Raw genomic sequence first — 104,888 nt, 5'->3', positions numbered from 1 at the left:
ATTCATTGGACTTCAAGGCCCAGCAGTTGCTTTTTTATACCCTCTATTATGCAGTTAATCATATGATCCCATTGGACATCCCTTCCCAGCAAAGTCTTTTGCTTTGTCAGCTCATGTGTCTCATTGGACATCTCATTTCCAAGTGTTAGACAAGAGCCCACTCTTGGGTCCTGGAAGGGGTCCCCCTTCCTGCAACAGTTGCAGAGCCCTTAACAAATGCCAGACACTTTTCTAGGAGTTCTATATGAATTAACTCATATAGGTCATTTTATTACCCATTGATAAGCAAACTTGGTGTAGTGACTAACAGACCTTAATTAGATGAAAGAATTTCAAACCTAAGGACCAAAGAGAAGATCATCTGAATATTGGAGCTGGAAGGAAACTTAGAAACCAAGAGGTCCAGGGGTTTTATCCTTCTGTACAAAAATGACCAAGTTTAGCCTTGTAGGTAAGAAAGCACTGTTGATATTTTTGAAGTAGGCAAAGAAAGAAGGGAAGAATAGAAGAGATTTTTGAGTCAGAGAGCTCTTCCCATGGCTTATACATTATTGTTTTACTTCTTTGAGGGGGGCCATATGGTGGCTTTGAGCCTATAAATAAACCATCCATTAAGGTCTCCTTCCTGGTTTAATTCAAGCCCCTTCTATTCAAATGGAAACTGAAAGCCATAGACGTGAAATACCAGTGGCAGGGGTCACACAGTGCAGCAATGGCAGAGCTGCCAGTAGAACACTGGATCCTGATTTCTTCTAGCACATTGTGGTACCTGTTCCACACACCCTGTTACAGCACATAACTGAGGTGGGTCTTCCCCAGATTTGCAGGAACTGGCCCAAAGTAATGATCCTAACATGGAGGGAAAGTTCTGGGTCAGGGTGCACTTTTGTGTAGATTTGTCAGGTAGCGACCACAAATGCCCACTTTTGACTTTTCTCTGTGCATTAAAATCTTGCCTTTACACTGCTTCTTCTAAAGCCATATCAAGTATTAACAGCTATTATGCTAACATGTATGATCTTGAACAAGTTAGAGGATCTCTTTGGACCTTAGTTTTCTCATTAAAAAAAAAAAAAAGATAACTAATACAAACAGCAAAGCTTTTGAAGCTTCTCTCTGCCAAGATCTGTTCACTTTTCTCCTCCAGTCAAATCTCTCACATGAATGACCCATATGGGGTTCAGGGAACATAATTCAAGTACTCTTTATTCCCACAGATTCTAAAAGACTAAGACCAAGAGAGTGGAACCCTCTCAATAGCTCCATTTAATCTGAATACCTGATTCAAACCATACAAAAATCTCAGTAAACTAGAAATGAAAGAAAAGTTCCTTAAGCCAATAAACAATAACTTTGAAGAAGTAAAGAAGGCTGTTCTAACAGTCTACCCTCACCACTTATATTCTACATTGTACCATTGTCCTAGCCTTTGTGCAATATGACAAAAATGATAAAAGGCATGCACATTTTAAAGAATAAATCAGTAAAACTCTTGTTACTTTTTAACAATATGATTGTGTCCATAATAAACCTATATAACCTATTAGAACTAACAATTTAGCAATACTGGGGATTCAAGGTCAAAATACAAAGTCAGCTGCTCTTCAATATACTGGGAACCAAAAAACAGAAAATAAAATTTCACAGAGTGGTTAGGTCCAGTGGTTAGAACTCAGCACTTTCACCACTGTGGGTCCAGGTTCAATGCCTGGTCATGGAACTAAGATCCCACAAGTGGCTCAGCACAACAAAAAGGAAAACAAATTTTTTTAACAACACCATTTACAATAACATCAAAATACATTAAGTACCTAGTAAATGATCTAATGAAATACATACATCATACATACAATACCTGTATACCGAAAGCTACAGAGTATTGCTAAGAGAAATTAAAGACTAAGAAATAGAATTAGAAAGTAGAAGTGTAGGCTTAACACTGTTAAGATGTCTATTCTCCATAAAGAAATAAAAATGAGATATGCCACACTTCTAAACAGAAAATACAGTCTGTCCAACTTCTGAAAGAAAACTCAGGAAAATATCTTCATGATCTAAGATCTGCTAAGAGACTTCTTAGGACACAAAATGCTCTGCTTATTTAAAAATCTTATAAATAAGACCTTGTCAGAGTTAATTTTTTGCTTGCAAAAAGACACAATTAAGAAAAACTAGAGAGGGCAGAATAGGGGGAAAATGTACCTAGACTTATGAAGAATTTTTACAAAAAAATTAAAATGAGCAATCCAATAAAAACTGAGCAAAATCTTTAAGCATGCTTTGACAAAAGAAAATATACAAATGATCAATATAGACATGAAAATATGCTTAAGACTGTTCGTTAATCATCTAGTAAACTCAGACCACAGTAAAGTGCATAATGAAATGCTTATCAGAATGCTCATAGTTTTTAAAAACTGATAACATTAAATGGTGGTAAGAATGTGAAGCAACTGAGACTTGCACACATTGCTAGTGATAGTATAAACTGGTGTAATTACTTCAAAGGACTGTTCAGCAGTTTCTAAATTTAAAAACACATCTACCTGGTGATCCAGAATTTACATTCCTAGATATTTCTCCTATATTCCATAAAAATACATGTCCTCAAAAAGACTTGTACAAGAATGTTTTTAATGACCTATTCATAATAGCCAAAAACTAGAAACAACCCAAATGTTTGTCAATAGGATGAAGAAATAAATTATGATATGTTCATATAGTGGTAAAATACTAAGCAATTAAAACACACAATGTAGTAATATAGGCAAAATTTATTCATTTATTCTCAAAAATATTGTGTCAATTAAAAAAAAAAAAGAACAAAAGAGGAGATAATGTATGATTCTGTTTGTATGATATCCAGTATCAGGCAAAAGTAATTAGAAGTGGTAAATCAGAAAGAGATTGGTTTAAGGTAGGCATTGCACACTGATCAGAAAGTGATTTATGGGGACTTCTTGGGGTGATGGATATGTTCTATGTTGGAGGGGAGATAATAATTAAGTAAATACAGTTGTCAAAATACATCAAACTAAACATTCAAAATCTGTTCATCTTATTCTTTTCTAATAAGACTTCAATCTAAAGAAGTTTTTGTAGGTGCTCATCACTAAAACTGAACTCTGTTGATTTATAAACGTCACTAATTACAAGATAAATAATCAAATACATGAGAATTTAGTACATGGTAACCAGGTAATATTAATGGGGGAAAGAAGGATTGCTCAATTAATCAGATTGGAAAATTTTGTGGAGACCTGGAAAGAATAAAATCGGGTCTAAACAGGGTAGGGGGAGCAACAAATATTGAGAGACAATTTAAAAAATAAAAACATCTATGGCACTCAGCTTTACTCATATTAGGGAAAATGTGAATTAAAATACACTGAAATACTATCAGATTTGCAAAGATAATAATCTTTTGCTAAGGCTGTGGGAGGAAAGCGTATTTCCATACATTGAAACAGCTCCATTGATGATATTCTAGTATTCCTTTTATTTTGCCCTCTGAGGCATTTTATTTGCATGTATTACATCCCTAGAAAAAGAATCCAAGGATTTTCCCTCCTGTGTGTTTTTGTCTTGCTTCTTCATGGTCCATGATGCCAGCTAAGGTTGTCAGTACAATGAAACCAAACTGACAGGATGCAAGCAGGTTATTCTGCCATTTTTCTAGATCTTTGAGTTGCACATCATATCTGGAACTGATCACTCCACACTTATTTAGCCTGCTTGTGAGGTTCACAACAGTTTTCCCAGCCCTGTGATCATCAATGATTTCAAATTTGCCAATGTAACCATGCTTCATCATCACAGTTAGAAAGCTGATTGATGACTTTGGAGCATGACCTAATAAAGGACCTGGTGTTTGCCTCTCTTTTTGGCATTGCTGATACTCTTGAGAGCATTAGCCAGGACATTCATGCACACCATTCTGGTGTCATGGAAAGATGGCAGAAAGAGCTAATATTCATTTTAAGATATATATTTACCCCAACAATTTCTCTTAGGAAAATTCATTTTACAGATAGACTTATAATTTATATCTGAAATAATAAATTAATTCCACAAATGCTTATTTATTATCTACTAAATGCCCACAAGTACTGCTGTGGACACTGAAGATATATCAGTGATCAATATGCATGTTAAAACTAATATACCAATTCAGCACAGTTGTAGTATACAAAGTCAACATACAAAAATCAGTTGCATTTCTGTACTCTAAGAATAAACTATCTGAAAATGCAATTAGGAAAACAATCCAACTTAAAATAGCAACAAAAGAAATAAAAAACATGGAATTAAACTTTTAAAAGATGAAAAACTTGTCTACAGAAAGCCAAAAAGTATTGGTGAAACAAGATGTAAACAAATGGAAAGATATCTCATCATGTTCATGAACTGAAAGACGATAGAGTTAAAATGTCCTTACTACTCAAGGTGATCTACAGATTCAATGCAATTACTAGCAAAATTCCAATGGCATTTTTCAGAAATAGAATTAGAAAAAAAACAATTCTGAATTTCATGTGGGAACACAAAAAAAAACACAAATAGCCAAAGCAATTTTGAGAAAGAAGAATAAAACTGGAGGCATCACACATCCTAATTGAAAAATATATTACAAAGCTATAGTAAGTATAACAGCATAGTATTTCCATGAAGACAGACATGTAGATCAATGGAACAGCATAGAGAGTCCAGAAGCAAGTTCTCACATATACAGTCAACTGATTTCAATGAGGATGCCAAGAATACACAATAGGGAAAGGAGAGTCCTTTCAATAAATGATTTTGGGAAAATTGAATATCTACATTAAAAAAAAAAGAAAGCAAGAAAAAGAGAGAGATGAATTGGATGCTTATAAATTCAAAATGAGTTAAAAGATTTAAACACCCAAAACTGTAAAACCTCTAAAGGAAAACACAGGGGAAAATCTTCATGACATTTGTCTTGGTAATGATTTCATGGGTATGACACCAAAAGCACAAGCAACAAAATCAAAAAATAAACAAATGGAACTACCTCGAACGGGAAAACTTCAGTACAGCAAAGAAAACAATCAACCAAATTCAAAAGCAACCTCTGGAATGACAGAGAAAATTTGCAAACCATATATTTGATAAGGGGTTATCTCCAAAATATATAAGAATGTCCTACAATTTAGTAGTAAAAAACAAAGCCTAATAACCCAATCAAAATACAGGCTAAAGACTTGAATAGACATTTCTTCAAAGACATGCAAAAAACCAACAAGTATATTAAAGGACAATCAATATCACTAATCATGAGGGAAATATAAATCAAAAACACAATGAAATATCACCTCACACCTATCAGAACGACTATCATCAAAAAGAACACAAATAACAAATGTTAGCAAGGATATGAAGAAAAGAGAACCCTCAAACACTGTTGGTGAGAATGCAAACTGGTGCAACCACGGTGGAAAACAGTATGGAGTTTCCTCAAAAAACTAAAAATAGAATTATCATATGATTCAGCAATTCCACTCCTGGGTATATACCAAAAACAAAAAAAATCAAAAACACTAATTCGAAAAAATACACACACCCCAATATTCATAGCAGCATTATTTACAATTACCAAGACATGGAAACAACTGTGGCCATCAACAAATGAATGGCTGAAAAAGATGTGGTATATCTGTACAATGGAACATCACTCAGTCATGAAAAGGAACAACATGTGGCCATTTGCAGCAACATGAATAGATTTGGAGGGCACTGTGCTAAGTGAAACTAGTCAGACAGAGAAAGACAAACACTGTATAATATCACTTATATGTGGAATCCAAAAGTACAACAAACTAGTGAACATAACAAAAAAAGAAGCAGACTCAATTACAAAGAACAAATTATTGATTACCAGTGGGGACAGGGGAGGGCAGAGGAACGATATAGGAGCTGGGGATTAAGAGGTACAAACCCTTAGGTATAAAATAAGCTACAAGAATATATTGTACAACATGGGGAATATAGTAAATGTTGTCTAATAACTATAAATGGAGTATAACCTTTAAAAATTGTGAAGCACTGTATTGTACACCTGTAACTTATATGGTACAGCAACTATACTTGAGTGAAAGAAGGAAAAACAACTATTTCCAAAAGGCAAAAATATCTTAATCAAGATCATATGGCTTTTAAGTAAGTGATTGAGTTGGAATTGTAACAAAGTCCACTGGCCTCCAGAGCACACCTTCTTGGCCTCTGCACTGTGATTCCCTTTTGTAAGTACAATTCCAGGAAAGCCCAGAAAAGCAGGTTTAAGTACCCTGGGCAGACAGCACACCAAGGCCATAAGGACAGCCAGGGCCAGTCTTTACCAGCAGGACATGGACAGCCAGGAAGGATGCACACAGGAGAGTCAAGTTTACTGGGTTTCCTCCCTGTGCACTCTACTCTTTTGGCTGCCATCACCCATTCTCCTCTCTCTTGGATTTCTCACTTCAGGTACCTGGGGAGTGAGAGGCCATTAAGACTTTGTCATGTCCTGAGGGAGGCCACAGCCCAGGTGTCCTGCCTGTCCCTTAGCATGCACAAGGGCCCTCAGCCTGACAGAGACAACGCTGATATTTTAAGAAAGCCTTAGGATCTTTTTCCTGACCATTTTTAGAATGTTTTTGCAATTTTGAGACTTGGTGACAAGAAAATAATTAATAATAATCATCTAACCATAAGTAATGGAATTGATTAAGATACCACATGAAAAAACACCTGCAGTTATAAGTCCTCTGAAACAACTTACTTTGTCTTCAGATTTTTCTCATGAGTTAAAAATAAATGCTTTCAGGAAGTGTCCATATATAAGTCTTGTTATCCCCTCAGGAGTACCACAAAATAGTTTTTTAAATACCTGAAGACTGTGCTAAAGTTCCCTGAATCCCAAGTCCTGAATCTATTTCTTATTCTGAGCTCCTCTTCATCCTGGTCACTATGGCGAAGGGAGGCAGGTAAACAAACGAGAGCAACAGAAGGAATCAATCATGTTATTATATTTACAGGTGTTTACAGATGTACATGGGCTTCCCTGATAGCTCAGCTGGCAAAGAGTCTGCCTACAATGCAGGAGACTCCAGTTCAATTCCTGGATCAGGAAGAAGGGAGAAGGGATAGGCTACCCACTCCAGTATTCTTGGGTTTCCTTGGTGGCTCAAATGGTAAAGAATCTGCCTGCAATGCAGGAGACGTGGGTTCGACCCTACAGGTTGGGAAGATACCCTGCAGGAAGGCATGGCAACCCACTCCAGTATTCTTGCCTGGAGAATCCCATGGACAGAGGAGCCTGGGGTCACAAAGGATAGGACACAACTGAGCGACTAAGCATAGCACAGCAGCACAGACGTACACAGCCAATCCCACCAGGATCCTAATTTGTAGATCAATTACTATAGAAAGGCAGCCTGACAGAGCCCCAGTCATTCTGACAATCATCTCAGAATGTCAGTCTTCACCTTCTCTCGTCCAGGAAGCACACCCCAGTGACTTATCTTGTGGCTTCATTACCTCCCAGCTCTAAAGCCAATCCTGTATAACACAGGTGCACACTGAAAATCCTTGTCTCAGCAAAAAGTGACTGGAAGGAGTCTTCCTGGCCGAATGATCTACAGGCATACCTCGGAGATACTGTTGGTTTGGCTCTAGACACTGCTGTAAACGAACATTGCAATAAAGCAAAGTCACAGGAATTTTTAGCTTTCTAGTGTATATAAGTTATATTTACACTACAATTTATTCTATTAAGTGCACAACAGCATTATGTCTTTCAAATGTACAGACTTTAATTTAAAATACCTAATTTGTGACTTCAGCAAGTCATAATCTTTTTGCTGGTGGAGGATCTTCCTTCGATGATGGTGCTGACTGATCAGGATGGTGATTGCTGAAGGTTGCAGTGGTTGTGGAAATTTCTTAAAATAAGACAACAGTGAAGTTCTCCCAATTGACTGACTTCACAAAGGGCTTCTCTGTAGCACACAATGCTGTTCGATAGCATTTTACTCACAATAGCACTGCTTTCAAAATTGGAGATACTATTACTGCTTTATCAGTTAAGTTTGTGTAATATTCTAAATCCTGTGTTGTCATTCCAATAATCTTCACAGAATCAGGAGTAGATATCATCTGAAGACAACACTTTCTTTGTTCACCAATAAGCAGCCACCTCAACTTTTATCATGAGATTATGGCAGTTCAGTCATATCTTCAGGCTCCACTTCCAATTCTAGTTCCCTTGCTCTTTCATATCTACCGTTACTTCCTCTGCAGAAGTCTTGTATTCCTCTAAGTCATCCATGAAAGTTGGAATCAGCTTCCTCCAGACTCCTACTAGTGTTGATACTGTGACCTCCTCCTTTGAATCATGAATGTTTAATAGTATCTAGAATGAATTCTTTCCAGAATGTTTTCAATTTACTTTGCCAAGATCCATAAAAGAAATAACTATCTACGGCAGTTATAGCCTTCCAAAATGTATTTCTTAAAGAATAAGACTTGAAAGTAAAAACTACTCCTAAATCCATGGGATGCAGAATGGATGTTGTATTAGCAGGCATGAAAACAATGTTAATCTTAATGTACATTTCCATGAGAGCTCTTGATTGACCAGGTGTATTGCCAATATGCAATAATGTTTGGAAATAACTCTTTTTTTTCTGAACAGTAAGTCTCAACAGTGGACTTAAAACAGTCAGTAAACCATGTTGTAAACAGATATGCTGTCATTCAGGTTTTGTTGTTTTATTTACTGAACATAGGAAGAATAGATTCATCACAATTCTCTTAAAGGCCCTAGGATTTTGGAATGGTAAATGAGCATTGGTTTCAACTTAAAATCTCCTGTTACATTAGCCTCTAACAAGAGAGTCAGCCTGTTCTTTGACATTCTGAAGCCAGGCACTGACTTCTCCTCTCTAGTTATGAAATTCCTTGATGGCATCTTCTTTTAATATAAGGCTGTTTCATCTACATCAAAAATCGGTTGTTTGACTAAAAATAAAGTTACCATATGATCCACTAACTGTGCTTAAAAAGGAGGGAGAAGGAGCTTCCCTGGTGGCTCAGTGGTAAAGAATCTTCTGCCTACCAAGCAGGAGATTTGGGTTCGATCCCTGAGGCAGGAATATCCCCTGGAGAAGGAAATGGCAACTCACCCCACTATTCTTACCTGGGAAATCCCATAAACAGAGAAGCCTACCGGGTAAGTCCAGGGAGTCACAAAGAGTTGGACGCAACTAACCTCAAGACTATATGATCCAGCAATCCCACTCTGGGCATGTATCTGGATAAAACTAATTCAAAAAGAAACCTGCACCCCAAAGTTCATAGCAGCACTATTTACAAAGGCTAAAACATGGAAGCAACCTAAATGTCCACCAGCAGATGAAAAGATAAACAAGGTATGGTATATATGTCTTTTCTCTCTCTATCTCTGTCTTTCTGTGTGTGTGTGTGTGTGTGTGTGTATAATGGAATATTTCTCAACCAAAAAAAAGAATGAAATAATGCTATTTGCAGCAACATGGATGGATCTAGAGATTATCATACTAAGTGAAGTAAGTCGGACAGAAAAAGACAAATATATGATTGATATCATATATTATGATGTTTGGAACCTAAAAAAATGATACAAATAAACTTATTTACAAAACAGACATAGGCTCACAGAAAACAAACTATGGTTACCAAAGGGAATAGTGGGGCAGGGGAAGGGATAAATTAAGATTTGGGGATTAACAGATACACACTACTATACATGAAACAGGTAAACAACAAAAACTTTTTTCCCTGCAACACTGTAAATCAATTAAACTTCAATTTTTAAAATATGGTCATTCTTTTAACATTAAAAAATAATCTGTTATTTGATGTAGCTACCTTCATTAATTATTTTAGCTAGATCTTCTGGATAACTTGCTGCAGTTGCTATAATAGCATTTGCTACTTCACCTTATACATTATGTTATTGAGATGGCTTCTTTCCTTAAACCTAATGAACCAACTTCTGCCAGCTTTCAGACTGTGTCTGCGGCTTTCTCACCTCTCTTAGCCTTAGAGAATTGAATACAGTTAGGGCCTTGCTCTGGATTAGGCTTTGGCTTAAGGGAATATTGTAGCTGGTTCAACGTTCTGCCAGACCACTGAAACTCTCTCCGTATCAGCAGTAATGTGGAGAATATGTTTCACTTTCTTATCATTTGTGTGTTCACTGGAGTAACACTGTTTTCCTTAAGAAGCTTTCTTCTGCATTCACAACCCTGCTAACTTCTGCAAAAAGGCCTAGTTTTCAGCCTTTCTTCATTTTAGACATGCTTTCCTTGGCTTTAGACATACCTTCCTCATTTCTGAGAGCTATAAGACTAAAGATTAAGATTAAACTGAGAGATATAAGACTCTTCCTTTCACTTGACAGCATTGTAAGATTATTAATTGACCTAATTTCAATGTTGTGTGTCTTAAGGAATAAGGAGGCCCAAAAAGAGGAAAAGAGATAGGGGGCAACATTATTCGATGGAGCAGTCAGAACACACACAACATTCATTGAATGTTCACAGTCTTATATGGGAACCCTAAAACAACTTTAACAGTAACATCAAAAATCACTGATCACAGATCATAACAAATATACTAACAGTTGAAAATCTTGAAATATTATGAGAATTACCAAAATGTGACACAGAGACATGAAGTGAGCAAATGCTGTTGGAAAAACGGCATGGATAGTCTTGCTCCACTCAGGGTTTCCACAGACCTGCAATTTGTAATAAGTGTGGTATCTACAAAGTGCAGTAAAGGGAAGCACTATGAAATGAGGTATCCCTGTATTCCATAACTATGCCTATGATTCTCCTGAATGGTCTGCTATCCTATTAGCTCTTTAGATCTCCCTTTGACTATGTATGCAAAGCCCAGATTGACAGAGCATGTATTTCCTGCTAGTTACCCTTCTTGGAAATCCTACAGCCACTATCCCTCAGCCCACACAAGACAATGTGAACAAGGAGTAGAGTCAAAAGATGGAATTTTGGTGAGTCTAAAGGCTCAGTGATGGGTTTTGGCAGCCAATACAATCGTTTGTATACTTTATGTTTAAATATTCATTTAACTACTGATACAATAACCAGTTGCACACCAAACGCTGAGAATGTAATGGTGAGCAATCCAGATGGTTCTCTACTTTTATGAAGCCCACAGCATAGTAACAGTCCATAGAAATTCTGGTGAAAGGAAGGGTTCTGTGGAGACTGTAAGACTCCCATCCCCTTTAGGTTACTGGCAGAAGAGCAATAAAATAACGTAAGTAAAAATAGTTAATAGGGAAAAATAATATCATCTCATCCCAAGTGTGGGCCAGGGAGAGCCCTTGTAGACTGGAACTTTGGGGTCTACTCAAAGAGGCTGAGGCAAGTGCAGGAAGCTTCACTTTGATGCCAAACAAACACTGAAGCTCATCCCTCATTGGAGTTCCTCCAAAGAGTACCTTACAGCCTCTGATATGTGTCAGATATCAATATTCTCCAGACAACTGTCTATCTCTGCCCAGCTTTGGCTTCCCCACCCCCTGAATCTCATCCTCTCCCCATCTGGACAAGCGTCTTACTGATAACCTCATCTCAGTTCCCTAAACTCATCTTCTGAAATTCCCCCTTTTCTCTCTTCCAGTCTTATGCCTTGAACCTTGTCATTCCTCAGAACTACTTCTTCTCTAAAATATTAAATGCCACCACCCAAACCTCTGACACAGTTTCCAGTTCCTGAAACTCTTTCCTCTCCTCCAACTCTTTCTTATTGAGGTCCTTTATCCCATGTCTTGTTTCTTTTTCCATTTTTTATCAGTCCATTTCCTGATCTTCTAAGCCTGAACCCATAGTAGGCAACTTGAGTTGCTCTCTTGACTTGATTCCAACTTATTGGGTATTTAATTATGTGACATCCTGCCTTTTAACATCCTCAAGAAGACAACAAAGTAAACATCTGCATCTGCACTTTTTTACTTTTTTCCATATACACACTGCTATATTTATTTTGTATTTATTTTATTTTCTTATTTTTGGCTGTGCTGGGTCTTTGTTGCTGCATGCAGTCTTTCTCTAGTTGCAGCAAGCAGGGGCTACTCTCTAGTTACAGTGCATGGGCTTCTCACTGTGGTGGCTTCTCTTATTGCAGAGCACAGGCTCTAGGTCTGTGGACTTCAGTAGTTCTGGCATAGCGGCTCATTAGTTGTGGCTTACAGGCCCTAGAGTGTGCAGGCCTGAGTAGTTTGGCACATGGATTTAGCTGCTCCAAGGAATGTGGAATCTTCCTGGGCCAGGAACTGAACTCTTATCACCTGCATTGGCAGGCGAATTCTTATCCACTGTGCTACCAGGAAAGTCTTAGACTCTTTTTCTCTTGATTCAAACCCTGATGGAGCTCAAACCTGGCACTCACTCATCATTCCTACCCTTAAATTGGAGGCAAGTGTTTCATATATATTCAGTTCAGTTCAGTCGCTCAGTTGTGTACGACTCTTTGCAACCCCATGGACTGCAGCACACCAGGCTTCCCTGTCCATCACCAACTCCTGGAGCTTACGCAAACTCACGTTCATCGAGTCAGTGATGCTATCCAACCATCTCATATATACTCAGATCTCAAGATATCAGTCCTAAAGCAAGGATATAATTGACACTTCCTACACTACACTTGGTTATAACTCTCGGAGAAGGCAATGGCACCCCACTCCAGTACTCTTGCCTGGAAAATCCCATGGATGGAGGAGCCTGGTAGACTGCAGACCATGGGGTCGCTAGAGTCGGACATGACTGAGCGACTTCACTTTCACTTTTCACTTTCATGCATTGGAGAAGGAAATGGCAACCCACTCCAGTGTTCTTGCCTGAAGAATCCCAGGGACAGGGAAGCCTGGTGGGCTGCCATCTGTGGGGTCGCACAGAGTTGGACACGACTGAAGCGACTTAGCAGCAGCACACTACACTTGGTTATAACTCTATCTCTAAAACTCCCCCAAATGTAATCCTCACTGTATTACTAGAGCTTACGCAAATCTCACTGAATAACTGAAACTCCATTCTTACTTCAGTAATCCTTAAATTGTCAGCAACATAAAAGTGAATTTATTTTAATACTAGACTTACTTAATTCAAAATCATGTGGAAAACTTTCTAATGATCCTGGTCATTAATATCTTTTAGAATATATTTTGATGACAATCCAAATGCTAATCTTAATTACCTTAAAACATACTAACACCAAAGTGATTTCTAATCTGTTCAGTTAGATTGTAACTGGATGTATGGAATAAAATTAGAATAAGCCCCAAACTAAAATGTACAACAATGGTAGTTTTCTCATATTTTTTAATAATTTCATTTCTATCCCTAATCTCCATTCTGCCTATTACCAGCCAAATAAATAGTCTTCATTTTGCCAACTCAGATTAATTTCAGATGTATCAGAATTTTCTCACTCAATCCAATATTTCCCCTTTCCACTTATCTCTGAGAGTAATTTCAGGATCAGCTGTGTGGGGGACACACTGCAGAAAGGCGTATGTTGGATATCTGGTCCTCAGAAGTTCCTTTCTATCCGAGCAGACATCTGGTCATGCATCTGGCCTACAGGCAAGATCATCCCTCTCCTTGTTGGCATCTCTTAAGGCATCCATACTTCTCTAAGTCTGAGAGAAACGTCCCATGTCCTTACTTCCTTGTCTTAAGTACAGCCCTGGCAGGAGACTTGGTGTTCTGCCTCAGGCTCTTTAGGAGAAGAAACTCTCTCTATCTTGTTCATTCTTGTTCTGTGTATAGAATAACATCTCAAATAAAATACATGTTCAATAAATGTTTGTTGACAGGGACTTTTTGTTTCTTGATGTCCACCCAGTCATCCTTAACCTACTTCCATGTTTTGGTAAAATAGAGAATTTCTATCATATTACTAATGCCTATATCTCTGGCCATGAATCAGCCATGAGTATTAGATTTCCCACAACTTATCTGGAGATTTATGGAATCTACCCCACAATTGTGTCCTCACTAAACTCCTAGAACAGATGTTGGGTACTACAAGTCAGGACACTAGTGAACCCCAATAAACTGGGTCCCTAATATCTCTCAAAATCCATTTTGGCAATTAGGCACTTTCAAAAAATACAGAAATTTAACTCTCCAAAATATTAAACAATAATACAGACCTTTATAGACAGTCTCTTAAGGAGGTGGCAAGAATGGGGAGTGATAAGGCATGATGGATATTGCGACATAACAGCACACAGTAAAACTTTCCAAAGTTCCCCTTTAGAGATGTCTCTCCACCAAGTGCATTAATCACATCATCTGACTACCCCAAAATTTTTTTATTTTTCCTAGATCTCCAGTTTCCTGATCTCTTTCCCAACCGCCTTTTCCAATCTCCTTACTTCTCTTGCCCCTCATCCTACCTTCTTGAGCTTTTTTCTATATCTTACCTTTGTGTGTTTTCAAGTCTCCTCTTTTCCTTAGAAAGACCCTAGTAACTATGGCTTTAGGTTCAGAAGCTGACATGTAAAATATGCTGATTATAATCCTGTGCTATGAAAATATCAATTAAAATTATATTCCTGCCAGTTAAAACTATGAAGAGAACTTGGAATGAAATTAGATGAATCAAATCTAATGGCAAAGAGATCTGATGGGGAACCAGAGGCTGAGGGGTGAGCATAAGCTCAAATTAGACTTGAAATTTTGTCGGGATAAATTCAAGGACAGTGAGCTACAAGACTATCCCATTTATAGGCATAGATTTGAAATATTTATTGGCATGGAATGTGCAAAACAAGGTTTGACTTATTTTTCATGGTTTTGAGAAAACTTAACCTAGAGGTCTGCAGCTCAAGACCCCACACCTCAAACAAAATCTTTGTTCCATATGCAATATCAGTTCACCTGCACCATAAAGCCAAGGTGATTGACAGGGTGTGGCAGAGACTGCAGGATGCTCACCAGTCACTCTCTCCTTATTGAGTAACAACAGGAGGCAATAATGTGACCATGCGATCATCCAGATTCTGCATCCACTCCCTTTGCAGATAAAGGTAGTCATATGACTGCATTTTGGGCAATGGTATGCAGGCAGAAGTTGTTGGGTGGTGCTTCTGGGAAAACTCAGAGAGGATGAGGCTGACTCAACAGGGAAGGCTTTCTGTTCTTCTTTCTGCCCACTTCAAATGGGAACATTGTTGCTACAACCTTGAGACAACTGTTAGGGTGGAATCTATGTGCTAAGCATAACAGAAAAGAAAGCCAGAAGGAACCCAAAACATTGGAAAAAATTTAATGTCAAATTCAACAGGAGGAAGATAATATCATGAGTGAAGCGTAGAACTTGAAGTGGTAGGGACTCTGCATGATTCAATTAAATTTTGTGAACCTCTTTGAAAAGACTCAATTTTTGCTTTTAGATGAAAGAAAAACAAATTTCTAACATTTTTAAACCATCATCACTTAGGTTTCTGTGATAGCAATTAATCAAATCCCTAATATTTAGTCACTGTAAATTATATCAAAATGTTAAATTGTTTCTTTAAAGGGCTTTATTCCAGTAAAAAAAGAACTAAGAATTGACGTGGTAAAGTTCAAAAACATATTATTAATATTTCTCTACTATGTTGAAAAATGATCTTTAAATATTTTGTGTTTTAAATATTTATAATATGTGAAAAGATAATATGGATATTGAATGCCTAATAACTTAGCTATGAGGTTTCAATTTTTTTAATGTGTAATAAGTAAATGATTTTGAATTGGGGGTAATGAGAAAAAAAATCAGTATTTATTTGAGTTTTAATATGTGTTTAGCACCTAATTCTCTAAACATTTTCTACTTAAGAAAATATTTTCATTATAATCTTAGGAAACAGCTTCAAATACTACAAATAACTGGCATATTTTCTTGAAGACAGCACCTTTTTTCTAATATTCTATGGGTTTAATCTGATAATCTGAAAGTGATGACTCGTGTGTTTTTTCATTGTGGTCCTAATTTTTCTCTTCATTTAATAATCTATATAAGCTGTCATTTTTCTGTTTTATATCATAAAGAACAGAATCCATAGAACAGCCAAATTCAGCAAGAACATAAACCTTAGGTCTGAATTTATAAGAATACCTAGTGGAATACATCCAGCAACCAACCTGCCAGATGGACTCGATGCAGGGGAACCAGGGAACTGTTAGAGAAACAAGTATCATAACTAAGTGTGTCAGAGCACCAAACCTCTAATAGAAAGTTTCTTCAGGTAAACATAGGGCAAGCATGGTAAGTGGCAGCATGGGATCCGACCAGCCCAGCTTGATAATGCTCTGGATTAAGAGAAACCATAGCACAACCATCTAATTCCTTGGTCAGACCTTCTGGAAGACCAATTAAATAAGCCAAGCCACTAGATGATTAAGGGAAAATTTGTCTCATAGAATTGATGCTTTAAGTTGAAAGTTATAAGAGAATTTTACTGTTTGTAAACATCATTGAGGAGAACATTATAATCACCGTACTTTTAAGAGCCATTTATTTGATTTGTGATTACTTACATATATGAGAAGCTTTGTTAGACTGACAACTTACTAGGAAAGAATAGAAAATAGTACATTAAATTTATAAATGTGGTTGAAAATTTCTAGGAAATTTAATTAACTAAGCTATAAAAAATCCCCTTAAAAATACTTGCTAAATTTTCATTAATATAAAGTTACATTATAAAGTAACTTTTTTCTTTCTGTTATTTTTCTTCTGTTGTACTGGCTTTTATTGTTGCTGTTACTCAATGCATTAAAAATATCTAATTGTAAATATATACAAAGTATTTTATGAGTCCTCAAACCACTTTCAATAAATTCCAAAATTCACATTAACACTGTCCTTGGATTATTCTCTTAAATTATTTATTTATTTTTTTGGCTGCGCTGAGTCTTTGTTGCTATGCAGGGGCTACTTTTCATCGTGGTGCATGGGCTTCTCAGCCAGCAGCTTCTCTTGCTGCAGAAGGGCTCTGGGCACATGGGCTTCAGTGGTTGCAGCACACGGGCTCCGTAGTTGCGGCGCTCAGGCCCCAGCAGTTGTGGCACACGGATTAGTTGCTCTGTGGCATGCGGAATCTTCCTGGACCAGGAATCAAACCCATGTTCCCTGCATTGGCAGGCAGATTCCTGTCCACTATACTAGCAGGTAAGTCCTCCTTGGATTATATTGACCAGCTCAACAGAGCAGTGCAAACAAGGAATTTTTCACAAAAGGCAAGGATGAGGGAAATGCTGAAAACTCAACATTTTAGTTTTTGCCCCCACAAATTTTCTACTCTGGAAAATTAATGTGATCTTTTTAAAGAGGTTTTAAAAATCTCACTGAGTCTCTTAACAGTCCCTTCAATTTCACAGTTCATCCTCATCTTTAATATTATGCTGCTCTTACTGTGCTCTCATGGCTTCTCCTTCTTCTTTTCTAACCGTCTTTAGGGGTGGTTCTGTCTGGCTCAGCCCAGATTTGTCTGTCAAAATCCATCTTAGAAAATTTTATATTTTGGAGATTTGTAACAGTCTTGAAGAAAATACGTAACCGGGAATGTCCGACAGCATTGTGCCTCTTGGTGAGGAAATGTTGTGCTTGTTTTTCTTCATGAGTGCCACCAGGTGTCACTGTTCTCCAAAACTTAGATCAGTGCTCCGGTAAGCACCTTTCCTCTTCATGGATCACAGCCTACAGTGGCGAAGGGGCTTAGAGTAACTCGATGAAGCTATAAGTCATGTAGTGCAGGGCCACCCGAGACAGACAGGTCACAGTGGAGAGTTCTGACAAAACGTGGTCCACGGGAGGAGGGAATGGCAAACCGCTCCAGTATGCTTGCCTTGAGGACCCCACGAACAGTAAGTAGGAAATGGAAAAGCATCAGTGTCTTTTGGAAAGATCCTGATGCTGAGAAAGATTGAGGGCAAGAGAAGGGAGTAACAGAGAATAAGATGTTTGGATAGCATCACTGACTCAACAGACATGAGTCTGAGCAAACTCCAGGAGATAGTGAAGGGCAGGGAAGCCTGGTGCTTCAGTCCATGGGGTCGCAAAGAGTTGGACACAACTTAGCAACTAAATAACAACAAGGTACCTTTAGCTTCCCAAATCCTGGGCCGCCCTGGATTTGTTGCCAAGTTTGTGCCACTCATGGGAGGCATTGCAAGCATCTATTGGGCCTTGCAGAAATCTCACTCAGTGTGCAGTATTGCAGATTGCAGACTGGTCAGCCTGTAAACTTCAGGGTCTTGCTTTTACCACTACATAATGTATTCCTCCACCATGAGTTTCTCTTGTTTATGGTAGCACACATCCTTTAATCGTGTTTCTACTCTGATGCTGGGAGGGATTGGGGGCAGGAGGAGAAGGGGACGACAGAAGATGAGATGGCTGGATGGCATCACTGACTCGATGGACGTGAGTCTGAGCAAGCTCTGGGAGTTGGTGATGGACAGGGAGGCCTGGCGTGCTGTGATTCATGGGGTCACAATTAGTCAGACATGACTGAGCAACTGAACTGAACTGAATATTTGCTTAATGGTGCCCACAACAGCCATTCAGTCCCCAGAAGGCTTTGTCTTACATGGCGGAGAAGGGCAAAGGGCTACCAAAACCCTTCTCCTTCTAGGAAAGACCCTAATTTATTAGAAAATTGTGTTTAGAAGAAAGTTGGGTTAAAAAAAAGTCTGACCTGTAATGTAAGTTGCTTAGACTTCATATGAGGGCTTCCCTGGTAGCTCAGATGGTAAAGAATCTGCCATCTATACAGAAGGAGAGCCCAGTTTGATCCCTGGGTCAGGAAGATCCCCTGGAGAAGGGAATAGTTACCACTCCAGTGTTCTTGCCTGGAGAACTTCATGGACAAAGGAGCCTAGCAGGCAATAGTCCATGGGTCATAAAGACTTCATATGAAAGAACTCACTGAACACTGAGATTCTGGTGAGCCTTCTAATATACCCAGATCTAGACTGCTTTACTTCCTCAATAAGTATTATCAAGGTAGTACAATTTTCTCTACAGTATCCTTTTAGATTTGAGGGTGTATTCTGGAGACCATTATAACTTGATGGGGATATATTTCTACTTATTTGTGCCATAAGCCAAAGAGTGTGGGTGTCATGGTGAAGGTTATCTCTTTTCCAACTGCATTTAAAAAGAAATTTCACTGCACAACACAAAGCGAACTTTTCTTCCATATCTTTTTTCTGTATCTTTCTTCCTCAAAATTGCACTCAGCGTAACAGCTATTCCTTCCAAAACTTTTCAAAAATCTCTTTCAACACTCTGTTTTCCCTAGCTCTCCTCTTTCATCTCCTCTTCTCCTATCTTTAGCCTTCTGCTCTCTTTTGCTCAGAATTTTTTTTTTCCTACTGTTTTCTTTCTCTGGAAATCAATCACTCCCTTCTCAGCTTCTCCCAGTTCCTGTTACCTTGATCAGGCCTGGACACTGAGCAAAGTAAGCAATGAATTCTCCATAGAAATAGGAACCAGAGGAAGGGCATGATATGTATATTTCAATATCTTTCCAGGCACAATACAGTTAAATGAACAGAAATCAACATAAAGATACTTTGCAGTGATAGTAGATTGTTTGGAAATGAGTATATTATGAGTGGCATTGGAAAATTGTAGTTTTTCAGGAAAGTCATTTTACAATATGTGAAAAGATCCATTCAAATTCTTTCTGATTCAGTAATTCCATTTCAGAAATATGCCCCCAAGAGGAAAGCAAACATCAAAATGTATAAAGATGTTTGAAGCCATGCACTGTGAAGGGAGGTAACAGAGGGTGTCATAAACACTCTACCTGATTCACAATCGAAATAATAATAGGAGCTGCCTATACAGGATCCAGGCCCAGAATTTGAATAAAAATAAAGTGCTCCCATGCTGTGAGATGTAAGCAAACAAGATTCAACATATAATAGAAGGAATATGCCATGGCCTTGTTCTCAACAGGAGTCCAGAAGAATCATTTATAGATTTGTTTTGATAAGACTTGACAGTTTCCAGTTCCCAAAAAGCAGCCTAAAGAATAACAAGGTGGCGGTCAGTGAGCTATAATATTGGAAACCACAATATCGAATATTAAGTAAAATATCAGGATCAACTAGCAATACTTCTCAACCATTTTTTTAAAATTTGAGGATAATTGCTTTACAATGTTGTGTTGGTTTCTGCCATACAACAATGTGAATCAGTCATAATTACATACATATATCCCCTCTCTCTTAAACCTCAGAACTACCATATGGCCCAGCAATTCCACTACTGGGTATATATACCCTGAGAAAACTACAATTCAAAAAGACACATGTACCCCCAGTGTTCACTGTAGCGCTATTTACAATAGCCAAGACACGGAAGCAGCCTAAATGTCCATTGACAGATGAATGGATAAAGAAGATGTAGTACATACATACAATGGAATACCAACTCAGCCATAAAAAGGAATGAATCTGAGTCAGTTGTAGAGAGGTGGATGAACCTCCTTAATACATTTAGGGGATATCATTTGCTCCAATCAGACACAGAATCTCACTAGAACTAGACCACTGCCAGGTCTCAGATCTCCACTGCTCTCATGCCCTTCTTCCAAGCCCTTGTCCACTTCGGTTCTCACTGCCCAGATAGTGTCAACAATTTAATCCTTTCCTCCAGTTCCATTTTCTAGAAAACTCAAGCTAAAACAGCCATTACACCCTTTCTTACGTTTTCTCTCTTTTTATCTTAGCCAACTTGAGTTGGATTTTTGTCACTTGCAATCAAGAACCCTGAAAACTGTAAGCCCAGCACAAATGTTTACACTATCGGATTTGTTCCTAACACCCTATAATGTTTCTTTAATCACTTTATCACAATTTTCAATATCTGTCTTCCTGCCTTACACTCTAAGCATCATAGGAATAAGGTCATAAATTTTTGTATACTCAGATGACCATTACACCTACTACTGTGGACAGGAATCCCTTAGAAGAAATGGAGTGGCCATCATAGTCAACAAAAGAGTCCTATATGCAGTACTTGGATGCAATCTCAAAAACTACAGAATGATCTCTGTTCGTTTCCAAGGCAAACCATTCAATATCACAGTAATCCAAGCCTATGCCCCAATCAGTAACACTGAAGAAGTTGAAGTTGAACTGTTCTATGAAGACCTACAAGACCTTTTAGAACTAACACCCAAAAAAGATGCCCTTTTAATTATAGGGAACTGGAATGCAAGGGTAGGAAGTCAAGAAACACCTGGGGTAACAGGCAAATTTGGCCTTGGAATACGGAATGAAGTAGGGCAAAGGCTAAAAGAGCTTTGCCAAGAGAACACTGGTCATAGCAAATGCCCTCTTCCAACAACATAAGAGAAGACTCTACACATAGACATCACCAGATGGTCAACACTGAAATCAGATTGTTATATTCTTTGCAGCCAAAGATGGAGAAGCTCTGTACAGTCAGCAACAACAAGACCGGAAGCTGACTACGGCTCAGATCATGAACTCCTTATTGCCAAATTCAGACTTAAATTGAAGAAAGTAGGGAAAACCACTAGACCATTCAGTTCAGTTCAGTTCAGTCACTCAGTCATGTCCGACTCTTTGTGACCCCATGAATCGCAGCACGCCAGGCCTCCCTGTCCATCACCAAATCCCAGAGTTCACTGAGACTCATATCCATCGAGTCAGTGATGCCATCCAGCCATCTCATCCTCTGTCATCCCCTTCTACTCCTTCCCCCAATCCCTCCCAGCATCAGAGTCTTTTCCAATGAGTCAACTCTTTGCATGCGGTGGCCAAAGTACTGGAGTTTCAGCTTTAGCATCATTCCTTCCAAAGAAATCCCAGGGCTGATCTCCTTCAGAATGGACTGGTTGGATCTCCTTGCAGTCCAAGGGACTCTCAAGAGTCTTCTCCAACACCACAGTTCAAAGGCATCAATTCTTCAGCACTCAGCCTTCTTCACAGTCCAACTCTCACATCCATACATGACCACTGGAAAAAACATAGCCTTGACTAGACGAATCTTTGTTGGCAAAGTAATGTCTCTGCTTTTGAATATGCTATCTAGGTTGGTCATAACTTTCCTTCCAAGGAGTAAGCATCTTTTAATTTCATGGCTGCAGTCACCATCTGCAGTGATTTTGGAGCCCCCCAAAAATAAAGTCTGACACTGTTTCCACTGTTTCCCCATCTATTTCCCATGAAGTGATGGGACCATATGCCATGATCTTCGTTTTCTGAACGTTGAGCTTTAAGCCATCTTTTTCACTCTCCACTTTCACTTTCATCAAGAGGCTTTTTAATTCCTATTCACTTTCTGCCTAAATCAAATCCCTTATGATTATACAGTGGAAGTGAGAAATAGATTTAAGGGACTAGATCTGATAGATAGAGTACCTGATGAACTATGGACGGAAGTTCATGACATTGTACAGGAGACAGGAATCAAGACCACCCCCATGGAAAACAAATGCAAAAAAGCAAAATGGCTGTCTGGGGGGGGTGGGGGGACCTTACAAATAGCTGTGAAAAGAAGAGAGCGAAAAGCAAAGGAGAAAAGAAAAGATATAAGCATCTGAATGCAGAGTTCCAAAGAATAGCAAGGAGAGATAAGAATGCCTTCCTCAGCGATCAATGCAAAGAAATAGAGGAAAACAACAGAATGGGAAAGACAAGAGATCTCTTCAAGAAAATTAGAGATACCAGGGGAACATTTCATGCAAAGATGGGTTCAATAAAGGACAGAGATGGTATGGACCTACAGAAGCAGAAGATATTAAGAAGAGGTGGCAAGAATACACAGAAGAACTATACAAAAAAGATCTTCATGATCAAGATAATCATGATGGTGTGATCATTCACCTAGAGCCAGACATCCTGGAATGTGAAGTCAAGTGGGCCTTAGAAAGCATCACTATGAGCAAAGCTAGTGGAGGTGATGGAATTTCACTTGAGCTAGTTCAAATCCTGAAAGATGATGCTGTGAAAGTGCTGCACTCAATATGCCAGCAAATTTGGAAAACTCAGCAGTGGCCACAGGACTGGAAAAGGTCAGTTTTCATTCCAATCCCAAAGAAAGGAAATGCCAAAGAATGCTCAAACTACTGCACAGTTGCACTCATCTCGTACACTAGTAAAGTAATGCTCAAAATTCTCCAAGCCAGGCTTCAGCAATACATGAACTGTGAAATTCCAGATGTTCAAGCTGGTTTTAGAAAAGGCAGAGGAACCAGAGATCAAATTGCCAACATCCGCTGGATCATGGAAAAAGCAAGAGAGTTCCAGAAAAACATCTATTTCTGCTTTATTGACTATGCCAAAGCCTTTGACTGTGTGGATCACAAGAAACTGTGGAAAATTCTGAAAGAGATGGGAATTCCAGACCACCTGACCTGCCTCTTGAGAAATCTGTGTGCAGGTCAGGAAGCAACAGTTAGAACTGGACATGGAACAACAGACTGGTTCCAAATAGGAAAAGGAGTACGTCAAGGCTGTATATTGTCACCCTGCTTATTTAACTTATATGCAGAGTACATCATGAGAAATGCTGGGCTGGCAGAAGCACAAGCTGGAATCAAGATTGCCAGGAGAAATATCAATAACCTCAGATATGCAGATGACACCACCTTTATGGCAGAAAGTGAAGAGGAATTAAAAAGCTTCTTGATGAAAGTGAAAGAGGAGAGTGAAAAAGTTGGCTCAAAGCTCAACATTCAGAAAACGAAGATCATGGCATCTGGTCCCATCACTTCATGGGAAATAGATGGGGAAACAGTGTCAGACTTTATTTGGGGGGGCTCCAATGCTTACTCTTGGAAGGAAAGTCATGACCAACCTAGATAGCATATTGAAAAGCATAGACATTACTTTGCCAACAAAAGTCCATCTAGTCAAGGCTATGGTTTTTCCTGTGGTCATGTATGGATGTGAGGGTTGGACTGTGAAGAAAGCTGAGCACCAAAGAATTGATGCTTTTGAACTGTGGTATTGGAGAAGACTCTTGAGAGTCCCTTGGACTGCAAGGTGATCCAACCAGTCCATTCTGAAGGAGATCAGTCCTGGGTTTTCATTTGAAAGACTGATGCTAAAGCTGAAACCCCAATACTTTGGCCACCTCATGCAGAGTTGACTCATTGGAAAAGACTCTGATGCTGGGAGGGATTGGGGGCAGGAGGAGAAGGGGACGGCAGAGGATGAGATGGCTGGATGGCATCACCAACTCGATGGACATGAGTTTGGGTGAACTCTGGGAGTTGGTGATGGACAGGGAGGCCTGGCGTGCTGCGATTCGTGGGGTTGCAAAGAGTCAGACATGACTGAGCAACCAAACTGAACTGACTGATTTTTGTATATTAACATTCAAATGGTCTTGAGTTTGTGGCTCTTCTTCCCATCTGAACCACAGAGTCAGCATCCATCACAAAATTCAGCATAAAGTAGGCAGTCATTAAATATTCAGATTTTTGAATGAATAAATTAATAAATGAATGAATTCTATCTTTCTGTTATCTTGGGACTAAGCTATAATAATTCAACCAAGTGTTATAAATCCAAAATGATATATTCAATACTCAAAACTTTTAAAAATTGATTTGGGGATTTGTAAATGTGTCTTCTGTGAGATTAGCCAATGAGAAATAATTAAGCTATATGTGCTCAGCTCTGATACTTATAAATTTGAGTTACTAACTCTAAAACATGCACAAACATTCTGTAATAGTTACCAGCTCTGAGGTTTGGGGTATGTCATTGAAACTCTTGAATCTGATCTTTTCATTTACCAAATGGTAATAGTGTTTTCTTCTCCCCATCTTATAGGCAGTTTTGAGGACCCAAAATTTCAAATGATGTGAATGCCTGTGAAATATTGGGTATATACTGTGTTTGTCATATGACTACAGAGGACGGCCACTATATAAGGAAGTTCCAGTCTGAAAGAATAATCTCTGACTCTCTAACCCAACAATGAAATAAACAGCTGGATATTTTTGAAAATTGAAAATTATTTTCCATACTGCTTAACTCTGTATTATAACGTTCAGAAGAATTTCAACTATTCATTGTCTTTCCTACTACCATCTGGATGAGGTGCTAAGGGTGGGAGTGGGGGAGGTGATACATTTCTTTTTTGTTGTTTTTGTTGTTTGGGGCTTCTTTTAATCTATTTTTAATTAGAGGCTAATTGCTTTATAATATTGTGTTGGTTTCTGCCATACACCAACATGAATTAGTCGTGGGTATACATATGTCCCCTCCCTCTTGAACCTCCCTCCTATCTCCCACCCCTTCCACCTCTCTAGGTTGTCACAGAGCACCAGATTTGAGCTCCCTGCATCACACAGCAAATTCCCACTGGTTATCTATTTTACATATGGTAATGTATATGTTTTAATGCAATGCATTTCTTAACATAATCAAGGAACACACTAAAGGATTTTTCTCTAATAAAAGAGCTGTTTTCTTCCTAAGAAAAATTTTGTTTGTAATCTCTAAACTAACTAACATAGTTGAAATTAAACAGTAATTTCTTCAAAGACATGTAATAGGATCCGACTATAATGCTGCTTTATAACCTACTTTTGTTTTGTTTGTTTAGTTACAAAAAAAACAGGTATCTTTACATCAAAAAAATACTTTTACTTCACACACAGCAACACATTTCATTTTTCTGAATGTAAAATAATTAAACTAACCAATTCTCTAAAATTAGCTTCATTATTTTTATTTTAATTAATACCTCAATGATGAACATTGTTTTGCAACCATCTAAGCTTGATATATTTTGGATATTTTAATTTGGATTGAGTGCAGTAGTTTAGATGTTTTAAGTTAAAAATTTGCAAACATAAAGACACTGTATTCAACATCAAATTTTTAATCCATATTTTTCCATGAAGGGAAAGCAGTGATAATTGCCTGATGAAAAGTATATCCTAAGGTACAACCACAGTTTCTGTCTCTAGATGACAGCTTTGGTAATTTATCAGTCCTGACCCAACAACAACCCTGGCTCCAACATCACCATGACTACTTTCTGTTCCAGTTCACAGAGGGAACAAGTGGAGGGGTTGCAGGGTCCCTGAGCTTACCCCTTCACACGTGGCCTCTCTCAAATGAGAAATGCCCTTCTTCCTTCTGGGAAGCTATAGCAGCTTTATTCAGAAACACAGAAGTCGTGCACTCGTTCTGTATCAAGATATTTGCTTCCTGGGGGGTAGAGAAAAGGAAGTTATTTCAGCAGTGCCTCCTGACATCTGTGGCTCCAGTCCAATTTACTCCGCCCTTGCTACTCTGTTCTCTGCCAGCAGTTCATATGCACTGTACTTTCTTCTCCTTTCTAGGCACAGAACACCATCCTGGTAAAAAGAAAAAAGCAGACACCCTGTATAGGCCATCTGAAGTAACATATGGAGTTTGAGATAAGCTGAAGTGTAATTCCTTTCCAAATCAGTAAACTGAGAGTGCAATAAAACTAAACTTTCACTCAGTTCAGTCGCTCAGTCGTGTCCGACTCTTTGCGACCCCATGAACTGCAGCACGCCAGGCCTCCCTGTCCATCACCAACTTCCAGAGTCTACCCAAACTCATGTCCATTGAGTCAGTGATGCCATCCAACCATCTCATCCTCTGTCGTCCCCTTCTCCTCCTGCCTTCAATCTTTCCCAGCATCAGTTCCGTTCAGTCACTCAGTGGTGTCTGACTCTTTGCAACCCCATGAACCATAGCCCACCAGGCCTCCCTGTCCATCACCAACTCCTGGAGTCCACCCAAACCCATGTCCATTGAGTCAGCGATGCCATCCAATCATCTCATCCTCTGTCGTCCCCTTCTCCTCCTGCCTTCAGTCTTTCCCAGCATCAAGGTCTTTTCAAATGAGTCAGTTCTTCACACATCAGGTGGCCAAAGTATTGGAGTTTCAGCTTCAACATCAGGCCTTCCAATGAATATTCAGCACTGATTTCCTTTAGGATTGACTGGTTGGATCTGCTTGCTTGCAGTCCAAGGGACTCTCAGGAGTCTTCTCCAACACCACAGTTCAAAAGCTTCAATTCTTCGGCGCTCAGCTTCCTTCACAGTCCAACTGTCACATCCATACATGACTACTGGGAAAACCATAGCATTGACTAGACAGACCTTTGTTGGCAAAGTAATGTCTCTGCTTTTTAATATGCTGTCTAGGTTGATCATAACTTGCCGTCCAAGGAGTAAGCGTCTTTTAATTTCATGGCTGTAGTCACCATCTGCAGTGATTTTGGAGCCCCCAAAAAATAAAGTCTGCCCCTTTCATACATTGATATTATTCATTCTCTCCACAGATGCTGAATATTTATACTTAAGAAGTACTATCAAGCATGTATGATACAAGGCAGGAGGAGAAGGGGATGACAGAGAATAAGATGGTTGGATGGCATCACCAACTCAGTGGACATGAGTTTGAGCAAGCTCCGGAAGTTGGTGATGGACAGGGAAACCTGGTGTACTGCAGTCCATGGGGTCGCAACGAGTTGGACATGACTGAGGGACTGAACTGACTGATACAACAGGAAACAAAAGACAGTCTTTGCCCTTGTTGAGCTTACATTCTAGTCAGAAAAGAAAATGTAAACAAATATAACATATAGTATTTCATATATTGATACATTTTATTTTTAAAAGACCAAGATGGAGGAGAGAGTTGCAATTCCTTGTGAGTTCATCAGTCAAGGCCTCACTGATAAGGTGCCCTATAAGCAGAGAAGTGAGAAAATTAAGGGATGGGTTATCTACGGGTAATGTTCTAAGAAGAGGGAATAGCCAGTGCAAAGACCGTGAGACAACAGTGTGTTGAGTAGTTTCACAGAATAACAAGAAGTCTCCTGTGGCTAAAGTTGAGAGCATGAGGGAAAAGCATTAGGAGATGAGGTCAGAAAAGTATATCTGGATCACTAGATCATGTTGGTAGGGGCTAAGAACACTGCGAAAGCCTTTGTACTCTTTGATTTGAGATGAAAAATCACTGAGAGTATTTTAAAAGAAAACTAATGTAATCATTCTCAATCCAAGTTCAGTTGTTTGATAATGAACATGTAATTAAACAAATATTTGTTCTATTAAGTAATTTGACACTATGATTCAAGAGCCTTAAAATGGTTCAGGCCTACCATTAATGAGAAAATAGAATTATTTCCCTGGTGTTCCGTTGGTTATTCACCTTTCACTGCAAGGGATGTGGGTTCAATCCCTATTTGGGGAACTAAGATGCCACAGGGCAACTAAGCCCATGTGCCACAACTAGAGAGCCTATGCTCTAGAGCCCATGTTCTGCAACAAGAGAAGTCCCTGTGCCACGAGTAGAGAAAGACTGCACACAACAATGAAGAGCCGTGTGCCACAACGAAGACTCAGGGAAGCCAGATTTTTTTTTTTAATGGAATGAAAGATCCCATTCACAAATAGAAAAAGTACATCTAGGTTTCTTCCATGTCCTGGCTATTATAAACAGTGCTACGATGAACACTTTATAATAGCCAGGACATGGAAGAAACCTAGATGTCCATCAGCAGACAAATGGATAAGAAAGCTGTGGTACATATACACAATGGAGTATTACTCAGCCATTAAAAAGAATACATTTGACTCAGTTCTCATAAGGTGGTTGAAACTGGAGCCGATTATACAGAGTGAAGTAAGCCAGAAAGAAAAATACCAATACAGTATACTAATGCATATATATGGAATTTAGAAAGATAGTAATGATAACCCTGTATGTGAGACAGCAAAAGAGACACAGATGTATAGAACAGTCTTTTGGACTCTGTGGGAGAGGGAGGGGGGAGATGACTTGGGAGAATGACATTGAAACATGTATAATACCATATAAGAAACGAATCGCCAGTCCAGGTTTGATGCAGGATACAGGATGCTTGGGGCTGGTGCACTGGGATGACCCAGAGGGATAGTATGGGGAGGGAGGTGGGAGGGGAATTCAGGATTAGGAACACATGTACACCCGTGGTGGATTCATGTTGATGAATGGCAAAACCAATACAATATTGTAAAGTAATTAGCCTCTAATTAAAATAAATAAATTAAAAAAAAAAAATCTTACATAGAGAAATGGTATCCCTCCAAAGTCGTTGTGAGGAGGTTGAGGACATCTTTTCATGCTCTGTAAGTTGACTCCAGATGTGAGCAGGTTCTCAGTACACATTTGATGACTGAGTTGATGCTGTTATTGAATCACTAAAGAATTGATGATTAATCAGAAAGAGGAAGTGTACGTCAAAATTCATGTTCAAATGTGTTTCAATTGACATTAAATTTTAAAGGCATGATGGACCAAAATGGAAACAGGAGTATAAAATTGATAGAGTTTATTGCATAATGTTGAAAAAAAAGAGCTCAAAACTTAGATATCAAAAATTAAACAGACATAAAATACAAAATTCAAAACAAATGAAATATAAGAAATTAAAATATACAAAAATGTAATAATCTTTTGCTAATCAAAATATATATTTCATAATTTTAATTCAATTAACTAAGCAAATATAATAAAGCCTCAATTTAATCTTTTAAAAAAAATAGAAAAAGTAACAATAATATACCTAGGAATAAGCCAAGCAAAAAAATAGCAGAACACATGTAAAGAAATCTTCAAATCTAATGAGTAAGGTAACATAAGATGTAAATAATAATGCAAACCCTATTCTCAGGGTCTCAATATAGTAATTTTAATTATTTATGTATTTTAATTATTTATACTTTTCATATATTATTTATGCAGTTATTCATTTATAATTTATATGTAAGTTTAATGTAATTCCAATAAAAATGAAAAAATTATTTTGTCTTTTGTACTAGACAATCTCATTCTAAAGTTCATATGAAGACATAAACCTATAAGGATGGTCAGAGAAATTTTAAAAGAGCAGTAAAAGGTATAAGCCTATGACATGTGAAAGAGCATTTTAAAAGCATCGAGATGAATAAATGAATAAATAAGTATCAATAAATATTAAAACCATGGGAGACTTCTTTGGTTGTCTAGTTAAGAATCCATCTGCCAATGCAGGGGACACAGGTTTGATCCGTGGTCTGGGAAGATCCCACATGCTGTGGGGCAGCTAAGCCCAAGCACAGCAATTACTGAGCCTAGAGCCTGTGCTCTGCGATAAGAGAAGCCACCACAATGAGAAACCTTCTTCTCACTGCAACTAGAGAAAGCCTGTGCACAACAACGCAGACCCAGCACAGTGAAAAGTAAATAAATTTGTTTTTTTTTAAATAAGAATTAATCCACAATAACTTGAAGAATTGAACAATCCACTCTCAGCAACTGATGGAACTATTAGACAGAAAACAAAGATAAAGAAGAACTAGTTGACACCACCAATAAACAGGATCTCAGTAGCATTTATAGAATTCTCCATCCAACAACAGAATGCACAGATTTCCCAAACACTCATGTAACATTCACCATATAGCCTATTTCCTGGGTTATTAAACCATAACAAATCAGAAATGACTAAATCACACATGATAGGTTTTCCAACCATAATAGAATAAAACTAGAAATCAATAACAGAAAAGAAAGAACAAAATCTTTATAAACAAATTGAAATTAAACAACATACTTGACTTGGCATCATAAAGAGCATCTACAAATCCCTCCAGTAAAAGACAGTATTTCTCTCCCAAGACTGGGAACAAAAACATCACTCTCATTCAAGAATACTGGAAGCCCTAACCACTGCAGTAAGACAAGGTGGGAAAACATGCAAACTGGAAAGGGAAAAAAAAAAAAAAAACTGTCTCTATTTGTGAATGTTATGATTGTCTACAGAAAATCCCCAAGTGAAAGTTGCTCAGTCGTGTCTGATTCTTTGCCACCCATGGGCTATATAGTCCATGGAATTCTCCAGGCCAGAATACTGGAGTGCACAGCCTTTCCTTTCTCCAGGGGATATTCCAAAACCAGGGATCAAACCCAGGTCTCCTACTTGGCAGGAAGATTCTTTACCACTGAGCTGCCTGGGAAGCCATCTGGGAAGGAAAACCCCAAGAATATACCAAAACAAAAAAAGCAAAAACAAGCAAACAAAAAAACCTCCTACATTTAATAAATGAGTTCTGTACAATGGATACAAGGTCAATGTGAAAAGCCAACTGCATTTCTATATACTGACAGCAAACAGGTAGAAATAAAAATTTAAAACACATGCTATGTACCTATTGCTACTCCGTTAATGTTTTGGGATTGTTTTTGTGGGTTTTTGTTTGTTTGTGGTTTAATGACTGTCTTTAGTGTTATGTTTGGCTTCCTTTCTCTTGTTTATTTGAGTATCATAATAGATCTTTGGTTTGTGGTTACCATGAAGTTTATATATAGCAATATAATTATTTTAAGTTGCTGGTCTCTTAAGTTCAAATGCATTTTAACAACCCTGCATTTTCACTTCCTGCCACACACACATTTACTGTTTTTGACATCATATTCTACATCTTTTTATTTTGTGTATCTCTTAACCACTCCTTATGGATATAGATGATTTTATGACTTTTTTCATCTTCCTACTAGCTTTATATGTGATTAATTTACTATTTTTACTATATATTTTGCCTTAACCAATGAGATTTTTTTCTTTCATAATTTTTGGATTTCTAATTGGGGCCTGAACATCAGTTTAAATTTGATTTTGGTATCTCTACTCTTAGAACTGGGGCTTTGATAGCCCGTAGTTCAACATGGTCTCACCTTCTTGGACAATATGAATATGACACCTGCTTCTGGAACCAGACTCAGAGCATTTGTCTGTGTCCCTGTACCCTCTCCTGATCATCCTCAGCCCTGGAGAAAGACAGCAATTTCTATTAGTGCAAGAACATCAGAATGTTGAGGAAATTGAATATTACTATAAATATGACCCTGTCATAGTCACTGAGTGCACATGTCTCTCTCCATGTTTATTTCAGGCTAATGGTCAAATCTAGACTATAACCTAGAATACATCGTGGCAGTCAACTACCGGTCAAATGTACCACAGATTCCAGGCTGACCCTTTACAGGCTGGACTAGACCTTGAGACACCACTCCAAAGGGAAAAGAAAGACTTTGAAAATATTTCTATATTAGCATCAGGAATATGGGTTAGGTGGAAGACAAGAGACCATTGTAGGGAATGCACCATTAGAGACTGCACATATCAGACATAAAGTTTGTTGCCTACAGTATTCCTAAAGATTCTGGGAAAGATTACTTCCCTCTCAAAGTTCCCTAGAACATGAAAGCAGATTACTTCACATTTAATTGGATATTTTCCTTGAAGATCCACAGTCCCTCTGCTATAGTAGGTATGACAGACCGGCCGAACAAGGTTCAGTGTCAAGAGAATTGACTTACTGCCTTCATGACTCTTCATTTTCCTGGCAATCTCCTCCATACTAGAGACATAGAGGCAAGACAAGTAAACATTTACAAAATTTCTCAGAGTGTTGCAAGATTTAACTTTTGAAAAGTTCTGCCTGTACTAATTGCCCTGGTGGCTCAGGCGGTAACAAATCAGCCTACAATGCAGGAGACCTAGGTTTGATCCCTGGATTGGGACGATCCTCTGGAGAAGGAAAGGGCAACCCACTCCAGTTTTCGTGCCTTGAGAATCCCATAGACAGAGGGGCCTGGTGGGCTACAGTCCATGGGATCTCAGAGTCAGACATGACTGAAATACTAACACTTGCATACCAATTGCACAAGCTTCAACTCCCAGGGTTCATACATTTTCATGAGTTCCCCCTCCTCTTGGTTCTTATAAACCTCTGGGTACTGTGGTACCATAAGACAGAGAGCTATCAGATGCCTCTTTCCGTGGCCATTGACTGTCCAGAACCCTTTGCCAAAGGTTACAGACATGAGCTTTCCTGTTCTCTAATTATGACTGTTGTGAGAACATACTAGTCACTGCCTCTGACATTTGCCTATTCTCTTGGTTTTAAGTGAGGCTTTCTTCATCCAACCTGGGAGGATCAAGACATCTATAGAGAAAAGGATGCATGTAGAGCTGGAGGATATGCAGCTAAGAGATGCTTCAAAATCTCTTTTTCCCATCTGGGCGTCCTCAACAGGAACGATGAAGGATGCTCTGGAGAACAGGAACCATGGCAACTCTGAAACCTTAGAAGTCCTATGTTCTCTTATTTGGATAAAGCAAACCTGGCAAAAGCAAACCAGGTTTCCTTTCATGTCTCAAAATTCTAATTCACAAAGAGAAGAGCAGCTTTTACCACCCACTGAGAAAACTGTATTTTTCAGGAACTAGTCCTTTGTATAACAGTCCATCTTTCTTTTGCCAAGCCTTTGTGCTGCATAGCAGTAGGCTAGTGGCTCTTAATCTGATGTTCCTGGATCTTTTATGAAAGTTTTGAGGCTCCCAAATTGTCTGAAAAGGCTTGTACCTTTGTTTCTTTGTACATTTGAGAGGATAAGTTGTATGTATATTATAGCAAGATCTCAAAGAAGCATATGTAATAATGAACATCCATCAAGTTTGTAGTTCATCTGCTGCTTAACTGTCATGTCTTACTATTAAATCCTTGATTCATGGTTGGAATATTCCGGTGGCATGTTTCTTCTCTGCCTCTGATTCTGTCATTCATTCCTATCTTTGTCACATAATCTTGTTCTTTCTCAAACATTGCTTTGACTTAACCCACCTTCATATACCTACTTCTGAATGAAAGCTTACCCAGAACAATTATTTGCCAGCCTCCTGGAGGCTGAAATGTCAAAGACATCATAAAGTAGAACGTGTATGTATCTATATGGACAGAATTTCTTTGTTACCCTCTCTTCTCCCCTATATTCAACAAAGCAGGCCTGGAGTCTGTGCCCTCAGATGCTGCCTGCTCCAGCCTCCTTATACCTACAGGCTGCAAACATAAACAAATTTAGCAAAGAAAGGCCTGTACCCGGTAGCTTAGAGAAGCTCTGGCTTGCTTCAACTCTTATGCACACATCTGTGTTCCAAAGATTGACTGACTTGTGGAAAAGGAGCTGTAAATTCGCAAAGACTTCAAGCTAAAAAGAGCTACATTTGGGAATCTGGATCCGAAATTGTATTGAAGGAAGTAATCAAAAGAACGTGACCAGCAGTTGAGCCGAGACCTGGCCCTGGGCAATCAGAAGCTCTTCACGCCCTCCTCTGTGTTTGAAGTTCCTTCCTTCCCACTGTCGTTAGAATGAGAGCTGTTTTTTCAAGGACGTAGCCTTGACAGAACAATGTGCTGTTGATAGCATCTGGACAGTATACAGACTGAACCCATTTATGGTGTGTTTATTTAAAAAAAAAAAAAAAGATTTGGGGGAAGGTGCAGAAGTTTACTCATCTTGTAGCCACCCAAGATAAGCCCTATGAGTAAGTTCTCTTGCTTGTTAAACCTGCTGCCTAGCAATCTGGAGTGATCTGCCTCTTTCTTCTGTCTCTCCTTGCCCTCTGTGCATGGGGGCCAGTTTGTGTACCAGCAATTGATGAGCCAGCCAGGACTTCAAAGTGGCCTTGGGAAACAGACATCCATGGGGGAAATCCTGAGTTGGCCAACGACCTCTATGTGTGGAAGGGTGGCTCCTGTGTTAGGTGTTGTGTGGACTGCCAACTGAGTAGAGGGGTCCCCAGAAAATGCCAGCTGCTTTAACACATTTGAGAAACTACATGTAGTGAGTACACTGTGGCAAAGAAGAGAAATGAATGGCTGATGCAGTAGAATGGCCGCTACTTGGGCAGTTCTGTGCCCACCAATGCCCAACTAGAGTTAGAAAGCCTGAGTTAGGAAGCTGGGATGCGAGCTGAAGTTAGGAAAAGTTGTGCTACTGTCCAATGCCCTGCTAACCTGGGGCTGGCAGACAGGGCAGAAGAAGAGAATAATCAGCTAGAGACCTTAGCATGCTGCTTTACAAAGCTAGGAGGGCACACGTTGCCACAGATTAAGGTCCGAGTGCTCATGACAAAGCCTGATTAGGATGCTAAGAGGTAAAAATCTCTGTGAAAGTGATCAGAACAAAGGGGAGGATATTATGATGATTGACAATAAAATGGATGGAGCTCCTCTTGCCATCTGAGCCCTCATACAAAGGAAAATTTTAAATAACAAGTATCCTAGACTTCTGATAATAAACAAATATAGTCCAAAATATATAGGAGGAAAACTTTCATTCTTTCTCTATCCACTTGAAGTTGTAAATATTATCTTGTCTTTTGAACATTAATGTAAATACCTCAGGAGATAACTAAAACACTGCCCAACACAATCCAAAGACAAAAAAAAGAGGTGGACAGAATTTTTGAAATACAGACTGCTATAGAAGCTCCCTTGCCCAAAATATAATTCACAGCCTCCATAAGATTATTCATCAATCTTAAAAGTCTTTCCCCAAAGTACTAATAAAAAGCATTTGTCATATAAGTGGGTACCTGATTCATGGCTAAAGTTTCTGAATAAAAAATGTGGGGTCTATGTTTAAATTTCTGTGTATGGTTACATTTATCTATGACTATATGTTACGTATATGTGATATTTTTCTATCTCTGAAGAATAATGCCAAAATTATTTTATACAGGATTTCCCTGGTGGTCCAGTGGTTAAGATTCTGCACTTCCAGTGACTCCACTCTGGCAGGGGGTGCCGGTTTGATCCCTGGTAGGGGAGCTAAACCCCACATGTCATGTACAATGCAACCAAATTGCCTTCATGTGGAAGGGACAACAACGGACTTTTCAAGTACTTCCCCAAGGTTACCTGCACTTCCCCACATCATGTCATGGACTGATAACCCTAGATCCATCCCTCCTTTTCTTCCTCATGTCAATAAAATGGGCCCATTATATTAATGATGTAATGTTAACACATGTGAAGACATACATATGCTGCAGGACACCCTGAAAATTTTGCTGAAACGTCTTCAAGACAGAGGCTAGCAGTAAAGCTGCAAAAAATTCAATGCCCAGGCACTATCACAATGTTCTGAGGAGTTGTTTGCTCTGTTAACAAGCATACTGTCCAGGAGCTATTATTGATAAGATGCAACCCTATCAAACCTCTAAGAATGTAAAAGAAATGCAAATTTTTGCAGAGATTTGGGGTTTTGGGAAAGTTTTTACTCCCCTCTGGCCGGTGTCTCTGTCACTTATACTGCAGAGTAAAGAGAAAGCACATGGGGAGCTGGAGGTCAGAACAGAAAGCTACCTTTCTAAAAAGAGTTTTCAGTTATTTGTTTGGCTCCACTGGGTCTTAGTTGTGGCATAAGGGATCTTTAGTTGCAGCATGTGGGATCTAGTTCTCTGACCAGGGATCCAACCCAGACCCCCTGCTTTGGGAGCTTGGAGTCCTAGCCACTGGACCACCATGGAAGTCCCAGCAAGCCATCTTTGAGAAGGCAAAAATACTGCTGCTGCTGCTGCTGCTGTTGCTGCTGCTGCTGCTGCTGCTGTTGCTGCTGCTAAGTCGCTTCAGTCATGTCCGACTCTGTGCGACCCCTAGACAGCAGCCCACCAGGCTCCCCCGTCCCTGGGATTCTCCAGGCAAGAACACTGGAGTGGGTTGCCATTTCTTTCTCCAATGCATGAAAGTGAAAAGTGAAAGTCAAGTCGCTCAGTCATATCCTACTCTTCACGACCCCATGGACTGCAGCCTACCAGGCTCTTCCACCCATGGGATTTTCCAGGCAAGAGTACTGGAGTGGGGTGCCATTGCCTTCTCCGGGCAAAAATACTAATTGAAACAAATTAAAGCTCTGGCCATCTCCCAAACAAGGCTACTGAAACAGTTAGATTGTATCTCTGACTCTGGAAGCTGTGGCAGAGACAACAGGAAACAGTGACCCTAGGACTCTGGAAGGGGCAAGAACCAGACTGACTCCCTCAGAGCAACAGCTCCTAGCAGTGTACATAGCAATCTTCAAGGTACAGCAGCTCACAAAGGAACACAGTAAGAACTTCCCTTCCTATCAAGGGGTGGATTAAAAATATGTTTCATCAACCCACCTCTGCCATGACTCAAACCTGCACTTCAGCTAAGCAGCAGCCTATTTTCTGGGTGGTGCAATGGTAAAGAATCCACCTGCCAATGCAGGACACGCAAGAGACATGAGTTCAATCCCTGGTTCAGGAAGATCCTCTGGAGTAGTAAACAACAACACTCTTCAGTACTCTTGCTTGGAAAATTCCATGGACAGAGGAACCTGGTGGGCTACAGAGCTCTGGTGAGGTAGCACAGAGTCGGACACAACTAAGCGCTTGCACACACACATGCGGAGCTTATTTTCAGCCAAGGAGCACCCTACCTGCCAGTCCACTGTCTCTAAAAATGCAGGTGATACCAGGCCTTGTGGTGGATATTCAGTTCAGTTCATTTCAGTCTCTCAGTCGTGTCTGACTCTTTGCGACCCCATGAACTGCAGCACGCCAGCCCTCCCTGTCCATCACCAACTTCCAGAGTCTACCCAAACTCATGTCCATTGAGTCAGTGATGCCATCCAACCATCTCATCCTCTGTCATCCCCTTCTCCTCCTGACCTCAATCTTTCCCAGCATCAGGGTCTTTACAAATGAGTCAGTTCTTCACATTAGGTGGCCAAAGTATTGGAGTTTCATCTTCAATATCAGTCCTTCCAATGAATATTCAGGACTGATTTCCTTTAAGATTGACAGGTTGGATCTCCTTGCAGTCCAAGGGACTCTCAAGAGTCTTCTCCAACACCACAGTTCAAAAGCATCAATTCTTTGACACTCAGCTTTCTTTATGGTCCAACTCTCACATCCATACATGACTACTAGAAAAACCATAGCCTTGATTAGATGGACTTTTGTTGGCAAAGTAATGTCTCTGCTTTTTAATATGCGGTCTAGGTCTGTCATAACTTTCCTTCCAAGGAGCAAGCATCTTTTAATTTTATGACTGCAGTCACCATCTGCAGTGATTTGGGAACCCAAGAAAATAAAGTCTGTCATTATTTCCATTGTTTCGCCATCTATTTACCATAAAATGATGGGACCAGATGCCATGATCTTTGTTCTTTGAATGTTGAGTTTTAAATTAGCTTTTTCACTCTCTTCTTTCACCTTTATCAAGAGAATTTTTAGTTCCTCTTTTCTTTCTGCCATAAGGGTGGTGTCACCTGCATATCTGAGGTTATTGATATTTCTCCCAGTAATCTTGATTCCAGCTTGTGCTTCTTCCAGCCCAGCGTTTCTCATAATGTACTCTGCATAGAAGTTAAATAAGCAGGGTGACAATATACATCCTTGATGTACTCCTTTCCCAATTAGAAACCCATCTGTTGTTCCATGTCCAGTTCCAACTGTTGCTTCCTGACCTGTATACAGATTTCTCAGAAGGCAGGTGAGATGGTCTGGTATTCCCATCTCTTGAAGAATTTTCCAGTTTTGTGATTCACATGGTCAAAGGCTTTGGTGTAGTCAATGAAGCAGAAGCAGATGCTTTTCTGGAATTCTCCTGCTTTTTCTAGGATCCAATGGATGTTGGCAATTTGATCTCTGGTTCCTCTAGCTTTTCTAAACCCAGCTTGAACATCTGGAAGTTCACAGTTCACATACTGTTGAAGTCTGGCTTGGAGAATTTTGAACATTACTTTGCACGTGTGAGATGAGTACAGTTGTGTGGTAGTTTGAATGTTCTTTGGCATTGCCCTTCTTTGGGACTGAAAGGAAAACTAGTCACTATAGATTCTCCAAATACCACACTGTCTATGTCTGTGGTAGCCCCTGCAGCCTATAAAGAGAGAATGAAAAAAATCCCAACATGCCTGTTACTCAACTGCCTGGAAACAGACACAAACCACAGCAGCCAATGGGCTAGGCTTGAGCAGTTTGGCTGGTGATTACTCATGAACCCGGGCCATTAACCCCTATTACTGACATTAGGCTTTTCTATTGGAGAAGGCAATGGCATCCCACTCCAGTACTCTTGCCTGGAAAATCCCATGGATGGAGGAGCCTGGTAGGCTGCAGTCCATAGGGTCGCTAAGAGTCAGACACGACTGAGCGACTTCACTTTCATTTTCACTTTCATGCATTGGAGAAGGAAATGGCAACCCACTCCAGTGTTCTTGCCTGGAGAATCCCAGGGATGGTGGAGCCTGATGGGCTGCCGTCTATGGGGTTGCCCCGAGTCAGACACGACTGAAGCGACTTAGCAGCAGCAGCAGCAGCAGCAGGCTTTTCTATAGGGATTAACCCTTGGTTTGAACAACGGAGAGCCCAGGGATGGATGATCATGAATATGCCCTTGTTGTTCAGGGGATGTGGAAAGGGAAAGACGTTTGGGTTCACAAGAGCCTAGGCCATCCTCACTGTCTTCCACATCCCAACTCATAAGAGGCTGACACCCCCTGATGATTAGGAAGCTGATGCCCTAGCTTAGGTACAAGCCCTAGCAACTGCCCCTTCTGTAGATACAGCAGATTGAGTGCATAAAAAAGGGTGCCCACCACAATGTCTGGGTAGGGTGGCATAATGCCAAAGATGCCAGGTTGCCTTTAAAATACAGCAACTTGGCTAATACAGTAACAGCATGTTTTGTGTGCTCTAAAAAATATCCAAGACAACTGCCAAAGTAGTCTGGAGCCATCCCCCAGAATTCCCAACTGGTGAGGGACTGACAAATTGGTCATATTGCCCCCCTCCCTCTGAGCAAAGATTCTAAATATGCCTTGTTTGTTTGGTAAACTGTGTCTGGCTTAACTCAAGCTCTTTTCTATTGCCAAGCAAACCAGGCTACTACCATTAGAAGACTGAAGAAACAGCACCATATACAGGTACACTTGTCAAACAGACATTTAGGGTACATTTCAAAAGTCATGATATGGAAGATTGAGAAAAAGAACCTGACATTTAATGGAGGTTCCATCTCCCCTATCACCTGCAAGTTGCAGGTTAATTTAAAAAGAGAGAGAGAGAATATTAAAACAGCAGATTAAATTACTAACAGGTAAAACCACCTCGGCCAGGAAGACTAAAGTCATGTCCCAGGCTTTAATACATTTGAATGCTCAACCAGCAGGGCCTGCTGCCCCATACACTAGACTGAGGAGCCCTGTTGAGGCACCAAATACTCTGAAGGTATGGAAATCATGGGAAACAGACACCGGATCAATGAGCTATGCTGCTGAGAACACCAAGCCCCGTGACACCTGGGCAAGGAATTGTCTACTGGAATTTTCCATGGAACATCTGTTACTGGGCCCTTTCCAAAATCTTGGACAGCAATATCATAGAAATAAATATGGTCTCCATAAGATTCCTAGGCATGCAAAGCTTTTTCTTAAAAGAGATAACTTATGCAGAATAGAGAAGGCAGAAGAAAGATAAAAGAACCAGCTCCCCCAGTAAAAAGGGCAAGCTCCTTTTATAACAAAAGGGAGAATCTGTCTCATGAACACTGGCGTTTTCCAGAAATCATCAGATTTCTTTGATCTGAAGCAGGTGATGCCAGGGTGGCTTTCAGGAATAGGGAGCAACACTTCTATGAGAGGAAAGAAATACATGAGACTTTACTGCAAGAAAGTACAGGAACAGATAAGGTTAAAATCTATAGTTGAACTTCCTGTTTTATGGCAGCTAAGTATACTTATTAGTACAACAGAAATAAAGCTAATTTTTTTATTCCTGCGAACCTAGCTTTTTGTCTCTAGGACTTGGGTCCCCAGAGCCTTTGTTCTTTAGTTTCTAGGCCTGTTTGGGTCAAGGCATTCCCTGGTCTTTTTGAAAAATGGCTGTACTCCTGTCTTTCTGTCTCAGTCCCACCAGGATGAATGAGTTACTTCACAGCCTTGGGGAACTACTCAGTCTCCACTGGGAGCCTATTGTCCCACTACAGATAGGACTTGTTGAAACACATTATACCTGGAATGGGATATACCCTATTGAGAAAGGAGAGAAGGCAAGAGTCCTGTTCCCATGTATTTTGCCCTCAGACCATCTCCTCAGGCCTGACTACCACCTCCCCCAGCGCACAACCAAGTCAAGTTCCTAGATACCAATTTCATTCTCCTCAAGGTCAGATGGCCAGGTTCTGTTTTCCATTTTGTAATCATGTGGCCACTGTCTGTTCCCTCCATTGGTCTGGAGGACATTATAGCATATATATAAGTCCTTACAAACTTCACCCAACAAGTCTTAAATGACAGCCAGCAAAGCCTGTCCTTACTGAACCCTGAAATGCTCTCAATAGAAGAGAAAAGCTGCCCTCCAAAATAAAATGGTCTTGGACATTATTATTGCCTCGCAAGGTGAAATTTGTGCCATGATCCACAGTGTTGTATGTTCATAGCTGATATGCTAATGTTATCATCTTTAAACCATATAAAAACACAAGTAAACACTCTGAGTGATCTGACCCTACCCTGGGGGAATTAGTAAATTCACGACTTCGATCATAGGCCTGTTAGTGGAAAAAACTGTTACTTGTGTTAGTAATCATTATCTTGATTTGTGTTTTCTCTATTACTGCCATGGTATCTGACTCTGGTGCAGCCAGATAATGGCCAAACACGCCACCTCCAAGCTGGTGATACCCCTTGCTGACTACTCAGGGCACACTGTGCAAGAAAGGCTGTATGAGACTGTAAGAGTCAATCTCCAAAGGTAAAATGTTAATGGAAGTAATCAGAGCACACGACTGTCAATGACCCAAGAACTGGACTCAGACAATTGTAGGCTCATCACTCTTCTCTGTGTTCCCACAGTGGGAGCCATTTTCAAGGACACAGCCTTGAGATAGCAGTGCATTACTGAGATCATATGGACAGCGTACATGTCTGAACCCAGCTAAAGCCTCTAAATAAACTCTTAAAATGTGGTTCAGTTCAGTTCAGTCGCTCAGTCGTGTTCGACTCTTTGCAACCCATGAATCGCAGCACACCAGGCCTCCCTGTCCATCACCAGTTCCCAGAGTTCACCCAAACTCATGTGCATCAAGTCGGTGATGCCATCCAGCCATCTCATCTTCTGTCGTCCCCTTTTCTTCCTGCCCCCAATCCCTCCCAGCATCAGGGTCTTTACCAATGAGTCAACTCTTCGCATGAGGTGGCCAAAGTACTGGAGTTTCAGCATCAGTCCTTCCAATGAACACCCAGGACTGGTCTCCTTTAGGATCTCCATGCAGTCCAAGGGACTCTCAAGAGTCTTCTCCAACACCACAGTTCCAAAGCATCAGTTCTTCGGCACTCAGCTTTCTTCACAGTCCAACTCTCACATCCATACATGACCACTGGAAAAACCATAGCCTTGACTAGACGGACCTTTGTTGGCAAAGTAATATCTCTGCTTTTTAATATGCTATCTAGGTGGGTAGATAACTTTCTTTCCAAGGAGTAAGTGTCCTTTAATTTCATGGCTGCAATCACCATCTGCAGTGATTTTGGAGCCCCCCAAAATAAAGCCTGACACTGTTTCCACTGTTTCCCCATCTATTTGCCATGAAGTGATGGGACCAGATGGAATGATCTTCATTTTCTGAATGTTGAGCTTTAAGCCAACTTTTTCACTCTCCTCTTTCACTTTCATCAAGAGGCTTTTTAGTTCCTCTTTACTTTATGCCATAAGAGTGGTGTCATCTGCATATCTAAGGTTATTGATATTTCTCCTGGCAATCTGGATTCCAGCTTGTGCTTCTTCCAGTCAGCGTTTCTCATGATGTACTCTGCATATAAGTTAAATAAGCAGGCTGACGGTATACAGCCTTGATGTACTCCTTTTCCTATTTGGAACCAGTCTGTTGTTTCATGTCCAGTTCTAACTGTTGCTTCCTGACCTTCAGGTTTCTCAAGAGGCAGGTCATAGGTGAGTGCAAAAATCACTCACTTGTGGCCACTCAAAACAAACCTCGTAAGTTCCCTTGCTTATTAAACCTGCCACCTACCAATCTGGAGTGGTCTGCCTCTTTCTTCATCTATCCTTGCCTTCTGTGTGTGAGGGCCATTTGGAGGAACCAACAAAGTCCTAGTGAAGAAGTGTTCATTTGCCTTGTTTATTCCATTGTCAATATTCCTTCCTGGTATGGCTTACAAGATAATAATATTTAGGTTTTGCCCCCACCTAAATGTCTTTTCGGTCTCATCTCAACAATACACTCAACAATACACTGATAGCATCAAGTGGGGAACATGGAAAAAGAAAGGTTTTTGCTGGGAAGGAGCTTCTAATGCTGGTATAATCCCCGCCCCCCCACTTCCATTTAGGTCTCTACAAATTATTCTCCACTTGAACCACTTTCATCCCACCCTGGATTCATTGTCAGCCCTTCTTGGCTGCTCTGCACCCTGGCTTGCTGACCCCTGCACACTACATCAGTCAGCCCCACTGACTTACAGTTGGACTCTATCAATAGAAGAGAGAATGCTAAGTGAAGACAGGGCAGCAGGGAGAGGTCAGGGCATCCCCTCTCCCCTCAGCCTCAGTGCCTCATCTCCAGCAGTAGCTGCATCCTCCACAGTCACAGCTCTGCCTGGTGGCCCCTCCTTGGTGATTCCAGTTCGCATTGGGCTTTTGTAACTCTCCTTCCTCCCCTTGCATCTTCAGTACAAGGGCTGTAACAGTGTCCCACTGTGATTGGCCTTGGGGTGACTCATCATCTTTAGTTTGTTATTTCAACCCTGTCCACATCTCTATAAGTCAGTCCTTTCATTAAAGCCTCTTCTTTTAAGACTAGTTTGAGTCTATTTCCAGCCTGATACAAGAGCTGTCTTCCAAAATTGATACTTGACCTTTGGAATGTGAGGAGACAGATGTGACCTGTCCTGTGGGTGTTAAAGCCCAAATTACTGTAAAGTAATTTGGGGCTAATACCTCAAGGTTAATGCCACAGAGTGTATTACTTTTTCCATTCTGCTTGTATCTGTCTGGAACATCTCATGGGCAGAGATGACTTGGGTTGGGCAGAATTTGTATCTTCCTGAGTTCCTGGACTATATAATACCATTTAATACCATTCTAATCCACCATCATTTTTAACAAATGCTTATTATTTCTTCATGTGGTAAAGCAGATCTCCAAAGAGCAGCATCCATGTGGTGTTAGCATGGTGTCACAGTGTTAGGAATTGAATAACAGACCATGCATTCTGAGTGGTAAAAGGGATTTCTCTTTCAAAAAGACCATGCAGGTAATATGAATTTTAGCAGTCCCAGAATTAAATCAACAGTCACTGCAGAGTCAAAACAAGTTAGACAGCTTCTCTAGAGGGACCTTAGCTACATGGTGAAGGTATCTTACATTTTAAGGAGCATTTCTAATCAAAACACATATATCTGAGCAAGTCTGTAAAGAATATTTAGAAACTTCCCTGGTAGTCCAGTGGTTAAGAATCTGCCTTTCAATGCAGGAGACATGGGTTTGATACCTGGTCAGGGAACTAAGATCCCGCATACTGCAGGGTGACTCAGCCCGCACACAGAAACTACTGAGTCCGAGTGTTCTAGAGCCCACACACCACAACCAAGACCCAGCACAGCCTCCACTCCTCTCAAAAAAAAAAAAAAAAAAAACCCAGAAGAACAACATTTACTTTCTCAGCATATGTGGGGTCAGGGGTGAGGACAATGCTGATTGTCAAACAGAGAGATTTCCTACTTCCTTTTTTTTTTATTTCTATAAAATAAAACCTGAACCACAGTGCCCAATCCTGGCTTCACAGTCCATGGGGATAGACTGTGGATTCTGCTCTGGGACCTGAGCTGCACCAGTCACTGGGAGAACTTCTCACCTCCAGCCTCATGTTCCTGTGGCCTTTGCTTCTGGTCCTTGGTGGGTAGGATGTTGCAGCAGGACTTGGGGACAGCCGGGGAAGAACCGGGCTTCCCTCATGGCTCAGAGGGTAAAGAATCTGTCTGCCAATGCAGGAGACCTGGGTTCGATCCCTGGGTCAGGAAGATTCCCTGGAGAAGGGAATGGCTACACACTCCAGTATTCTTGCCTAGAGAATCCCATGGACAGAGGAGTCTATGGGCTACAGTTCATGGGGTAGCAAAGAGTTGGACCCCACTGAGTGACTAACACAAACACACAGCAGAATCACCTGTACCTGGGCACCCAGAATGTCTTCTTCTCCTGCTAGGATTAGTAGCAATGGGCTTCAGTTTCTAACTCAGGACCTATAATAGGTAATATGCAAATGAGTACTGATGAGCAGGGTTCCCAGGAAAAACAAAGGACTGTGAGTTTCTTTTCCAAATACTAATGCCTTCTCCCTTTGTTTAATAACCATTTCTACTTTGATCTCTAACAAAATTGGAAAGCTTCTTAAAAGGACATCAAAGGAATTTTCTGTTAGGATAAATTTTATTTCTAGCCCATTTCAATCTTCCTCTGCCGCCAACCCCACTTCCACTTCAAATTACAACATTTTTGGTTAAACTCCAACTTTCCTAGACTTAGGTTTTGGAGAGGCTTCAATACTTGCTACCCAGATATGAAATTGTGTTTTTTGCTGATTAATATGACTCTTGTGTGTATGCATGCATGCTCAGTCGCTTCATGTCCGACTCTTTGAGAACCCATGGACTGTAGCCCACGGGCTCCTCTGTCCATGGGATTCTCCAGGAAAGAATACTGGGAGTGGACTGCCATGCCCTTCTCCAGGGAATCTTCCCCACCCAGAGACTAAACCACCATTTCCTGTGTCTCTTGCATTGCAGGCACTCTTTACCTCTGAGCCACCGAAGCCATGACTCTTGTATATGGGTGCAAATACAGTACTAGATCTAAATAGGGGAAAAGGGAAACAGTGTCAAGAGGACACCTCCATTTCCTTCCCGACCCTTCCTGGTTTGTGTGTTGCCACCAGGCAGGCAATGTATCTCAAAATAAAACAAAACAAACAAAAATCAGTCTTAAAAAGAGAAGGTGGGAGAGGAGATAGTAAGTCATGAAACTGAGAATTTACTTGCAAAATAACCAACTTCTGGTAAAGGAGATGGTTTGTGTTTACAGAGTGTTTTGTGTTACAAAACAAACATTCGGTTTGTTAGGAATGTAGTTAGTTCTATAGGAATGTTGTGAAGGTAGGAAGGGGAGATAGAAGGGAAAATAGAGGAACTGAGGGAAGGAGGATGGAAGGGAAGGGAGAGTAGGGGTAGAGGGAAGAAGGGATAGAGGAAAGGGGAAAAGAGAATTGTTGGAAATATTTTTAGAGAGTTATAACCTTTTTTTAAAAAGATCGTTATTCTGGTCTTACAGTAACCTCTCTGACTCTATTCCCCCACAGCTCCTATCAGCGTGCAGTCAGGTGAGTTACTCTTTTGGTGGTGTTGTTCTTTTAGATCTCTAGGAATCATAGTTACTCTGCTATGCAAGGAAGATACCACTTCCCCCAGCCTCTTAGGTGAGGGTTTTGGAGATCAGGGCTTGGACTGGGGTGAAGAGAACACAAGGCCAGTGTCTCACCCTGGTCCCAGCCGGGGCAGGAATGCTCCGATGTCACATTCATCTTTGCTACCTGCCTGCTTGATGGGCAAAAGACCCTACCCTGACACTCCAAGGCAATGAATTCCTCTCCCTTTACTATTAAGCCCTGGGACAGGAAAGAATTTAATTTATGAAGAGAAAGCAAATCATGCAATGTAGTATTGGGAAAATGTTCTCCTGGTTTCATCCACAGGAGTTCAGTCGCCTCCACCAGAAGCACTAGAGACAGTGATGGAAAATATTTATAATAGAAAACCAGTGGGCTAGGAAGATGCTGTGCAAAAAAAAAAAACAAGAACTTCCCTCAATCTTATATTTGGATTGCAAACTACCCATGTCTAACTTGTTTTTCTTTCTTTTTTTAAATTAAAATTCTAATGTAATGAAAAAGAAAGTTTGCCTTTATATTAACCTGGAAAGTTACACTTCCTTCTTTAATGATTCCTTTGAGAGAGTATTTATCCTGCTATAGGGATGGAAAGTGATACTTATAAATCTAGTACTTTTATATCTGATGATATACATTATATTTTGTTATTTTAAGCAAAAGTGTTCTTAACACATTAGAGGGTCTCTGAATCAGCTTCATAGGATCCACGGAACTCCGTGAAATTATAGTATAATGTGCACATATGTACAATTGTACCTTCCTCAAAGGAATGGCATGCATGCATGCTAAGTCACTGCAGTTGTGTCTGACTCTGTGTGACCCTATGGACTGTAGCCCACCAAGCTCCTTTGTCCATGGGATTCTCCAGGCAAGAATATTGGAGTGGGTTGCCATGCCCTCCTCCAGGGAATCTTCCTGACCCAGGGATTGAACCCAAGTTGCTTATGTCTCTTGCACTGGCAGGCAGGTTCTTTACCACTAGCGCCATCTGGGAAGGCCTCAAAGGAATGGGTCTGTAAGTAAACAGGGAAAAGGGTCCAATCTTTGTCCCAGACTCTGTGTAACCTGTAGTCACATTTCTTATCTAACTCCAGCTGTTGTCAATATTACCAAGTTGGTCACATAAATCTTATTTTTCAAATATTTCTTTAATTAAGTTTTAATTTCTGTAATCTTCACTGAAAGTGAAGTGAAAGTGAAAGTCACTCAGTCATGTCCGACTCTTTGCAACCCCATTGACTATACAGTCCATGGAATTCTCCAGGCCAGAATACTGGAGTGGGTAACCTTTCCCTTCTCCAGGGGATCTTTCCAACCCAGGGATCGAACCGAAGTCTCCTGCATTGCAGGTGGATTCTTTACCAGCTGAGCCACAAGAAAAGCCCAAGAATACTGGAGTGGGTAGCCTATCCCTTCTCCAGTGGATCTTCCTGACCCAGGAATCAAACCGAAGTCTCCTGTGTTGCAGGTGGATTCTTTAGCAACTGAGCTATCAGAGAAGCAAAACCTTGCCCAATGTTGAGGAAGAAAACTTTTGGTCTCCAGAAGGCATTAAGACTTCTTTCTCTTTATCAATACTTATGACTCCCACCATCCACTCCAACCTCCTAGCCTAATGGTGGGGCTTTTGAAGTAGCTAAAAAAATATGGAGTAATCATCTCTGAACTTATTTGATCATTTTGTTCTATCAAGAAAAAATTTTAAGCATGTACCTTTAATGTATTATATATATGGTGGTGGTGGTGGTTTAGTCCCTAAGTTGTGTCCTACTCTTGCAACCCTGTGGACTAGTCCACCAGGCTCCTCTGTCCAAGGGATTTCCCAGGCAAGAACACTGGGATAGGTCACCTTTTACTTCTCCAATTATATAAATAGAGATCCCTATACTGACTGTGAATGTTGTAAAATACAACAAAAACAGAAAATTTAAAAGATGAGAAAATGTTTATCATAATGTGAAAGCTTTCTCTCCACCTCCTTATGAATCCCACTTCGCATTTTTTTTAATTGAAGTATAGTTGGCTTACAAATTTGTTAGATTCTGGTTTTCAGAAGAGTGATTCAGTTATACATATACATTCTTTTTCATTATAAGTTATTACAAGATATTGAATATGTTTCCCTGTGCTATACAGTAAACACATGTTGTTTATTTTATATATAATGGTTTGTATCTACTAATCCCAAACTCCTAATTTATCCTTTTCCCCCTTTCGCCTTTGATAACCATAAATTTGCTTTCTATGTCTGTGTCTGTTTCTGTTTTATAAATAAGTCCATTTGTATCATATTTTAGATTCCACATATAGGTGCTCTATAGTATTTGCCTTTCTCTGTCTGACTTATTTCACTTAGTATGATAATCTCTGGGTCCATCCACATTGCTGCAAGTGGCATTATTTCACTCTTTTATGACTGAGTAGTATTCCACTTATAGTGGAGGACAGGGAAGTCTGGTGTGCTACATTCCATGGGGTTCCAAAGAGTCAGACGCAACTTAGCGACTGAACAACAACAGCTACAGTATTCATTGTGCGTGTACATCCATATTAATATGCATATACATGTTCTTTATCCATTCATCTGTCAATGAACATTTAGGCTGCTTCCATTGCAAACAGTGCTACTGTGAACATTGGGGTGCAAGCATCTTTTTGAATTGGAGTTTTCATTAATCCCACTTTGACATCACGATCAAGTGTCGATCTTGACATCACGAGACAAGACACTGAGACCTAGCACTCCTTCCCTCCACCATCAACTCATGGCTGAAGGGGTGAGCTGGCAGACAGCCTAAGAAAACCCTCTCAAGGGCAGTCTCTTTTCCCACTCTGTTCCTTCATGTATGGCACTGCCTGTCTTTACACTGAAGGGGAATGATCCAAAGTTCAGACCGGGGATTAGATTTTACATCAGAACAACAAATATTTTCCCTGCAATTTATCCCAATGTACTACAATATCCCAATGTACTATGCCAAAGAATTGATGCTTTTGAACTGTGGTGTTGGAGAAGACTTTTGAGAATCCCTTGGACTGAAAGGAGATCCAACCAGTCCATCCTAAAGGAAATCGGTCCTGAATATTCATTAGAAGGGCTGATGTTGAAGCTGAAACTCCAATACTTTGGCCACCTGATGTGAAGAACTGACTCATTTGAAAAGACCCTGATGCTGGGAAAGATTGAAGGCAGGAGGAGAAAGGGATGACAGAGGATGAGATGGTTGGATGGCATCACCAACTCAATGGACATGAGTTTGAATAAACTCCAGCTGGTGATGGACAGGGAGGCCTGGAGTGCTGCAATCCAAGGGCTCAAAGAGTTGGATACGACTGAGCAACTGAAATGAACTACAATCCCAAATTGATTTTTAAACCTGAATTTCTAGTTCCACTGTCAACCAAAAAATTTTCCCCCAAAGAAGCCTAAGGCTGCAGGGTTGAATCACAGAGCACTGTGGTGGTTGACTCCCCCTTCTTTCTGCACAAACTTTCAGGCAATAGTTTCTTGCTCCTCTCCACTGTATGGTTTGTTTTCCCTCCTGGGGCAGATCCAAAACACCAGGCTGTTCGTGCGCTCTCTAGTGACCACTCTCTTTCGTGGGGAGGCAATGATCTGAACAAGTAGAGGAGCCCACTTCTCTTCTCTTAGGGATCATCCAGATGCCTCTGAAAAAAGCATCCAAGTGGGGAATTATGAATATTGAAGCTGTAGATCCCAGGGCTGATATCTCAGTGGCCCAGATTGTTTCATCCAAGGAGAATGACAAAGGGAAGCTTTTTGAATTGTACTCCTGGGCTGAGCCTCTAAGGAATGACAAAAGCAAAGGTTAATTATGGCTGCCACAGGGATATGAGGTCACCTTGAATGGATATTAGGGGATGTTAAGTGGAACTGTTTTAAATCCATATTTATTCCAGAAAAGTATTGGCACCCAGGGGAAAAAAAAAAGGGATCAAAATATTTTTAATAGACATAAAGCTATTAGGATGTTTGGAAGACAAAATATGTCACTAAGTGAAACAGAGCTCACCTTTGCTGAGCACAGAAGCCAAGAGACCCAGTAGGTCCCAAGGGACCTATGGCTGCCCAGCTTCTTGTACATGAGTTTGCACTATCCCTCCACCTTATGAACAGAAGTTAGAGGGCTGGGATGGGAGTGGGGAGCCTTGGAATCATAGAAATTTTTGCATCTTTTGCAGACTGGCTGAGTATCGATATGCCATACTATGCCTATGAAGGAGACCAGGTGGTGGTGAGGTGCTCTGGCAGAGACAATAATAAAATAAAGAGACTGACGTTCTACAAAGATGGAGCTTGGCTACCCGCTTATTATAACACCTATATCATTTCAAATGCAAGACCCAGTGACAGCGGCTCCTATTACTGTAAGGCAAAAAGGAAAGTGTTCTTATTTATAGATGACACAGAACAAACAAGATCTGCGTGGCTCACTGTCCGAGGTGAGGGTCTCACTGTTTAAGTGGACGAGACTGGGAAGGAGTAGGGCCTGTGTGGAAGGAGCAAGGTGCAGAGCAGAGAAGACCACCCAGGAAGGGAGAAATGGTGGGTGGCTGTGTGTCCTGGAGTCTGGGCCTGTTTCCTGCTCACTGGGGCTGAAAAGGCACTTCTCCACAGGAACTCTATACCTCACTGACTGGTGGCCTCTGTTTAATTCTTCCCTCCAGAGCTGTTTCCAGCACCTCAACTGACAACCAGACCCTTGCAACCCACTGAGGGAGCCTCAGTAACCCTGTCCTGTGGTACCCAGCTCCCTGCTGACAGATCAGAGACCCAACTTCGCTACTCCTTCTACAGGGGTGGCTACACCCTGAGGTCAGACTGGGACTCACCAGAGTTTTGGATCTCAGAAATATGGAAAGAAGACTCAGGATATTACTGGTGTGAAGCAAGGACAGTATCTCACAGTGTCTCAAAGCAGAGTCAGCAGTCCTATATACAAGTGCAAAGTGAGCATTGGTACTGGGCTGCTAGGTTGGGTGGGCAGAGAACTGTAGTTCCCATTCAGATCTGTGTTCTTCATTTCAACTGTGCTGCCTCTATGCCTGTGGTTGGGGGACTACAATGACTCAATCAGGCTCTGCTTTATTAACTGCTACCATGGCATCATCTCCCAACAGTTCTGCTCTCCCTACCAGAAAAAACATATATATATATATATATATATATATATATATATGATTTCTCTGGTGGTCCAGCAGTTAAGACTCCATGATCCCAATGCAAGAGGTCCAGGTTCAATCCCTGGTCAGAGAACTAGATCCCATAGAAAGTGGAAGTGTTAGTCGATTAGTCCTGTCCAACTCTTTGCAAATTGATAAATTGTATCCCACTTGGCTCCTCTGTCCATGGAATTCTCCAGGCAAGAATACTGGAGTGGGTTGCCCGTGCCTTCTCCAGGGGATCTTCCTGACTCAGGGATCAAACTCGGGTCTTCTGCATTGAAGGTAGATGCTTTATTATCTGAGCCATCCCACAACTAAAAGATCTCACAAGCTGCAACAAGATCCAGTTCAGCCAAATAAATAAATTTAAAATACATATGTATAATTTACATATGTATTTTAAAATAGTTTAAAAAATAATTTTTTTTTAAAAAGTAAAGAAGTAGTTTAAAAAAACAATAATAATCTCTCTGGAGCATTTATGTATGCTTAGCACTGAGGAATGCTCAGTGAACCAAGAGATAAATCATGGTCTCTGTCTGCAGAGAATGACCCCCAACTAGGAGGCACATTTAAGCCAGCTAGAGCAATGAAGGAACAAAGTGATGATGATGATAATGATGATGTGAGAAATATCAATAAGAATCCTCAGCATTTATTAAAAGTTTAATAAATATTAACCTGAAACCAAGCTGTTATATTCAATTCAGAACCCCTCTGATGCTCAGAAATATTTGCAGAGGGGAAGACTTGTAGAAAGTTTATCAAGTACTAGGAAGGCACTGATCAGAGCAGTTTTATATTTAGTCCTCAGAGTAACCCTGTGAAGTAGGTGAAAATTATAAAGTGGATATTATGTCATCCTCACTTTACACATGAGGAACTGAAAGCACAGAGCTGTTTGGTGGCCTGCCCCAAGGGAACCCAGCAAATAAGCGGCACAGCTGGAATCTGAACCCAGGCACCCTGGTATCTCAACCACATCAGTGGAGAGTAGTACCAGTAAGAGCCACCATTTGCTAGACATCTTCAGTGTAACAGGTTCTTTGAACATGCATGCTGTTTCATCTTCATGAGAATACTATGAAGTTAGTATGATTATCCACACTTTACTTTTGAGAAAACTGAGGATCAGAGAGATTAATCTATGAAGATCATGCAATGAATAAGTGGTGGAAGTGGGTGGGGACTCCCCTGTCAGTCCCCTTCCCATCACTCCTGCTGTCCTGAGTTTATCTGGAAATGAGGAAGGAGGAAGATCACTAAGGGCTGTGGTCATTAGCAAAGGCTAATGAGTGTAGAGGAAGTGCAAGTTGGAATTTTTACAGCATTCAGGAGCAGGGTGATCCTACCTGAGGGCCTTCAGCATGTACCCTCCCTGATAAAAAAAAAAATACTTCTCTGCCTAAACATCCCACCAGCTCCGCCTGCCATAATGCTCAGCAGGTGGTACCAGCCTCCCCTCCAGGCCCTCACCCTTCTGCACCTGCAGAAGAGTGTATCTTCAAGTCCCATAAAAAGTGCCCCTGTCCAACATCCCAGCCCCATCCTCCTCCCATCATGCCCTCACCTGTCGTCCTGTGTTCACACAGGAATCCCAGTGTCTGGAGTTCTCCTGGAGACACAGCCCCAGAGGGACCAGGTGGTTAAAGGGGAGACGCTCGTCCTTGTCTGCTCTGTGGCCAAAGGCACCGGGAAAACCAGGTTCTCTTGGCACAGAGAAGGCACAAGAGAGAGTCTGGGGGAGAAAAGTCAGCGCTCCCAGAGAGCAGAGCTGGAGATGCCCGTTATCCGGGAGAGCCATGCCGGGCGCTACTACTGCACAGCTGACAACGGCTACGGCCTCATCCAGAGCGAGGCAGTGAACGTCACTGTGAGAAGTAAGTAGCTAGTTCTCCTAATTAGCCGGAGAGTCCCAACTGCAATTGGTTTCCTTCTGTGACAGTGAGGATGTTCCAAGGATAAGAATCAGGGCCGTGAAGAGGTTAGGAAACCATTAACATGCTAGGATTGTTATTGCAACGATGGTGGCAGCGGTAGCAGTGACAACAGGGGCAGAAGAGCCGAAGGACGATGGCAAGGGGAGACAGGAAGAAGGCTATGAGGCTCGGTCAGACGTATGGTCTCCAGAATTCCTCCCCGGAAATTGTCAAAGCGCCATAGGGAACCGTCTCTGCAGCGTTAGATCAGAAGGTGCCACAGTGGGAAGAAACCCCAGGGCTTGAGAGGTACTGTGTGGATACCGTGAGAATAGAGAGAGTGGGTTATAAGTCTGGGCCCGCACAAGAGACCTTCTCTGATGAACCGCCCTTTATCAGTTCCAGTGTCACGTCCTGTCCTCACCTTCAGTGTTCCTGGGGCCCAGGCCTTGACTGGGGACGTGGTGGAGCTTCGCTGTGAGGACAAGAGAGCATCTCCCCCCATTCTGTACAGGTTTTATCATGAAAATGTTCCCCTGGGGCACACCTCGGCGCCTTTTGGAGGCGGAGCTTCCTTCAACCTAGCTGTGACCGCAAGGCATTCTGGGACCTATGCTTGTGAAGCCAACAACGGCCTGGGGGCCCAGCGCAGTAACGTGGCGGTACTCCACGTGGCAGGTAGGACAAGTCCAAAGCCTCCTTCCAGAACACTGATTGCCGTTATGCCAAACGGTGGCTTGTGTGTCCTTTCCATGGGTTTTCCTCTCCCTCGAGGAATCGGAGTTCGACAAAAGAAGCTGTCAGCTTTCCCTGTCTCTCCTTCTCGCTGGTCTGAACAGCAGCATCGCTGGCCTTCCGGTTTCCCTTTCACTTACATCATCAGATAGGCATGAAATAGATGCTGCACTAGGATCAAGTCAGCCCTGGGAGTGGGGTAAGTGAAGCATGGAGAGAGGAGACAAAGATGATTGCATATTCAGAGCTCTCGGCGAGCAAGGAGCTACAACCAAACCTTGTCAAGGAAACAGTGAAATCCCCATGAACAAACCAGATTCTACTGGGCTGCCGTCTATGGGGTCGCACAGAGTCGGACACGACTGAAGCGACTTAGCAGCAGCAGCAGCAGGATTCAAAACTTTACTAGGATTATCTCATTTAATGTCCATTGACAACTCTCATTTTACAAATGAGGAAATGATATTTGGAATAAGTAACTTACCCACCGTCACACAGCGAGTAGGTGCGAAGATGAAACTTTAGGCAAGAATTACAGAATTGAAAAACTGCTCCTTGCCACTATTTAAAAATGATGGCTGTATATATAATATTTTTCCCTTTAATTTATTATTGTGGAGAAGTGCCTTAATAAGTTTCTTAATATGAAATAATCATTGAATTCCTGCTATAAACCCTTCTCAGTCATTATATTTATTTCAAATGTTGCATCTTTATTTATGAGTTTTCTTTTTTGCACTAATTTTGGTTTCAGGGATAGGTTTGCCACATAAGAATGTTTTCAGATGTTTTCCATATTTTCTATGCTCTGCAGCAGTTTGAAACAGTATTGGAATTATCTATTTGCAAAGTCTTTGGAACTAGCCCAAACAACATTCTGAGCTTCTTAAATCCTTTTTATTAGTCTTCAAATTTTCTATTCCTTGTTAAAATAATCTGGACGATTATACCTAAATTTATCACAGAATGTTGTCTATAGTATTCTCATCTAATTTTGAAACAGCCTTTATATATTCATTTATGCTCTCTTCTCATTTCCAGTTTGTGTGATCTCTTTTTCTTAATCATATTTGCCATATGCTTGTCGATTTTATTGCTCTTTTTAAAGAACCAGGCTTAGTTTTTTTATTCAAATATATTTGAGTTTTGGTTTTCTGATTCATTTGTTTCTCCTTTATCTTCAGTATATCTTTCTTTCTTTTCCATTTATTTTATGTGGTTCTTTAATTTCTTAAGCAAATGCTTATTCATTTTTCATCTTTGTTTCCTAATAAGTGAATTTAAAACTATATAGTTTCTTGTAAGTACCACTTTCATCTCATCCTACAGATTTTGATGTATAATATTTTCATTTAATTTCCAAAGTATGGAAAATTTGTGTTTCACTTAATTTTATAGCCTGAAACTTAATAATTTCTTATGAATATATTTTTATCCTCTTTTATTAGTTTCTTTTTTTAATTTTTATTGGAGTATAGTTGATATGCAATGTCATGTTAGTTTCAGGTATAAGGCAAAGTGAACCACTTGTGCATGCATGCGTGCTAAGTCATTTCAGTTGTGTCCTACTCTTTGCCACCCTATGGACTGTAGCTCACCAGGCTCCTCTGTCCATGGGGATTCTCCAGGCAAGAATACCAGAATGGGTTCCTATTACCTCCTCCAGGGCATCTTCCTGACTGAGGGATCAAACCTGCGTCCCTTGCATCTCCTGCATTGGCAGGCAGGTTCTTTACCACTTTGCCACCTGGGAAGCCCCAACCAGTTATACATGTACATGTATCCACTGTTTTTTAGATTATTTTCACATATAGGTTATTACAAAGTATTGAGTCAAATTCCTTGTGCTAAACAGTAGATCTTATTAGTTATCTATTTTATATATAATAGTGTGTATATGTCAATCCCAATCTTCCAATTTATCCCTCCCTCACTTACCCCATGGTAACCATAAACTTATTTTCTACATCTGTAACTCTCTTTCTGTTTTGTAGATAAGTTCATTTATACACTTTTTAAGATTCTTATAAATTTCTTTTCTGAAAACTTTTTTTATCTCTGTATTAAATTTTATCAAAGAATATGGCCTGTATCACTTGGGGATTTACTAATAATGTCTTTTGAAATAACATGCAGTTAACATTTTTTCTAAATGCTATAAATGGAATTTGAAAAGAATGTGAATTTTCTATTTAGGATATGCAAAGTTCAGTTTTTATTTTTCTATTAAATTAAGCAAGTTGTTTGATGTATTCAGTTTCTATAGAGTCTTACATATGTTTGCTCTTTTCAAGCCATTAATTTTTGAGAATCATATTCACATTATTACTTATAATTCTTAGAAACTTAGCTTTTTATAGGGGCTTTGTCATGAACTTGGTAATTGACTGTGTAAAATGGGGCATTTTTGTTTCAAATGACAGGAATCCCATACAAACAGGCTTGGGCCAGAAAAAAATAGTAAAGTTGGTGGAAGGGGTCAGGAATGGACATGGCTTAATGTGTGTCTAGCAAAGGGTTCTGTCTCTGCCTCCCCTCTTTCCTCTGCATTTCTCCACTAACTTCTCAGACAGGCAGAGCTGACCACTGACATCTTCAGTCTTATATCCCTCCTTTCTGCTACATATCCCAAATAAAAGAGTTTCTTTTTAATTATTTTAAAAAATTTTTAATTAAAAAAAGAAATTTGGCTGAGTCACGTGATGTGCAGGATCTTAGTTACCTGACCAGAGATTGAACCCACATCCCCGGCAGTGGAAGCACAGAGTCTTAACCACTGTACTGTAAGGGAAGTCCCTAAATTTTTTTTAATTGAAGTACAGTTGATTTACAAGGTCATTTTAGTTTCAGGCATACAACACAGTGATTCTGTTTATATTCCTTTTAAGATTCTTTTCCCTTACACGTTATTACAAAATATTGAGTAGAGTTCTCTGTGCTTTACTGTAGGCCCTTGTTGGTTATCTATTTCATGTATAGCAGTGTGAATATGTTAATTCCCACCCCCTAATTCATGCCTCCACCACTTTCCCATTTGGTAACCATAAGTTTGTTTACTATGTCTGTGATTCTATTTCTGTTTTGTAGATAAGTTCATTTGTAGCTTTTTTTTTTTTGAAATTCCATGTATAAGTGACACTATATGATATCTGTCTTTCTTAGTATGATAATCTCTAAGTCCATCCATGTTGCTACAAATGACATTATTCCAACCTTTGTTATGGCTGAGTGATATTCAATTGTATGTATGTAACCACATCTTCTTTATCCATTCATCTGTCAATGGACATTTAGGTTGCTTCCATGTCTTGGCTTTTGTAAATAATGCTGCAGTGAACATTGGTGTTCATGTACCTGAGAAAAGAGTCTCTTTAAACATTACTCCAGTTTAGACACAGACTAGACACGGGGCAGGGGCAGGTAAGAAGGAGAAGGTGGGACGAATGGAGAGAGTAGCATGGAAACATATACACTAATGTATGTGAAATAAATAGCTGATGGGAATTTGCTATATGACTCAGGGAACACAAACTGGGGTTCTGTGACAACCTAGAGGGGTGGGACAGGGTGAGAGGTAGGAGGCAGACTTAAGAGGGAGGGGACATTTGTATACCTACAGTTGATCCATATTGATGTATAGCAGAAACCAACACAATATTGTAATTATCCTTCAATTTAAATAAATAAATTAAAAACAATTACTCCAGTTTAAGAAGCAAAAAATAAAACAACAACAACAACAAAAAAAACAAATAAATAGAGATTAACCAGTGCATGTGATGTCTTCATCCTTTTCCTCTACAGAGAATATGGCCTGTGACTGGTGAAGTCAGCAACAGAGTGGAGCAAAAGAAAACTGAGTAACTCAATTGACCTATTCTAGGCCTTTCTTTATTCCAAGTCTCAATGTCCATTTTTAGGAAAGACCTGATTCTGGACTCCACTTTTTCTAAGATCTTTTTGAGCTCATAAAAATCAAGCCATAAGTTTCTATCTGCCTGTATTCCCTTGTTTTCAGAAAGAAAGGCCTTTTCCCAGATGACTTTGAGTGGGGGCCTTAGGTGGGGTGGGATGTTTTAGGAGATGGTAATGGCATGGGATAGAGCAAAGCTTGGTGATTCCTGATTTACCAAGTCCTCTGCCTCATACCACATACCACCACCACTATCAAACAACCTCTCTTAACACTGGAAGCTGCCCTAAGAGGACATTTCTGAGTGTGCTCTGACCCCTTCTGTTCGCAGAATTTCCACCTAAAATATGCTTAATGAATGGTCCCCACCATTGTGAAGGGCGAGTGGAGGTGGAAAAGGAAGGTCGCTGGGGCACTGTGTGTGATGACGGCTGGGACATGAAGGATGTGGCCGTGGTGTGCCGGGAGCTGGGCTGTGGAGCAGCAAAGCACACACCTGCAGGCATGTTGTATCTGCCAGTGGCAGAAGAGGACCAGCCTGTATTTATTCAGGTAGCCCTGTGCAATGGGACAGAAGAAACACTGGCTGAATGTGAGCAGGTTGAGACCTTTGACTGTGGGCACGATGAAGATGCAGGCGCAGTGTGTGAAGGTGGGTGATGGCGGGGCCTGGTGAATGGGAACCGTCTTACTCTACTTCAAGGCTCTTCTCTATGCTGCCTCCAGCTCATCTTGCTAGTCACTGTTGCTCCTGCTGCCTTCAGAACCACTCAGTCATTCTACATTAGCATGTGGTCAGGAGAACACCATTAGTTCATATTAGGCAGTCAAGAATTATAAAGGACTCTCCTATACATTCTGTTAGTAGCCTGTATCTGCCACTTTGAAAGACAAGATATTGGCATTTTCATGGCCATGAGTTTGGCTATAATGCCAGGAGAATAATTATGAAACCATAAAATTACAGTTTGAGTGATTTTAATCGAGGTCACACTGCTTATATTGTTCTAAGCAATATAGATTGATTAGAGCTGATGGGATTAGATTGTTCTGTGTTCTAATCTAATCCCATCAGCTCTACTGTACTCTCTCCCTGAAATGCCTCTACTCATCAAAACAAATCCCCAAATAAGAGGAGTGCTTGGTAGGGAAGATGCAAGTGCTTTTTCCTTCCCTGGATTCTAATGAGACAGGGAGTGGGGAATGCGAGGCATGTCAGAAAGACTCTGGGTCTTCAAGGAAATCAGGCCACAAATTGATGGTAGAAGTAAAATAAAGTCCACTGCATTTCCCAAAGATTCTGTTGAGCCTGTGACTAGAGCAGAATCCAGTGGGACTGTTACCTCAGGCCCAGCCCCAGATCATGTCTCTGCTGGAGCACCCCAACTTCCGGGGCATCCTTCCAGAGGTGGTGAGAAGCTTTTAGAACTATTGAGCCAATGTCCAGTTTTAGGAATATCTAAAGGCCTGTGGCTCATTCAGGGAAATGGAATCAGCTTTGGAAACTGGAAAGGATCCAGGATTTGGTGTCAGCTAATACAGAGCTTGAGTCCTGCCTCCCCCACTTATCAGCCCTATAAGCATCAAACTTCTCTGAAGCTTATGGTCTCTGTCAGGAAAATGGAATAATACCTGGTCCAGTTACAGAGCTGGGAAGAGATCAAACACTCAGCATTCATAAAGATCTGTGGTGAAGAGCAAAATCTGGGAAGAAGTCTCCAGGGCCTTCTACCACTTGCTGATTTTGGATGGTCTCCATGAAAGGAGAGGTCTGGAACTGAGTTGGCCCTCCTCCATATCCTGGACCTCACCTCTCCAGGAAGACCCCATGAGTTTGTCCGGGGCCTTTTTGTCCAGAGCCCTTTTTGGCTCTTCCTCTCCTTACCACCTATTCCCTTTTCTCTACAGCATTCAAGCCTAGTTCTTTTTGAAGATATGGAGACTGGAGGCCCGCAGACCTCAAAATCTCTACTTTTTTGACCTCCCAGCCCTGGGTGACCCAGTGGCTCTGGACAGACCTTAATGCTTTACCTGTGGCTTGCTTGACCCCTCAGCAGGATTCTAAATTGTTCTTCTGAGCCAAAGCATCAACTGTGCCTACATCTGGGGCAAAACCCAGCTCCCAAGAAGTCAAGCTCAGAGAATGTCTCCCTCTATACTGACACCTTGGCCTGGTCCTGGCTTTTCCAGTCTCTTCCAGAACTGCCTGGGGATCCCAATACTGTCTCCTTAAGCAGATATAGCAGCTCCTGGGATGAAACAAGCAAGGAACTGATTGAAGTGGGCCCTACATCTGCTACAAAATATGTGCATGTAAAACAGACAAAAGAAAATGTGGGTATTTGATTTTGTTTCCAAGTGACTTGGGAAGAAAGTAGCTCTAATTTCTTTTTAAAATATTTTTTAATTAAAAAAAAAAAAACATTATAAAAAGAATAGTATACAAAAAAGAAAAATCAGCCAACATTTTAACACTCAGAAGTAACTCCTGTTAATATTCTAATATTCTGATAATTCTAAAATGTTTTATAAATATATATGAATGTAATATGTATATTTTAGTTTATTTTACTGCAAGCTACATATTATTTTATACTATTCATTAAATTTAAAAATGCAATAGTAACATTCCATTAACACTAATTTCCTGTGTGTGTGTTTTCACAACAACTATACATGTGTGTGTGTGTGTGTGTGTGTGTGTGTGTTCACAAAAGCTAATCTCTCAGGAGAATATTGTCCTACCGGGTTACTTAGAGATGTTCTTGACCTCTTGAAAGTCTGAGGTTTTCTGCCAGCATTCAGTATATATTCTGTGAGAATCATTCCACAAGTAGATACATTTTTGATGTAATGTGGGAGAAGGTGAGCTTCATGTTTGACTATTTCCGCCATCTTGATCTGTCCTCAGGAAAATCTTGATTCGTGAGGTCTTTTGTTCTGCTGAGTATCTTGATTAGACTTGGGTGTGAACACTGAGGAAACCAGAAGGGAAAGAGACACGTGTACCCCAATGTTCATCGCAGCACTGTTTATAATAGCCAGGACATGGAAGCAACCTAGATGTCCATCAGCAGATGAATGGATAAGAAAGCTGTGGTATATATACACAATGGAGTATTACTCAGCCATTAAAAAGAATACATTTGAATCAGTTCTAATGAGGTGGATGAAACTGGAGCCTATTATACAGAGTGAAGTAAGCCAGAAGGAAAAACATCAATACAGTATACTAACGCATATATATGGAATTTAGAAAGATGGTAACAATAACCCTGTGTACGAGACAGCAAAAGAGACACTGATGTATAGAACAGTCTTATGGACTCTGTTGGAGAGGGAGAGGGTGGGAAGATTTGGGAGAATGGCATTGAAACATGTATAATATCATGTATGAAACGAGTTGCCAGTCCAGGTTTGATGCACGATACTGGATGCTTGGGGCTAGTGCACTGGGACGACCCAGAGGGATGGTATGGGGAGGGAGGAGGGAGGAGAGTTCAGGATGGGGAACACATGTATACCTGTGGCAGATTCATTTTGATATTTGGCAAAACATACAATTTGTAAAGTTTAAAAATAAAATAAAATTTAAAATTAAAAAAAAAAAAAGATTTGGGTGTGAAAACTGAAGAAAAGGAAAAAGCCACATGCTCCATGATGTAACCCATCCTATGAGTCCCCCAAAATTCAGTAATGCCTGAAAGTGAAAGTGTTAGTCACTCAGTCATGTCTGACTCTCTGCGACTGCATGGACTGTAGCCTGGCAGGCTCCTCTATCCATGGGATTCTCCAGGCAAGAATACTAGAGTTGGTTGCCTAGATCTCAAAAAATATTTGAGTGATTTCTTTTAGAAATTAATAACTAAATTTTGAATCTGAGTGGATATGGGAAGAAGAAAACTGAAAAGATATATTTATTTGTCAACAGTTCTCCTTATAATGAATAATTATCACAGCCTTACCTGGTTGTGATGTATATTAATATCCTGCTGAATTACATTTGATATCTTATCAAATGTAAGATTTTTGTAAGATTATTTTATCTTATGTAAGATTTTTGCATAGGTATTCATAATGAGGATATGTCTGTAGTTTTTTACATTTTGAAAAGCTTGGATGAATGCTGTGTTGGTTTCTTATTTTGAAATATTTCTTTCTCTGTGATTGCTAAAAAAAAATGTAAATACTACTAAGTCTATCTTCTTGAAGACTAAAAGATATTAGTGAGTGAAACCATCTGGCTTGATATGTTTGGAGATGTGGCTCTCCAGTAATGTTCTCAATTTTTTTCACTATTATTTTTCTGTTTATTTAACCTTCTCTTCTTGAAAAAAAAATGGTAATTTATATTTTCCTAGAAAGTCATCCATTTAATATAGGTTTTCAAAAGATGTATGTTTAATTCATTGTCCCTTCTTTCTTGATTAGCCTATTCAGTGGTTTATCTGTTTTTTAATAGAAAAGCTTTTGAGTGTATTCATATATTCTGCTTGGGTTTTCTGTTTGATTTATTCATTAATGTCTGCTTTTATCTTCATTGGTTTGGGTGATATTTTTCTAAGTCCTTAGTTAATTTATGCCTAGTTAATTTATTTTTATTTTTCCTTGTTGGTACTTTTTCCAATTGTTTAAAGACCTGTTTTAATCATGTCTCTTAAGTTTTGATAGGTAGTGTTTTGGTCATAATTGTTATCAAGTCTGTAATATCAGTTTTATTTTCTCCTTGACCTCAAAAATGTTTTAAAATAGGAAATTTTTTACTTGCCTGGTGAAAGGATTTTCCCTTAATTTTGTGATTTTTAAAAATAATTGATTGCATTTATAATTTTTTAAGGTTTTCTTTGTGACCTAAAATACGGTCAATTTTGGTAGATCATCTGTGAGTACTTAAAAGAAAGTGAATTCCCTGTTACTGGAGTCAATGTATATTTATTATGAATTCCTTATTAATCATATTATTTGATTCATATGCACCCTTACTTTTTAACCTGCTTGATCTACTGTGGGTCTACAGTTGTCATTTGTTGTTGTCATTGTCATTAAATTTATTTCTCCTTCCATTTCCTGCAGTCCATGTGTCAAGTATTGATATTTTGATGACATGATATTTACTTCCAAAGATTTATGAGGCTTAGAGCTTTCTCATATATCTTAGCCTTTTCCACTTTCTTTCAATGTTGTCTGCCTTGATATGTCTTTGTCCCATCTTGCACTTCTAACTTTCTGAGTGACTTTCCTTTAGATATATCCCTTATATATAACATATAGGGCTTTTTGTTTGGTTTTTGTTTGTTTGTTTTTGCTTTAACTTAATCTTATTCAAGTATAGTTGATTTATAATGTTGTGTTAATGTAACATATAGTTGAGTTTTGGTTTTGTACTGGATACAAAATTTATTTTATTAACTGTTTACCTTTTCACTCTACATTTTCTCTTATTACTTTCTTCATTTTTTTGTTTCCTTTTGCTTTCCTTCCTCTTTGTTTTGTAACCTCGGATGCTGAGTTGATCACACTCCTCAGCTCATGGCTCACTCCCATAGTGGGACCATACCTATTTTCTCTAGCTTTCTTTACTCATAGGCCTGTATCTTTAGGTGCTCTTCTCATTTCTTGGTCTCCAACCATTCTAATGCATTTGATGTGTTACCTTCACTTACGTGCATTATTTGTGGTGAGCCTAATTTTTTTGTTTGCCTATGCTGTTTCTCCATTTTTCTCTTGGTGCTATTTTTTTTAATTTATGCATGTTACTGTGTGTACATCTAGTTCATTGCTCCTAACTTCTGCACAGTATTCCACAACAGTGTCCGTATCTAATCCCCCAGTGACAGACACCTAGATTATCCCCATCTTGTCCCTAACTGCAGACACTGACTAACTTCCTTTGTCATGTTCCACCAAGGACATGTGTGAGAATTTCTCTGAATATATATCTGAGAGTGAGATTAATGCAACAAGTAATGCCAGGTGGTCCCCCAAATTGCTACTGCCCCCAGAAATGCAAGACCATTCCCTAATCTGACATCCCAAGCAACCTTTGAAAAGTGAAAGTGTTAGTTGCTCAGTCATGTCCAACTCCTTGCAACCCCATGGACTGTATCCTGCCAGGCTTCTCTGTCCTTGGAATTCTCCAGGCAAGAATACTAGAGTGGGTTGCCATTCCCTTTTCCAGGGTATTTTCATGACCCAGGGATTGAAACTGGGTCTCCTGCATTGCAGGCAGTTGCTTTATTAACTGAGCCACCCTGAAACTAAGCAGTCTTTGGTATGAGTTAATTAATTAGCCAATTAATTAACCCTTTAAATTTTGCCAACTAAGTGGGCATAAAGAGAGATCTTACTGGCACTTTTGTTTCCATTTTTCTAATTATCATGCTCTTGTTAGCCTTTTAGACTTCTTCTAAGAAATAACTGCTTGCCCATTTTTTAATTGAAGTATAGTAGATTTATGATGTGTTAGTTTCAGGTGTACAGCAAAGTGGTGCAGTTATATATATATATTCAGATACTAGTTATCTATCGGCTTCCCGGGTGGCTCAGTGGTAAAGAAACTGCCTGCCAATGCAGGAGACACAAGAGACGTGTGTTTGATCCCTGGGTCAGGAAGATCCCTTGGAGAAAGAAATGGCAACTCACTCCAGTATTCTTGCCCGGAAAATTCCATGGACAAAGGAGCCTGACAGACTACAGTCCATGGGGTCCCAAAGAGTTGGATACAACTGAGCGTGCACATGTGCACCACACACATACACACACAGTCTATGGAGTAGTTAAAGCACCAGATTCTTCTAGCTGTAAGAAACCCAACTTCACTCCAGCTTCTGAAAAAATGGCAGAACTCGGGCAAAAGGCTGAAGCAAGACCCAGGAGCTTCACATTCTGGGGATAGAGGGAAAAAAAGACTCTGGTGTAGTGATGTCAGAGAGAGAATGAGAATGTCACAGGCTATAGGAAGAACACCAATAATTCCAGACTCGTGTAATCAGTGTCAGAGGGACCAGTCTGCCAGACTGGAGCTGAGAAGAGGGGGGCTAATATATCTGTTTATTCTTTTTCTGTTTTAATCTTGGAAATAGGATTCTGCTTGAAAGCAGATAGGTCCTGGGCTTCCCTGGCGGCTCAGTGGTAAAGAATTTGCCTGACAGTGCAGGAGACGCCCCTGATCCAGGAAGATCCCACATGCCACAGAGCAACTTGAGCCTATGCTCTAGAGCCTGAGTGCTGCAACTACTGAAGCCCATGCACCCTAGAGCCCATCTGCGGACTCTAGAGCCCGTGCTCCATTGTATTCAAGATCGCTTTCCTTTCCCATAGTAATGTATCCAGTGGCTGATCACCACTGGGGTATAGAAGCAGGGCCCCTTCACTCCACCTCAGGATCACTTTGAGAGAACACCCCAGTCCAAGTTATCTAGGGGAGTTGGCTGAGACCTCTGTGGAGATTGCTTCTAAAGGAGGAGGTGAGATAAACTGGGAGATGAGGACTGACACATATATATATATACATATATATATATATATATATATATATATATATGAAGAGGTGGCAAGAATACACAGACACATATGTGAGGACTGACACATATATATATATATATATATATATACACATATATATATGTATATATATATACACATATATATATGTATATATATATATGAAGAGGTGGCAAGAATACACAGAAGAACTATACAAAAAAAGATCTTCATGACCCAGATAACCACAATAGTGTGATCACTCACCTAGAGCCAGACATCCTGGAGTCCTAAGTCAAGTGAGCCTTAGGAAGCATCACTACGAGCAAAGCTAGTGGGAGTGATGAAATTCCAGTTGAGCTACTTCAAGTCCTAAAAGATGCTGTTAAAGTGCTGCATCCAATATCCCAGCAAATTTGGAAACTCAGCAGTGGCCGCAGGACTGGAAAAGGTCAGTTTTCATTCCAATCCCAAATAAAGGCAATGCCAAAGAATGCTCAAACTACTGCACAATTGCACTCATCTCACACACTAGCAAAGTAATGCTCAAAATTCTCTAAGCAAGGCTTCAGCAGTACATGAACTGAGAACTTTCAGATGTTCAAGCTAGGTTTAGAAAAGCCAGAATAACCAGAGATCAAATTGCCAACATCCCCTGAATCATAGAAAAAACAAGAGAATTCCAGAAAAACATCTACTTCATTGACTACACCAAAGCCTTTGACTGTGTGGATCACAACAAACTGTGGAAAATTCTTTAAGAGATGGGGATACTAGACCACCTGATTTGCCTCCTGAGAAATCTGTATGCAGGTCAAGAAGCAACAGTTAGAACCGGACATGGAGCAATGGACTGGTTCCAAATTGGGAAAGGAATATGTCAAGGCTGTATATTGTCACTCTGCTTATTTAGCTTATATGCAGATTACATCATGAGAAATGCTGGGCTGGATGAAGTACAAGCTATAATCAAGATTGCCAGGAGAAATATCAATAACCAGATATGCAGATGATACCGCCCTTATGGCAGAAAGCAAAGAGGAACTAAAGAGCCTCTTGATGAAAGTGCCAACCTGGCACTCTGTGATGACCCAGAAGGGTGGGAGGGATGGGTGGGAGGGAGGCTCAAAAGGGAGAGGATATGTATATATCCCCTAGAAGCCCATGCATGGCAATGACGAGTAGCCCCTACTCACGACAACTAGAGAAAATCATGTGCAGCAACCAAAGCCAGCACAGCCAAAAATAAATAAATAAAATTTTAAAAACAGAAAGCAGATAGCTCCTGTCAGCCATCTTGGTGTCCTCTGTTTCCCATTGGTGCATAAAGCTGGGAAAGTTATCATGATATTCCAATAATCTCAAAGTTTATAATTCCTCTGTATCCCTGTATCCTTGCTCCTTCCAATCAAAGCACCACGTGTTTACTGTAATTATGAGGTTGGGGTACCCATCAGCTGGCCACAAAGGCTGTGGGGGTAACAAGGAGTGAGCCCTTTCAGCACTAAGCTGGAAAACAACTGAGAGCTATCACTCACAAAACTGGAACATTACAGAAGAGAGAGTGTAGACTGGAGCAGAGGGAAAGTGAGATCATGAGACACTTGGGCTTGAGATAAGTGTGGAAATGTGAGAAGAAAGAGGGTTTTATGATCTTTGGGAAAGTCCTTCAAATGAAGATCAATGTCCTTCAGTACCCTCCCACCTCAGGTCTACCCAATAAGCCCCCAGACACATACCCAGCAATGTCACTGTCACTGCCCACTCTGACCTCCTAGGGAAATCAGAGTTCCTGAAATGAATTCTTGTATCAGGAGATCACGTGTTCCTAAGCAAGGAGGTAATAGACACATGTTTAAAATCGACTCTGATTTTGTGTGACGGATGCTGTGATGCGCTACCTAGATCCTCTGTCAGGAATAGAAGACTCACTCCCTCAGTTGCTGAGAATGCCACTGGAAGATAGCCTGCAGCATCAGCCCTCTTGGGAAAGTGCCTCGGTCGCTGTATTCAAGATCACTTTTCTTTGCCATAGTAATGTATCCAATGGCCAGTCAACACTGGGGTGTAGAAGCAAGGCCCCTTCACTCCAGCTTAAGGCCACTTTGAGAGAACACCCTCAGTTCAGTCACTCAGTCGTGTCCGACTCTGCGACCCCATGAATCCCAGCACGCCAGGCCTCCCTGTCCATCACCAAATCCCGGAGTTCACTCAAACTCATGTCCGTTGAGTTGGTGATGCCATCCAGCCATCTCATCCTCTGTCCTCCCCTTCTCCTCCTGCCCCCAATCCCTCCCAGCATCAGAGTCTTTTCCAATGAGTCAACTCGTCGCATGAGGTGGCCAGAGTACTGGAGTTTCAGCTTCAGCACCGTTCCCTCCAAAGAAATCCCAGGGCTGATCTCCTTCAGAATGGACTGGTTGGATCTCCTTGCAGTCCAAGGGACTCTCAAGAGTCTTCTCCAACACCACAGTTCAAAAGCATCCATTCTTCAGCGCTCAGCCTTCTTCACAGTCCAACTCTCACATCCATACATGACCACTGGAAAAACCATAGCCTTGACTAGACGGACCTTTGTTGGCAAAGTAATGTCTCTGCTTTTGAATATGCCATCTAGGTTGGTCATAACTTTCCTTCCAAGGAGTAAGCGTCTTTTAATTTCATGGCTGCAATCACCATCTGCAGTGATTTTGGAGCCCCCCAAAATAAAGTCTGACACTGTTTCCACTGTTTCCCCATCTATTTCCCATGAAGTGATGGGACCAGATGCTATGATCTTAGTTTCTGAATATTGAACTTTAAGCCAACTTTTTCACTGTCCTCTTTCACTTTCATCAAGAGGCTTTTTAGTTCCTCTTCACTTTCTGCCATAAAGGTGGTGTGTCATCTGCATATCTGAGGTTATTGATATTTCTCCCAGCAATCTTGATTCCAGCTTGTGCTTCTTCCAGCCCAGTGTTTCTCATGATGTACTAGTCCAAGCTATTTAAGGGAGTTGGCAGAGACCTCTATGGAGGTTGCTTTAAAAGGAAGGGGTGAGATGAACTGAGAGATTGGGATTGACATATATACACTACCATGTGGAAAATAGATAGCTAGTGGGAAGCTGCTATATAACACAGGGAGCCCAGCCTGGCACTCTGATGACTCAGAGGGGTGGGATGTGGGGAGGTTCAAAAGGGACTTTTACCAGTTCAAAAGTCATATAGTTATGACTTATTTGTGTTGTTATACGGCAGAAACCAACACAACGTTGTAAAGCAATTATCCTTCAATTAAAAATATATATTTTTAAAAAATAGATAGCTAGTGGAAAGCTGTGGTTTAGCACAGAGAGCTCAGGTGATAACCTAAATCAGTGGAATGGGAGGTGGAGAGGGAGGAGATAAGTGTATATAAATAGCTGATTCACTTCGTTGTACAGCAGAAACTAACACAATATTGTAAAGCAACTATATCCCCGATTTTTTAAAAAGGGGAGCCAGCTTCAGCTTCTCCCTTATCACTTCCTTATAAATTTCCTATATGTTAATTTCCATATCTGGGTCTGCTTCCCCGGAAAATCAATCTGTGATACCTTGTGTTCACCTACTGAGCCCCAAGTCTAGAGTGATCACTGAGTCCCATTCCATCCTCTACCCAGAGCAGGTGTAAGAGCTTGAGAGATGCTTGTTCATATCTTCTCAGTGTAAGAGAACACTGAATTCTCCTGGTGCCCAGCAGGCAGAGAGATGGTCTGAGAAGGAGCACTCTGTATTTCCAGGGAGTGAATTGTTGTGAGAGACAGTGATTCTGTGCAGCTGGGAATGGTCATGACCATGTTTTTAAGGGGTGGGTAAATGTCAGTATGAGAAGTACATTTCCATTCATGTCAACCGATGCTTTCCAAACTAAAGTTATTGTAACTAGAGGGGTCATGAGAACATTTCAAGGAGGAACCAGAGACACATGTAGCTAGTTTACATGGCAGAGCCTATGAGATATCTAGCTAGCTCCTAGGTGCTACTGATGTTACTTGTGGTGATGGTGATAAAGTATTGAAGGGCGCTAGGAAGATCACCATGTGGAATTCAAAGAAATGCGACATTAGAATGGTTGCACAGAAGAATGCTGTCCGATAAGAGCTCTAGGGGTGATTCCTCTGAATGTAAGATCAGGACTCTGGGGTTGTTGAATATTAAGAATGAATTGTTATGACTTCCCTGGTGGTCCAGTGGCTAAGACTCCTCATTCCCAAAGCAGGGGGCCATGGTTCGATCTCTGGTCAGAGAACTAGATCCCACATGCCCACATGCTGCAACTAAGACTGGGTACAGCCAAGACAAATAAATATTGAAGGGAAAAAAAAAAAAAAAAGAATGAACTGTTTACCTACTCTAACCCCCTCAAGTAGACAGAGAGATTGGAGCAGGTATTTGTGGAAACAGCGAGGCCTTTTCTCTTTTCTCTCCTTTGTCTCTGTCGTCTCCAGAGTCTCACTCTGCCATAACCATCAGAGCTCCTGGGATTCAGGATAACACAGGAGACACACTGGAGCTTCACTGCCAGGCCTAAGGGAAGAGGTTCTCCCACAATCTTGTATCAGTTTTATCATGACGATGTCACCCTGGGGAAGATCTCAGCCCATTTTGGAGAAGGACTGTCCTTCAACCTCTCTCTGACCCACAGCATCAGGGAATATAGCTGTGGGGCTGACAAAGGCCCGAAGGACCCAGTGCAGTGAGGCAGAGACACTCTTTGCCACTGGTTGGCTGTTCCTGGGCCATGAGCCACAGGCCACTGATCCGACATATAATTTCTACCCTTGTGGCCCATAGCTACTGTCTGATTTGAGAGCGTGTGGCAGTACCTCTGACAGGTTGCCCAGGCAAGGGGTATCCCAGGACAAGATTTCTAAGTATAGTGATTCTACTTTGAGCTCTCAAAAAGCTTTAGGCAGCATGGTTCCTGCATCATTTGGCCTCAGTAAAGAAACAGAACCACTAGACACTACACAGAATAAAAAATTTTAATTAATTAAATCAAAGTGATGAAAATATAAGTGTTAACTGTATATCCTGTATGTTTTAAAATTTTCACAATGAAAAGTTTAATTTTAAAAAAGAATTTTATTGTAGGGACTTGGGATTACACAAATTTGGGGATCTGGTGAAACTATGGTTTGGTTAAACAGCCTTCTGTGTCTGGTGTGGCAGCCTGAAGTCCACAGAGCAGGCATTTTAGGAGGAGTAAGGACAATCTTGAACCTGCACAGTGAGTGAAACCTATGAGGATGAGCTGGGACGTGCATTAGTCTCTCAGAATCGCAAGCCACTCACTTTGATGATGAGGGGACCCTTCAGGAGAAGTCCGTACCCTTCATTGCTAAGCTAAACATGAACTAGGCCCAGGAGTCAGAGGACAGAAGGAGAAGATCTGGTAGGAGCTGTGCTGCAGGCAGCTACCCCACACCAGCAAAGTGAGCTACTAAAGAGAGAACCACAGTAGAGCCTCATATGCTGCTATGTCCTGCCAAGTGAACAAAGAATACAGCTACCACTAACATGAAATTGCAAAGTAGCTATACTCCAATAAAGTTAATTTTAAAATTTTATTTATTTTAAAAACTTTTTAAAGAAAAAAAAAATAGAGCTACTGTTTTCTTTCCACCTTGCAAACCTTGCAAAATATCTCATATGGTCCCCACGGGGAGGGCAATTCTGGGAAATGTAATTCCTGCTTAAGAACACAATGCAAGTCTATACCACACTTCCCATCCTAGCCCACTCCTCCTAACTGGGGAGGAAGCATAATATGATGGCAATATCATAAAATTTTTCAGTCAGATAGACTTGCAGTCAAAATCCAACTCTACCAGTTATGTGTGTTTTAGGAAAATTATCTGCTGAGCCTTTCAACTTCCTCTTCTGTAACATAGGCATGTCAATTCCTATTTTGTTAAATGAGTTGAACATGAATGTGAAGATGCAAACTGACCTAACTAAGCATTGGTTCTCCTTCTTTCCCACCAATTATTGATTCTCCTAGAGGCTGGAGGAAAGATTAAATAATATATTTATTGCTCAATCCACACCTGTCAGCTTTTCCTCCTGATAACTTCTCAAGGCTTCACTGGGACTTCAGTCGTGGTCCAGTGGCCAAGACTCTGAGCTCCCAAGGTAGGGGGCCTTGGTTCGATCTCTGGTCAGGGAACTAGATCCCACATCAGGCTGCAACTAAAAGTCTTGCATACCACAACAAAAATCAGCAATCCCAAGTCCCGAAAAAAATAGATCTCGGATGCTGCAACTAAGACCTGGTGCAACCAAATAAATAAACATTTCTTTGAAAAAAAAAAAAAAAAACGGTTCACTACATTCTGGGGAACAAAGAAGGAGTGTGTCCTGCATCACCTAAAAGTGTTACTCACACCTTGGGTCTTCCAAATACAGTCCTCAGGCCAACCCAAGAGTCTTCTGTGTCTCACAGAGTTCCCGGGCCCTGTGGACTTCCCAGCATGGCTGGGCCTCCTCTGCCTGAGGGAGTTCAAGACGCTGTCTGTTTCCCTGACCTGTGGTGGATGCATATCTCACAAGATCATTGGTGCCATCTTGACTGCACATTGGAGTCTCTAAGGAGCTTTAAAAGGAATGGATGCCTGGATCCCCCATCCAAATTCTTTAAGAGTCTAACATGATGTCTGGGAATTAAGTTTTTTTAATTCACTTTATTCTCCAGGTGATTCTAATATTCAGACAAACTGAAAACTACTCCTTTGAGATCTTATAGGTCCCCACATTAATTGCTGGCCCCGAGAGGGACTGTGCCTGCATTCACTGTGGTCAACTTCCATGCTGCTGATATTCTGATTTTCTTTGGATCCAGAAAAGACAGTGATGGGTAAATTATATTTGGTCTTGTACTCATTTACTACAACTGCCATAACAAAGTACCACAGATCGGGTGGCTTAAATAGGAAAGTACTTTCTCACAATTCTGGAGGCTGCAAGTCCAAGATCAAAGTGTTGGCAAGGTTGATTTCTTCTGCGGCTCCTCTCCTCAGTTTGCAGATGGCCATGGTCCTCAGGTGTCTTCATCTGGTCTTCTCTCTGTTTGTGTCTGTGTCCAAGTGTCCGCTAATGACACCAGTCACATTGGGATTGCAGCCCACCCTACTAATCTCATTTTAACTTAATTGCCTCTGTAAAGGTCCTATCTCTAAATACAGTCACATTCTGAGATATAGGGGCTAGGCCTTCAACACATGAATTTCTGGAGTGTAAGACTCAACCTATGAAAAGTCTCCTCTCAACTTAATTTCTTATTCATTCAATTTAAAGCTTACTCATAACCACCTCATATCTAACCACAGTAGGCTGATGTGCTGTGCTGTGTTAGTCTCTCAGTCATGTCTGACTCTTTGCGACCCCATGCAACCCCATGGACGTGCCTGCCAGACTCCTCTGTCCATGGGGATTCTCCAGGCAAGAATACTGGAGTGGACTGCCATGCCCTCCTCCAAGGGATCTTCCCAACCCAGGGACTGAACCCAGGTCTCCTGCTTTGCAGGCGGATTCTTTGCCATCAGAACCACCAGGGAAGCCCAAGAATACTGGAGTGGGTAGCCTATCCCTTCTCCAGGGGATCTTCCCAACCCTGGAATCAAACCAGAGTCTCCTGCATTGCAGGCAGATTCTTTACCAACTGAGATACCAGGAAAGCCCACAATAGGCTGAAAGTACTCCCCTTTATTTCCTTCTCTGCAGTGACTGACTTAGTTTGTGACCTCATCTTTCTAGCAAATCTCTCCCCAGCTCCCTTAAAGTCTCCCAGGGCTTAGTCTTACCCCAGCCTCGAGTTTTCTGTCTCTTTTGTGGATTTCTTTGTCCTTTTGACAGGTTGTTTCTTAGGGGCTGCTTCTTCCCTCTAGCCTTTCTGCTCTCAAGAATCCCATCACTATCAGAGCTTTAACTACAGCTTCTATGCAAAGAATTTAAAAAATCTATATCCCTTAACTTCTCTGCTGAGCTCCATGTTTACAGGACTGTTCCACCACCAGAAATTTTGTTCAGGCATTTCCGTTATCTCAACCTAAGGCATGTTAAGTCACTTCTGCTGCTGCTGCTGCTAAGTCGCTTCAGTTGTGTCCAACTCTGTGTGACCCCATAGACGGCAGCCCACCGTCCCTGGGATTCTCCAGGCAAGAACACTGTAGTGGGTTGCCATTTCCTTCTCAGTCATGTCCAACTCTGTGCTACTCTATGGACTGTAGCCCACCAGACTCTTCTGTCCATGGTATTCTCCAGGCATGAATACTGGAGTGGGTTGCCCCACTCCAGGAGATCTTCCCAACCCAGGGATAGAACCCACATCTCTTAAGTCTCCTGCATTGGCAGGAGGGTTCTTTACCACTATACTGTGCTGTGCTGTGCTTACTCACTCAGTCATGTCTGACTCTGTGACCCCATGGACTGTAGCCCACCAGGCTCTTCTGTCCATGGAGATTCTCTAGGCAAGAATACTAGAGTGGGTTGCCATACCCTCCTCCAGGGGATCTTCCCAACCCAGGGATCGAACCCAGGTCTCCCTCACTGTGGGCAGATTGTTTACCGTCTGAGCCACCAGGGAAGCCCTCTTTACTACTTAGCACCACCAACTTAAGACATCTAGAATCAAAAGTCTCTTCTGCAGAATTAGTTCCCTTCCTCATGTCCTATTTCTGTCATAGATTTCAACGTTCTCTCACTTCCTCTGGTGGCCTTCTCTGCATTCCTTTCCTTCCCTGTTCCTTACCTCCAATCAATAAGGACAGCATTTGTCATTATCTTTGAGACTAGACTCTTGTCAGTTTCTCTTCATCACAGTTATCCCCTATTTCCTGTATCATTGTCACTCCTAGAAAAGTGTTCCCACCAGCACAGAGTCTGAGGTTCCCTCTTAGATCAGGGAGTCTGTGTGTAGTCCCTACTAGCTCAGACCTGTGAGCTCCAAGCCCCAGGGAAACTGCAGAGTGGGCTATTGAACCCCTCCAACCCACAGAACACAGTCCCTATGGGGGACATGGACTTCCACCCTTGACTCACATAACTGATCACCGACACTTCCACTCTGCACAAAAGGACACTTTGGTGTGTTGAGGTGGAAGCTGGTTGAAACTCTGCCTTCCAAGTGATCAGATATCTAACCCACACCCCTCAATCTCCCCGAGAACTTCTACTCTCTCACAGAGTTGGTTTCAGTGAGCAAGCCTAGAAAAATCAATCTCAAAACACCTCTCTCTCTTTCTTTTTCCTAGCATGGATGACAAAATAAGCAACCAGAGGCTGAGTAGAGGAAACTTCTCCTGCAAAGGCACCTTGTTTCTCAGTTTTTGCAGAGGTCATATTAACTTAAGCTGCCCGTGTGTGTGTCAGGCTGGCCATAACTACCAGTGGCTTCTGTTCTCAGATGCTGGAGCTGCCCTGAACAGACCTACCTTCTCCCTATCAAAAGGAGAGAATGCGAAAGACATTCTTCAACAGATTCCTGTTCCTTGTGACTTTGCAAGCAAATTGAGCTGAATAGACACTCAAAGGGAAAGCAAGGTTTTCAGTGCTCAACTTCTACTGTAGTGTTCAGAACTGACTTACCAACTGCAAACTCTTCGGAGCTGTTGTTATGAAATTTCTATCATAGTATTAATACTATGATATGCATGGCCTAGAGCGGAGAGGGCAATGGCACCCCACTCCAGTACTCTTGCCTGGAAAATCCCATGGATGGAGGAGCCTGGTAGGCTGCAGTCCATGGGGTTGCGAAGGGTCGGACACGACTGAGCGACTTCACTTTCAATTTTCACTTTCATGCATTGGAGGAGGAAATGGCAACCCACTCCAGTGTTCTTGCCTGGACAATCCCAGGGACGGCGGGGCCTGGTGGGCTGCCGTCTGTGGGGTCGCACAGAGTCGGACATGACTGAAGCGACTTAGCAGCAGCAGCAAGGTATAGAGAGAGAAAGATGAGTCAGACACAGTTCTTCAATCTGAGGGAATTTCACAATCTACCATCAGACACATACATGTAAAGATGCCTCCTTAATGCCAGTATTCTGACATAAGTAGAATCTTTCATTACAGATGGTGAATTTTATTAAAGTTGTATAAAATTACTAAGACTAGTTCTCTTAGAGGCCTATTGAATGCTCCTGCTGAGTTGAGTAACTTTACTAGCATTATCACTTTTAACCATCAGAACAGCCCTGTAAAGAAGATTATGTTCTTTCTATTTTATAAAGCAAGACATAGATATACTGTTCAAAATCTTTTAGTTAGAGATGGTGGGCTAGGGTTCACACTAAGATCTGTCTCCCCAGCTGGTAGAGGAGCTTTAAACTGAGTCAATAAGGGACTTCCCTGGTGGCCCAGTGGTTAAGACTCAGTGCGTCATGGCAGCGGGTGTGGGTTCGATCTCTGGTCAGGGAACTAAGATCTCGCATGCTATGTGGTATAGTCAAAAAATAAAATAAATAAAGAATAAAAATTAAAAATGTTTTATCTCTAAAAATAAATTGGGCAAGTAAAAGTTCAATAGATGGGAAATGAGGAAAAGGATAGTATCACTTTGGATTAGCAAGAGAAAAAAAAAAAGGAAATATAAAAAGTCCCAGAGTGCTTATGGTTGTTATGGACGGAATTGTGTGTCCCTCCCCATTCATATATTGAAGCCCTAATCCCAGTGTGATTGTATTTGGAGATTGGGTCTCTTTTAAAGAGGTAACTGAAGTAAATGAGGTCATAAGTGTGAGACCTGAGTCCAATATGACTGGTGTCCTTAGAATAGGCACCAGGAGTGTGTTTGCACAGACGAAAGGCCTTGTGAGAATGCGTGAGAAGGTGACACCTGCAAGTCAGGAAGAAAGACCTCAGAAGAAACCAACCCTGCTGGACTTCCAGCCTCCAGAACTGTGACAAAATTAATTTCTATTGTTTAAGCCACCCAGTCTGTGGTATTCTACGTGACATCCTGAGCTGACAAACACAGAGGTCAGTCAGCAAAATGACACAGAGACGTTGGACAGGCAAGTTTGAATCTGACTTTATAAAAGGCAACGAATGCTCCAGTAAGGGACTGTTTATTGGTGAAACCTCTGAAGGTTGGTAAGATGATAGAAAACACTGTTTGTTCCCATTCAGGTTACCACAGTTCATTAAGCAGAATTCCCTGCATTATTACAGAAGTCCACAAGGGAGGGGATATATATATATATATACATATATATATATATATATATATAGCTGATTCATTTTGCTGTACAGTAGAAACTAACACACCATTGTAAAGCAATTACACTCCAATAAAAATTAATTAAAAATGAAAACTAAAGTATCTTTTAAAAAAGGAAGAAGCCCTGTGAGTCCTATTTTACCATTACCCCATTGGTAGGTATATGGAGAGTCCAAAGAGCAGATAGGCTGATGAGGCTCCTGAGAACACGGAAGACACACTTTTCCCAAGCTCAGGCCAGAACCGTAGAGTCCATCGGCCCTGATCGCTGTCGTTATACCTTAACCCACCTTCCACCATGGGCAGAAGGCACCAGCACAGTGCACTCTCAGAAGGTTCATTGATTTATGCTGGGACAACACTGTAAAGCAACTATACTTCAATTTTTAAAAAACAGAAGATTTGCTGATTTGCTAGGCAGTTGGGCATCTAATCTGAACATCAAGGCTGCTTTGGGATGGGTCAACAAAAAGTGGGCACCATGGTCTCCTTTTCATAACTGACAACAACCAGCAACCCCAGCAGATTTTACCCGTGTATCCTGTACTTGATCAAAACAATTAATCTATCAGATGTATGAGACATCTTGGAGAGAACTGGCCCCTCCAAGAAGCTCATACATAACCTGCGTGAGTGAAAGGGGGACACTAGATGTCCTCTGTAACTGCCAGCACTCCAAAAAGGCCATCATCCTGCCCAACTTCTGTTCACACAAACGTCATTGCAGAGCTTTGTGCTGCTTCATGAGGACGGTTCAGACAATACAGACAACACTGTGATTTTCAAGACAAGGGACAGATCAACCAGAAACTCTGAAAATCACAACCAGAGCTGCCCTTGTCCATTCAAGGCTTTCTACCCCAGCTGATCGTTCAGCTGTCACTCAGAAGCAGACAGCCAGCATCACTTTCAGCTGAGCTCCAAGAGCCAGGACCCAGAGGCCCTCTATTATGATGTCCTCCAGGACATCACTACTCACGGTGCATATGTCCACAAAACCTGTGGCTACAGGCAACTGACATCACAACTGAAATCACAGCAAAAGATAACACCCTGCATGAGTAACAACTGCATTTTGACAGAGAAAGAACAAAGGGATTCCAGACCTGCTAGCAAAGTCAAAAGGGAAGACGTTTTCATAGAATCTGAATATTGAAGTTAGAAAGAATCTTTCCATACAAAGCAGAAATAGAGACACAGAGCTAGGGAACAAACATGGATACCAAGGGGGCGGGGTGGTGGGGGGTGAATTGGGAGATTGGGATTGACATATACACACGATCGGTGCTATGTATAAAAGAGAGAACTAATGAGACCCTACTGTACGTACAGAACAGGGCCCACTCAGTGTTCTGTGTTGTGCTAAAATGGGAAGGAAATTCAGATAAGAGAGGATACACGTGTGTACATATAGCTGATTCCCTTTCCTGTACAGTAGCAACCCACAATACTGTAAAGCAACTATACTCCAATAATAAATTATTTTTTTAAAGAAAAGAACCAATCTTAGAGATCAGCTTGATCATGGATTCTCATCTATGTGGGTGGAAGGACAATGCTCACCCTAAAAGCATCATGGGAGACCACAGCGGCTGCTGGTATGTGCAAGGAGGCAGTGGAGCCTCCCCACGATGGATGCTTTGAGCTGCCAGGTGGACTTGAGGACAGTATCACCATGATGGCAGCCAGTCTGCCACCAGCCAGGCCCTTTGATCCAGCTGATCCCTTCCCTTTCTAGATGAAGAAAACTGAGGGCTAGAGAGAGGAGGTGACCTGCCCAAGCTCACGGGTGGCAGCAGCTCTGTAACACCCCATACTTCTTTCTAGCATTTAGAAGCCTTCCAACTATTTCAAACGTTTTATGTATAAGAGGTCTTTTTTTTTTAACCATTTAGATTATAAGTTCTGTATAGGTACTATCAAATTTGTCTTCTCCACACCATCCCCAGCACCTGACAGAGTCCCTGAAATACGGTAGAGTGCTCTATAAATATTTTTTGACAGACTCACTAGAGTGTGAGCCTCACGAGAACAAGACTAATAGCCAGCATTTAACAGGAGCTTATGTGTGCCAGGCAGTGTTCAAAGAATTTATCTGTGTTAGTTTATTTAACCCCCAGAATAGCCCTGAGTCAGCACTCTTCTCGGCTTTGCCATTTTAGAGAAGACAACTCAGCCCAGAGAGATTAAGTACGTTACCCAGGATCACACAGGAAGTGGCAGACCTGTGTCTCTAACCCAGGCATCGTATTTCAGACCCCACTCTTTTATTCACCATAAAATATCACCTCTTCATCCATCTATTCTGTATTCACAGCTAACACATGGATGACACTCAATACCTATTTATAAAATAAATGCTTCAGCAACAGACAAAAGCCCAAGTCTATGACTACTCCCGCATCGGGTAGTCCCGCCGGTTGCACCACATAGGTGGCCACTGTCCCAGCTCTGAATAAGGGACCCGGGATCCCCCTCTGGGTGAGAGAAATGGCTAATTGGCTTCTTCCTCTGGCTGAGCCTTCCTCCTTCAGGGCGATCTTCCAGAGTCAGGCCCGTCTGTTAGGAAAGAGCGCCCTCTGCTGACACAGACGAGCTCTTGCTGCGTCTGTCCCTTCGGTGTTGCTGTGAGCTGTGATAAAGATTCAGCCGGTTCCAGACCTAGCCCCCGACACATCACCCCCTGCTGCTACATTCAGATTAATCTTAAAACTAAGCCAGATGGAGAATTGAGGTTACTGAATAATGAGCGTTCTTTAGCCCTGCATCTGGTTGCCTGTCCGCTCCTCCTGCTGAGGCTCCCCTTGGCCATCTTCTGTCCCTTCCTGCTCCTCCCCGACTATGGAGTCTTCGTTGAAAAATCCCACACAGATTGCATCACTTTGTTATTAACGTAGGGCCTCTGATTTTCCTAACGGTTGGTTTTCTGAGATTCTCTCTCTGAGCCCTATTTTCTTACCAGCTCCTCTCCTGTTTTCACATACGGTCTCAGTGAATCCTGTGCTTTCCTTGCTGCCACAGAGACCCGCATCCAGCCTGGAATGGCTCCCTGGGGAGCCTTGCCTATTTCAAGCCCCCTGCTCCAGTGGGGCTACATCCAGCGTGTGGCAATGAGGATGATCTCCTCTGGGCCTAAATTCCAGAACTGAACCTAACGGGGAGGAGAGATGTGGTGAAGTGTCACCACTGGGTGAGGATTGGAGGAATTTCCTAGCCACTCCAGCCCCTGCTGAGGTCCTAAGGACAAGAAGAATGACAAGTGATATTGTTGTCATTCATTTTATATTTTTCCTTTGTCAATTTTTTTTAAATCATATAAAAAAGGAATCCAAGGGACAACGGGAGAGAAATTGACAAACATAGATAAGCATCTACCCAACAGCCATGGTCTGGATACAGCATTGGCCATACAGGATAAGAGCAGGTGAAGGAGACTTTTGGATACCAGAGGGGTAGACTCCCTGAAAAAGCATTGGATGCATGGCCTTTGAGTGATCCAGTTCTGAGCATCCATATTGGAGAACTGTGGGAATGTAGTTCAGTGATTTCATGACACAGAAGAGATGGGTGGATGATATCTAATGTTTTCCATAAATCTCTCAGGTGATTTCATTTCCTTCTACTGAATCCCTATCCAGCATAGAGTAAAAAAAGAGCCAAATGTCTCTGGCACCCCAACTCCATCTGCCCATCACAATGCTGCCTTCCCAAATTCCACACTTATGGGCATCAGTGGGCCAGACCAGAGGTTGTGTCCTGGAAGTCTCTCCTCTGGAGCCCTCCAAGACTCTACAACTTCCACTTTCCTGACTTCATTTCCAAGGAGGGAGCAAATGAAGCCCGTATGAGAAAACATCTCTCTTCTTTCCACTTCCCTGTAGTATCTGATCCATATACTGTTCACAAATCCTGGTTGTGCTTATCAAGATCTTTAACTGTAGTTAATACCCCAAGTAAAAAATAATTAATTAGTTATTTTTGCCTCGTTAAACTGTAGGCAAATTATTCTTGCTCCATTACCTGTAACTAATATAAAGGTTGCTTCATTGCTATTCAGTAACTAATGATGGAAGAGATGAAACATTTGCTCAAAAGATAAGTTGCCCCTTGGATTTCCAGCATCTGGGTTGTTTTTTTTTTTTTTTTTTTAACTCTATCCTGGATAAGGATTCAGTAGAAGGAAATGAAATCAACTGAGAGATTTATGGAAACATTAGATATCATCCACTCAACTCTTATGTGTCATGAAGTCACTGAATTACTTTCCCACAGTCCTCCAATATGCATGGTCAGAACTGGTCAGGAATCCACCTGCCAGTGCAGGGGACACGGGGAGACTCCACATGCTGCAGGGCAACCAAGTGCATGTGCCGCAACTACTGAGCCCCCACGCCCTGGAGCCCATGCTTTGCGACAAGAGAAGCCCCCGCAAGAGGCAGCCTGAGCACCACAAGGAAGAGTGGCCCCTGCTCGCTGCAATAGAGAAAGTCCACGTGCAGCAACAAAGACCCCAGCCAGCTCTAAATACATAATTTTAGAAAAAAATAATAATTATAATAAGTTGCCTCTTCTCTGGGCTACCATGAGAGCCCACCCAAGCACACACGTCAGATCACCTGAAGTTGGATATCACTGTCCCTGGAGAGGACCTGCTCATGCTTGCCCACTCAGTTCTGCCAAAGAAAAGCTTCTGGGATCTCCTGTGAATGGACCTGCTCAGTCTGCTGCCAGCCTCAGGAGCTATGCTCTTTTGTACATCGTGCACTCCTAGGATGGGCAGTATTCCTGGCCCTCCTGGAAAATATTGACAGGAGCCCTGTGACAGCCTCAAAGATACACTGCTTAGATCTCCCTTTAAGAGAGAGCCTGCCCCAAAGTGTACACCTTTAGGATCCACTACCCATGACCAACCTAGGTAGCATATTCAAAAGCAGAGACATTACTTTGCCAACAAAGGTCCGTCTAGTCAAGGCTATGGTTTTTCCAGTGGTCATGTATGGATGTGAGAGTTGGACTGTGAAGAAGGCTGAGTGCCGAAGAATTGATGCTTTTGAACTGTGGTGTTGGAGAAGACTCTTGAGAGTCCCTTGGACTGCAAGGAGGTCCAACCAGTCCATCCTAAAGGAGATCAGTCCTGGGTGTTCATTGGAAGGACTGATGCTAAAGCTGAATCTCCAATGCTTTGGTCACCTCATGTGAAGAGTTGACTCATTGGAAAAGACCCTGATGCTGGGAAGGATTGGGGGCAGGAGGAGAAGGGGATGACAGAGCATGAGATGGCTGGATGGCATCACCGACTGAATGGACGTGAATCTGGGTGAACTCTGGGAGTTGGTGATAGACAGGGAGGCCTGGCGTGCTGCAATTCATGGGGTCGCAAAGAGTCGGACACGACTGAGCAAATGAACTGAACTGAACCACTTTTGAACCAGTGCTACACTCTCCCCAGGTGGCTCCAGCCATGAGCACTGCAGGGGTGCTGTTGATCCTGAGACAGAGACACTAATGCACGTTCCCAAGCCTCCACAAATCAGAGCACTTGTGCTCTGATTTCAACATGCTCAGAAATATTTCCCTGGATGTGTCTCTGCTTCTTTCTCAACAGGATTTGGAGGAAAGGTCGAACGAGAGTGTCTGCCACATAGACAGAGGAAGATGAGGTGAGGATGTGAGGGTCCAGACAGCCAGGGGGAGCACCTTTACTATGCACACTTCATCGTGTAAAGCAGTGGAAAATTGTATTCCCTGGGATCCCCAAAGGTGCTGATGGCTGGGAGAAAAGCCGCAATTGTCTGTACAGGCAGAGTGAGTTATATTTCCCAGGGAATAGGGTGTAGTAAAAATGTCTGCAAGTCTGGAGGGGTGTGTGTGTGTGTGTGTGTGGTCAGGAAGGGAGAACTCCGTAATAGGGAGATGCCTAGAAGGGCAGAGAAGTGCTCGGGGAACTCTGGGATACGGAGAGTGGAAAAGAGAGGAAAGAGTTGATTCTAAACCCACTGCCTGGTGAAGGAGAGGTGCTGAAGCTAAGAGGAATGTGTAAAGAAGACCACGTTGTATGAACATGTGTCTTCTGATGAAACATTTGAGATACTTTCAATTGCATTTTTCTACCAAATGCTATTTCTTTAAATGTGACTTAGTCTAGGGCTTGCCCCCAAAAGTAATAGTCTGGTCACATTTTGTGTGGGCACCTCCTCCCTTGTGCCCTAAGGATTTACACTCTGGGCCAATGGTTCTTCATGAGGTCCCATGACCCTCATGCTGAGCTGTGGTGCTGACCCAGACCAGCATGACCCTGACCCATGATCCAGAGGTGCTGAGCTGTGAAGACCTGACTAAGGGACCAGTATGATGCTGAAACTAAGCCTGATTTACAAGGTACAATTAAGTCAATCTGTCTGAATTGTGTTTATGTGCACAGCTGTTCCTGAGCTGCCTGTCATTATACAGGGACGGTTCATATGCTGGATTCCCCAGTGGGTCAGTGGCAAAGAATCTACCTGCAATTCAGGAGCTGCAGGAGACTCAGGTTCGATCCCTGGGTCAGGAAGATCCCCTGGAGAAGGAAATGGCAACCCACTCCAGTATTCTTGCCTGGAGAATCCCATGGACAGAGGAGCCTGGTAGGCTACAGTCCATGGGGTTGCAAACAGTCAGACATGACTAAAGCGACTTAGCATGCATGCACAATTCATATGCTCCAGGGTAAACAGACATTTAGTGAGCTCCTGCTGAATGCCAGGCACTGAGTGCTCAATGGCACTTTCTCATTTGGACTTCAGATCAGTGAGTGGTCCTTGGCCTGGATACAGAGCCCATTCTTGCAGAATTCTTGCTGAAAAGGAAAGTTAACAGGATTAACATCATTTAAGGGTCGTTTTCCAGGAATCCATATGTCCTGATTCTACCCTTTCTCTCTGCCTTCTAGCTACAAAGTAGCTTCTTAAAAAGTGTTCTGTGGAAAAGGATTATGATGTCTTACTTAAAGCCAATGAGTTAGTGCATGAGACTGTAAGACAGACAAGTTCAGTTTAACATTGTCTACATTAGGGAAGAACTAGAAACAGTTAAATGTGCACCAGCAGAGAACCGATTAAATATATCATTGTACATCATGACAATGACATATTAAACTATTTCTAAAGATCTGTGCTACTTTGGATAAAATCAAATATCCCTAAGGAATACAGGCATATTCAAATTCTCCAACTTTTCTTAAGCCCCTCCACGACAGTTGAAAAATGCAAAACCTTTATTAAAAATGAAGAAATATTGCTTGCTACACTAGGCAGTTCTAAAAATACTGGTTTATGAAATGGTTGCACACACGACAGAAGAAAAGAAGAGAAATGTGTGAGGAAAAATAAAGTGCAATGAAAAGAAAAAAGAAGTAGATCTACATGTAATGACTGAAAATATGCTCAGGATACTGTATACTGCTTAGCAGGAAAAGCAAACAGTAGAATAATATACGTAGAATAATCCCCTCTGATTAATTAGATTATATGGACTGTTTTCAAATTTCATCTCAAGTCCCAAAGCTGAAGACTACATTCTAAAGGGAAGTGCCAAACCCAACTTGCTGAACTTGTGGAAGCATGGCAAAACTTGTCCTTCAACCTTCACCCAGCTGCTGACCACCCGCCTTCCCCTTCTCCCCCACCTCCCCACCCCAGCCAGAGAAAGGACTAGAAACGTAAAGGGAAGTTTAGGTTGCTCATATGAGTTCAGTTTTATGGTGCTTTTCTTTTCCTCTCAAACAAGCCAATAGGTGAAACCCTGGAAGAATAATTCACAAGATCAGAAGTGCCTACAGGAAAGGGAGGCTGGTTGCTCACTGCCTCACTGAAAACCTACTGAATTGCAGCTTCTCATATGCTTACCTAGGTGCACCACAGCAGGACCAAGGTAAGAGAGTTACCTAGGTCGTGTGAGAGTTCTGGGCAAATGACTGCTGCCTAAGAACCACTGGCTGGAGCTGGACATGACAGAAGGAAGAGGAGAGGGGGTCAGTGGTTTGGCAAGCTGCACTTTCGCCATTCAATGAGTCAAGGCTGGTTTTGATGAATTTCCAATGAGCCTAGTGGAAGCTGTGAACAGTAACCATAGTAGAACCACTTTGATGCGATTCCATCCAAGAAGATTGCCCACTGGGGTGAAGGGAGTCCACCAGTAAGAGGCTCTGCTTTATACCTGTAGGAGCATGACCTGAGTGAGGCTCACAAGGAGTCAGCCAGCAGGAGACTGGACAGTGAGGAGGCCCCTGGGACAGGCCTCCCAGCAACTTTCTGCCGTAGTGGAGAAGGTAGAGCAACCATAACAGCCAAGAAAGGACTACAAAGAGTAGTCACTGGGTGAAAAGAACTTTATCGCTCTTCCTCTGGCCCTAGGAGGAGGAGGAGACGGAAGGAGAATGAATGCCCTCTTTTTCACTGCAGGTTTCCAAGCCACAGGTCAAGTCAATGATTGGGGAAAGGAGAAGCTTTGAACTGGATGTGACACTTAAGTTTTAAATTGAGCTAAACTAGACTATTTTTTCATGCCTGAAAGTGGTCAGAAAGCTATTGTGTCAGCTCCAGGGGCAAGTCAGAGAGCTTCTATATAATGTGATGGATAGCAGCAGCAGAGCTAAGAGAAAAATGAAGCTGTTTCTTGTTTCAAGTTCAGCCCATTCAATAAAACTCTATATATAGCTTTTCTTCTACAACCACAAAAGAATTCTAGAGAAACACAAAAGAAAATGAAAGTGGATACCTCTGCAAACAGAAGAGATAAATGGAGTGAGGCCTTGACTTTTCAGTTGTACTTGTCCCATGCTATTCAGATGCTTCATAACAACTTTGTATTACCTCTATAATTTAAAGAATTAATCGTCTAAAATGTGAGTGTAGTAACCAAGGTGTCTAGCCCAGAATCCTGTAGTCCCTCTGCCAGCTGGTGAGTTTTAGGAGGAGAAGGGTTTGTTTGGTGATGCAATGGTAGCCCAATGGCCACAGGAGAAAATAACCTCTTCATTTGTAGTATTTGCTGATTCCCATGGTGTAAACAGGCTTCCCAGGTGGGGCTAAAGGTAAAGAACCTGCCTGCCTATGCAGGAGACATAAGAGATGCGGGTTTGATCCCTAGATCAGGAAGAGCCCCTGGAGGAGGAAATGGAGCCGGCTCCAGTATTCTTGTCTGGAGAATCCCAGAATCCATGGAGGAGCCTTACAGTCTACAGTGTCGCCAAGAGTCAGACAAGACTGAAGCAGCTTAGCATGCATGGTGTAAACACGGCAGCAACAGTTGATTTCAAACTACCAACAGTTTAACCATAACTGATACAAAATCCCTGGCTATTTAACCATCAACTTAATCCAGCTCCAGCACACCAGAAGAGCACTGCATGGGAGGCAGTAGCCAATGTCTTTTCCCTGGCTCCTGGCAGTTTATCTCTGCTGCTGCTGCTGCTAAGTCCCTTCAGTCGTGTCCGACCCTGTGCGACCCCACAGATGGCAGCCCACCAGGCCCCGCTGTCCCTGGGATTGTCCAGGCAAGAACACTGGAGTGGGTTGCCATTTCCTCTTCCAGTGCATGAAAGTGAAAAGTGAAAGTGAAGTCGCTCAGTCGTGTCCGACCCTTCGAGACCCCATGGACTGCAGCCTACCAGGCTCCTCCATCCATGGGATTTTCCAGGCAAGAGTACTGGAGTTGGGTGCCATTGCCTTCTCCTAGTTTATCTCTAGGCTCTGTTAATTATCATCAGATTAGCAGGCCAGCTTCTGCCCAGGAGTGATAAAGGGTCACCAGTTTCGAGAGCAAAATGTCAGGGCATTTCAGTGGGTCAGCCTACTGCCCTCTAAAACATTTGAGCCAAGTGGAAGATTCTAGGAGAGTTGGGAGGGCGATAGGCAGACGGCCGTGTCAGAAGACGGAGAGCTGGGGGTTCCCTGGTGGTCCAGTGGCTAAGACTCTCTGCTCCCAATGCAGGGAGCCCAGGTGTGATCCCTGGTCAGGGAACTAGATCCCACATGCAGCAACTAAAGATCCTGCATACTGAACTAAGACCTGGCACAGCCAAATAAATAATTAATTTTTTTAAAATAGCTGTTAGCATGTCCAGCTTCCAGGGCAGGAAACTGAGACTTAGATTAAACAACTTACTCAAGACCTTCAAGTTCATTCCTGGTAAAACTGAGATTCAAACCAACCTTTTAGTCCAAAGCAAAGCTAGATTTCTGCACAGCTGCATTAAGCATCTCAGAGTGAAGCAGAGTTCCCCACAGTAAGCCAGGAGCCAGTAGCAGATGCTAATATCTGATCTGAAAGTGTCCAAGTCCAGGTCCCCCTTCTTGTCTCCCACCAGGACAGGATTTCTAGATCTGGCTACTGCTGCTGCTTGGGAATAGAGTCTAATCCAGGTGCTTTCTAACATTGCTATGGGAGCTTTGGGGCTTCCCAGGTGGCCCTAGTGGTAAAGAACCAGCCTGCCAATGCAGGAGACATAAGAGATGTGGGTTCAGTCCCCCGGTTGAGAAGATTCCCTGGAGGAGGGCATGGCAACCCACTCAGGTATTCTTGCCTGGAGAATCCCATGGACAGAGGAGCCTGGTGGGCAACAGTCCATAGGGTCACAACGAGTCAGACATGACTGAAGTGACTTAGCACTCACACAAGCAAGAAGGGACTTTGGGCATGTCGTCTCACCTCTCCTGGTCTCAGTCTGTCCTTGTAAAAGTAGAGAATTGAATCGAATAATCTCTAAGAATGAAAGATCCTTGTTGACATATCCATTTTCTCTATCAGTGCAAATACCAGGAAGCCTGGGGAAATTAGTATCTACTTTATGTAACAGTCATTCCACAAATACGTGTCAGTGTGGGTCAGGCATCATTCTGAAAGACACTGAGGATATGCTCTTTTCCAAGAAAAAGTTGAGGTCTTCAGAAATCAGAAAAGAGAGATGAACTGGTCAAGGAGATTAGCGATTTCACTCATACATGTACTGAGTGCTGGACATTTCACAAGGTCTGGGGAACCCAATTAAAGGTCAGATTATTACAACAAGAAAGGGAAGGCCAGTGGAGTCAGGCTGACCTGTGGAATTATATGGCCTGGGGCATCTCCAAACCGCTGTTCCTATCTTTAATTCAGTGTGTGTTACTCACTCAGTCATATCCAACTCTTTGCAGCCCCACGGACGGTAGCACGCCAGGCTCCTCTGTCCATGGGATTCTCCAGGCAAGAATACTGGAGTGGGTTGCCATGCCCTTCTCCAGAGGATCTTCATGACCCAGGGATCAAACCCAGGTCTCCCATGTTGTGGGCAAATTCTTTACCATCTGAGCCACCAGGGAAGCTCTTTAATTCAGGGATAGTGGCAAATTCCCTTCCCTGAATAAGACTGAGATCCTCTTAAGTCGAGAACTTAGTGAAGACTCAAGCATGAGTGGACCCTCAATAAATGATAGCTATACTGATGATAGAGGCTTCCTTGATAGCTCAGCAGGTAAGGAATCCGCCTGCAATGCAAGAGACACAGGAGACATAGGTTCGATACCTGGGTCGGGAAGATTCCCTGGAGAAGGAAATGGCAACCCATTCTAGTATTCTTGCCTGAACAATCCCATGGACAGAGGAGCCTGGCGGGCTATAGTCCATGGGGTTGCAAAGAGTCAGACACAGCTGAACATCAGCACAAGCAGCGCACTGATGATATAGAAACAGTACTTTACTGGGATCCCACAGGCACAGTTGTTCAGGAATGGGCAGAACCCACAAGACTATTTCGGCTGAGTAAGGAAGTAGTTGAGCCTCTAAGAGGAGGCACAGAGGTATTACTTTTCATGACTCAGCAATATCTATGTGCCACAATAGATCTGGGTGCCCGAAGGTCCAGAGCCTCTGGGGAGGATGAAGAAAGAAGAGGATACCATTGCCACGTTTCCTTGAGCTTCGTAGAGATGACAGCCCCTGATTCTGCAGCTTTGGCCAACTGGGGAATCTCCCCTTGATATACCTCCAAGCTTTGAGGATAGCAAATCCAGCAAAATATATTGCTGATTTCAGGGCCTTCCCACACCTCTGTTTGCACCCTTGACCCCAGACCTCTGAACTTCACAACGTTCATGTTATTCCCACCTCTATCTAAACTCCAAGGGAAAGTCTATTGCTTTTCAGAGCTCTTTCTCTCTCTCCATATATATATCAAGTTACTCATTGATACCTCATTCCTGCTCTCCGAAAAGCAACACTAGGGACTTTCCCAGTGCTCTAGTGGTTAAGACTTCATGCTCTCAATGTAGGGGGCATGGGTTCAATCCCTGGCTAGGGAAATAACACCCCACATGCTTCATGGTGTGGCCAAAAAAAAATTTTTTTAAAGAAAGAAAAGCAGCACTAAGGAACATATGTCCATCAGGGTGGCATACTCCACGACTTCTTCCTTGCTGCCTTCTACTTATGGAGGTTGGAAAGCTTCTCCCGCAGCTAGAAGTGGCTGGCAAAATCTAAGGAGACATCTGCTAGGAGTTTTCTGGAAAATCTTTCGCTTCCTCAAGTAACAGAGACGGTTGGTGCCACTGATTTTCCTCCTTTCTCTCTTGAGTAGTTGTGTCATACTCAAAGTTGGGGTAGCTCTCCTGTGACATCAGGATGACAGACATGCGAATGAAAAGCTAAGATGCTAAAGATAGTGAACGAGCCCAGATCCTTAATGATGCTACTGAGCTGCCTATGCCCAGAATGCTTGTTTGTAAACCATAAGCATCCTCAGGTCAAAAGCCAATGTTAGTTGAGTATTCTATTTCCTGTAAACAAGAGCATTTTCTCGGAAACAGAAACAAGAGCAAACAGGTAGAATCAAGTAAGCCAGCAGTTCAGACATAAAATATTAGAGAAGACAGGGCTAATAAACATCATGACCAACTTGTCTTGATTTGCCTTGGATTTTCTTGGTTTGGGCATTGAAAGTCCCACACCCTGGAACTCGACATCAGGTAAACAAGAATAGCTGATCATCCTACTTAGACATACCATCAGTTCATAGACAAAAGTGCTAAGCCCTAAGGAAGAAAGAGGTATGCCCAGAATAACACAGGTTGTAGCCAATCCTAGACTTTCCTAACTCCACATTGAGGGCTCTTCCGTCATGTTGCACATCCACAAAGACAAGCTGTCCTTCTCTAGAATCCAAAACTACCAAAATTACCTCCTCCCACTGGACTTCCCTGGTGGGAGGAGGTAAAACAGGACTTCCTGGTGGCTCAGATGGTAAAGAGTCTGCCTACAACGTGGGAGACCTGGGTTCAATCCCTGGGTCGGGAAGATTCCCTGGAGAAGGACATGGCACCCCACTCCAGTACTCTTGCCTGGAGAATCCCATGGTTGGAGGAGCCTGGTGGGCTAAAATTCATAGGGTCGCAGAGAGTCGGACACGACTGAGTGACTTCATTTTCACTTTCTTTTCACTGGAAAACATGTGATTTCCTGGAACTACTAATTAGGACCTGCTTCAGTCTGGTGTATAAGCCATAGCTTCTGTGAATGCTGATAAGTCTAGGGGGGAGGCAAAACCTACATCTGCAAAGCTGGAGGGAGCAAGACCACCTCTTGGCTCCTGAAATGGGCTGGGACAGGTCCAGAGCCCCTGCTTGTCAGACATCATGCTTCTTGGTGATGAGTGGCTTCATGTTAAGTCAACAGTCACAGGAGACTCGCGGCACTGCCAGCCCTCTACTCCTTGTGGCTCCACATTCAACAAACACTTACTAGGGCCTGACTATGCGTGGAGCATGGGGGCTTGTGGTTCACTCTGCTTGAGTGGAATACGGGAGCTAGAGGTTTCACTCTGTTATTTCACTAAACTTTCAAAAACAGTCCTGTGAGATAGGTACAATGGTATTATCTCCACATCATAGATGAAGACATTTTCCCAAAGACCCAGCTTGCTTGGTGACTTCAGACTCAAAGTCTCTGTATTTTGCCTCAGGGTTGTGTTCCTTCTATACCTGCTCCGCCCTCCCTCTCCTTTCTCCTCTGGCTCTCCTGATCATTTCTCCTCTCTGCACCCTTCTCTAGGCTCACACTTACCCCTCTTGATTCTCGGGGGACACAGAAGAGCAGCAACCAGCTGTAGCACGCCCCTCTTGTGCATGTAAAGTAGACTCTGGGTGACCACACAGAGAGATGCTCAGGCTGGGGTTCTGTGAAGCAGAAACTGTGCGATCCCCGTAAACACGGACGTTAACACTTCACACTCATGGATGGATGGATCAGAGCTGTCAGATACTCGGAACTACATCCCAGGCCCAGTGCTCACATTACGATAAATAGTTTGATATCATTCATGCACACAGTTCTCTGGGTTACAAACTCTCTGAGCCTTGGTTTCCTCGTTTGTCAAATGAGTGTGGGATTACTCACCCTATAGGTTGTTATGAAAGCCTGCCTAAGAGAAACAAGCAAACAGGATGCTCTCATTCCGTGGAAGAAAAGGATGGTGTTCAGTTCCTGATAGCCAGGGACGGGGGAGCCTGGTGGGCTGCCATCTATGGGGTCACACAGAGTCGGACACGACTGAAGCGACTTTGCAGCAGCAGCAGCAGCCTCTTCCTGTAACCTTTTCAGAAGCTCGCCGCCCCCCCACCCCCGCACCCCCCCCACACACACACTTCCTCTGGACACATGTGAGGTCTTCAGTGCTCCTGTCAAGGGGCACCACACGCACAGCACCAAGACTCCCCCCAGCTTCCCAGCCTGGACTTGGGGGGCTTCTGGACACTGTGGGGACCTCACCTTTGGGAATTAGCTGTCTTTTTCCTTTTGCAGTCAGTTTTCTCCTCAGACCCAAGAGGACAGTTTTCTGTGTCTGCCTTTTTTTTTTTTTTTTCCTTTTTTGAACAGGCTCCTATCATTTTAGTTACTTGCCTTCAGGAGAAAATTAGAGGGATTGGAATTAGGAGAGAGAGCTGGGTGGGATCATGGGGCAAGAGAGATACAGAGTAGTAAAGAATGCTTCAGTTACGCAAGATAAGTTCTAGATATCTAGAACATAATACCTAGAGTTAGCAATATTGTATTGTGCACTTGAATTTTTTTTTTTAAGACAGCAGATCTCATGTTAAGTGCTCTCCTACAACAAAAACAAAAGAGAAAACTACTGCCCTGGCGGCTGGAGTGACTGCTGGCTCTGGCCAGCAGATGGCAACATTGCACCACAGAATCTGATGCGAGCCTTCTACGTGGACACCAAAGGGTCCGGAACTGGAAGACAGGAGGAACAACAGGAAGCATGGGATGGGTTTGGAGCAGGGAGCAGAGAGGAATACGCTGTGACTGGAGGGTCCGTAGGGAGACTGCTAGACACAGAGCCTCAGCTCTGGAGTTTCACTCCTGGGATGGATTCAGCAGGATCCAGTACATCCACTGGACCCGATCCTAATTTCAAGACTTCACTGTCACCTAGGCTTTGGGTGATTTTCAGCAAGTCATTTCACTTCTCTCAGCCTGTAAAAGGAAGCTGCTGCAGTTCCCTCAGGCTGGCCATAACAACAGAACACGGACTGGGTGTCTTAAACAGCAGACATTTATTTTCTCACAGTCCTGAAGGCGGGAAATCGAAGACTGAGATGCCTCAGAGCTGGTTTCTCACGAGACCTCCTTTCCTGGCTTTTTGCTTTGTCCTCACGTGTCCTCTGGGATGGGGGCAGGTGTGGGGAGTCGCTGGTGAAGGAGAGAGGAAAACTCTCTTATGTCTCTTGTCTTACCAGATTAGGACCCCATCCTTAAGACTTCATTTAATCTTACTTTCCTGCTTATAGGCCCTATCTCCAAATACAGTCACAATGGGAGTTAGGGTTCCAACATATAGATCTGGGGAGAACACAATTCGGTCCCTAACAGAAGCTATTAATAACAACAATACCTATTGGACATGAGTGTTATGGGAATCCATAAAAATAAATAGAAGACAAACTATATGATTCTGTCCACTCTAGTCAGTGACTGGTTTCCCTGGTAGCTCAGACGGTAAAGTGTCTGCCTACAATGCGGGAGTGACTAGAGACCAATTTATAATTCCCTAAGCCCAGAGAGGTTTCAGGAAGGAAGGAGAACTCTGTGTTCAGGAATGATGGTATCCTTTTAACTCATCTCAGGCAGGCCCAGGTTTCCCTCCCTGAAAGATGAGCTGTTTAATATTATACACTTCATTCTTGAGCTTCATAGCAAGACTGCCTAAGACAAGACTTTAGGAAGGACTTCCTGGTACCCAAGAGGTATTAGGCAGAGTAAATTCTTTCCTTTCTCTTCCCACTGGAGATCGATGACTAGGGGAAAGTGTCTTGCTGAAGTCTTTGTTATCTATCTGGGCAAGATAGTATTGATGTAAAGGGAGCAGACCTCATTCAGGCGGCCTCAACCTGGGAAGACAGCTAACCCCCTCAAGGTCAGGACCATGGGAAACCTATTTGGAACCTGTGGGGTATTGCTGGAAGGGGATAGGTGGGATAGGTGTGACTTGGGAAAGATCTTCAATAAAAGTGTATAGCATGGGGAGTTCTGCAGCGTCCCAGTGGTTAAGACTCCACATTTCCACTGCAGGGGGGCCTGGGTCCCATTTCTGGGAGGGGAACTAAGATCCTGCATGCCAGGCAGGATAGCCAAAAAAACCAAACCAAAAAAGTGTACAGCATGACACTTGCACTTGGATCTTTCTCCACTTGCTTCCTTTCCAGTGACTCCATCCAAACACACTTCTCCAGCCCAACAGGCACTTCGATCTCCACTTACGGCGCCAGCTGGAAACGAAGAATCTTAAAGATTGGCCGCGTGCTTCCACTGTTGTCAGGGACTGTGGGAGGTGTGAGAGAGAGAAGGGGAGCAGAGCGGGAATGCTAGGAAATCAACATCACAGTATTTGTATTATCATCCTCGTTATTATCATCATCAACAACAGCCCACATTGTTTAACTCCCCCAGGGTCGGGAAGAAGCGGCAGGGTCTGGGCCAGCTAGAGAGGGGGCCCTGTCCAGTTAATGCTGAGTAGTCCTGGCCCTGTGGGGACACCCAGCATAGCCAGGGAAATAGGCCAATCAGTGTCACATGCAAGGTACTCAATGTATGCCTGGCACTTTGTAGGTTTTTGAAAACTTCACGGAGGTGGTAAGCATGGCTCAGGTAGTCTGGGAAGGTTTCACTCAGGAGGTGGCTTTGAGCTGAAAACTGAACGAGAAGTAGCCATTAGAGAAGAGAATAGAAGGACAATGCAGGCAGGAGGGATGCTGTGAGCAAATGCATAGGGGAAGCACAAAACTTGCCTTGTCCAGGAGCCCCAGCAGCTAGTGCTGAGACAAGAGGAGAAATGAGTGATTTCTTTGGGAACAGTTCTTGGAGGGTCTTGAATGTCAAGTGGGCATTTACATTTCCCTCATGAGGCCCTGGAGAGCTCCGCTCTCTGCCTGGAGCTAAGACCTAACATTTTTAGACCAGTCTCTACACATGTATTTCCTCCCTCTCTGTCTCCCCAAAGATTAGACCAGGGACTCACATCCTTTTGCATGTAACATCAGTGTGACTTAGAGCAAATTTCAAGCCCTCTATGTCCCAGCGTCTGTGCCAGGAAATCAAAAACGCGGCCCTGCAAATTCAGTCTAATGATGGGGACAACAATGAACATATGATGTGACCGAACCCATGCTAGAGGGATAGTTATCTCAGCTAGAGAAACTGCAGGCCTTCCTCTTGGATCCAGAAGGTCCAGCATGAATGTGGGGGGAGGACCCTCAGCTGCCCTTCGCTTCCCCAGCTTTCGCATCCCAGCTTCCCCATCTGTGTACTCGCGTGAGATCATAAGTCATAGTACCATAAACCACTCCAGAGTGTGTAATAAGTGAATTATTTACCAATGACCCTGGCTAAATGTTCAGAGGGATAAATGATTAAGCCGCAGATCTGTCAAAAAGTTCTCATAAATAAGTAATTCTGTGCCGCTTTAATGGGCTTTGTAAATTACTCATTCATGCCATTTCGGGATCACTCTGTGGGGTAAATTCCTCACACGTACTGATTTACTGCTTCAGTCTGGATAGGATGGGACAAATTCTGCTAGCCAGCTGGGTAGATCCCCAGGTGCCAGGCCACCTGGCAGAGTCCCCAGAGATGAGGACATCTTCCGGTGTTACCTCACAGGAATGTGGGGTCAGAGGTAGGCTAGACTTCTTGGCTACCTGGAGTTTCAGGAGAACTGCAGTGCCCAGGGTTCTTTTCCTACAAACATTCGCCCAGCGAGAATGTCCTTAACACCCACCATGTCCCAGGCTCTGTGCCAGGAAACCAAAAATGTAGAAGTGTGCCCTGCAAGCTCAATCTAATGGTGGAGACAAGACTGGACACACGATGTGATCAAAGTCACGCTAGAGGGCTACTTGATTTCATTGGAGAGATAGCTGTCTCAGCTGGAGAAACTGGGGACGACTCCTGAGCGTGGGGTCTAAGAGTGTTCACTGTTTACAGAGGCCTGGCTCCAACTCAGTCAAGATGGGCTGCACAGTGTTGCTGTGATAACAAACAGCCCTGCAGTCTCAGTGTCAATCCGAAGACTTACTGCGGCTCAGCTGAGGGCTCTACTCCACCGCCCCACCCCACCCTCCTGCCAGGACTCAGGCTGGTGGGACAGCACCCCCGGGGACGCTGCCACCCCCGGGACGCTGTGGCCGAGGAAGAAGAGAATGGAGCACAGCACACCCTGGCCCCTAGAGCTGCTGACCAGGAGGGTCACTTCTCCTCCCATTTCACTGGCCAGAGAAGTCATGTAGTCATGCTCGAGTGTGACAGAGACAATCTGGAGAAAAAGAAAGAGACGGGGACAGATTGAGAGACAGAAATGTTTGTGAACAGCCCTAAGGCTTACCCTAAGTGCAAATTCTGACTCTATGAACTTAATTAGCTGTGCAGCCATGGGCAAGTTCCTGAACTTTTTTATCTTTTAATTTCTTCAACTGTAAAAATGGGGATATTAATAATAACTACTGGGGACACCACGGCTGGTTCAGTGGTGAAGACTCCACACTTTCACTGCAGGGGGCCCAGGTTCAACCCCTGGTCAGGGAATTAGATCCCATATGCTGCACAGTGTAACCAAAAATAGTGATAACTACTAGTTTTTGGAGGATTGAGTGAGATCATCCATGTTATACACTTAGCACTGTGCCTGCCACATGGTGAGCGCTCAGAAGCTTGGTTGGCTAATGTTATTGTAGCTTCCATTATCAGTAGAAGTAGTAGTAATATCCTGCTGTTCACTCGATAAATTGTGTGCGACTTTGCGACCCCATGGACTGCAGCACGCCGGGCTTCCCTGTCCTTCATCATCTCCCGGAGTTTGCTCAAATTCATGTCTATCGAGTCAGTGATGCCATCCAACCATCTCATTCTCTGCCACCCGCTTCTCCTCCTGCCCTCAACCTTTCCCAGCATCAGGATCTTTTCCAGTGAGTCAGCTCTTTGCATCAGGTGGCCAAAGTATTGGCGTATCAGCTTCAGCATCAGTAACATCCTAGTAGAAGCTGAATACTGAAGAGTGAATGGGTTCCCAGTGGCCTGGGAAGAAGGGGAGGAGCGTCAGGTATGGTGCGGGCTTCCTCTGCCTTCCCAGAGGCTGGAGAAGTATCTGCTCCTGTGGCTTTCACAGCAGCCCAAGTGGCTGCCAAGCGAACAGGAAGAAAAGATCCTGTAAATCAGCTTGTTTTCTCTGAATGTTTCAGGCTGACTGGTAGAGACCCGAACCCATTGCTGGAAGGAGGGCCATTGACTACCAGGGCTCCGCACCTTCTTCAACTTTCATGGGGATCATGAGGCTAACGAGCCGCCTTTGTTTAGCTTATCAAGGCAATCACTCTGGGCCCACAGGTCATAGCCCTGTCCACCCTGCCTGAGTAAGTCCAGGGCCGCCTCGAGTTTTACCTCCACTCTAAAACTGAAGACATGATTTCCCATCTTTCATAATCCAACCAGCTCACACTTACTCACAGCCTGGCAGGCTGCAGAGGAGCATCAGTCAACTCTTTACTCAGTTCATCCCACACTAAGTCCCTACCCTGAGTGAGGGGCTGTGCTGGGAGAGGTGGGACCTCAGACATCTCTACCAGTACCTTCTGGGCCTCCTGGAAACATGCCAGCTACTGGGGGAGATGAGACATGGATGCTGGGAAATGATGACAAAATGTGCTACAGGCATCGAGGGTCAGTGGAAGAAGAACAGTCCTCTGAAACAGGTAAAGGAAAAGCTGTACCTCGGAGGTTCTCCTTACCCACCTTCCAGCCCTGAAGACATGGCCTTGGCCTTGGACTTGGCAGGCACTTTAGGGCCATCAGGGTCTGATCATTGAGCAGAAGGGAAGCAGAGAGCTACAGAGGTGGGAAGAGTAGGACAGGAGAGTGTGAGAAAGATGCTTTGTTTCCAGAAGCAAAAGAGACTAGGCCTGGTGGGACAGGGCCATAAGGACGAGGACACTGACGAGCTTTTGTTCCTCACACGTAATACATCTCATAGCAAAATCAAAACAAATTTTTGCTGTGTATCTACTATGTTTCATGAACCAGGGTTAGATACTTTCATTCTATGATTTATTTACTCCTCAAAGCAGCCCTTTGCTTGCATTTTGTAGAGTTTGCTTCCCAGATGAACAAAATGAGGCTCAAGGAAAGAACTGGCTCACACACGGATGAGCGTGGAGCCAGGATACACCATCTGGTCGTGGGAATCCTGCCTCCAGGGTTTTGCTATTCCCCTTACAACCGTCTTCCGGAGCCCCAGTGAACCTCTTAAAACACTCATCAGATTGTGTTGTTCCTCAGCCTAAAAGCCTTCAATGGCAGCCATCCCCAGAATATAGTCAAAACCTTTAGTATGACATGCAAGTCCCTCCACGTCTGGCTAGGGATGTCTTCAGTCTTCTGTCGCTTCAATCTCAGTTATCGTTGTCTGCACCCGTATTGGAAGAGCTAGTATTTATGGAGCATCTGCTACAAACCAAGTGCTTCTTCCATGGCTCAGTGGTAAAGAATCTGCCTGCAGTGCAGGAGACACAGGGGATGCAGGTTTGACCCCTAGGTCGGGAAATCCCATGGACAGAGGAGCCTGGGACTGCAAAGAGTCAGACAAGACTGAGCACACACACAGATTCACATGATGTACCAGGCACTTAACAAACATTTCACATATACTGTTGTTTCATCCTCCTGACAACCCCCTGAGGCAAATACCACTGCAGCCGCACTTTATGGGTAAGGAAACAGATTCATAGAATGGCTTAGTAATTTGCCCAAGGTCACATATCTTGCAGAGTCTGGGAGTCACACCCAGGCAGTTCACTTCTAGGACAGAAATGCGGATCTCTTTGTGATCCCCACAGCCAATTCAGGTTTCCATGGTTTGACTTATATTCTTTCTTCCTTTTTTTTTTATCTAAAATATCATTTTCTTTCTTCCCTCGATAAAGATCACTTATCATGCAGGTCCGGATGTAGAACTTCTTTTTAAAGTAATTTTCCCCTCTACATTAGGTTAGAGCTTTTAGATTTTTCTAGAGAGTATTGCTATGGAACCAGCTGAGCATCTGTACCTGCTGACTTCTGCTGATATGTCTATCTCCCCTTTTAGAATTAAAGCAACTTGAGGACAGACTCTACCATATCCGTCTTTATTTCCCCAGTCTGAAGGAAAAAGCTTGACCCTACTTCCCCTTCCACATACCACTGAATTCTTCCTTTTCTTTACAGTGAAACTTCTCAAACAGTTGTCTGGACTCACTGTTTCTTATAGGTCTCTCTTCACCTTCTTTCTGGAACCTACTTCAGCCAGGCCTCAGCCCTCCTGACTCCACCAAAAAAGACTGAAATCAAGGTCACCTAGGACTTCCTTATTTTCACTGTTAGCTTGATCTACCAGCAGCCTTTGACACAGCTGACCACTCATTCCCGCTAGAAATTCGGTCTTCCCTTACTTCCAGCACACCTCCCTGCCTTGTGTTTCTCTCCACTCTCCTTCCAAGTCTCCTCTGCTCGTTCCCTTTTCTCTCCTTGACCTCTAAACATTGGAGTGTCCTCTGGTTCTATCTTTGGATCTCTTCTCTTATCTACACTCACTCACTCACATTTTAGGTGATCTCATCCGGTCTCATGACTTTAAATACCATCTATATGCTAATGACTCCCAAATTTATATCTTCTGCTCAGAATATTCTCTCCTGAATTCTAGATTCCATTAGCCAACTATTTACTGGCTAGCTCTACTTGGGTGTCTGAAACACACCTCAAACTTAGCCTGTTTAAAACCAAGCTCCTGATCGTCCCTCGTGCCCTTCCAGCTCCCCGGTGGAGACCTACCCCTTCTGCCTTCTCCCCTGTCTCAGGAAATGACAGTGCCTCCTCCTTGCAGCCACCAGATCCTGAGAGTCATCCTTGACGCTGCTGCTTCTCCCACACCTCACTTGTAATCTGTCAATGAATCACGTCCATTCTACCGTCAAAGGAAATCTAGACTACTCTCACCCACTCACCAGCTCTCACCTTGGTCCAAGTCACTCTTCCGTGATTGTTGAGCCGCACCCCGCCTGCCACCTGGCCTGCCTGCTTCTGCCTATTTCCCCGTAGCTGCCAAAATGCTCCTGTGAAAATATGTCAGGCAGAATCGTCATCATTCCTCTGCTCACTACCTTCCATTGGCAGCACAACACATCATATCAATGTGAAATATCAATATCATATCAATTTTAACACTTGGGAGTCTTTGCAATGATCGTTGAGGGCTTTCTGACCTTTTCCTTTCTGTTCCTTGATGGGTCTCCTCACCCTCTGGGCTCAAGTGATACTCTTCTCTCTACACTCTCTCAGACACATTAGACATGTGCCCACCTTATGGCCTTAGCACTTGCTATGCCCTCCCTAGAATGTTCTCCCCAGATTTCTGCACATCTAACTCCCTTACCTCCTATAGTTCTTCATTATGTGTCATCTTTTCTATGCATCTTTGCCAGGGCAACCTCCCCTAACATTTTCTATTCCCTCTTTTTACTTTATCTCCTTGCATGCATGCTAAGTCACTTCAGTCATGTCTGACTCTTTGCAACCCTATGGGCTGTAGACTGCCAATCTCCTCTGTCCATGGGATTCTCCAGGCAAGAATACTGGAGTGGGTTGCCATGCCCTCCTCCAGGGGATCATCCAGACCCTGGGATTGAATCTGCATCTCCTGCACTGGCAGGGGGTTCTTTACCACTAGCACCACCCGGGAAGCCCATTTATCTCCTTCAGTTCAGTTCGGTTCAGTCGCTCAGTCATGTCCGACTCTTTGTGACCCCATGAATCGCAGCACACCAGGCCTCTCTGTCCATCACCATCTCCCGGAGTTCACTCAGACTCATGTCCATCGAGTCGGTCATCCTCTGTCATCTCCTTCTTCTCCTGCCCCCAATCCCTCCCAGCATCACAGTCTTTTCCAATGAGTCAACTCTTCGCATGAGGTGGCTAAACTACTGGAGTTTCAGCTTTAGCTTAGTCCTTTCAAAGAAATCCCAGGGCTGATCTCCTTCAGAATGGACTGGTTGGATCTCCTTGCAGTCCAAGGGACTCTCAAGGGTCTTCTCCAACACCACAGTTCAAAAGCATCAGTTCTTAGTTACATTTAATTATTTGTCTGTAATTTATTTTGTTAAATATGATGTTTATTTGCTTATTTATTTTGGGCTGTGCCCAGTCTTAGTTGCAGCACTCGGGATCTTCTGGGCTTCTCTCTAGCTGTTGCTTAGTTGCCTCATGGCATGTGGGTTCAATCCCAGGGTTTGGAACATCCCCTAGAGAAGGAAATGGCAACCCGCTCCACTATTGTCACCTGAAAAATCCCATAGACAGAAGAGACTGGTGGGCTACAGTCCGTGGGGCCGCCAAGAATTGGACACAACCAAGCACACACAGGGCGCAACACAGCCTGTGGGATATTAGTTCACCAGCCTGGGATCAAACCACGTCCCCCGCGTTGGAAGGCAGATTTTCAACCACTAGACTACCAGGGAAGTCCCTATCTATAACTTATTTGTAATATTGTCTATTTACCCCAAGATAAATGCAGAGGCTTTGTGAGGGGGCCGGGGTTGGGGGTTGATTGGCTAGTTAGCTGGTTTGCTTCCCTGATAGCTCAGTTGGTAAAGAATCCACCTGCAATGCAGGAGACCCCAGTTAGATTCCTGGGTTGGGAAGATCCCCTGGAGAAGGGAAAGGGTGCCCACTCCAGTATTCTGGCCTAGAGAATTCCATGGGCTGTATAGTCCATGGGGTCACAAAGAGTTGGACACGACTAAGCAATTTTCACTTTCTTTCACTTTTGTTTTAATCACTGTTGTTTCTCCAATGCTAGTACAATACTTAGCACATAGTAGGTACTCAATAAATATTGGATGACTAAATGAACAAATCTTTGTAACTCTAGCACCTAGACAAACATTTGTGGGACCGCTATTATAGTGGTGCTTCTCCATTGGCAGCAAGCACTGCACATTTTCAAAGCATCAGCTGCCACTCCATTCACATGTAAATACAGAAACACAGCCTCAAGCCAAAGAGAAATTACTTTTGTGTTCCCCTGTATGTGTGGATTGCCTATGCCTCGGTCCCATCTATCAGAGAGGAGAACAGACAGTTGACTGGAATGTAGTTCACTTACACAGAGAAGAAATGACTTGAAAACTAGCTACTTGATGAGTAAAGTTCTGGAAAATGCTCTCTTCAAAAGGAGAGAAGCAGTTTCTCACTCACCTGGGAGGAAATTTCTGGTTTATTGTGTTTCTCTCCAAAGTTATGGCTTTCCAATCCTGCCAGAAGCCACCAAGGGAGCACTGCCTTTCAGAATGGGGCTTCCAATTCTGAAAAATTAATTTTAAATAGAGACACATTACACCTCCCCACAGAGCACTTAATGGAAAAGTGCTACTTAGACTCAACTTGGCTGCCAAGTCTGCTCAGGCTGGGGGACCATTGGTGGGTGGCTCTCGGTCCCACTAACCCATCCCCATAGACCCAGTCTGGCTCCCAGACCCTCCTCCCTCCCAGAATCACTACAGTCCTGATTTCTCTTTTAAGTGGTTGATATTCCTCATCACCCATTTAAATTCCACACAAATTTACTAATGTCTGTTTTTCACCTTGCACTGTACTAGGTATTGGGAGAAGGTGTGAAGACAGAATGAATGTTCCATCATTTCATGAATTAAGGTTGGAGAAGCTATATCATAGGATCCTTCAAGAACCACCATATTCTTCATTAACTCACACTGATTGATTGCAGCCACAGAGCCAAGAACTGTGTACAAGTCAGCAGACACAATGTATATATTTATTAAACAGATTGGATACTAAGAAAAGGCTTTAAATGCAAAACAAGCCAAGAGGCAGTTTGCTGTAATGGCAATAACATGTCATTGGGATTCTAACAATCTGGGTTCATGGTCCATCACTGCTGTTTCTATGCTATGGATAAGTTTCCTTGTTTTCCTCATCTGCAAAATAGAAATAATAATAACTCTACTGCCTACTTCACAGGGCTATCATTTACAAGGATGGATGTGTCATTATTTAAATTGCTATTGCTTCTAGTACAACTGCTGTTGCTACCAGACACAGTCATTATTCTGGGAAGGGTTCCCTAGGAAGGCTTCCTGGGGGAGGTAGAACTTGGAACCTGGTCTGTTGCCATCTCAGCTTAACCATTCTTATCTACAAACTGACCTCTCCCCACTGCAGGCAGTAAGCTCTCTAACCACAAGTCTGCTGTTTAATATCCTTATTATGTACTTCCCTCGTGGTCCAGTGGTTAAGAATCCGCCTGCCAATGCTGGGGACATGGTTTGATCCCTGGTTGGGGAAGACACCACTAAGCCAGTGAGCCACAACTTCTGAAGCCCATGTGCCCTAGAGCCCGTCCCCCACAACAAGAGAAGCCACTGCAGTGATATGCCTGTGTACTGAAACTAGAGAATAGTTCCCACTTGTTGCAACTAGAGAAAGCCTGTGGGCAACAACAAAGATCCAGAGCAGCCAAATATAAATAAATTATTTAATTTTTTAAATATCCTTATTACAACACAGATCACTCTCCTACTTCCAGCCTTTTAACTCCCCCTCACCGTCAAGAAAATCCAAACACCTCCAATGACTTCTGTGATGCTGGGAAATCCTCTCCAATCTCAGCTCCTGCCAAAGCTGTCCTTGTATCTGCATTCTGCCTTTCTCAAGATGCCCCTTGCTCACAGACCTAGGTCAGCCCATGCTCCTCTCTAGATGAAGCCCAGCCAACTCCTCTCTTCACCCATCTCACATCTAGCCAACTTTCAAGACATGGCTCAAGAGCCACCTCCTCCAGAAAGCCTTTCCTGACCCCCACGTTGAGTTCTGCACTCCACTTCTGTTATCCCACTGTGCCCTAGGCTGACATCTGCTTGTAGCTCAGCACTTACCATGGTGATTTGTTATTGCTTGCTCATCTGTTCCTTCAGTCTGCAAACTTCTTGAGGACCTGGAAGATGACTTGCACCTCTGAATCCCCAGAGCACTCAGAAGTCTCTTGAAAAAAAAAAAAATTTTACTAAGTGAAAATATTAGCAATGGAAAAGAGCAGAATCAGTGGAGAGACATGAAAAAGGTATTCCATCCAGGCAGTGCAGTCAGGAGAAATAAAGATGTGCAAGCTGGAATGGGGTGATGGGGTGAGGTGGAAGAGTAATAGGCAGGCAAATGGATCCGGAGCCTCTGCTCTAAGGGATGATTAGGAAATAAGACTGGGAGGCATGAGAGTGCTGGTCACCGACGCTGTGAATGCTGAACCCGATCCCATAGGATATAACGTGGGCCTGACAAGGCAGAACTATTCTTTTTTTTTTTTTTTTTGGTAAGGCAAACTGATGCACGCTATACTTTTTTAAAAATTTATTTATTTTTATAAATAAATACAAGTAAATAAATTTTATTTATTTATTATAGTTCTGCTGAGCCTTTGTTGCTGCACACAGGCTTTCTCTAGTTGCAGTGAGTGGGGGCTACTCTTCGTTGAGGTATGTGGGCTCCTCATTGTGGTGGGCTCCCTGGCTGCAGGGCACGGGCTTTAGGTGCTTGGGCTTCGGTAGTTGGGCTTAGTTGCTCCGAGGCATGTGGGATCTTCTTGGGATTGAACCAATGTCCCTTGCATTGCAAGGTGGATTCTTAAGCCACTGGTACTCACGAGGGAAGCCCCAAAGCAGCAGTATTCTGAGACATTTAAGGAGAGAAGGGATGGGACCTGGGTGCCTGGCCTGTGTGCAAGAAGGGTATCTGGAAAAAAGACTTGGTTGGTACCAGATTTGGCAGTGATGAGGGCAGGTCAGACACAAACTTGGTGAAGAGATTTTGTGGATATAATTAAGGTCCCAGATCAGTTGACTTTGAGTTAATTAAAAGGCAGATTATTCTGAGCCTACTTAATCAGAAAAAAACCCTTAATAAAGGAACAGGGCCCTCACTGGAAAAAGAGATTCAAAGCAGCAGAAACAATCTCCTGCTGGCTTAAAGAAGAGGACATTCATAGTGTGAGTGGCCTATAGAGAGAGCTGGCTTCTAGGAGCTGACTGCCTCAGTCCCACAACCACAAGGAATTGAGCAGAGAACCTCTTCACAGTCTCCATGACAAAGCCCTACAGACTTCCCTACAGTTGGTAAAGAATCCTCCTACAATGCAGGAGACCCTGGTTCGATTCCTGGGTGAGGAAGATCCCCTGGAAGAAGGGAAAGGCTACCCACTCCAGTATTCTGGCCTAGAGAATTCCATGGACTGTATAGTCCATGCAGTGGCAAAGAGTGAGCTTTCACTTTCACAGACTTCCCAAGACACTTTCCCTACATCCTGGACTCTAGACCTCCTGGGCTAGTAATTACCTACTCCTATTACCCTATTCCGACTTCCCTGGGGGCTCAGATGATAAAGCGTCTGTCTACAATGTGGGA

General features: G+C 42.4%; 1 protein-coding gene, 1 long non-coding RNA gene and 1 pseudogene across 2 annotated transcripts; 1 reads left to right on the top strand and 2 right to left on the bottom strand.

Annotated features, from left to right (window-relative positions):
• Positions 1-3,083: 3,083 nt before the first annotated feature.
• LOC107132094 (small ribosomal subunit protein uS8-like) lies at positions 3,084-3,936 on the bottom strand (annotated as a pseudogene).
• Positions 3,937-25,925: 21,989 nt separating this feature from the next.
• On the bottom strand, positions 25,926-54,153 carry LOC132344825 (uncharacterized). The gene is made up of 3 exons (XR_009493841.1): positions 53,937-54,153; positions 29,155-29,288; positions 25,926-26,422 (listed from the first exon to the last, which is right to left on the bottom strand). It is a non-coding gene; the product is annotated as an uncharacterized lncRNA (long non-coding RNA).
• Positions 54,154-54,231: 78 nt separating this feature from the next.
• LOC531264 (CD5 antigen-like) lies at positions 54,232-102,495 on the top strand. The gene is made up of 3 exons (XM_059884957.1): positions 54,232-54,446; positions 58,492-58,812; positions 102,074-102,495. The coding sequence occupies exons 2-3, from the start codon at positions 58,515-58,517 to the stop codon at positions 102,193-102,195; spliced, it is 420 nt and encodes a 139-aa protein (XP_059740940.1). The 5' UTR covers positions 54,232-54,446; positions 58,492-58,514; the 3' UTR covers positions 102,196-102,495.
• Positions 102,496-104,888: the final 2,393 nt, after the last annotated feature.

This window comes from Bos taurus, chromosome 3, assembly GCF_002263795.3.
Source record: "Bos taurus isolate L1 Dominette 01449 registration number 42190680 breed Hereford chromosome 3, ARS-UCD2.0, whole genome shotgun sequence".
Lineage (NCBI taxonomy): Eukaryota > Metazoa > Chordata > Mammalia > Artiodactyla > Bovidae > Bos > Bos taurus.
The sequence above is the reverse complement of the archived record's forward strand: the minus strand, read 5'-3'. Positions and strand labels throughout refer to the sequence as shown.

What these genes read in the sequence shown, in the direction of transcription:
- LOC531264 (XM_059884957.1), top strand. Translation starts at nt 58,515, where the DNA reads ATGAATGGTCCCCACCATTGTGAAGGGCGAGTGGAGGTGGAAAAGGAA. An exon ending in TGCAGGCGCAGTGTGTGAAG is followed by an intron (nt 58,813 to 102,073) that starts GTGGGTGATGGC and finishes GCACTGTACTAG; the next exon opens with GTATTGGGAGAAGGTGTGAA.